This window comes from Gossypium arboreum, chromosome 10 (genome assembly GCF_025698485.1).
Source record: "Gossypium arboreum isolate Shixiya-1 chromosome 10, ASM2569848v2, whole genome shotgun sequence".
Lineage (NCBI taxonomy): Eukaryota > Viridiplantae > Streptophyta > Magnoliopsida > Malvales > Malvaceae > Gossypium > Gossypium arboreum.
Window position 1 is genome coordinate 130331837 of NC_069079.1, and position 125336 is coordinate 130457172.

At 33.9% G+C, this 125336-nt stretch overlaps 7 protein-coding genes and 5 long non-coding RNA genes across 16 annotated transcripts; all 12 read left to right on the forward strand.

The window, feature by feature from the left end:
• Nucleotides 1-16966: 16966 nt before the first annotated feature.
• LOC108471163 (disease resistance protein RPV1-like) lies at nt 16967-21189 on the forward strand. The gene is made up of 7 exons (XM_053020385.1): nt 16967-17592; nt 17677-17909; nt 18101-18210; nt 18441-18758; nt 19087-19283; nt 19703-20470; nt 20973-21189. Exons 1-7 carry the CDS (start codon nt 16967-16969, stop codon nt 21187-21189), a joined length of 2469 nt encoding a protein of 822 aa, XP_052876345.1.
• A 9756-nt stretch (nt 21190-30945) lies between these two features.
• LOC108471164 (disease resistance protein RUN1-like) lies at nt 30946-31533 on the forward strand. The gene has a single exon (XM_017772765.2). It carries the CDS (start codon nt 30946-30948, stop codon nt 31531-31533), a length of 588 nt encoding a protein of 195 aa, XP_017628254.1.
• Nucleotides 31534-31541: 8 nt separating this feature from the next.
• LOC108471760 (disease resistance protein RUN1-like) lies at nt 31542-34906 on the forward strand. The gene is made up of 5 exons (XM_053020386.1): nt 31542-31558; nt 31656-32739; nt 33139-33456; nt 33732-34796; nt 34886-34906. Exons 1-5 carry the CDS (start codon nt 31542-31544, stop codon nt 34904-34906), a joined length of 2505 nt encoding a protein of 834 aa, XP_052876346.1.
• A 24-nt stretch (nt 34907-34930) lies between these two features.
• LOC108471162 (uncharacterized) lies at nt 34931-40341 on the forward strand. Of its 4 annotated transcripts, none has more exons than XR_001869463.2 (6): nt 34931-35531; nt 35626-35734; nt 35847-36058; nt 38964-39029; nt 39112-39178; nt 40090-40341. It is a non-coding gene; the product is annotated as an uncharacterized LOC108471162 (long non-coding RNA). The 4 variants fall into 4 exon arrangements; XR_008272816.1 differs by having other exon boundaries at nt 34932-35531; nt 39128-39178; XR_008272818.1 differs by having other exon boundaries at nt 34932-35531; nt 39135-39178.
• Nucleotides 40342-43893: 3552 nt separating this feature from the next.
• On the forward strand, nt 43894-48150 carry LOC108471758 (disease resistance protein RUN1-like). The gene is made up of 4 exons (XM_017773327.2): nt 43894-44619; nt 44704-45784; nt 46106-46423; nt 46696-48150. The coding sequence occupies exons 1-4, from the start codon at nt 43988-43990 to the stop codon at nt 48148-48150; spliced, it is 3486 nt and encodes a 1161-aa protein (XP_017628816.1). The 5' UTR covers nt 43894-43987.
• Nucleotides 48151-48291: 141 nt separating this feature from the next.
• Nucleotides 48292-48978, forward strand: LOC128282523 (uncharacterized). Its single transcript, XR_008272820.1, has 2 exons — nt 48292-48397; nt 48552-48978. It is a non-coding gene; the product is annotated as an uncharacterized LOC128282523 (long non-coding RNA).
• Nucleotides 48979-49488: 510 nt separating this feature from the next.
• Nucleotides 49489-50341, forward strand: LOC128281670 (uncharacterized). The gene is made up of 3 exons (XR_008271924.1): nt 49489-49528; nt 49753-49822; nt 49913-50341. It is a non-coding gene; the product is annotated as an uncharacterized LOC128281670 (long non-coding RNA).
• Nucleotides 50342-55197: 4856 nt separating this feature from the next.
• On the forward strand, nt 55198-56406 carry LOC108473005 (TMV resistance protein N-like). Its single transcript, XM_017774574.2, has 2 exons — nt 55198-55924; nt 56007-56406. Exons 1-2 carry the CDS (start codon nt 55443-55445, stop codon nt 56113-56115), a joined length of 591 nt encoding a protein of 196 aa, XP_017630063.1. The 5' UTR covers nt 55198-55442; the 3' UTR covers nt 56116-56406.
• Nucleotides 56407-68075: 11669 nt separating this feature from the next.
• On the forward strand, nt 68076-71380 carry LOC108471756 (disease resistance protein RUN1-like). Its single transcript, XM_053020387.1, has 5 exons — nt 68076-69098; nt 69422-69739; nt 70018-70129; nt 70243-70697; nt 70784-71380. The coding sequence occupies exons 1-5, from the start codon at nt 68076-68078 to the stop codon at nt 71378-71380; spliced, it is 2505 nt and encodes an 834-aa protein (XP_052876347.1).
• A 2249-nt stretch (nt 71381-73629) lies between these two features.
• Nucleotides 73630-75137, forward strand: LOC128281379 (uncharacterized). The gene is made up of 3 exons (XR_008271585.1): nt 73630-73754; nt 74221-74307; nt 74930-75137. It is a non-coding gene; the product is annotated as an uncharacterized LOC128281379 (long non-coding RNA).
• A 7832-nt stretch (nt 75138-82969) lies between these two features.
• LOC108470889 (disease resistance protein RPP2B-like) lies at nt 82970-87923 on the forward strand. 2 transcript variants are annotated; one of them, XM_017772395.2, is made up of 7 exons: nt 82970-83759; nt 83844-84628; nt 84972-85289; nt 85515-87116; nt 87211-87319; nt 87488-87628; nt 87718-87923. In XM_017772395.2, exons 2-4 carry the CDS (start codon nt 84509-84511, stop codon nt 87066-87068), a joined length of 1992 nt encoding a protein of 663 aa, XP_017627884.1. In that variant the 5' UTR covers nt 82970-83759; nt 83844-84508; the 3' UTR covers nt 87069-87116; nt 87211-87319; nt 87488-87628; nt 87718-87923. The 2 variants fall into 2 exon arrangements, with proteins under 2 accessions (XP_017627884.1, XP_017627886.1); XM_017772397.2 differs by having other exon boundaries at nt 82975-83759; nt 87211-87312.
• Nucleotides 87924-90149: 2226 nt separating this feature from the next.
• Nucleotides 90150-91120, forward strand: LOC128281676 (uncharacterized). The gene is made up of 4 exons (XR_008271931.1): nt 90150-90176; nt 90272-90380; nt 90640-90709; nt 90800-91120. It is a non-coding gene; the product is annotated as an uncharacterized LOC128281676 (long non-coding RNA).
• Nucleotides 91121-125336: the final 34216 nt, after the last annotated feature.

The following is a 125336-nucleotide window of genomic DNA, read 5'->3' on the forward strand; positions in this document are numbered from 1 at the left end:
TTCGATGCGTATGGATTATTCTTTAGATAAACTAGTGAACTGTACATATCTCGAGATTGTCGGGTTACATGGTGTAACGACCTAATTTTCAATGGTGTCGGAAATGGTGATTTGAGATCACTAAATTCGACAAATAAGATTGAACAAGATAGTAATTTAATATTTATGAGTCAAGTAAGAATTTAGAAGAATTTGTGAAATGGTGAAATTAGTGAATTAAAAGAATTTATTAGGTCAACGGGTCAAAAATGAGGTATCGAGACCTCAAAGTTGAAAATCGAGCTATAAATATTTTTATAAATATTTATGGAGTGTCATTGAGTTAGTATTAAAGTTTCGTTAGAAAATTTTAACGTTTGGATGGCTAACTAATTAAAAAGGACTAAATTGAAAATAGCACAAAATTTGTTAAATTGTGAGTAAATAGCTTAAGTATTTAAAAAGATGGATTTAAAGAGCAATTAGACCCAAAGGTTAATGGCTGGACGGTTTGGGTATGAAATAAGCAAGAAAACAATGTGAACAAGGGGCAAAATTGGAAATAGATAAAAGTTAATAGTTAAATAATGATGTAATTGAAAAATCTAGACATTTCTTCATATTTTCTCAGCCAAAATGCCATAGAAGGTCTGGAGAAAGCTGGTTTTCATATTTTTACATAATGTGAGTTTAATTCTTGCTTTTTCTTGATAATTTTATGTTTTTATGACTTTTACAATTAGGTCCACTTGTAGAATTCATTAGTTTTTGATTTTATAGGGAAATTGGAAGTTACCCTGGATGGATAAGGAATTTTATGATGAATTATTATGAAATTTAAGTTCTAATTTCATATTAAGGTGGTTCTATTAAGTGATTTTGATAGGAAATGATATTTAGGACCTAATTGTGAAAAAGTTGTGAATTGAAGGTTGCTGTTGAAATTCAGAATATAAAAGGTTTTGAAATAGATTATAATGATAAAATAAAGTGTTAATTGAGAAAAATTAGTTCAATTGATGGGTGAATTGAGCAGGACTAAATTGTGAAAATCAGAATTTTGGGGTAAAAGTGCAATTTCAAAATTTGAACAGCATAAATTGTGAAGTGAAATAGAAATCAAATAAATGCTAATGAGTAGAAATATTTTATATTATAGATCAAGAATCCAAAGAAGAACAAGGAAAAGAAAAAGTTACTAATAGTCCCTAAATTTCAATATCTTCTACAAATTAGCCTGTAAGTTCATATGGTTGAATTTAGATGTTTATTTGTGAATGATTGAAGTATATAATGTGTTATTATATCTGAATTTGTTGTGGGATTGTGTAGATTTTGTTAATGAAAGAATAAATGTGGAAATGCAAATTAGGAAAACGCAGGATTGAGTACGCTCAGATCGTGGCGTGTGATGAATTGATGATAAGACCATGGTTGTTCCATGGCAAAGTGTGAAATGTAGGTATGGTATCATCCATACTGAGTTGTGAAATGTAAGTATGGTATTATCCATACCGAAATGTGAAATGTAGGTATGGTATTATCAAATCCATACCGAGTTAAGAAATGTAGGTATGGCATTTCCCATACCGAAGTTGAAAAATGTAGGTATGGTATTTCAATGAGGAAAACCATACTGAGTTGTGAATCGTGGCATTGAGCAATGACGTACTCAATTTCGTAAGCCGTTTCCTAATTTGATTATAAGAAATAAAAGAGAAGTGATCCAAATGAAAGAGATTGAGTAGTTGTTACTGTTGAGCTCAACTATATGAATTATTATAACAATGGTTGTGAATCGTAGGAAACTTTAGTAAATGTTTTGGTATTGTTTGGAAATATTATTGTTGGTAAGCATTACTTTTAACCTATGAACTTACTAAGCTTCAATAAGCTTACTTGTGTGTGTTTAATATTTTTATGTAGATTGACTTGAAGTGAAGTGGGTAGATCGGATCAACACAACAAAGCACACTATCCAGATCAATTCCGGTAGCTTTTGTTTTATGTTTGAAGATTTATATGGCATGTATAGAGTTTAAATGAAATGAAGTAAAGATGTTATAAACTAGTTAACAACATTTTGTACTAAAACAGTTTTTGGTTAGTAGCAGTAGTTTGAGTTTGAAAATTTACCATAAATCATGAAAATCTAATTAGAGGTTGAATAAAATATGAAATTAAATCTTATTGAATCTAGTTTCACATAGAAGAAACGGTGTAAGCAAAAGGCTTTCATATCGGAGATATTTGAATTTCGTGAGACAAGGTCGAGTGATTTTGAACTCCCCTGTTCTGATTTGTAAAAATCATTAAAAATTGTAAAAAATTAATTAGGAGTCATACGATATATGTATGGATTCCTTATTGAGTCTATTTTTAAAATAAATATACAGCTTGGTTATTTGAATTCTGTACATGGAGAAATTTGGTTCGTAGTGAACAGGGGTCAGAGTAGCTAAACCCTAAAATAGGGGAGACTTCAACTAATAAACTGTACTAATTGGCCCAACCAAAAATTCTAGAAAACAATTAGTAAGTAGATATATGAGCCTAGATTTGGGGAAATTTACGGATTTGGATTTGAGTTTTGTAACTTGAGATATGATTTTTTTCATCTGTAATACGTTGGATAGCTTATCCGGAAAGTGTGATATAAATTGTTTGAATTTGTTTAAGTGCTCAAATAAGTTTAGTAATGCCTCGTGCTCGACTCGTGACGGTCTCGGGTAAAAGGGCGTTACATTTATTGGTATCGAGCCAGGTTTAGTCGATTCTCGAACGAATTTGATGTGTAAAGTGTTTAAAATACATGCCATATAAATTTGTGATAGTGTGATGTGAATGATCGATCTAATTACTAATTTTTGTTATAGATTGTAAAGATGTCGATAGACCCGATAGTGCTAGTCGGAAGAGGAAGTTAATAGTAGAATACGACTTACGAAAGGGGAACAAGTGGTAATGTCCCGATTTCTTTGATGAGAGAGGAAGAACTTAAAATATGATTTACTGGATTAATGAATCGGTGGTATCATGAAACAATACAAGGAAGAAGTCAGCACAACAACCTTCTCCTCCCCATCTGTACCACCGCCATACAACCCGGTTGCTCCTCCTTTAATAGATGAATCTAGCAAAAGAACACCAATTGAAAAACTCCGAAAGTTTAGAGTGAAGAATTTCGAGGAGATCGGACGATGATCCGGTTAAAGCGAGTATTGGTTAAAGAGTTTGGAGAGAGTTTTGAAGCAGATGATGTGTTCTCCGGAGGACTATTTGGGATGTCGGTTTAAGCTATTGAAAGAAGATACGATAATTGGTGGGAAACCATTGAGGCGATGGTACTGCAGATAAACTTACTCGAATTCTTCCAAAACGAATTTAAGAAGAAGTATGTGGGAAAGAGATATTTAGATAAGAAGAAGAGAATTTCTTGATCTTCGACAAGGGAATAAAACAAAGGGCGAATATGAAAGAGAATTTGTGTATCTCAAGAGATATGCTCGGGATGTTGTAAATCGACAGAGGAAGAAATGTGCATTAGATTTGAAAAAGGGCTTAATGATGAAATCATAATGATGATTGGAGGTACAGAGATTCGAGAATTTGTGATTCTGTCTGATCGAGCTCAAAAGATGGAAGAAGTGTATAACAGAAATATACAAAGAGAAAGAAGAGGTAAAGAGGTATACAAAGGAAGTTTCTCTAGACCAACTTCGACTTTTCCGGCCAAAAAGTTCAGAGATGATTCTGGTCGACCTGTTACAATCCCAGAATGATCGAATAAAAGTAAAACGACTCAACAAGATGTCAGAGTAACTAAGAAACCAGCAGCTAGTGTTAGTAGTGTGCAAAATATTCCGAGACTTAGATGTAAAAATTGTGGTAGATTTCATATTGGTGAGTGTTGGGGAAGAGCCGGAGCTTGCTATAAATGTGGTGGAACTGATCATTTTATTCGGACCGTCCTCAATTATTAAAAGAAGATAGAGAACAAAGGAGAAGCAAGCAAATACTCCTCGGAAAGGTAAACGTTAGGTCAAAGTAGTCTCTTTGGACTGTTCATTCGAACGAGATACTGCACTCGATCGAGACAAGAGTACCTGCACGCACATATGCTATCCGCAAGGGAAGAAGCTTCGCTCCGGATGTGATAGCTGGTAATTTCTATCTTTTGATGATTCTGTATGCTTTAATTGATCCCGGATCTACACATTCATATATTTGTACCGCATTAGTGTCGAAAAAGAAAATGACTGTTGAGTCCATCGACCTTGAATTGCAAGTCACTAATCCACTAGGGCAAAGTGTGTTGGTTAATTTAATATGTCGGAATTGTCCACCGAAAATACAAGGTCGTGAATTTTCTCACGATTTAATGTTGTTACCTTCCGAGAATTTGATGTTATTCTTGGAATGGATTGGTTGATTGAACACGATGCCATAGTGAATTGTAGAGAAAAGCATTGATTTAAAATGTCGACGGGGAAATAGTTTCAAATGAGTTTGGGGATAAAAGAATAATGTTAGAATTATTTCACCTTTTACTGACTCGGAAATTGATTCGAAAGGTAATGAAGCATTTTAGCTTATATTCTTGATACTGGGGTTCGAATTGAAGATGGAACAATTGTCGGTTGTTAATGAGTTTATTGATGTGTTTCGAGGAATTACCGGTTTACCCCGGATCGTGAGGTTGAATTCACAATTGATGTAATTCCTGCATGACTCCAATATCAATAACACCGTATAGAATGGCACCAAATGAGTTAAAAGAGTTGAAGACACGCTTGCAAGAGTTATTGGATAAAGGGTTCATCGGACCGAGTACATCACCTTGGGACGCACCTGTCTTATTTGTGAAAAAGAAAGATGGTTCGTTGCGATTGTGTATTGATTACAGGTAGTTGAATAAGGTAACAATTAAAAATAAATATCCATTACCTCGTATCGATGATTTGTTTGATCAACTGAAAGGTGCTGCAGTGTTTTCAAAAATAGACCTTAGATCTGGGTATTATCAGCTGAAGGTTAAAGAGTGTGAAGTGCCAAAGACTGCTTTTCAAACTCGGTATGGTCACTACGAATTTTTGGTAATGCCTTTTGGTTTAACGAATGCCCCTGCTGCATTTATGGATTTAATGAATCGAATTTTTCAGTCTTATTTGGATAGATTTGTGGTGGTATTTATTGATGACATATTGGTCTATTCAAAGACAGAATCCGAACATGCACAAGACTTGAGAATTGTACTACGACTTTGAGAGAAAAGCGCTTATATGCGAAATTTAGTAAATGTGAGTTTTGGCTTCATGAGGTTGGATTTGGGGTCATATTATATCACCAAGGAATTCGTGGATCCAAGTAAAGTTTGGCGGAGTGAATTAGAAAACACCAAGAATGTAATCAAGTGCGAAGTTTTCGGGATTAGCGGGATACTATCGCCGCTTTTGTAAAGAATTTTTCCATGATTGCTTCACCAATGACTCGTTTATTACGAAAGAATGTTGAGTTTATGTGGTCGATGAATGTCGTGAGCTTTGATCGATTAAAGAAAATGTTAATGAAGCTCCAGTCTTAACTCAACGAAATCGTGTACACCGTATGTTGTGTACAAGGATGCATCTTTAAGTGGTTTGGGTTGTGTGTTAATGCAATGGGAAAGGTAGTGGCTTATGCTTCACGGCAATTAAAACCACATGAAAAGAATTACCCTACACATGATCTTGAGTTAGTGCAATTGTTTTTGCCTTAAAAATTTGGAGACACTATTTATATGGTGAGAAGTGTTATATGTATACTGATCACAAAAGTTTGAAATACTTAATGACTCGTAAGAACCGAACTTAAGACAGAGACGGTGGTTAGAGTTGTTTGAAAGACTATGATTTGGTTATTGACTATCATCCGGGAAAGCTAATGTAGTTCTTGATGCCTTGAGTCGAAAGTCATCCTTGTTTGCACTTCTGCAATGACCGCTCATTTGGCTCTTAATGAAGAAGGTGTTGTATTAGTATAATTGAAGGTAAAACCAATGTTTCTTCAACAAATTCGAAGTCTGCAGAATGAAGATCCAAAATTGGTGCTGAAACGGTAAATGGTTCGGGATAATTTAGATTCGAGTTCAAGATTGATAATGAAGGTATATTGCGCTATCATAATAGGATTTGTGTTCCAAATAATTCGATTTAAAGAATGATATTCTTTCAAGCACATAATAGTATGTATTCTATTCATCCGGGTAGTACAAAAATGTATGGTGATCTGAAAAAGACATATTGGTGGCTGGTATGAAAAGAGAAATTTAAATTTATTGCAAAATGTTTGATTTGCCAGCAAGTTAAAGCGAGCATCAAGTGCCAACGGGTTTATTACAACCCATTATGATTCTGAATGGAAGTGGGAGCATATTTCAATGGATTTTGTGTCAGGATTGCCTGTGACTCCAAGAAAGAAAGATTCGATATGGGTGATTGTTGATAGATTGACAAAGTCAGCACACTTTATTCCAGTCAGAACAGATTTTTCATTTAATAAGTTAGCAGAATTGTATGTGTTAGAGATTGTGAGACTACATGGAGTTCCAATATCTATCATTTCAGACCGGGATCCGAGGTTTACTTCAAGATTTTGGAATAAATTGCAAGAAGCTTTAAGCACCAGATTGAATTTTAGTACAGCATTTCATCCTCAAACAGATGGACAATCGAGCGAGTGATTCAAATTTTAGAAGATATGTTAAGATGTTGTATACTCGAGTTTGGTGACAGTTGGGAAAGGTATTTACCTTTGGTGAGTTTGCTTGCAACAATAGCTATCGGCCTAGTATAAAATGACACCATTTGAGGCTCTTTATGGTAGAAAATGCAAGACTCCATTGTGTTGGTCGAATTGAGTGAATCAAAAATAGTTGGGGTTGATTTGATTCGAGAAATCGAAGAGAAAGTCCGGATTATTCGAGATAGTCTAAAAGTCGCTTGGATCGTCGAAGTCATATGCTGATTTAAAACGAAGAGACATAGAATATGCAGTGGGTGATCGAGTATTTTTAAAAGTTTCACCATGGAAAAGGGTGTTACGATTTGGTAAAAGGAAAATTAAGTCCGAGATTCATAGGGCCATACTGAAATTGTGGAAAGGGTTGGTCCTGGGTTATCGATTGGCTTTACCTCCTAACTTGAGAAGATTCATAATGTGTTTCATGTGTCTATGCTAAGGCGGTATAGGTCGATCCTTCACACGTAATTCCCCATACTGAAATTGAGCTTCAACCGGATATGACTTATTCGAAGAACCAAGAAGATTTTGGCTCGTGAAGTTAAGGAATTGCGGAACAAAAGAGTTCCATTGGTTAAAGTATTATGGCATCGACATGGTATGGAGGAGGCAACCTGGGAAACAGAGGAGACAATGAGATCACAAGATCCAAATCTATTTTCAGTAACAAATTTCGAGGACGAAATTTTTAAAGGAGGAGAGTTGTAACTACCTAATTTTCAAGTGGTGTCGGAAATGGTGATTTGAGATCACTAAATTCGACAAATAAGATTGAACAAGATAGTAATTTAATATTTATGAGTCAAGTAAGAATTTAGAAGAATTTGTGAAATGGTGAAATTAGTGAATTAAAAGAATTTATTAGGTCAAACGGGTCAAAAATGAGGTATCGAGACCTCAAATTTGAAAATCGAGCTATAAATATTTTTATAAATATTTATGGAGTGTCATTGAGTTAGTATTAAAGTTTCGTTAGAAAATTTTAACGCTTGGATGGCTAACTAATTAAAAGGACTAAATTGAAAATAGCACAAAATTTGTTAAATTGTGAGTAAATAGCTTAAGTATTTAAAAGATGGATTTAAAGAGCAATTAGACCCAAAGGTTAATGGCTGGACGGTTTGGGTATGAAATAAGCAAGAAAACAATGTGAACAAGGGCAAAATTGGAAATAGATAAAAGTTAATAGTTAAATAATGATGTAATTGAAAAATCTAGACATTTCTTCATATTTTCTCAGCCAAAACGCCATAGAAGGTCTGGAGAAAGCTGGTTTTCATATTTTTACATCATGTGAGTTTAATTCTTGCTTTTCTTAATAATTTTTATGTTTTATGACTTTTACAATTAGGTCCACTTGTAGAATTCATTAGTTTTTGATTTTATGGGTGAAATTGGAAGTTACCCTGGATGGATAAGGGAATTTTATGATGAATTATTATGAAATTTAAGTTCTAATTTCATATTAAGGTGGTTTTATTAAGTGATTTTGATAGGAAATGATATTTAGGACCTAATTGTAAAAAAGTTGTGAATTGAAGGTTGCTGTTGAAATTCAGAATATAAAAGGTTTTGAAATAGATTATAATGATAAAATAAAGTGTTAATTGAGAAAAATTAGTTCAATTGATGGGTGAATTGAGCAGGACTAAATTGTGAAAACTGTAAATTTTGGGGTAAAAGTGCAATTTTGAAATTTGAACAGCATAAATTGTGAAGTGAAATAGAAATCAAATAAATGCTAATGAGTAGAAATATTTTATATTATAGATCAAGAATCCAAAGAAGAACGAGGAAAAGAAAAGTTGCGGAATAGTCCTTAAATTTCAATATCTTCTACAAATTAGCGGGTAAGTTCATATGGTTGAATTTAGATGTTTATTTGTGAATGATTGAAGTATATAATATGTTATTATATTCAATTTGTTGTGGGATTGTGTAGATTTTGTTAATGAAAGAATAAATGTGGAAATGCAAATTAGGAAAACGCAGGATTGAGTAATGCGTTAGATCGTGACGTGTGATGAATTGATGATAAGACCATGGTTGTTCCATGGCAAAGTGTGAAATGTAGGTATGGTATCATCCATACTGAGTTGTGAAATGTAGGTATGGTATTATCCATACCGAAATGTGAAATGTAGGTATGGTATTATCAAATCCATACTTGAGTTAAGAAATGTAGGTATGGCATTTCCCATACCGAGTTGAAAATGTAGGTATGGTATTTCAATGAGGAAAACCATACTGAGTTGTGAATCGTGGCATTGAGCAACGACGTACTCAATTTCGTAAGCCGCTTCCTAATTTGATTATAAGAAATAAAGAGAAGTGATCCAAATGAAAGAGATTGAGTAGTTATTCTTGTTGAGCTCAACTATATGAATTATTATAACAATGGTTGTGAATCGCAGAAACTTTAGTAAATGTTTTGGTATTGTTTGGAAATATTATGTTTGGTAGGCATTACTTTTAACCTATGAACTTACTAAGCTTCAATAAGCTTACTTGTGTGTGTTTAATATTTTATGTAGATTGACTTGAAGTGAAGTGGGTAGATCGGATCAACACAACAAAGCACACTATCCGATCAATTCGGTAGCTTTTGTTTTATGTTTGAAGATTTATATGGCATGTATAGAGTTTAAATGAAATGAAGTAAAGATGTTATAAACTAGTTAACAACATTTTGTACTAAAAGCAGTTTTTGGTTAGTAGCAGAGTTTGAGTTTGAAAATTTACCATAAATCATGAAAATCTAATTAGAGGTTGAATAAAATATGAAATTAAATCTTATTGAATCTAGTTTCACATAGAAGAAACGGTGTAAGCAAAAGGCTTTCATATCGGAGATATTTGAATTTCGTGAGACAAGGTCGAGTGATTTTGAACTCCCTGTTCTGATTTGTAAAAATCATTAAAATTGTAAAAATTAATTAGGAGTCATACGATATATGTATGGATTCCTTATTGAGTCTATTTTTAAGATAAATATACAGCTTGGTTATTTGAATTCTGTACATGGAGAAATTTGGTTCGTAGTGAACAGGGTCGAGCAACTAAACCACAAACAGGGAGACTTCAACTAATAAACTGTACTAATTGGCCCAACCAAAAATTCTAGAAAACAATTAGTAAGTAGATATATGAGCCTAGATTTGGGGAAATTTACGGATTTGGATTTCGAGTTTTGTAACTTGAGATATGATTTTTTTTTTCATCTGTAACACAGTTGGATAGCTTGTCTGGAAAGTGTGATATAAATTGTTTGAATTTGTTTAAGTGCTCAAATAAGTTTAGTAATGCCTCGTGCTCGACTCCGACGACGGTCTCGGGTAAAGGGGGCGTTACACATGGAGTGCCTGTCTCTATTATATCAAATAGAGATCCCCGATTTACGTCTCGTTTCTGGGACAAATTGCAAGAAGCCTTGGGTACTCAGTTGTATTTCAGCACTGCATTTCATCCTCAGATAGATGGTCAATCTAAGCGTGTAATTCAAGTATTGGAAGATATGCTCCGATATTGTATACTAGAGTTTGAAGGTAATTGGGAGAGGTATCTACCTTTGATTGAATTTGCTTACAATAACAGTTATCGGTCTAGTATTAAAATGGCTCCGTATGAAGCTTTGTATGGTAGAAAATGTAGAACACCGTTATATTGGATGAGCTCGATGAAAGGAAGATACATGGGGTTGATTTGATCCGGAAACAGAAGAAAAGTAAAGGTTATTCGAGATAGTCTAAAAGCGACTTCCGATCGTCAAAAATCATATGCCGACCTTAAGCGAAAAGAGATTAAATTTCAAGTCGGTGACAAGGTATTTCGAAAGTGTCTCCTTGGAAAAAGTTCTTCAATTCGATTGAAAGGGTAAATTGAGTCCAAGATTTATCGGGCCCTATGAAATCATAGAAAGAATTGGACCGGTCACTTATCGATTGGCATTACCACCAGAACTTGATAGAATCCATAATATTTTTCATGTATCTATGTTACGACGATATCGATAAGATCCTTCTCATGTTATTTCTCCGATGAAGTAGAGATTCAACCGGATATGACTTACATTGAAGAATCGGTCAAGATATTGTACGGAGACAAAAGAGCTTAGAAATAAAAGATAAATTTGGTGAAAGTATTGTGGCAAAAGCAGGGATTGAGGAAGCAACATGGGAACCGGAGGACGAATGAGGAAACAATACCCAAACCTCTTTCTTGGTAAGATTTTCGAGGACGAAAATCCTTAAAAGGGGGAGAGTTGTAATGGCGTAAATTCAATGTTATCAGAACAGTGGTTTCGTAACCACAAATCCGATTTAAAGAGAAATTTATTTCAATATTTTTGCTTGAAAATTTATATGATAGGAAAATCGTATGAAAATATTGATAGGAAAATTTTATCAATTTAGTGATTAGTTAGAAAAAGAAATTATTGAAGAAATTGGGTAAAATAAGGTATCGGGACCTCTATCTCGTAAAACTGAGTCAAAAATAATTTTATAAATATTTATGAAATGTTATTAATGTGGTATTAAAATTTCGTTAGGAAATTTTAATGTTTGGGTAGTTAATTAAATGAAAAGAACTGAATTGTAATAGGTGTAAAAGTTGCTAGAGTGATTAAATAGCTTATTAGTCTAATGAGAAAGGATATAAAAGGCAATTAGACCCAAAGGTTATTTGGGCTGGACGACAAGGGTATGAAATCAGCAGAAAAATTGATAAATTAAGGGTAAAATTGGAATATTGCAAAATTAACTAAATAAAACTAGGACTAAATAAGAAATATCTAGATTTCTCTTCATTTCTCTTCAATTCCAGCAGCTAAAAACGCCATAGGAGGGTTCTCTAAGCTGGTATTTCATAATTTTGCACCAAGTGAGTTAATCCTTGCCTTTTCTTGTAATTTTGTGTTTCTAAGACTTTTACAACTAGATCCTACTATTAAATTCATTAGTTTTGATTTCATGGATGAAATTTAAAGTCACCATGGTTGAGTGCTGAAAGTTTATGATGAAATAGAATGAAATTAAAGCTTTAATTTGTTTATGAGATGATTTTATTAGGCAATTTCAATGGAAATTGATTTTGGGACCTAATTGTGAAAATGTTTGGAATTAAAGTCTATTGCTGAAATTCTGATTCCTAAAGGTTGTAAACTAGTTTAAGGTGATAGAATAAAATGTTAATTGAGAAAAATCAGCTCAATTGAGAGGCTAATTGAGTAGGGACGAAATTATCATTTATTAAAAGCTTAGGGAAAAATGGTAATAAACGACTTGCACTAAAACAGTTTGGACAGCAGCAGTAGACTAACTTTGAAAAATCACCAAAAATTGTAGGAATCGAATTAGAAGATGAACAAAATATGGAATTAAATCTTATTGAGTCTAGTTTCCCATAGAAGAAATATTGTAAGCAATGGATTTGTAAATGTTGAGATATAATGAATTTTGTGAGACAAGGTTAGAATGAATTCGGGTTCCCCTGTTCTGACTTTGAAAAATTATAAAAAATTGAATAAAAATAATTAGGGACTTAAATTTATATGTATAGAATTCTGAATGAGTCTATTTTAATATAAATAAACAAGAACATCATTTGAATTCTGTATAAAGAGATAATTTATTTTTAGTGAAGAAGGGTCAGAACTGTTAGATAACAGAACAGTGGTGACTTTGAAGAATAAACTGTACTGATTGGCTAAACCAAAAATTCTGAAAATTTATGGTAAAAATATATATGAGTCTAGTTTCAGGGAAAATTAACGGATCTTAATTTGGAGTTCCGTAGCTCAAGTTATAAATAATTTAGTGACTATGACTCAAGTAGACAGCTTTGAATGACCTATAAATAATAGTTGAATTATAGAGAATGTTGCATATGAACATGAAATGTATTAAATTGATAATTAAATTTATTTATTTAGATCCGAAGATTCAAATCTGAAGCTAGATCGAGGAAAGGAAAAAGTTCGGGATTAATAGATTTTCTTGTTTACAAACAAGTATCAAGGTAAGTTCGTGTAACTTGAATTATATTCTTAAATGCTTGAAATGCATGTTTTGATATGAATATGATTTGAATGTTCATTGTATGAAAATTTATGAAACATTGATATATTTGATAAAATGGGAAGAAATCCCGTTTGAATGAAAGGAAAATTAGATGGATCTCGAAAAGGAATTGACGGTAAAAGGATCTAGCAGGACGGGTGATCCTATCTGATATAGCCCTCCGAAGAATATGTGTAAAATGGATTTAGCCCGGACGGGTAATCCGAATTAGGGTATGAATTTAGCTCGACTGGTAATTCAGATCAAGCTCATTAGAGTAATTGTCGTTGCGATTTAGCACAGAGTGGTAATCCCGACAATACTCTATGAGTTTATATTGCGGATTTAGCCTGGACTGTAATTCATTTGCAAGGTTGAGGTTCGGGAGTGTGCTCTCTGAAATGGAAATGTCTTTATGAATATGAATTGACGGACCGAATTGTACACTAAAAGTGTACCTCTGAAAATCCATCGAAATTCCAATAAATTCAACGGGATAAATATGAAAATAATAAGGAATGAAAATCATGGTATTGATGAGTACATTAATCATGGTATATATATATATACATATTATTGATACATGGAAATTATTGTACTAACTTGAATGTTGAGTTTGTGCATGTTAGGGTAATAATGCATTGAATGGATATATGAATGTTTATTATATTGTATTGAAAATATTAGGTAAGTATAATTCTTGTTACATGAGCTTACTAAGCACAAAGTGCTTACCCCATTTCCTTTTCCCTGTTTTGTAGTGTTAAGAGCTCGGAGGTCGGATTTGGTGGAGACACATCACATTTATCAACCTCGGGATTTCGGTATATAAAGAAACTTTATTTTGGAAATCAATGGCATGTATAAGCTAACAAAGTAAATGTTAACGTGAAATGAATGTAAAGTTAGCCATTAGTATGGTTAACAAACACAGTTATAGATATGTGATGACGTTATCTTATATAAATACATGAATCTATCATGAAAATATGTTGAATTGAAAAAAAATTAATTCAGAACTCGGTAATGCCTCGTACCTATTAAAAGAATGAATACGGGTAGGGGTATTACATAGAGAATACCTAGAAGTGAAGGGAAGAGGCACAGTAGCAATAGGGAGCTGTCCTGGAACTAAATTGATTTCAGATGTTCTGTTTGTACCTGAGATTGATCAAAACTTGTGGAGTGTGGGGCAATTGGTAGAGAAGAGATTCAATGTGATGTTCGAAGAGGGAATGTGTCTAATCCTTGACTCTAGTGGCAATGAATTGTTTAGGATCAAGATGCAGAAGAAGAGTTTCTCATTGAATCCATTTGAGGAGGAACAAATGGCATCCAAGTGTCAGGAAGGAATGACATCAATGTAACAAATAATTATGAAATTGATGGCACAATATAATGAAAAGAGTTTTGAGCTTGAGATAAAATCGACAGATAATCGTATCGTGCAAGGAAAACTGCAAATCAAGTGTTTTGAGAATGAGGAGTTGCATGCAAAGGTAACTCTCTTGGAGCAGCAGTTGACATCTCTCTCTGATAAACTATCATCTTTTGCACATGAAATATCTGAAGAACATGCTGATGAGCCACGTAAAAAGAATCTATCTTAGGAGATCAAGAGTGATGTGCAACTTTTAGAAGAGAATAATGGGTTATGTTTCCAAAATCAAAAGCCGACTGAAGAAGCTTCATATGTGAAAGAATTGACATCTGTAGATGTTGTTGAGTTTAAGAATTTAGTTGGTAAGGTGATCAAGCTTTCAGTGCAAAATACAAAATTGAAAAAGGAATTATTAGCTACGAGAAGATTTGTTAATCAAACTATAAATGGTATTAATAGCAAGTATAGTGACAACACAAAACCTTGGAAGAAGAGAAAGCACTTTGGCCACTCTCATGACTTTTTTGGAGCAGCTTGTGATGATTTTGAATTATGGAATTTTGATTTAGATGGCATTGCATGCTAGGAAACTATTAGAGGCAACTCTTGAAGCTACACTAGTCAAGAAGGAATTCATAGAAGGCGAATATTGAAGAAACTGGTTTATTACAAATCAGAGATCAGATGATGGATATTTTTACTAAATTTTTCATGTTAGTCGTTTTTGAGTTTCTTAAGAATAAACTTGGTGTTTGCAGCACTTGAGTTAGGAGGAGAATGTTAGTATCTCAAGGCTGCAACTATTTTTTTAAAAAATAAAACTAGGAGATTTGTTAGCTTGTTAGTAGGAGTAGGAGTTGTTAGCTTGTTAGTAGGAGCAGCAATTTGAATTTTTGTTGAGGTTGTTACTTGAGACTTGTATATAAGGGCTGCATTGATAATGAATTAAATCATCCCTTCATTTTCATCTTTTGTTCTACAGTTCAATTAAGTCTTTGCTAAACCAACAACCTTTCTGGGTTCTGCCAATTCAGTCTCGGTGAAGTGACTTAAGGAATAAATCCAAGATAAATTGGTGAGCTTATGTTGATCCCATAGAGAAACCCAATAAAAGACCAAATGAGAAGAAAATGAAGCAGCCATTAAAAAGCTTATGTTGAGCTTAAGAAAACTTGATGGTCCATTTGATGAGAAGAAGCAGCCATGAAAAAGGTAAGAGTGTTTAGACAAATGAAGTAATGGATTTAGTGATTGAGAGTAAAAAACGGAAGAAGCAAAAATACTAAGCAGCTTTGCTTGGTGACTACCGAAGAAACGTTAAACATACTTGTAATGTTAGGTATGATGCTAAAGAATTTTTTTTAGAAAAATGTTCTATAAAACATTACTTTAATTTCATTGAAAAATGGTGACTGCTATGTAAGTTAAAGTCATGGTCTTCCAAGGGGACAAAACTGTGATGCAAATAATCTATTTTTTAATGTTTTGGACAAATTAGTTTGGATTATTGCAAATAATCTATTAGTTAGTAATATACAAATATACTAGAATTTCAGCAAAATGTGGAATCCATATTTCAAATCAAGCAAGCCTGAGACAAATATAAAGTAAGCTAACAATTGACATAAACCCAGTCCAGCTATAAACACCTTTATCTTATTAATTTTTCTTTTTTTAGAAAAATAAGAATAAAATTGTCTAAATATGATTTCGTTGTAATTAGAATTTAGACTCTAAATCTTTTATATATATATATTTTGATTTTTTAAAGCATTTACTGAAACAAGTTCAGTAACTAATCTTCCACATTCTATAAACTGATTAAGAGGTAATAGAAAACCCCAGCACTCAAGCGGTAAAAACACAATGACTTAATTAAAATGATTTCCTTTTTTTGTTTGTTAAGTTTTCAAACATCTCCTACCTAAATTTGCTTTTGAAAGGTTTAATACTATTAAAAATACTTTAAATTTATTTATATATTTTAAAATTAAAATTTATTTATATTTACAAAATTTTTATTCATATTAAGGGTGTGCTTGGATGGAAAAGTAAAAAGATGGGAAGAGAGGATGGAAAAGTGAAAAAAAAAAATTTTGAATGTGCTTAGTAGAAAAAATAAGTGAGAGGAAAGTAAATAGGAGAGATAATCATTTTCTATCCTAACATACAAAATTAAACATTCCAATTACGAGATGACAAAAATGAGAATAACTATATATTAATTCAAAATTTTATATTTTTAAATATTTTATTTTATTTTCTTTAATTTTTCAACTCTACTTTTCTTTTCATTAATATTTCTTGCCAAGCAAACCTACGAAATATATATATATATATTTAGATCTTTCTATTTTCTTACCCCTTCAATTTATATTTAACTATACTATCACATGAAAAAAAACATATTATTAATGTATTAAATAATTGGATAGATTTATATCTTAAAAACTATATTAACAATTAGATGCTCTTTGTCCTATTGGAAGACATTGACTTCGAGATTACAAACCCATCTGAGCAAAATAATAATAATAAACTGCATCTACCCCCCTTTCTTTACCCATTTTTATTATATAAACTAGTAAACAATTTTTACTGAAAGGTTCACATATCCATACCACTAATGGCAAATATTATTATACAATAGATTTTTATTAAAAACACACAGAAGAAATGAAATGCAAAATACTTTGAATGTGTTCTTCAAAGGTTCACAAATCTATTTTGCTCTCCCCTGCTTCAATCACACAATCAATACTCTTTCATGGCTGCTTCCTCTTCCTCTTCTCCTCAAACAGACACATGCCTTAACTTCATCACTCATCTGCTCAAAGCTCCGAAAGAGGCGATGATGAGTGTCTTCTTCCATGATGAAAAACCGGAGCAACTTTCACAACCACTTTCTCCAGTAATAGCCTCTTCTTCCTCTTCTACTCGATTGAAGCATCAGGTTTTCTTGAGCTTCAGGGGTGAAGACGTACGCCTTAATTTCGTCGCTCATCTACTCAAAGCTTTGAAAGACACGGGAATGAATGTTTTCTTCGATGAAGAAAAACTAGAAAAAGGGGAGCAACTTTCGCAAGCACTTTCTCAAGGAATTGCAGCCTCAAATCTCTCAATAATTGTGTTGTCAGTAGACTATGCTTCTTCAAAATCATGCCTGGCTGAACTCTATGACATCATGCACCGCCAGGACACTCAAGGACATATTGTTCTTCCCATATTTTACCATGTTGATCCTTCTCATGTGCGGAATCTTGGTGGCAGTTTCAAAACATCCTTTGATGGCCATGAATCAAATAGGCTACCTCAAGTACAACGATGGAAAACTGCCTTCGCTGAACTCGGTAAATTAAAAGGATGGCATATAGAAGGAGGCAAATTCGACAGGTAACTATATTTCTCTCATCATCTTATATTAATAATCATTGTTTTAGATTTCGTATATAATTATATTTTTTTATTATTTGGTAGACCTGAAACTGAGTACATCAAGGATATTGTTGAATATGTTATAAAGAAGTTGATGAATAGCAAATTTAGAAGTGCTTCTGCAGAGTTGGTTGGAATAGATGATCAGAAAAAGACGATTTTGAGGCTAATTGAGCAGGAAGACAGTCGTCTTATAGGACTCTGGGGACAAGGTGGTATAGGCAAAACTACCCTCTCTGATGTTATATTCAATGAAATCTGTCATGAGTTTGAAGGTAAATACTTTGTTCTAAATGTTAGAGAGAAATTTAAAACACAGGGGATGGAATCATTACGAAACGAACTTCTTTCCAAACTGTTAAACCAAGAAATTCATGTAGACACCCCCTCAATTGGTCAACCTTAATCCAAGAGAGGCTAAACAATAAAAGAGTACTTGTTGTCCTTGACGATATTAATGACTCAGACCAAATAGATTGTTTTGGTGTTAAACAGTTTGGTGATGGAAGTAAAATCATTGTAACATCAAGGGATAGACAAGTACTTAAGAATGGAGGTGTTGACAAAATACACGAGGTAAGAAAGTTGAATAGAAATGACTCTCTTCAACTTTTTTCTACATTTGCATTTAAACAATTGAATCCCGCTGTTGATTTTCAAGATCTATCGAATAAGTTTGTAGAATATGCCCAAGGAAGTCCACTTGCGCTTAGAGTTTTGGGTTCAAAACTATATAAAAAGTCTAGAAAAGAGTGAGAAAGTGGGTGGATAAACTAAAGGAGTATGCCCAACCAAAAATTTCACAGATTTTGAGGAGTAGCTTTGATGACTTGGATGAACTAGAGAAGAATGTATTCCTTGATATTGCAATCTTCTTTAAAGGAAAACTCAAAAAAGATGTAGAAAAAATTCTAAGTTGTTGTTATAAGGGTTCTGTATGTGGAATAAGCAACTTGATCGACAAATGCCTGCTTGATAGCAAATATGAAGATGAACGGATTTTGATGCATGATATGCTTGAAGAGATGGGTAAAGACATTGTTCGCAAAGAATCTATAGACCCTGTAAAGCGTAGTAGGTTATGGAGTGCTAAAGACGTGTATGAAGTGCTCAGATATAATAAAGTAAGTCCAAACTATATTTATAATCTTTTTATTTTTTTATATATTTGTGTGATTTTAATTAAAAAGTGTAAAAATTCAATTAATTAAGTGTCCTCAAATGTTAACATATTTTATTTTTTGAAACTTTTTTTAGAGTTTAAGTTTACTACACAAATCTCTGTGAATGACCAATGTCTTAGAATATATAACATTGGATATTCACAGTGGTATATTGAATTAGTATCTGCATTGCTTTAGAAAAAAAAATTAAACATTTTCTAAGATATTTACTTTTATAATGGAATGCGTACTTTGTGTTGATAATTTACAAATTGATTTTTCTTGTTAGGGGATTAATCTAATTCAAGGAATAAAGTTAGACATATCTCAAATTGATAATCTACGGTTACATCATTCTATTTTTGAGGGCATGATTGATCTTAGAGTTATCTTCTTCTACACTTCCGATACGTTATGGGATAAGTGTCTGGCAGAGAAACTTCTTGCAGACCAAGTTGATAGTATATCTCTTCCTGATGAGTTAAGGTATCTTTGTTGGGATTATTGTCCCTTTAAATCTCTATCAAGTTTTAATTCAAAAAATCTTGTTGTGTTGAAATTATTACACGGCAGTATGGAGCATCTTTGGAATGATGATGATCATCAGATATATTCTTTTTTACTTCCTTCGTCCAATTTTTTTTTAAAAGTTAAAAAATAATTTATATAATTGATATATCAATGAATAATTGATTGCACCATATTAGTAGTTTTTAGAAATAAATCTAAAAGATTGAATTTTATTTTATTTATTGAAAAGAAACATCATTTGATCGGGTGAATTTATACTCCGTAAACATCCAATATAGATTTATTATTATTTTATTTTCAGTTTTGATACTGCCCAAAGTAATTATATATGGTGCTCTATATTTTTTCTTTGCACAGGTACTTGTTAATTTAAGGGAAATTGTAGTTGTTGGCTGCAAGAATTTAAGAAAGATCCCAAGTTTATTAGGAGCTATCAATCTTGAACTCCTTGATTGCTCTGATTGTAAAAGTTTGGTTGAACTTCCATCCCTCAATCATTTGGCATCACTTAAAAGGCTTCAACTTCAGGGATGTCATAAACTCAAGAAGCTTCCCGAGATCCCAAATAACTGTCCTTTTTTAGTATTACAGGAAAGTGAAATAGAAGAAGTGCCTGATTCAATTGAGCTTCTCATCGGACTTAAATGCTTGCACTTGATGTACTCAAAGGTAAAAAAAGTATCAAGAAATATTTCAAAGTTGGAATGTCTTAGTGCTCTGACTCTTGGTGATTGCCCATTAGTTGAATTTCCAGAAATCCCAAGAAGCTTAAGAGTATTGAACTTACCTGGAACTCAAATTGAAGAGGTGTACCTGTCTCTCGACTCTCAAAGTAATCTTCGGACCTTAAATATGAGTGGCTCAAGAGTAAAAAATGCATCCATCAAGATGGAATCCCTTCGTGATCTGAATCTTAGTGATTGCCCAATCGTCAAATTTCCCGAAATCCCAAGAAACTTGAGAAAATTAAACTTATCTGGAACTCAAATTGAAGAGGTGTCCTTGTCTCTCGACTCTCTAGGTAATCTTCAGACCTTAAATATGAGTGGTTCAAGGGTAAAAAGTGTATCGATCAAGATGGATTTGTTAAGCATTAGCCTGCAATGCAACATATGGCTAGCAAGTCAAGCAGCGGACCAAATGTCTGCAAAGAGAACCGAATGCAACAACTAGCTTAGGACCATTTTGTTCTTTTTGTTTCAATGTAACCAACTTCAGTTTGTTTATAACTTGTTGTCAAAGTTAGTAGGATTTGTTTTTTATTTGAAGTTGATGTAGTAGCTGATATGTCAGCTTACTTGTGTTTGTAATTCAAATTTGTATTAGTAGATTAGTGGGAGTTGTTAGCTCATTAGGTAATAGTGATTTTGACTTGTAAACTTTGTATTTAGTCCTTATTATCAATGAATGATGTGTGTTGCTGATTTTATCCAAGTTTTGCTCAAGTTCTTTTTCATTTTTGCTCTCGGTTTCATTTAGTTCTTAAGCAAATTCATAGTTGTTTGTGTGTTGCTGCTGCCAATGTTCCAACAAATGGTATCAAGAGCCTGAGTCTTTGAGGACCTTCTCTTGGTGGTTGCTGTTTGTTTGTAAAATCGAGCTTAAGAAAGTAGGAAACCGAAGCTGCTGAACTTGTTATAGCAGGATGAGCTTCACACCACCTCCACCTCCTGTGTTCACTGGTGAGAACTACCACATTTGGGTGGTAAAAATGAAAACGTACCTTCAGGCACACGATCTATGGAGTGCAGTGGAGAATGATGCCGAGCCACCTCCATTGAGAGCCAATCCCACTGTTGCTCAGATGAGACAGCATGCAGAGGAGACTGCCAAGAAGCCTAAAGCCATGGCCTGCTTGTAGAATGGAGTATCTGATGTTATTTTCACTCGCATTATGGCATGTGACTCACCTAAGCAAGCTTGGGATAGGTTGAAGGAGGAATTTATGGGGTCTGAGAAGACTAGACAGCAACAGTTGATTAATCTAAGGAGAGATTTCGAAAATCTCAAGATGAAAGAAGCTGAGACCATTAAGCAGTATGCAGACAGAATAATGGCCACAGTGAACAATATAAGGCTGCTTGGTGTAGACTTTGCTGAAAGTAGGGTGGTTGAGAAGGTGATCACCACACTTCCTGAGAGATTCGAGTCTAAGATATCTTCATTGGAGGACTCGAGAGACCTCACAACCATCTCTTTATCAGAATTGGTGAACTCACTCTATGCTTTAGAGCAGAGAAGGGCTAATAGGCAGGAAGAAAATTCTGAAGGAGCCTTTCAAGCAAGGGCCAAAGAGAGCTCCAGTGCAAACCAAAGAGGCAAGAAGCCTTGGCTTGACAAGAAGGATAAAAACAGAAAGGATTCAAGCAAGAAGACCTACCCACCATGCACTCATTGCAAAAGAACCACACACTCAGAAAGAAACTGTTGGAGAAGACCAGATGTTCAATCTTTGGAAATGTAAGCAATATGGTCATGTTGAGAAAATCTGTAGAAGCAAAGGCAAAGCTCCACTACAGCAACAAGATCAGGCACATCCTGCTGAGGATCAACAAGCTCAGGAGGAGCATGTTTTCAGTGCATCTTCCCTTGCAACTACAAACATAACCGAATGTAGTTGGCTTGTAGACAGTGGATGCTCACATCACATGGCTGCTGATGCAAACTTGTTTAAGGAGCTTGACAGAAGTTTTAGCTCAAGGATCAGAATTGGCAATGGGAGCTGCATTGAAGCCAAAGGCAGGGGTGATGTGTTGATCAGCTCAAGTTCAGGTAACAAGCTGATTACTGATGTGTTGTATGTGCCCGATATAGACCAAAACTTGCTAAGTGTTGGTCAGCTGGTTGAAAAAGGCTATTCTTTGTCCTTTAGAAGTGGTTCCTGTGTTATTGAAGATTCTCTTGGTCAGGAAGTTGTCACAGTACCTATGGCAGACAAGTGTTTCATGTTGGATATTAGTCAGCTTGAAAGGAGGGCATATTTGAGCCAAAGTGATAGCGCTAGCCTATGGCACAAGAGGCTAGGTCATGCAAATTTCAGATCTCTTGATTTACTGTATAAGCTTGGTTTGGCAGAGAATATGACCAAGGTTGAGCCACTTGAAGGTGTTTGTGATGTTTGTCAACTTGGCAAGCAAGCCAGGCTTCCTTTCCCAGTTGGTCAAGCATGGAGAGCTCGAGAGAAGCTTGAACTGGTGCATTCTGACATTTGTGGCCCAATGAAGACCCCTTCACTAAATGGGAGTAAGTACTTTGTACTTTTTATTGATGATCTGACTAGATTTTGTTGGATTTTCTTCTTGAAACAGAAGTCTGATGTGTTTGAAGTTTTTGGAAAGTTCAAAGCCATGGTTGAAAATCAAATCGGTTGTAGGATCAAGACATTGAGAACAGATAATGGGCCGAGTATCTATCGATAGATTCAAGAGACTATGTGAAGCGGTGGGATCCATCATCGCTAACTACATGTACACTCCTCAAGAAAATGGAGTATGTGAAAGGAAGAATATGATCAGTAATGGATATGGCGGATGCTTGCTTGTTCCAAAGCAAGCTTCCAAACTCATTTTGGGCGAGAGGTCATCAAGCTCAGTGTACTGCTCAACACAGCTTCCAACACATCTTTGTCAAGGATAAGACACCTTTTGAAGCATGGTATGGACTCAAACCATCAGTCTCTCATTTGAAAGTCTTTGGATGTGTATGCTATGTCCTTGTACCTGCAGAAAGAAGGACCAAGCTCGAGGAGAGGTCTGTTCCATGTATTTTTGTAGGCTACAGCAGTGATAAGAAAGGCTACAGAATCTATGATCCTTCAACAATGAAGATTTTAGTGAGTAGAGACATCAAATTTGATGAAAAGAAGATTTGGAATTGGAATGGTTCAAATGCTAGTCAATTTGAAGAGGACTCAGTTGAGGACAACTTGGAGCTAGTTGAAAGTGAGCCTAGTAATAGCAATGTTGATGACCTTCCTGTGAGAGGTACCAGATCCATTGCTGATGTTTATCAGAGATGCAATGTTGCTATTGTGGAGCCTTCGAGCTATGAAGAAGCAGCTAAGGATGTGAATTGGAAGAAAGCTATGGAAACAGAAATGGACATGATTCAAAAGAATCAGACTTGGGACTTGGTTGAGAGACCAGAGAAGAAGGTTATTGGAGTTAGATGGGTCTTTATAGCAAAATTCAATGCAGATGGCTCATTGAATAAACACAAGGCAAGACTGGTGGTTAAGGGCTATAATCAGCAGTATGAAGTTGATTTTGAGGAGACTTTTGCCCCAGTTGCAAGATTGGACACCATCAAGCTGTTGTTTGCTTTGGCTGCACAGAAGAAATGGCAAATACATCAACTTGATGTTAAGTCAGCCTTCTTAAATGGCTTTCTCAAGGAGGAGATTTACATAGAGTAACCTGATGGCTTCCAAGTCAAAGGTCAAGAAGACAAGGTCTATAGGCTGAAGAAGGCTCTGTATGGGCTGAAACAAGCGCCTAGAGCATGGTATGACAGGGTAGATGCTTACCTGTCTAAGCTCGGGTTTGAGAAAAGCCTGAGTGAACCAACCCTCTATGTGAAGAAATCCAAGGATGAAAAATTGCTGATTGTTTCAATCTATGTCGATGACTTGCTAGTGACTAGAAGCAAGGATGTTCTGGTCAATGAGTTTAAAGCACAGATGCAAGAAGTATTTGATATGACTGATTTGGGGGTCATGACCTACTTCCTTGGCATGGAAGTGAACCAGACTGATCGAGGGATATTCATTAGCCAACATGCATTTTCCTTGAAGATACTGAAAAAGTTTAGCATGCAAAATTGCAAGCCTGTAAGCACACCAATGGCTCAAGGAGAGAAGCTGTCAAGCATTGGTGATCATGCAAGGGTCGATGAGAAGGAGTACAGGAGTTTAGTAGGCTGCTTGCTCTATTTAACAGCAACCAGACCTGATTTGATGCATGCTGTAAGTTTGTTGGCAAGGTTTATGCATTGCTGTAATGTAATGCATTTCAAGGCTGCCAAGAGGGTGCTGAGATACATTAAAGGAACTCTGAGGTTTGGCATGTTATTTAAGAATGATGAGAAGCTGAAGCTGGTTGGTTACTCAGACAGTGATTGGGCTGGTTGTATTGATGATATGAAGAGCACTTCGGGGTATTTTTTCATTCTTAGCTCGAGTGTGTTTTGCTGGTGCTCAAAGAAGCAATAGACTGTCGCTCAATCAACTGCAGAAGCAGAGTATATAGCAGCAGCAGCAGCAGTAAATCAAGCCATTTGGCTTAGGAAGTTGCTATATGATCTTAATGAAGAGCAACTTGAACCTACTGAAATTAAAGTTGACAATTAATCAGCAGTGGCTATTGCTAAAAATCCAGTCTTCCATGGTAAGACTAAGCATTTTAAAATCAAATTTCATTTTGTTAGAGAGGCTGAGCAGACAGGAGAAGTTAGTCTTGTTCATTGCAGCTCACAAAATCAATTGGCTGATATCTTGACTAAGCCACTTGGTACAACAAGGTTTGAGAACTTAAGAAGTAAGATTGGTATGTGTTGCATACAGTCCAAGGAGGAGTGTTAAGCATTGGCCTGCAATGCAACATATGGCTAGCAAGTCGACAAGCGGACCAGCGGTCTGTGAAAGAAACCGAATGCAACAACTAGCTTAGGACCATTTTGTTCTTTTGTTTCAATGTAACCAACTTCAGTTTGTTTATAACTTGTTGTCAAAGTTAGTAGGATTTGTTTTTGATTTGAAGTTGATGTAGTAGCTGATATGTCAGCTTACTTGTGTTTGTAATTCAAATTTGTATTAGTAGATTAGTGGGAGTTGTTAGCTCATTAGGTAATAGTGATTTTGACTTGTAAACTTTGTATTTAGTCCTTATTATCAATGAATGATGTGTGTTGCTGATTTTATCCAAGTTTTGCTCAAGTTCTTTTTCATTTTTGCTCTCGGTTTCATTTAGTTCTTAAGCAAATTCATAGTTGTTTGTGTGTTGCTGCTGCCAATGTTCCAACAGGATTCCCTTCATAGTCTAGATCTCAGTCATTGCCCAATGGTCGAATTCCCAGAAATTCCAGGAAGTTTAAGAGAATTAAATTTATGTGGGACTCAAATTAAACAAGCGTCCTTGTCTTTAAACTCTCTAAGTAATCTTGAAAACTTATATATGTGCGGCTCAAGCATTCAAAAGCTAGAGTGCAACATTTTCAGTTCGAATGAGATTCCAACTTCACCAATCTTTAGGTTTATAAGCTTTGATACTTTGGCAGTAGAACATTGCGAGAGTCTTAAATTACTCTCAGAGCTTCCACCATATATTCGACACTTGGAATCACATGGCTGCACATCATTAGAAAATGTATCATTTGCAGATCACTATTTATATGATCTTGATTCTTTAGAAGATGAGATAATGTTTGACATGTTATTCTATAATTGCTTCAGCTTGAATCAAGAATCAATTGATAACATTGAGGCAAATGCCATGCTCAAAGTTGAATCCCTACTAAAGAAACAGAGCTGGACATAGGAGTTTTCTTATCTTCAATATGGATTATTTTGCTGTTTCCCAGGAAACAAAATTTCAGCAGATAAGTTCGAGCATCAGAGCACGAGTTCTTCACTAGTTTTGAAGATAGCTCCAAATGGGTCCAGTGGGAGAAGATTCTTGGTCTTTTCCATCTGCCTTGTGGTCGATCTCACGCGCTGCCACCACTACGGTGAAAGTTTTCAATTTATCTGCAAATACCGACAATAGCCGGTGGTGGTTGTAAACAGTTCATAAGTGAGTGGAGTTCCTTTATAGAGGATGAGACGGGGTGCAAGTGTATGGGTGATCATATGTTGATTCTGTTTAGTGAGGGTATGGTTAAAAAAGACGAGGATTATGCGGAGGCTTCATTTAATTTTTTTTATTTTAACATTGTACATATTTTATATGTTACTAATTTCTAATGTCACATGTGAAACCAATAATTAATCTTCCGCATTTTATAGGCGGGTAATCAAAAACCCCCCACCACCCATAAAAATATTCGTTTGATTATAAATCTCAAGCAGTAAGATCACAATGAATTAATTAAAATGGCTTTTTTTTGTTTAATTTTCAAACATATCCTATCTAAACTTGCTTTTGAAAGGTTTAATCTATTATTAAAAATACTTTAAATTTATTTATATATTTTATAATTAAAAATTATTTAAATTTATGAAATTTTGATTTATATTAAGGGTGTGCTTGGTTGGGCAGAAAAATAGGATGATGGAAAGAGGGAATGAAAAAGTGGAAAAAAAATAAATTTTGAGTGTGCTTAGTTGGAAAAATAAGTAAAAAGAAAAAAGAAAATAGGAGAGATAATCATTTTCCATCTTAATGCATAAAAATCAATCATTCCAATTACAAGATCACAAAAAATGAGAAAGAGTGTATGTTAGTTTAATATTATGCATTTTTCTAATGTTTTATTTTCTTTTCTCTAATTTTTCGACTCTACCAAGCTAGGATGGAAAGAAAATACTTTTCTTCCAATTAATTTTTCTTGCCATGTAACGCCTCAAATTTTTAGATTTTTGAGTGTGTATAATTATTGATTAATTTGATTTGGTATGATGGTTAAGTGCCTTGGTTATTTGCTTTAGACCCTATGTTCAATTCCTTTGTTTTGGATTTATCTCTTAAATTTTAGCTTGCATGAGCATTTGGGCTTAAATTAAATTCTTTGTTGGGTTGTGACAATGATAAGTTTAGTGGCTTAATGGTTAAGTTTCAACTTATTCATGGGTCTTGAATTTGAATCTCGAGAAATGTTTTTGTTACTTGTTTTGCTAGTCGTTTTGCTAGTCGTTGAGTTCATTTTGGGGATAAGTTGTTAGAAAATACATTATCTCATTTTTATTTTTAATTTTTGACTCAATTCTCAAATATCACTCATTTTCAAAAGTAGCCTTCCCCAAACCCCCCCTTGTTTCCAGTTCTGTTTTGTTTTCCCTATTGCTATTATCTTTTTTTTTCTTTTTTTTTCCCTTCCTTGTTCCTTTTTTTTGGGTTCTTTCTTATGGATTCTTGGCTACTATCCATTAAACTCTATTGTGTATTCATGTGGTCATATCTCTTGCATAATAATTCTTTCGAAAGGTAAGTACTATTCGATTATTTTTTTTGGTCATCTTATTCTTAGTTTGTTTTGGTAAAGTGATTGTTGCTTGGTTATTATTCATGTTCGAAAATGTGATTAGTGTATTTGTGGTTCTTGTTAGGTGAAAGGGTTATGAACCAAAACCCCTCAACAGAGTAGGCTCAGTTTTGGATGCTATTTCAAAGAAGCAAGTAATTGAATTGTACTTTAGGGTCTGAAATTTTTATCTAAGGATGTGTTCTTGGATGGATTTTATTGTGATTAATTAGCGTAATTTGATGAACGAATGTAGGTTTCATGTTTTCCAGACACGCAGTTTATCAATTCAAGAATCAGGTGTGTGAAAACGACCCAAGAACTCAATTGAAATTTGAATAAATCATAAAACAAGGGTTGTTTTCTGAAACTGTCCAACATCACATGGTCGTGTGTCAGGCCGTATGGTAGGCCGTGTGGACCACACTGGCTAGGCTTTTTGGCTGTATGGGCCTTTTTGAAAAAAATTTGGGCTTGATTTAGGGCCATTTGAGGGACTCAAGGTTTGGGTCCATAAGCATTGTACGGGGCTAAAAAAGTGTAAGTTTTAGTATGTAATAATATATGCATAAGGTTAGGAAGTATGTTAAGTAAGATATGTTACAATTAAACCAAATGCTATGCTATGACTTATATAAAAATATGTGTGTGTATGCCATGTGATATAGGATATATGTGTGTATGATATATGATTATGATATGCATGTGTTTTGGGAGGTGGGTTCTAATATGATGGAGGAAGTGTTATATGGCAGTTTATACTGCAATTATGGCGGCTAGACCACAAATTTATGTATGGCAGCTCAGCTATAAATGTATGAGTGGCACATCACCACATATTGGTATAATTGGACGGATGGACTCTTGTAGTCCTATATGGTGTGATTGGTTGGACGGAGATGGTGTGTAGCGGATGGAGGTAGAACATGATATGATATGATATGATATGATATTGGAACCCACCCATTGTTTGAAAAGTCAAAAAGGGTGGGCACCGAAAGTAGAAAGTAAGATTGGTTGGCAAGTTGGGTTAAAAGTTGGCATGGAATAATTGCAATTTTGGTCCCTAATCGTATAAGGACATTGCAAGTTGATTCTTGAACCTCAACTATAAATAGGCCTAACCATTTCTTACTTTCTTCATCCCATAATTGCCATTCTCTACTTAAGGCATTATTCTCTCTCCCTATTTGTAAATTTCACTTGTAATTTTTGGAGTGAAATATATTTGGTAGTGCCAGAGGACGTAGGCAAAATTTGCTGAACCTCGTTAAAATTCTGGTGTTCTTTATTATTTATTTTGCATATTTTGTGAATGTGATTTTAGTGATTTATTGTGCTATTAAATTACGATAGAGGGATATTCTGGCTAGGAAAGACTTGGTATTTAAGTGATCTTCGTGATCTACCTATCTTTCCTGGGAATTGAACTTAGTGTGATTTTTCAGTACAATATTTTTACTCTTTCACACGCTTCCGCCCAACATATGATAAGATATGCTATGTTATGATTTGATGTAATATGATATGCTATGATTCAATATGATATGATACGTTAAGATAAGATTTGTATGAAATCTGATATGATAAGAAATATTATGAGATATGCTATTAGACGTTCTGATACATATGTATGCTTGTACTAAATTAAGGGTTTAATCACACAATGGGCTTAAAGCTCACGTCTTTGCTTGATTTGTTTCAGGTGGTCCTCCGACTTAGGATTTGTTTCTAGGTTCTGGCAATTCAGCCTCGATGAAGTGACTTAAAAGGAATAAATCCAAGATAAATTGGTGAGCTTATTTTGATCCCATAGAGAAACCCAATAAAAGACCAGAGAAGAAAATGAAGCAGCCATTAAAAAGCTTATGTTGAGCTCAAGAAAACTTGATGGTCCATTTGATGAGAAGAAGCAGCCATGAAAAAGGTAAGAGTGTTTAGACAAATGAAGTAATGGATTTAGTGATTGAGAGTAAAAAGGGAAGAAGAAAAAACACTAAGGAAGCTTTGCTTGGTGACTACCGAAGAAAAGTTAAACATACTTGTAATGTTAGGTATGATGCTAAAGAATTTTTTTAAAAAATGTTCTATAAAACATTACTTTAATTTCATTGAAAAATGGCGACTGCTATGTAAGTTAAAGTCATGGTCTTCCAAGGGGACAAAACTGTGATGCAAATAATCTATTTTTTAATGTTTTGGACAAATTAGTTTGGATTATTGCAAATAATCTATTAGTTAGCAATATACAAATATAGTAAGATTTCAGCAAAATTTGGAATTCATATTTCAAATCAAGCAAGCCTTAGACAAATATAAAATAAGCTAATAATTTACATAAACCCTGTTCGCTATAAACACCTTTATCTTAATATTTTTCCTTTTTTAAAAAATAAGAATAAAATTGTCTACATGATTTAGTCGTAGTTAGAATTTAAACTCTAAATCTTTTATATTTTTTTTGATTTTTTAAAATATTTATTGAAATAAGTCCAGTAATTAATCCTCCGTATTCTATAAACTGATTAAAGGGCTAATAGAAAACCCCACCATTCAAGCGATAAAAACACAATGACTTAATTAAAATGACTTTTTTTTTGTTAAATTTTCAAACATCTCCTATCTAAATTTGCTTTTGAAAGGTTTAATATTATTAAGTATACTTTAAATTTATTTATATATTTTATAATTAAAATTTATTTATATTTACAAAATTTTATACTAAGGGATGCTTGGTTGGATGGAAAAATAGAAAGATGAGAGAAGAGAAGGAAAAGTGAATAGAAAATAAATTTTGAGTGTGCTTGGTAAAAATTAAGTAAGAGGAAAGTAAATAGAACAGATAATCATTTTCTATCCTAACATACAAAAATTAATCATTCCAGTTATAAGATGATAAAAAATGAGAGACACGTATATATTAATTCAAAATTATATATTTTAAAATGTTTTATTTTCTTTACTTTAATTTTTCAACTCTACTTTTCTTTCCATTAATATTTCTTGCCAAACGAACCTACAAAATATATATATATATATATATATATTTAGATCTTTCTATTTTCTTACCCTACAATTTATATTTAACTATACTATCACATGAAAAAAACATATTATTAATGTATTAAATAATTGGATAGATTTATATCTTAAAATTATATTAACAAATAGATGCTTTTTGTCTTATTGGATGACATTGACTTCGAGATTACAAACCCATCTGAGCAAAATAATAATAATCTCCATCCACCCACTTTCTTTACCCATTTTTATTATATAAACTAGTAAACAATTTTTACTCAAAGATTCACATATCCATACCACTAAATGGCAAATATTATTATAAAATAGATTTTTATTAAAACAAATTGAATGTGTTCTTCAAACGTTCACAAATCTATTTTGCTCTCCCCTGCTTCAATCACACAATCAATACTCTTTCATGGCTGCTTCCTCTTCCTCTTCTCCTCAAACAGACACATGCCTTAACTTCATCACTCATCTGCTCAAAGCTCTGAAAGACGCGATGATGAGTGTCTTCTGCCATGATGAAAAACCGGAGCAACTTTCACAACCACTTTCTCCAGCAATTGCCTCTTCTTCCTCTTCTACTCGATTGAAGCATCAGGTTTTCTTGAGCTTCAGAGGTGAAGACGTACGCCTTAATTTCGTCGCTCATCTACTCAAAGCTTTAAAAGACACGGGAATGAATGTTTTCTTCGATGAAGAAACACTAGAAAAAGGGGAGCAACTTTCACAAGCACTTTCTCGAGCAATTGCAGCCTCAAATCTCTCAATAATTGTGTTGTCGGTAGACTATGCTTCTTCAAAATCATGCCTGGCCGAACTCTCCGACATCATGCGCCGCAAGGACACTCAAGGACATATTGTTCTTCCCATATTTTACCATGTTGATCCTTCTGATGTGCGGAATCTTGGTGGTAGTTTCAAAAAATCCTTCAATGGCCATGGTTCAAATAGGCTACCTCAAGTACAACGATGGAAAACTGCCTTTGCTGAAGTCGGTTAATTAAAAGGATGGCATATAGAAGGAGGCAAATTCGACAGGTAACTATATTTTTCCCATCATCTTATATTAATAATCATTATTTTAGATTTCGTATATAATTATATTTTTTTATTATTTGGTAGACCTGAAACTGAGTACATCAAGGATATTGTTGAATATGTTATAAAGAAGTTGATGAGTGGCAAATTTAAAAGTGCTTCTGCAGAGTTAGTTCGAATAGATGATCAGAAACAGACGATTTTGAGGCTAATTGAGCAGGAAGACAGTCGTCTAATAGGACTCTGGGGACAAGGTGGTATTGGCAAAACTACTCTCTCTGATGTTATATTCAATGAAATCTGTCATGAGTTTGAAGGTAAATGCTTTGTTCTAAATGTTAGAGAGAAATTTAAAACACAGGGGATGGAATCATTACGAAACGAGCTTCTTTCGAAACTCTTAAACCAAGAAATTCATGTAGACACCCCCTCAATTGGGTCAACCTTAATCCAAGAGAGGCTAAACAATAAAAGAGTACTTGTTGTCCTTGACGATATTAATGACTCAGACCAAATAGATTGTTTTGGTGTTAAACAGTTTGGTGATGGAAGTAAAATCATTGTAACATCAAGGGATAGACAAGTACTTAAGAATGGAGGTGTTGACAAAATACACGAGGTAAAAAAGTTGAATAGAAATGACTCTCTTCAACTTTTTCCTACATTTGCATTTAAACAATTGAATCCCGCTGTTGATTTTCAAGATCTATCGAATAAGTTTGTAGAATATGCCCAAGGAAGTCCACTTGCGCTTAGAGTTTTGGGTTCAAAACTATATAAAAAGTCTAGAAAAGAGTGGGAAAGTGAGGTGGATAAACTAAAGGAGTATGCCCAACCAAAAATTTCACAGATTTTGAGGAGTAGCTTTGATGACTTGGATGAACTAGAGAAGAATGTATTCCTTGATATTGCAATCTTCTTTAAAGGAAAACTCAAAAAAGATGTAGAAAAAATTCTAAATTGTTGTTATAAGGGTGCTGTGTGTGGAATAAGCAACTTGATCGACAAATGCCTGCTTGATAGCAAATATGAAGATGAACGGATTTTTATGCATGATATGCTTGAAGAGATGGGTAAAGACATTGTTTGCAAAGAATCTATAGACCCTGGAAAGCGTAGTAGGTTATGGAGTGCTAAAGACGTGTATCAAGTGCTCAGATATAATAAAGTAAGTCCAAACTATATTTATAATCTTTTTATTTTTTATATATTTGTGTGATTTTAATTAAAAAGTGTAAAAATTCAATTAATTAAGTGTCCTCAAATGTTAACATATTTTATTATTTGAAATCTTTTTAGAGTTTAAGTTTACTACACAAATCATTGTGAATGACCAATGTCTTAGAATATATAACATTGGATGTTCACAGTGGTATATTGAATTAGTATCTGCATTGCTTTAGAAAAAACAAAACAAAATTAAACATTTTCTAATATATTTACTTTTATGATGGAATGCGTATAAATTTTTTGTGTTAATAATTTATAAATTGGTTTTTGTTGTTAGGGATTAATCTAATTCAAGGAATAAAGTTAGACATATCTCAAATTGATAATTTGTTGTTAGGGGATTAATCTAATTCAAGGAATAAAGTTAGACATATCTCAAATTGATAATTTACGGTTACATCATTCTACTTTTGAGGGCATGATTGATCTTAGAGTTATCTTCTTCTACACTTCCGATACGTTATGGGATAAGTGTCTGGCAGAGAAGCTTCTTGCAGACCAAGTTGATAGTGTATTTCTTCCTGATGAGCTAAGATATCTTTGTTGGGATTATTGTCCATTCAAATCTCTATCAGGTTTTAATCCAAAAAATCTTGTTGTGTTGAAATTATCAAATGGCGGTATGGATCATCTTTGGAACGATGATGAACATCAGGTATATTCTTTCATCCTTTCTTCGTCAATATTTTTAAAAGTTAAAAGTTATTTATATAATTGATTGCACCTTATCAAAAGTTTTAGAAATAAATCTAAAAGATTTTATTTTATTTTATTTTATTTATTAAAAGCAACATCAATATTTGATCTATTAAAGAGGGGTGAATTTATACTCCATAATGCATCAAATATAGATTTGTTATTATTTTATTTTCATTTTTGATACTTCCCAAAGTAATTGTATATGATGCACTATAGTTTTTCTTTGCACAGGTACTTGTTAATTTAAGGGAAATTGTAGTTGTTGGCTGCAAGAATTTAAGGAAGATCCCAAGTCTATTAGGAGCCATCAATCTTGAACGCCTTGATTGCTCTGATTGTAAAAATTTGGTTGAACTTCCTTGCCTCAATCATTTGGCATCACTTAAAAGGCTTCAACTTAAGGGATGTCATAAACTCAAGAAGCTTCCCGAGATCCCAAATAACTATCCTTTTTTAGTATTACAGGAAAGTGAAATAGAAGAAGTGCCTGATTCAATTGAGCATCTCATCGGACTTAAGAGCTTGAACTTGATGAACTCAAAGGTAAAAAAAGTATCAAGAAATATTTCAAAGTTGGAATCTCTTAGTGGTCTGACTCTTAGTCATTGCCCATTAGTTGAATTTCCGGAAATCCCAAGAAGCTTAAGAGTATTGAACTTACCTGGAACTCATATTGAAGAGGTGTACCTGTCTCTCGACTCCCCAAGTAATCTTCAGACCTTAAATATGAGTGGCTCAAAGGTAAAAAATGCATCCATCAAGATGGAATCCCTTCGTGATCTGAATCTTAGTGATTGCCCAATAGTCAAATTTCCCGAAATCCCAAGAAACTTGAGAAAATTAAACTTATCTGGAACTCAAATTGAAGAGGTGTCCTTGTCTCTCGACTCTCTAGGTAATCTTCAGACCTTAAATATGAGTGGCTCAAGGGTAAAAAGTGTATCGATCAAGATGGATTCCCTTCATAGCCTAGATCTCAGTCATTGCCCAACGGTCGAATTCCCAGAAATTCCAGGAAGTTTAAGAGAATTATATTTATCTGGGACTCAAATTAAACAAGCGTCCTTGTCTTTAAACTCTCTAAGCAATCTGGAAAACTTATATATGAGCCGCTCTAGCATTCAAAAGCTAGAGTGCAATATGTTCGGTACGAAAGAGATTCCAACTTCACCAAACTTTCGGTTTATAAGCTTTGATACTTTGGCAGTGGACCATTGCGAGAGTCTTAAATTACTCTCCGAGCTTCCACCATATATTCGAGACTTGGACTCAGATGGCTGCACATCATTAGAAAATGTATCATTTGCAGATCACTATTTATATGCTCTTGATTCTTTAGAAGATGAGATTATTGTGTTTGACATGTCATTCTATAATTGCTTCAGCTTGAATCAAGAGTCAATTGATAACATTGAGGCAAATGCCATGCTCAAATTTGAATCCCTACTAAAGAAACAAAGCTGGACATGGGAGTTTCCTTATCTTCAATATAGATTATTTTGCTGTTTCCCGGGAAACAAAATTTCAGCAAATAAGTTCGAGCATCAGAGCCCGAGTTCTTCATTAGTTTTGAAGATAGCCCCAAATGGGTCCAGTGGGAGAAGATTCTTGGTCTTTTCCATCTGCCTTGTGGTCGATCTCACGCGCTGCCACCACTACGATGGAAGTGTTCAATTTATCTGCAAATACCAACTGACAGCAGCTGGTGGTGGTTATAAACAGTTCATAAGTGAGTGGAGTTCCTTTATAGAGGATGAGACAGGGTGGAAGTGTATGGGTGATCATGTGTTGATTTTGTTTAGTGAGGGTATGGTTAAAAAAGACAAGGATTATGAGGAGGCTTCATTTGAATTCTACATTAAAAATCCCTATTACAAGGTAGAAGAAGGAGAAGTAATTGAAGACGAATATATAAAGGTGGACAAATGTGGTGTACATGTATCTTATGTGGATGAAGAACCCAGCACCACCCCCACAACATGAAAGTCCTAGCCACACTTAAGCACTAAACCTAATTCTTCAGTCGCATAAGTAAGTGAGCTTTATTTCATCTGTAGTTTTTGTAGTATAAGTTATCCATAACCTAGAGATTAAGCTTTGACATTCTAAATTTGATTCCATGAAGGGAATGAAGATGACAGAACAGAGACAATAGGGAATGACAAATCTTTGGAGCTTAAATGATGCCACTGCTTAATTGGAGTTTTAGCCATACAAGGAGGAACAACTAAGCTGTAAGAACTTTAACTTGGTTTACTGAATTCTTGCTTTATCAACAGATTTGCCTTCTTCATTCTATTCATCATGGCGTAACTTAATATCTTCTTTTCTTGGATTTTGTATCAGATCAGTTAATCAAGAGCCGCAACAAGAGTGTCGGCTACGACGGTGTGAGGAGCGTCAGGGAAGTCACCTTCGCTTCCGGTCTTCCGGCTTCGATGAGTACCAAAAGGCTCGATATTTTGGACGACGCGAAGTGTGCATTGAACTTCTTTTTGGTAATAGTGTGTCTTGAGCTTTAGGGTCATCGGGGATGAGCATAGGCCGAGGAACTACAGGTTAGTCACTTCGGTCAATGAGATCTATAATGAAAGTAAAGCCTACACCATTGTATTGAGCTTTAGAAGCTTAGGGCTTCGTTTTTACAATGATAATTAATCTTAGTGATACATGTACGAATGGGGTGAAATTTATTAGATTTCAATCATCAAAACTACCAATTTTCAGACTTGAGAAATCAGCAAACTTGCGATGACTTTTTGGATGGGATTTTGACATTTCTGGGTTGAGACGTCTTCATGGATTTGAATATCTATCTCTTAGCTTCGAAACGCATTTTGAATCACTAGCTTCTGAGTTAGGGAGCTCAAGTTATGACTGTTTTAGTGAAGATTGCATGAGCAGAATTTTTGAACGGGATTATGACGGGAAATACGAGTTTCGGGCTTTTAATTCGAGTTTAAATTATATTGGGTTCAGGTTTTAGGCTTAATTTTTACTATATATTTATTTATCAGCTCTTATTATTTTATTATTATTTTATTCCAAATTTTTTTATAATTATTAAGTATTTTAAGTTATTTAGGAATTTTATGTTAAGGTGAAGGTTTAGTTTAAAACTACTTCTTATTTAGATTAAATTAGAGTTGTAGTATACTTAAGAGTTTTTATTTAGCTAGCCTATATATAGGCCTTTACATTGTACACAATTTATACAATTTACTATTATTCTATTTATCTTTTGAGTTAATAAATTCTCTCTAGGTTTTTCTTTTCAAGATTTATTTTAAAAGAGTTTTAACAATCTTTTTTTAGATCGTGGGGATCATCTTCAAACTATTTCTTGCCAAGGTTTTTGTCTTGGAGGGGAAATTAGAGTCGCTTGAAGTAGGTCGTAGATTTCTTTGTGTTTGTAAGGCTTCTTAGGACTTCTACACGCCACGTTCTATCTTTCCATTTATCTTCTTTACTCGCTTCCTTAATCTTTGATTTATTATTTTATTTTAGTTATTTAATTTTTTTTATTTGACTTGGATTCAATTTTGTTTCAAGTTGCGCCAAAATCCAAATTTCTTTCCGAATGTCTACAGTCTTAAGTCAAATTAGCGACTTTGACAAACTTTATCACTTATGTTATTTAAATCCCTGATTGAATTGGTGTTACGAGTCAATTGGACACCATCTCAAATAGAAAAATTGCTAAAATTTCCTTTTGTATTTAAAATATATTATATTGTTTGATGTTACTTTAATCTTTTATTTAAAAATAAAAATATACATATGGTAGGATTTGAAACCATATCAATTGCATTAAGAAAATATTAAATTTATCACTCAAAGATTTATTTTAATATTTTAATATATTTTAATTTCCATTTTATTCACAATTTAATTTAATTTCTTTTTATTTTAGCATCGTACATATTTCATAAGTTACTAATTTCTAATGTTACATGTGAAACCAATAACTAATCTTTCGCATTTTATAGGAAGGTAATCCAAAACCCCCACTACCCATGAAAATCTTCGTTTGATTACAAATCTCAACCAGTAAGAACACGATGAATTAATTAAAATGGCTTTTTTTGGTTTAATTTTCAAACATCTCCTATCTAAACTTGCTTTTGAAAGGTTTAATTTATTATTAAAAATACTTTAAATTTATTTATATATTTTATAATTAAAATTTATTTAAATTTATGAAATTTTGATTTATACTAAAGGTATGCTTGGTTGGGTGGAAAAGTAGAAGGATGGAAAGAGGGAATGGAAAAGTGAAAAAAAAAAAATTTGAGTGTGCTTAGCAGGAAAAATAAGTAAGAAAAAAGAAAATAGAAGAGAATCATTTTTCATCCTAATGCATAAAAACCAATCATTCCAATTACAAGATGACAAAAAAAGAGAGAGAATGCATGTTAGTTTAATATTATGCATTTTTCCAATGTTATATTTTCTTTTCTCTAATTTTTCGACTCTACCAAGCTAGGATGGAAAGAAAATACTTTTCTTCGAATTAATCTTTCTTGCCATGTAATGCCTCAAATTTTTAGATTTTTGAGTGTGTATATTTGTCAAGTAATTTGATGTGGTATGATGATTAAGTGCCTTGGATGTTTGCTTTAGATCCTATGTTCAATTCCTTTGTTTTGGACTTATCTCTTAAATTTTGGCTCGCATGATTATTTAGGCTTAAGAGAAAAGATTGTATGAAACAATAACGCCACGTCATCTGTATCCCTTTCCAATAGTTTTATGCCACATCAGTATTTTTATCCTGAATTTTAAGATTTTATCCTGAATTTTAGTATTTTAAATCCTGAAATTCAGGATAAGAGTACTAATGTGACATAAAACTATTGGAAAGGGATACAGATGACGTGGCATCACTGTTTCATACAATCCTTTCTCTTAGGCTTAAATTAATTTCTTTATTGGGTTGTGATAATGATAAGTCTAGTGGTTTAATGGTTAAGTTTCAACGTATTCTTAGCTGTTAAATTTGAATCTCGGTGGGAGCATGAGGAATGTTTTTGTTACTTATTTTGCTAGTAGTTGAGTTTATTTTGGGGATAAGTTGTTAGAAAATATATTATCTTAATTTTTTTTTTGACTTAATTCTCAAATATCACTAATTTGTTTTCAAAAGTAACCGTCTCAACCCCCCCGCCCTTTTTTCCACGTTCTGTTTTGTTTTCCCTATTGCTATTATCTTTTTTTTTCTTTTTTCCCCTTCCTTGTTCCTCTTTTTTTGGGTTCTTTCTTATGGATTCTTGGCTATTATCCATTAAACTCTATTGTGTGTTCGTGTGGTCATATCCCTCGCATAATAATTCTTTCGAAAGGTAAGTACTATTCGATTGTTTTTATGGTCATTTTGTTATTAGTTTGTTTTGGTAAAGTGATGGTTGCTTGGTTATTATTCATGTTCGAAAATGTGATTAGTGTATTTGTGGTTCTTGTTAGGTGAAAGGGTTATGAACCAAGACCCCTCAGCAGAGTAGGCTTAGTTTTGGACGCTATTTCGAAGAAGTAAGTAACTGAATTGTGCTTTAGGGTCTGAAATTTCGATCTAAGGATGTGTTCTTGGATGGATTTTATTGTGATTAATTAGCGCAATTTGATGGAAGAATGTAGGTTTCGTGTTTTGCAGACACGTGGTTAATCAACCCAACAATCAGGTGTGTGAAAATGACTCAAAAACTCAGTTGAAATTCGAATAAATCGTAAAACAAGGGTTGTTTTCTGAAACTGCCCAGCGTCACATGGTCGTGTGTCAGGCCATGTGGTAGGCCGTGTGTGTTTTTGCAATCCATATGGGTAGGTCGTGTGGACCACACTGGATAAGCTTTTGGGCTGAATGGGCCTTTTTGGCAAATTTTTGGGCTTGATTTAGTGTCATTTGAGGGACTTAAGGTTTGGGTCCGTAGGCATCATACGAGGCCGAAAAAATGTAAGTTTTAGTATGTAATAATATATGGATAAGGTTAGGAAGTATGTTAAGTAAGATATGTTACAATTAAACCAAATGCTATGTTATAACTTCTATGAAAATATATGTGTACATGCCTTGTGATATAAGATATATGTATGTATGACATATGATTATGATATGCATGTGTTTTGAAGGGTGGGTTCTAATATGATGGAGGAAGTGTTATATGGCAGTTTATGCTGCAATTATGACGGCTAGACCACAAATTTATGTATGGCAGCTCAGTTGTAAGTATATGAGTGGCACGTCGCCACATATTGGTATAATTGGATGGATGGACTCTTGTTGTCCTATATGGTGTGATTGGCTAGCTGGAAGGAGATGGTGTGTAGCGGATGGAGGTAGAACATGATATGATATGATATGATATGATAATTAAGATATGCTATGTTATGATTTGATGTAATATGATATGCTATTATTCAATATGATATGATACTTAAGGTAAGATTTGTATGAAATCTGATATGATAAGAAATATTATGAGATATGCTATGAGACGTTCTGATACATATGCATGGTTGTACTAAATTAAGGGTTTAAGGGTTTAATCACACACTGGGCTTAAAGCTCACGTATTTGCTTGATTTGTTTCAGGTGATTCTCCGACTTAGGATTGGACGGTGACTCTGGAGCTTGGGTTTCATGTTTTGGCTTAAGTATTATGGATTTTCTTTATGTTTAATATGGATGTTTTGGATTTTCTTTGGTTTTTCGGACTTTTGGACGTTTAAAGTTTTGTTTAGAACATTAGGATTATTTTTTTGTATTTATTTCGTAATAGATTTTAACTTTTAGTGACGCTTAACTTAAGATAACTAAAAATGAACCAAAGTTTTGAAGATTGAACTTCACTAAGGTGTTTTATCTCACAAACAAATCAAATGTGTTAATATGTTTTGGTAAAAATTACAAAAGTGGTTTTCTTCTACGATCTCACGAGTTTTCAAATAATTTATTGATTCGTTTTCAAAAAAGTTGGATTTTCTTAACGTGAAATTGATTTTTCTTTTGAAAATTAGGTGATTGGGTTATCATGTACGATGTAATCTCCACAATCCGACCGTAGCGGGTGTTACATGCCAAACACACCCATGGAAAGAAAATTTATATTTACATCTTTCTATATTTTTACCCCTTGAATTTTTAGTCTTTCTAATTTTCTTTTCACTCCACTATGCAAAGCCTAAAAGTCTGATCAAAGTAGCTCATGTCATGTATGTGTGTGAATCTATTTTTGTGTAACACATAAATTATAATTCAAATGCATTAAAATATAAATAGCAAAAATTACTAAACAAATATTTAATATTATATTTTATTTAAGTAAATTATTTTGGATAAACTACACTACAAGTCATTCAACTATGCTAGAGTTTCTTTTTTGGTCTCTCAACATTTTAAACTTTCAAAACGTCACCTAACTAATCAAGTTTATATTTTATTTTTGGCCTATTACTATTAAGTGTTTGGCGGAGGGTGAGGTAGCAGTTCAAAAATTGGTATAATAACAAATTTAACCCACAAATTTTACATGTGTCAATTTAGTCATAATTTAAAAACCTAACCCTTAACATTTACATGTTATCTCAAATTTGTCCTAATCCTAAAACATAAAAAAATATAAAAAGAAATTACTCATCCTTTCTTTTTGCTAATAAATTTTCATCAATAATTTAATAGAAAAATTATCAAATAAGGGAGAAAGACTTTAACTTGGGGCGGGGGCGAAGCCAAAACAATTTTTTAGGGGGCGGATGAAAATTTAATTTTTTATAGTCTATATATTTATAATTTTTAAAAGATTAAATCGAATTTTTATAATTTTAGTTAATTTTACCTTTACTAGTTTAAATTTTTTAAAAAATCTCAAAGTCCTAAGTAGTAATTTTACATTTTAGGGGGGCCAAGGCTACTGCCAACCCTCCTAGATTCGCCACTGACTTGGGGGACAAAAAAATTTTGATTTTATGCTCATTTAAACAAAAGATACAATTAAAAAAAAGAGAGAGAGAGAGAGATTAAATTGCCTCAAATTTATCTAATTTATGTAATTATTTATAATTTGTGAGTCATACTGAATTGAATGTAATTGTAACACTCGAAATACACTTCTAATACTGAGTCAAACAAATTACACTCTCCAATTCATATAAGGGATTGAAATTTGAAGGAAAATTGCATGGGTAATTAGTTGGGATGACTTTCATTATGTGAGATAAATAAATCTTGACAATCAGAATTTTTTATAATTATAAAGCAATATAATTACTACTCAATAATTACTCTTTCTTACAATTACTTTATGGTGTCCAAACACATTTAACTCGCATCTTAAAAGCTAGATTTTTTCACTTCTGTACCTTTCAAGAAAACTATTAGTGGATGCTTATTAAAAAAGAATTTAAAAACAATAAAAATATGGTTGAAGTACACAAACAACCATCCAACTATTAGTGTATTTTTACTTTGGTCACTTAAGTTCAAAAAAATTCTATTTTAGTCGCTAACATCATCCAGAATTGATGTTTCGATCACTCTTTCATTAAACCGAATGACAAGAACATTAATGACTAAAATAGAATCATTTTTAAACTTGATGGACCAAATCAGAAACACATTAATAGTTTAGTGATTATTTGTATAGTTAGCCCAAAAATAATGATGGATCAAATTAGTTGGGATATTATAAGCATAAGTGAAAAACAATCAATCCAAACGTTAGGTACACAAGTCTTAATTATCAAAATTCAGCATTATAGTGTAATCATCAAATGTATTGAATGTTTTTGAAAATACTTGATTCCAAGAAAATTTCAAGGGTTAGGTACACATAACATTTGTTTGAGAAATGGTGATGGGTGTGTGAATATGAAAGTGAAGGTCGTCCAGCGAGACAAAATTGTGATGCAAATCATATATTTGTTAATGGTTTTCTTTATTGACCGGAAAGGCATGAGTTGGGTTTGATAATTAAATAGATATTAAGCAGGAATTAATATAAAGATGGCCAAATCAGATGGGATTATTATAATGTAAGAGAATTGTCAAGTTTACTTGGTAAACCAATTGGATACTTATTCAACCCTTTACTGACGGCTTAAATTGTCACAAAATTCATTCATAGAACATTTGGTCTATGTTGTTGCTGTAAATTAAAGGAGATAATGGGAATATCGCTTAATTTACTTTTTATAGACAATTTTACCATTGGTACAGGTATTATCAAATCAACATAACAGTGTCTATACCGATAGTTGTTACTTTAACAACAATTAGAGAGGTTTAGACCTATTCCGACGGCCATATATTTCGACGTAAAAAGAGTATACCTATGGTACATGTGCCAACAGTTAAATTTTCATTGGAATACTCGTGTGCATAATTGAATTAAAATTAAAATTTTGTGTGTATAATTACACAAATTAATCAAAGTTCATATTATAATACATATAGATAAATCCCAAAACTATACATAAACTATAGTTTAATATACAATTATGTACATGAACTTTGATTTTGTGTAATTTTATATATGAAATTTTGATTTGATCCAATTCTTATAAATTATTAACACAATTATTGATATAACATTATTTTATGCTTATATATTGCATACATAAATAATTATATTTATCAAATATAAAAATAAATTGATGTATTTATTTCTTTAAATGTGTATGATTAAATCAAAATTAAACTTTCAAGTATACATTTAAACTACAATTAGAGTTTCTTGTATATAACTGTACCAAATGAAAGTTTATGTATACAATTACACATTAAATTAAAGTTCATATATAATTTTAAATTTATCCTCATACACATGAATTAAAGTTCCTGTGTAATTTTAAAATTTATTCATTTGTTTTAATTATTAAATTTCGACATAAAAGGAAATTGTTGGGGTGAATTTCTTTGCAGGAATTATATTTGATTTATTAATTAGTTTATATCTATTTCAAACGAATGTAGCATTAAAATATAACAATTTTTTACATATAGATAATGAGTTTTCTCTTGTGAAATTATCTTTGTATAAAAGATAAATTTATTTTAATGTATTAGAATTTATATCTTCTTATTTCACAATAATATCAATGTCATCCAAATTAATACTTAATCAAAAATAATAATAATTCTTTAATCCTACTCATAAAGTTAAATAATTTATACTACCACATGAAAAAAATTATCAATGTATTAAAAATAACACTTAAATAATTGGATAAATTTATTATTATTATTATTATTATTATTATTATTATTATTATTATCCAGCCCTTTCCTTTACCCATTTTATTGTATTAACTAGAAAACAATTTTATTATAATTAAGTATTGCTGACTTTTACTAAATGGCAGATATTATTATAAAATAGGCTTATTAAAAAACACAGAAGAAATGAAATGCAAAATATGATGAATGTGTTCTTCAAAGGTTCACAAATCTATTTTGCTCTCTCTTGCTTCAATCACACAATCAATACTCTTTCATGGCTGCTTCTTCTTCTTCTTCCTCTTCTCCTCAAACAGACACATGCCTTAACTTCATCACTCATCTGCTCAAAGCTCTGACAGACGCAATCATGAATGTCTTCTTTCATGATGAAACACCGGAGCAAATTTCACAACCACTTTCTCCAGCAATTGCCTCTTCTTCCTCTTCTACTCGATTGAAGCATCAGGTTTTCTTGAGCTTCAGAGGTGAAGACACACGCCTCAATTTCACCGCTCATCTACTCAAAGCTTTAAAAGACAAAGGAATGAATGTTTTCTTCGATGAAGAAACACTAGAAAAAGGGAAGCAACTCTCGCAAGCACTTTCTCGAGCAATTGCAGCCTCAAATCTCTCAATAATTGTGTTGTCGGTAGACTATGCTTCTTCAAAATCATGCCTGGCTGAACTCTCTGACATCATGCACTGCAAGGACACTCAAGGACATATTGTTCTTCCCATATTTTACCATGTTGATCCTTCTGATGTGCGGAATCTTGGTGGTAGTTTCAAAAAATCCTTCAATGGCCACGGTTCAAATAGGCTACCTCAAGTACAACGATGGAAAACTGCCTTTGCTGAAGTCGGTAAATTAAAAGGATGGCATATAGAAGGAGGCAAATTCGACAGGTAACTATATTTTTCCCATCATCTTTTATTAATAATCATTATTTTAGATTTCGTACATAATTATATTTTTTTATTATTTGCTAGACCTGAAACTGAGTACATCAAGGATATTATTGAATATATTATAAAGAAGTTGATGAGTGGCAAGTTTAAAAGTGCTTCTGCAGAGTTAGTTGGAATAGATGATCAGAAGCAGACGATTTTGAGGCTAATTGAGCAGGAAGAGAGTCGTCTAATAGGACTTTGGGGACAAGGTGGTATAGGCAAAACTACCCTCTCTGATGTTATATATAACGAAATCTCTGATAAGTTTGAAGATAAATGCTTTCTTCTAAATGTTAGAGAGAAATTTAAAACACAGGGAATGGAATCATTACGAAACGAACTTCTTTCCAAACTCTTAAATCAAACAATTCATGTAGACACCCCCTCAATTGGGTCAACTTTAATCCAAGAGAGGCTAAACAATAAAAGAGTACTTGTTGTCCTTGACGATGTGAATGACTCAGACCAAATAGATTGTTTTGGTGTTAAACATTTTGGTTATGGAAGTAAAATCATTGTAACATCTAGAGATAGACAAATACTTAAGAATGGAAGTGTTGACAAAATACATGAGGTAAAGAAGTTAAGTAAAAATGACTCTCTTCAACTTTTTTCTACATTTGCGTTTAAACTATTGAATCCCGCTGTTGATTTTCGCGATCTATCGGACAAGTTTGTAGAGTATGCCCAAGGAAGTCCGCTTGCTCTTAGAGTTTTGGGTTCTAAACTATATAAAAAGTCTAGAAAAGAGTGGGAAAGTGAGGTGGATAAACTAAAAGAATATGGCAAACCAAAAATTTCACAGATTTTGAGTAGTAGTTATGATGATTTGGATGAAGTAGAGAAGAATATATTCCTTGATATTGCAATCTTCTTTAAAGGAACACCCAAAAAAGATGTAGAAGAAATTCTAGGTTGTTGTTATAAGGGTGCTGTGAGTGGAATAAGCAACTTGATTGACAAGTGCCTGCTTGATAGCACATACTTTAAAGAGATTGATATGCATGATATGCTTGAAGAGATGGGCAAGGACATTGTTCGCGAAGAATCTACGGACCCTGGAAAGCGTAGTAGATTATGGAGTGCTAAAGATGTATATCAAGTGCTCAGATATAATAAGGTAACCCCTAATTGTATTTATATTTTTTTTCATATCTTTGTATAATTTTAATTAAGAAGTCAATTAATTATGTATTGTCAAATGTTAATAAGCTTTATTATTTGAAATTATTTTTAGAGATTAAGTATATGCACAAATCACTATCAATGACCAATGTCTCATGGGATTTTCACAGTGACTTATTGAGTTAGAATGCTTTAAAAAAACAAAATAAAATTAAACCTTTTCTAATATAATTACTTTTTTCCTAATATAATTGTTTAATTGAATGCCCATAAATTTCTTTGTGTTGATACTTTACAAATTGTTTTTTGTCATTAGGGGACTGATCTAATTCAAGGTATTAAGTTGGACATGTCTCAAGTTGATAATCTACTGTTACATTATTCTACTTTTGAGGGCATGACTAATCTTAGAGTTCTCTTCTTCTACACTTCTCGGGTGTTTGATGTTAAGTGTCCGACAAACAAGTTTCTTGGACACCAAGTTGATAGTGTATCTCTTCCTGATGAGTTAAGGTATATTTATTGGAAGTATTGTCCCTTCAAATCTCTATCAAGTTTTAATCCAAAGAATCTTATTGTGTTGAATTTATCACATGGTGATATGGAACATCTTTGGAATGATGATGATCATCAAGTATATTCTTTTATACTTTCTTCGTCAATATTTTTTAAGTTAAAATGATTTATATAATTGATATATCAATGAATAATTCATGGCACAGTTTTTAAAAGTAAATTTATAAGATTTTATTTTATTTATTAAAAAAGCAACACCTATTAAAGATGGGTGAATTTATACTACATAATGCATCAAATATAGATTTATTATTATTTTATTTTCATTTTGATACTGCCCAAAGTAATTATATATAATGCACTATAGTGTTTTTTTTTTTTTTTGAACAGGTACTTGTTAATTTAAGGGAAATTGACATTAGTTATTGCAAGAATTTAAAGAAAATTCTTAGTCTATTAGGAGCCATCAATCTTGAAATCCTTGATTGTAGAAGCTGTGAATGTTTGGTTGAACTTCCTTGCCTCAATCATTTGGCATCACTTAAACCGCTTGAACTTCGGGGATGTCGTAATCTCAAGAAGCTTCCCCAGATCCCAAATCACTTTCCTATTTTATCATTAGAAGAAAGTGAAATAGAAGAAGTGCCTGATTCAATTGAGCATCTCATCAGACTTAAAGGGTTAATCTTGTGGAACTCAAAGGTAAAAAAGGTATCAAGAAATATTTCAAAGTTGGAATCTCTTCGTATGCTGGATCTTGGTAATTGCCCATTGGTTGAATTTCCAGAAATCCCAAAAAACTTAACAAAATTGAACTTATCTGGAACTCAAATTGAAGAGGTACCCTTGTCTTTCGACTCTCTATATAATATTCGGACCTTAAATATGAGTGGCTCAAGGGTAAAAAATATATCAATCAAGACGGAATCCCTTCGTGATCTGGATCTTAGTCATTGCCCAATGATCGAATTCCCAGAAATTCCAGAAAGCTTAAGAGAATTAAATTTATCTGGGACTCAAATTAAAGAAGCGTCTTTAGACTCTCTAGGTAATCTTTATAGTCTAGATCTCAGTCATTGCGAGAGTCTTAAATTACTCTCCGAGCTTCCACCATATATTCGATACTTGGAATCACGTGGCTGCACATCATTAGAAAAAGTATCATTTGCAGATCACTATTTATATGCTATCGATTCTTTAGAAGATGAGATTTGTGTGTTTGACATGTTATTCTATAATTGCTTCAGCTTGAATCAAGATTCAATTGATAACATTGAGGCAAATGCCATGCTCAAATTTGAATCCCTACTAAAGAAACAGAGCTGGACATGGGAGTATCCTTACCTTCAATATAGATTATTTTGCTGTTTCCCAGGAAACAAAATTTCAGCAAATAAGTTCGTGCATCAGAGCACGAGTTCTTCATTAGTTTTGAAGATAGCCCCAAATGGGTCCAGTGGGAGAAGATTCTTGGTCTTTTCCATCTGCCTTGTGGTCGATCTCACGCGCTGTCACCACTATAGTGGAAGTGTTCAATTTATCTGCAAATACCAACTGACAGCAGCCGGTGGTGGTTATAAACAGTTCATAAGTGAGTGGAGTTCCTTTATAGAGGATGAAACGGAGCGGAAGTGTATGGGTGATCATGTATTGATTCTGTTTAGTGAGGATATGGTTAAAAAAGACAAGGATTATGAGGAGGCTTCATTTGAATTCTACATTGAAAATCCCAATTACAAGGTAGAAGAAGGAGAAGAAATTGAAGACGAATATATAAAGGTGGACAAATGTGGCGTACATATATCTTATGTGGATGAAGAACCCAGCACCAACCCCACAACATGAAAGTCCTAGGCACACTTAAGCACTAAACTTGATTCATCAGTTGCATAAGTGAGTTTTATTTCATCTGTAGTTTTTGTAGTATAAGTTAGCCATAACCTAGAGATTAAGCTCTGACATTCTAAATTTAATTCGATGAAGGGAATGAAGATGACAGAACAGAGACAATAGGGAATGAAAAATCTTTGGAGCTTTAATGATGCCACTTCTTAATTGGAGTTTTAGCCATACAAGGAGGAACAACTAAGCTGTAAGAACTTTAACTTGTTTTACTGAATTCTTGCTGTATACAAGTGTTTGCACTGAGATTTTGAGACAATGCATGTTGTCAACAGATTTGCCTTTTTCATTCTATTCATCATGGTGCAACTTAATATTTTCTTTTATTGGATTTTGATTATCAGATCAATTAATCAAGAGCCACAACATAAGCGCAGGCTACGGCAGTCTGGGGAGAATCGGGGAAGTCACCTTCGTTTCGGGTCTTCCAGGTTCGATGAGTACGGAAAGGCTCGATATTTTGGACGACACGAAGCGTGCATTGAGCTTGTTTTTGGTAATAGCGTGTATTGAGCTTTAGGGTCGTAGGGAATGAGCATAGACTGAGGAACTACAGGTCAGTCACTTCGGTCAATGAGATCTATAATGAAGGCAGAGCCTACGCCATCGTATTCAGTTTAGAAGCCGGGGCTTCTTTTTGACAATAATAAATAATCTTTAGACTAAATATCAATTTAGGCTCAGTTATTAAAAAAGAGAAAATGTTATCTATATTGTTAATTGCTGTAATAGATCGATTGAACATCTATTCAATTAGAAAAATTATTAAAATATTTTTATATTTAAAATATATTATATTATTAGATGTTATCTTAATCTTTTATTTAAAAATAAAAATATGCATATGTTAAGATTTAAAATTATACTAGTTGCATTAAAAAATCTTAAATTTATTACTCAAAACTTTATTTTAATTTTTTATAAAATTTAATTTTATTGTACTTTAAATTTTGTTTTACTCACAATTTAATTTAATTTAATTTTCATTTTAACATTGTACATATATCATATGTTACTAGTTTCTAATGTCACATGCATTGCACGTGATTCTATGTACTTAATTTTTAATTAATTTTTATTTACAGATTTTTAATTTGGGTTTAGTTTGAAATGGTGGGTTGGTTTCATGATAGAGCCATTGGACTTAGAGACCATGGTGCATGTGATTTTATAAATTAAGCTTTGACCTTCTAAATTTGATTCTATGAAGGGAATGAAGATAACAAAAAACAGAGCCAATAGGGAAAGACATATCTTTAGAGCTTTAATAGTGCCATTGCTGAATTGGAGTTTTAGCAATACAAGGAGGAAGAAGTAAGCTGTAAGAGCTTCAATTTGTTTTACTGAACGCTTGCTTTATGCCTGTGTTTGAACTGGTTTGCCTTCTTGATTCGATTCAACATGGTGCAACTTAATATTTTCTTTTCTTATCAATTTGGGCTTAAATTTCATTGTATGTAACTACCTCTCAAGTTGTTTGAGCATTGTAGTGAGGAGATATTTAAGATTCATACTGACTAGTTGTGGATTGGTTTAAATTCATAGGGAATTAATGGTGCGTCTTTGGAAAGGCCATTATAGTTGGACATTTAACTATACAAAAGAGGAGGAACAAGTAAGCTTTCAATTTCTTCTACTGAATGCTTGCTTTATACTTTGTGCTTGAACTGAGATTTTGAGGCCATTATCTATTTGGGATTTGCAGAGATAGTGCTGTTGAATATTGCAGTGAAAATTTCAATTATGGAGTTCGGAGATTTGAATGCATTAGCAAAAAAAGTTTAGGGGTTTCAAGTTAAGAGTTCATAAGAAAGCTTCCAGATTTGGTGCTCAATTCATGTCATAGGCTTCAATTTTAAGCAATCAAATGATTGTTCAGATTTCAGAATGAAGTTGCTAATCGCACGGCCAAAACTGTTACTACTGGATTCACAAATTTACAACTGTTAGAAGAACTTCCAACATCAGTATAGGATTTTTTGCTGGCTAATCGCAATCATGCTTTTACGCTGCTTTAATTTTATATTTTATGTTGTAATCATTTAATACTGTTTTTATCTTAAAAAAATTGATATTCGAGATTTAATTATATCGTATCTCCATTTTGACTGATTTTTCCTTCAATGATTATTATTTTTTTCTTATAAAAACACATTTTAATTTAATTTTAGTAATGGTTTAATTTGCTTTAATAAAAAATTGGATTTATTTCTATTTTAGAAAATATTAATAAATAGATTATTCTCTTCACCGTCTTGTCTCATTGAAATGTGGTGTTGACATAAAAGTCCAAAGCACCATGCACTAAACCTAAGACATTAGTTGCATAAGTGGATCTCATTTCATTTTTGATATTACCATACTTTTCTACGATTGTTAATAGTAAGTTCTTAACTTATAAACTGCCTATGATAGAAAATGAAGCACTTTATACAAGAATTTGAATTAATATTTTGAGAGAATGCAAGTTGCCAACAGAGTTGCCTTGTGGATTCTATTCATCGTGGTTCAACACAAATTTGAAGTGTTTTATTGAAGCCCAATTCAGTGTTGGTGAAGTAATTTAAAAGGAATAAATCATAGATAAATTGGTGGGCTTATGTTGATCCCATAGAGAAACCCAATAAAACTAGACAAGAAAACTATAATAAATCCAAATCAATCATTTAGTCTTAGTTGGAAGTGTTAAATATGACTCCTATTTTCAATCAAATTTGAGAAATAATCTTTCAGTTAAACTCTGTTTACTTGTTTCAATCAAATACTGATTAGTTTAGATTATTTTATTATTATTTGACTTATGAATTTAGCCTATAAATAGGCTCTTTTACAACCTTAGAAAATATGCCCATTAAAAATTAGAACTCATAACACATTTAGAGAATTTTGTGTTTACGTTTTGTGGGTTCTTTGTTTTCGAGTTTTCAGGGTTTAGTTTTTATCTCCATCTTTTTGTACTTTTCATTCTTTTGCCATTATAGTAAAATTATTTTTGCCCGTAGTTTTTTATCCTCTTTGGAGGGGTTTTTTCACGTTAAATTTGGGTGTTCAATTTCTTAATTTATTCCGCTATTTTATTGTTCGTTTCTTAATCGGGTCGAAATCCTAACAAGTGGTATCAGAGCTAGTTCAATTTTCATAGATCAGCCGGTTCAGATATGGCAACAACAAGGTTTGAAATTGAGAAGTTCGATGGTGAGACAAATTTCAATCTGTGGAAAGTTCGGATGATAGCAATTCTAGTTCAATCAAGCTTGAAAAAAGTTGTTACTGAGAAAAAGCCTGAAAATCTAAATAAAACAGAATGGGAAGAGCTTGATGAAAAGGCTTTGGCTGCAATCCAGTTGTGCCTCGCGAATACGGTATTGCAGGAGGTATTGATGGAGAAGACCTTATCCGCCTTGTGGAAAAGGTTAGAAACTCTTTATGCGACTAAGTCTCTCGCTAATTGTTTAGTGTTGAAACAACGTCTATTTATGTTTCGCATGAACGAAGATGAGCTTCTTAGAGATCACATCAGTCAATTTATTACTCTTTTAAATGATTTAAAGAATGTTGAGATTCATATTGACGATGAAGATCAGGCTATGCTATTATTGTGCTCTTTGCCTCCTTCATACAAGTCTTTCAGGGAGACCCTGATTTATGGCAGAGACAAACTCTCGTTTGAAAATGTGAAGGGTCATTTGTTAAGTAGAGACAAACTCGACAATGAGCTTCATTTGGATAGCAAGACAGATAGGCAAGCTTCTGTTTTTGTAGCATCAAAGAAACGAGACAAAAGGTGTCGCTATTGTAAAAAGTTAAGTCACATCAAAGCAGATTGTTATAAACTGCGAAATAAAAGACTTGCTGAGAGTAACGAGGAAGATGTAGCTGGTGCTAATTTGGCCGATGAAAACGGTGATGATTTCTTGTTAGTGTCAACGAGCGATAACTCCAAGCTCACATCCGAGTGGATCCTAGATTCGGGATGTTCTTTCCACATGTGTCCCAATAGAGAATGGTTCTCCACATACAGTTCAGTTGAAGGTGGAATTGTGCGCATGGGGAACAATTCATCTAGTAAGGTAATTGGTATTGATACTGTTAAAATTAAGATGCACGATGGGACGATTAAGACACTCTCAGATGTTAGGTATGTACCTGATTTACAAAAGAATCTCATCTCCTTGAGTATTTTAGACTTGAAAGGATGCAGAATTAACATCGAGTCGAGCTGCATTAAAGTATCTCGTGGAGCTCTCATTTTGTTAAAAGGTAAAAGAATCGGCAGTCTCTATATTCTGAAAGTTTTACAGTGACCGGTGAAATCGGACGTCCCTCGTCCGTTACGGAGTTGAAGTCAACTCGTTTGGAGCGGCGGCAACTTGGTCATAGGAGGGAAAAAGATATGACCATTTCATTGAAGAGAGGTTTTCTTTTGGATGCAGGTTTTGAAAAGTTAGAGCACTGTGTTCGTGAAAATCAAACCCGAGTTAGTTTTGATTTGGCAGTGTACAAGTCGAAGGCTAGAAGTCTTCCAGTTTCTAAGCACAAATTCGACTCAGTTAATTCCCTGCATAGTTCAAGATAGGCTCGTGGGGGGTTTGGCAAAGATGGTGTTGTGGAAATATGAGTCAAGGTGGAGATTTGTTAAATATGACTCCTATTTTCAGTCAAATTTGAGAAATAATCTTTCAGCTAAACTCTGTTTACTTGTTTCAATCAAATATTGATTAGTTTAGATTATTTTATTATTATTTGACCTATGAATTTAGCCTATAAATAGGCTCTTTTACAACCTTAGAAAATATGCTCATTAAAGATTAGAACTCATAACACATTTAGAGAATTTTGTGTTTACGTTTTATGGGTTCTTTGTTTTCGGGTTTTCGGGGTTTAGTTTTTATCTCCATCTTTTTGTACTCTTCGTTCTTTTGCCATTATAGTAAAATTATCTTTGCCCGTGGTTTTTTATCCTCTTTGGAGGGATTTTTCCACGTTAAATTTGTGTGTTCAATTTCTCAATTTATTCCGCTATTTTATTGTTCGTTGCTTAATCGGGTCGAAATCCTAACAGGAAGTGTAGAGTTGGTTTTAAGAATTTAGTCACTCTATTTTTTAGATTTTAAAATTTAACTTCAATTGTTAACCTTATTAATTTTTTTTGCTAAATTTGTTAGTGTGACATTTTGAAATTAAAAAAATCCACTTGATAGCCATGTAACTAAAAAAAAATTGATGTTTTAATGAATCTGAATTTAATAAAATAATTTTAAGAGTGTTAATAGTTAGACCTGAATTTTGAATTTTAAAAAGTAGAAAGACTAAATTTCTAAAATAAAAAGAGGACCTATTATATATTTTAACCTTAATATTATTAGAGATGTTTTTATTTTGTTCATGTCTGTTTTATGATCTATATATATTTATAATTTGTGCTTCGGCTCCCAACAAATTCTGACACTTATTGGCATATTCGAGCCAAATTGAGTTAATCCTATTTATTGAACTCAACATTATATTTTAGTAGTTTATAAGGAATTCCATCAAAAGGTAATTCATGAATAGTAACAAAAAGTTTTAAAAGTTATTTAAGAAGTGAATTTTTTCTATAACAAACCGTTAAAATTGGAGGAATCTCTGTCTTTTGTTAGGAAGCTGCTTATGATAGATTATAATTCTTCCGTATAAAATTAGGGTGTCCTTTTGTCAAGCTTCGTTTATTTTACTAAAAAAAGGTCAAAAACAGACAAAAATCAATTACAGCCAAGCGTAAAACAACATGAATCTGTTGACACCAAGTTTTGTAACATAGTATTGTTGCTCTGTTTTTCGGCCAAGTGAATGATCAAACATGAAAAGATTATTCCAACAGTTAGTGTAGATGTGTACATAAAGCTTAAGACAACAAAAATTGATTATTTCATAAATAAATAATAATAAATTAGATCTGAATTATATGAAAGAATTTTGTGCAGTGTAATGACAGGTGAAGGCGAAGCGAAAATTTTTTTAAAGGAGGCCGGATGAAATTTTAATTTTTATAGTTTATATTTTATAATTTGTAAAGGATTAAATTGAATTTTTATAATTTTAGGGGGCAAAGTGTAAATTTACCTTTACTAATTTAAAATTTTAAAAAATTTAAAGGGTCTAAAATAAAATTTTCTATTTTATGGGGGGGGGGCCCATGCCACCCAGCTCGCCCACGATGACAGGAGAGATTTAACTTAAAGATGTTAATCAAAATTAATTAATGAATAAAAGGTAGCATGAAATATATTTAGATTGTCATGCAAATTGTTATATTTAAAATTTAATATTTCAATAGTATTTTTAAAAGAATAGTAATTTGACTCTTTTTTAAAGGTTAATGATTAACTTTGACTTTTTTTAAAAAATTAAGGGATAATTTAAGAAAAGATGTAAAAATTTAGACATAAGATCTTTTAGTCAATTTAACTCGGATTCGCTTCTAATTCTTTAAATTTGTGTTTTCTATACTTATGAGAGCATTTCAGAGTAAAATGACCAAAAAATGAGTGAAAATTGAAAAATCAGAGTAAGTTGCAGGAGTCACAAGAATACGAGGCCCCTTAAGATTAGAGTTCTAATGAGGAAAAAAAATTTTAATTAGATGAAAAATAGGAGACACACCCAACAAATATTGTTGAATTTGGATAATTAATAATTATGTAACTAACCTTTGGATTATTTTATTTTATTTATTTAATTTTCTTTTAACCTTTTCTTTTTGAAATCAAATCAACAAAAGAAGCACGGTTTAGCAAGTAAACTTGACAATACTTTTAATATTGATAATAATCTCAACTAATTTCGCCATCATTATTTTAGTTTTCTTTTAAAATTTTTAATTAATATCTGTTGAGCGAGTTTTAATTTAATTAATATTACCATTATTATTAATGTAAAAAGATTTGAGTTTAAAAATACTGCAACACATTATAAATAAAGTTGGAAAGAGATTTATGAATAATTTCAACCATCCATCAACGGCAAACTGTCAGAATTTAACCATTTGCTTAACATTGTCCCATAGGAAGACCTAGACTTTTGTGGGTAAACGATATAAAGAAAAGAAAGAAGACTCTGTCATTTCCTGGAAAGTGTGAGGCTAATCTCCAGTCGTTGCCTTTGTTAAATCTCATTGTCGTTTAATACTAGGATACCAACGCTCCCTTTGTGTATTTTCCTCTCTTCTTCCTCAATCTCAAAATCCATCCTCTTACATGGCTTTTTCCTCTTCTTCTCGGCCAATGAATCATCAAGTTTTCTTGAGCTTTAGAGGTGAAGACGTGCGCCTTAACTTCGCCTCTCATCTTCTCGAAGCTTTGAAAGACACCGGAGTGAATGTCTTCTTCGATGAAGAAAAACTGGAAAAAGGGGAGCAACTTTCACAAGCTCTTTCTCGAGCTATTGCGGCTTCAAATCTTTCAATCATCATTTTGTCTGTAAACTATGCTTCCTCAAAATCATGCCTCGCTGAACTTTCTGACATCATGGACCGCAAGCACACACAAGGACATATTGTTCTTCCCATCTTTTACCATGTTGATCCTTCCGATGTGAGAAATATTGGTGGGGGTTTTACCACATCCTTTGAAGAGCATGAATCGAAGAGATCTGTTGATGAAGTGAAGCGATGGAAAGCAGCCTTTGCTGAAGTTGGTAAACTAAAAGGGTGGCATATAGAAGGAGGCAAATTCGACAGGTAACTATACATTTTCTTTTCATCTTTTTATATTTGACTTATCATTGTTTTAACTTTAAACTTTTTTTTGTTTATTTGCTAGGCCTGAATTCGAGTACATTAAAGATATTGTTGATACGCTAAAAAAGAAGTTGACGAATAGCGAGTCTAAAAGTGCTTCTGAAGAATTTGTTGGAAAAGATGATCAATGAAAGACTAATTTGAGGTCGACTGGGGAAGAAGACAATTATGTAATAAGATGATTTTGAGGCTGGTTGATGAAGAAGACATTTGTTTGTTAGTTTTATGTTGTCTTTGGGTTTGTCCTTGTTAATTGTTGAATGGTGTCTCCCTGAATAAGTTCGTAGGCGATTGAACTCGAAAATTAGGATTAACAATGTATGATGCACAAATTCTTGCATGATTGTGCTTTGCTTGTTGATTCTTGAAAGACTTTTATATGCTTACGTTAAACTTAATCTATTTACAAGATTATGGTAGAATATGATTTTTATGTGATTTATGTATGTTTGGTATTTTAAAATCATGTTACCTAAATCCAACCCAACATAGTTTAATTATACAAAGTAAAAAACTCGAATTCATTCAACCAGGCTATATGCATGGAATTACGTTAGATGGGTGTGTAAAAGTTGGGGTCCTATTTGCAATCGTGTTACTTGCTTGAGTGCCCAATAAGAGTGTTCAATTTTTGTTAATAATTTTCATTTATTTGTATCTTTGGATAAATATTGGACACGGATCAAAATAGATGCTATTAATGGCATAAGCTTGATCAGGTCTTCTTTAGCTTCAAGAAACAACACAGAGAAAAAGGAGAAGAGTATAACATTTATTGACAGTGTATGTGAAGATGTAAATTAAAGGACATAATAGGAATTCCACTTAATTTACATTTTATCAACAATTTAACTATTGGTACTGGCATTATCAAATCAACATAACAATGTCTATACCAACAGTTGTTACTTTAACGACAATTAGACCGTAGATATAGACATTTAGACCTATTCCAACGACCATGTATTTCGACGGTAAAAGAGTATACCAAGAGTACATGTGCCATCGGTTAAATTTTCATCGGAATAGCACTTTTGATAGTGTTTTCAGACTTATAGGGGACGGATTTTTCTAATTTTAGTGACAGTTTGGAGTCGTCACTGAATGACTGTTTGTTTGTAGTGATTGCCTATGATAGAAAATGAGTGCTTTAATAAACTGAAACCAACAAGGATGAATCTAACTTGTTCTACTTTATAAATTGATTGTCCTTTAACTAAACATGTTTAGGCTATTCTAGCATTGCTCCTCATTCTTCATTTCTCGATTTCAGATGATTTGGGCTAGTTGGTCGTTAGTGATAGGTGCTGCAGTGTAGGTTTGCGGGCACATAATTTAAATGGTTTTTAATGCAGAAATTCATTGGTTTGCTTCATGGATCATGATGGTGTGACCAAATTAAAATTGGTTGATTATTTGTAGTTTATCTAATTCAATTTTTTAACCCACTAACATAGCCACCCACCTTATATTATCCTCAAATTATTTATTGCATACAAGAATGATTATCTATGCCATATATGAAAATTATTTGATTAATTTATTTTTATTAATATGTATAATTAAATTAAAATTAAAATTTTATAAATAAAATTATACAAATAAAAAATTATATATTATAACACATAGATTAAAGTTCATGCATAATTTTAAAATTTATCCACCAAACTAATGTAGCATTAAAATATAATAACTCTTTTTATATATAAAAATGACTTTTTTCCAGATTTCACAAGTGAAAGTAAAAAATCATTACGAACTTAATCCCCTTTTCACCTTTAAGTAGGAAGATAAATTTACTTCAGCGCATTTGAACCTACATTTTCTTGCTTTGACAATAATAACAATATCAACCTAATAAATACCCAATAAAAAAGACATAAAAATTAAATAAATAATTCTTTAATCCTACTAATTAATCATAAAACATCAATATTTTTATAAGATTAATCATAAAAGTAAGTAGTAATCTTACATTAAATTGTAGTTGGTGGTTCACAGATTGATAGTACTAAATGGCAGCTCATCCAAATATTAGAAATTAAATTTGTATTAGAAAAAACCAATGAGAAGACAAAATTAGGTGTGGACTTTGTCGAATTATTATTAGTTTAAAAAAACTGAAGAAAAAACAAACAAAGCCAGCCAGGCTTTTAGCACTAGTAATTAAAAAATTTATGGATATTTGATTTTATATTATTATATTAAACATTGTTCTTCTTATAATATTAAAAAACAAATAATTAATCTTAGAGTAAATAGTAATTATGGCTCCGCTTGTTTCATTGAAAATAATTTTTGAAAAATGACTTACTTTTCTGGAAAAGCTAATATTTTCTGGTGTTTTGATAAATCTGTAAAATATTTTACGTTGTTTGATAGGTTTGCTAAAAATATTTCATAAAAGTTGTTTTAATGAAACAAACATACATTTGAGATTTTATTATCTTTTTATTGTTTAATGGAGTTTATTTCATTAATTCATAAAGCTTATTTATATTTTAATTATTCCTATTTTAGTTTTAATTAATCTTAATTTACTTAATTAAGCTTAATTGTTAATTTCAATATATTAGATAATATAAATTTTTAGATATAAGTTTATGTTCAATTAAGTTGAAAGTGGTAAATATTTATTTTGAATATTATTTGGATGAGTAAGTTTAAAAATGATTTAATTTTATAAAAATTGAAATAAGGACCAAATTGTAAAATTTTTAAATTTTCGAATTGTAAGGGTTTGAGTAGCGAAAATTGAATAATTGAGTAGTAACTAAATTATATGATTATGAAATATGAAAATTTAGAAAGTTGAGCATAAAATAGTAAAGTTTGAAACTATAGGGTTAAATTGTAAAGATTTCAAAACTTGAATTTTAGGACTAATTTACATTATTTGAGAATTTAAAATTTTAAAAATAGAATATGAAAGTTTAACTACTCAAAAATCAAGGACTAATTTTTTGAAATTTTGACAGTTTTAGTTGGAAGGACTAAATTATAAAATCAAGAAATTTTATAAAATGGACTATTTTGCAAAATTTTATAAAATGAGCTTTAGGATTGAACTATGGAATAAGAAAATATGTTTTTGAGGAATTAAATTGTAGAATAGTAAAAAAATTAGATTTCAGGGACTAAATCATAAAAACTATAAAACTAGAATATAAGGGGTTATTTTCTTGGACAGTGAAGAGTGCTTCCCCTTTGTTTCTCTGAAAGCTTCCCCTGTTTGTTTCTTTAACAATGAAGACAATGAACAGAGCCTTATCGGTTTAAAAAATGTCTTTTGGGAAAAAATGTGGTAAGACAGTTTCCATAAAAAGCCTTAAAATTACCCTTTTTTTTTTTGGAGACTGATTTCATTTGGTAGTTCATTTTTGTAACACTTAAAACCTGGCTTAAACGTTATGACCAGATCTGGAGGTGTTATCTAAGATCGTTCAAAAATCCAAAAACCATTTTGAAAAAATAGAATAATTAAAGCAAACATGCATTGGATAAAACACCAATTTATTTGAGAAAAACTTCTTTTTATATAATTTATTAGTTTTACTTATAACCCCTTGTAAAATCACTTAATTTTGCAGCGGAACTACTTAGTTGATTTAAGTTTTGGAAAAATACATTTTGAAATTGAAAACCCAATGTTTTGTGGATAGAGTAATTATAATTTAAAATTGATAAAACAGTTCAAAACAAAAAATAAAAGTCCAAAAGAAAAATAGTTCCAAAAGTCCAAAACAATCCGACAGTAGAGTAAACAAATTTTAAAGTATAACAAATTAAATGCATTTAGTCGAGCTCCCGTCGCATTGATCTGTCCTATGTTTGAGACTTACCTAAGAATTAAACAAACAGATAATGAGCTTAAAAGCTCAGTGTGTAACTCATGCCATACAATATTTCAGATACACATGCTTTAATAGATTATAGAATTGATATAGACATCGAAGCATAGTAGAGATAGATTTAGATATATATCTGTTACAGATTCAAATGCAAAATAGATATAAATTTAGATTCTACTCCCATCCGCTACACACCATATTTGACTAGCCCTACACACCAATTAGGATATTAAAAACCCACCCAGCACCACACAACACAAAGTGATCATAAGTCGCACTTTATAGAATATATGCAGCCCAGCTGCCAAATCAAAATTTGATAACTTGCTAGAAACAAATATATATGGCTGAGCCACCAAATACGGTAAATAAATTAAACTGCCTACACTTCCTCCATAATTATAGTCTATTAATGTACATGCATAACTAAGTAGATATCAGTTTTGTGTATGGTATACATGCTTTTACACATCATATTCATAAATTAAACTTTTCATTAACAGAACAATAGAAATTATGATTTACGAACAAATTTATACCATATAAACCCGACAAAAGGGCTACATTTGATTCACACGACAAATACGGTCCTAGAAAAAATTTTTAAAATTTGGACTCACACGCCTGTATGGCCCACAAGACCCAATTGACCCCACATGGTTTGGCACACACGTCGATAGTTCAATTTTTCGGCTTTCAATCATTTGTAATTTTTCGAGTTTTTGTTACACACCTAGATATTTTTCTTATGTAAATCCAAAAATTCAGTATTCCAGTACCTAAGAGCATCAAGCACTTAGCGAATTAGCCCTTAATAGCGCAACGGTTAAGAGACTAACGTCATCGATTTTTTCTAAAATACGATTAATCCCAGCCACCATAACTGTTCCAAATTGACAAAATCACTTACGTTGGACGAACAGCAGCTCCACAAATCCTAATTCGCCACTGGATTATTCGTTTCTTGAATTTTCCCTCAAACAAACCAATCAATTAATAATGATAAAATGCCCCAACAAAGCTATAACTAACGAAAGAAAATTTCCATATCGAAGGAGAGATAAATGATACTTACGAATCAAGTTACAATCTATTCAATCAACACTCACTGCTGAACTTGAATGGCAGAACAAAGAGAAAGTAGAACAACAAAGATCAAGAAAGAAACAATTTGAGACCTTACCCACAGGAAACCCATGTGAAGAAGAAAGGAAAAATAAAATAAAATTGTTGAAAAGAAAGGAGAGAAGAGGGGAACGTGAGAATAGGGCAGAGGTTTTTGGGAAATTTTTTAATTTGCAAAAATAAGAAAATAAAGTAATCACGATGATATCATTTTTCCTTCCTCCGATAACTTCTAGAGTTTAAATCGAGTTCAAATCTAACCAAAATTCCACAAAATATGCGGCAGACGCAGATTAACAAAAATAATCTCACTTGCTCACATAGATATTCAAGCTCAAGACCAAAGGTATATTAATAAAAATCTTACTATCAAACCAATAAACTCATTCTATTATAAATTGAGTGGAAATAATATTTAAGTATAATAAACAAAGATAAGGATAAGGACAAAAATAAATAAATTAATTTTTCCTGAAAATAATGTTTGAACACATGAACCCAAAATTAAATACTTAATTGTAATAAAATTTAACAAATCAAGAATTGAAATTTTAAGGCGCTACAATTTTCATTAAACAAATACTATAAAATAATGAAAATATTTTACAAAAATATTTTATATGCAAATAAATCAACCGTAAGTATTGCTAACTTTTACTAAAAGGTTGACATATGAATACGACTAAATGGCAAAATAATAATAATAATAATAAACTTACCCATTTTTATTGTACTTATTATTTATTAAACCATTTGCTTCCTCAATTAATCTATTTAATTAGATATTATTTTACAAGACATTAATATTGTTTATGAGATTAATCATACAAGTAATTAATCTTAAACAGAATTGTAAATTGTAGTTGGTGGATCACAGATTGATACTACTAAATTAAAACTTAAATTTGTATTCGAATACCAATTATAAGACAAAATTACGCTTCGGCTCTGTTGAATTATTATTAGTTTAAAAAAAATTTGAAGAAAAAACAAACATTGATCTTTTTATAAGATTAAAAAAAAGTAAGCAATTAATCTTAGACTAAACATTGCTGACTTTTACTGAAAGTGTTCAAAGGTGGCAACTACAGCAGCAACATGCATGCTACCATGCAATCATGCACGAGCATGCAAGTGACCAAGTAGTCCAGTTGAGGCATTGAAATGTCTATGGTGTAATCCGGTTGAAGAACCACTTTTGTAATAGTTGACTTTTGTTAATTTGTTTGTTATCTTTTTATGTAATGTCCAGCTAAGATTAATTATGTTCTTAGCTGATTTAGTAGTCATTTTTAGAGGTCATTATGCTGATTTTACAGCTTAGATACTTGCACAAGCAAGCTTTGTTTTCTTTCTATGTAACCCATCTTCTTATGTATCATTTTTTTATGAGTGAAGTAACAAGCAGCTAAACTTGTTCTCTCATCTTTGTTCATCCGTTTTTGCTTCTGTTTTGAGCTTTCAAACACAAAATTTCTTTGTTTTGTTCTTGATCATTTAATCGAAACTTAACACATACTTTACCCAGGTATAATACCTTGTTGCTCCAGTTTCAACAAGTTGTTCATACTTTACCCGGGTAAAATAGATTTGTTATTCATCCTGTGTAAAAAACTCAACAAATGGTATCAAGAGCCTGTTGTCTTTGAGGGCCTTGGTTGTGCACAGTTTGTGGCTGACTCGTGTTTGAAAGAAAGAAACAGGAGCTTTTGTTGTTGGTCAGTTTTTTAGTTGCTGCAAGTATGAGCTTCTCACCACCACCACCACCTGTTTTTGCTGGTGAAAATTACAACATCTGGGCTGTGAAAATGAGGACATATCTGCAGGCACATGACCTATGGAATGTGGTCCAAAATGACACTGAGCCACCTCCCCTAAGAGCAAACCCGACCATTGCTCAGATCAGGCAGTATAATGAAGAAGGCCATGTCATGCCTTCAAAGTGGAGTTTCAGATGTGATCTTCACAAGGATAATGGCCTGTGGCAGTCCAAAGCAGACATGGGACAAACTCAAGGAGGAGTTTCAAGGATCTGAGAAGACTAGGCAACAGCAGCTAATAAACCTAAGAAGGGACTTTGAGAATCTAAGGATGAAGGAGTCAGAGACTGTCAAGCAGTATGCTGACAGGATAATGGCCACTGTCAACAACATAAGATTGCTTGGAGATGATTTTAGTGACCAAAGAGTAGTTGAAAAAGTCATAACAACCCTGCCAGAGAAGTATGAATCAAAGATCTCTTCCCTGGAGGACTCGAGGGACCTATCAACTATTCCATTGACAGATTTGATAAATGCTCTCTATGCACAAGAGCAAAGAAGAGCAAACAGAATGGAGGAGTATTCTGAGGGAGCTTTTCAGGCCAGAGGCAGAGAAGGCTCAAACTCGAGCTCCAACTTCAAAGGCAAGAAGCCTTGGACAGAAAAGAAGGACAAAGGCAAGAAGGAAGCCACTAAAAGAAAGTTTCCACCTTGTGCTCATTGCAAGAAGACCAATCACCTTGAAAAATCTGCTGGTACAAGCGACATTCAAAGAGAGGTGCAAACAACTTGGACACATTGAAAAGGTGTGTAAAAACAAACCAAAACCACAGCTGCACCATCAGAATCAAGCTCAAACTGTTGAAGATGTTGAAGCACAGGAAGAGCATGTCTTCACAGCTTCTTGTTTTGCAAGCTCGAGCAAGGTTAGCAAGATGTGGTTGATTGATAGTGGGTGTACTCATCACATGGCTTCAAACAGAAGCATGTTCAAGGAGCTAGACACCACCTTTGTGACCAAAGTCAGAGTAGGGAATGGTGAGCTCATAGAGGCCAAAGGCAAAGGCAAGGCTGTGATCGACACAAAGTCAGGTAACAAAACTATTTCTGAGGTTCTTTATGTACCTGACATTGACCAAAATTTGTTGAGTGTTGGTCACTCTTTGGAGAAGGGTATTCTCTCATTTTTGAAGACAAGGTGTGTGTGATCAAAGATGCTGTTAACCAAGTGTTAGTAACAGTAGCCATGAGTGATCGAAGTTTCACTTTGGATGTAAATCAGCTAGAGCCGAAGACACATGTGGCTCAGGTTGATGAGTCAAGTTTGTGGCATAGGAGGCTAGGCCATGTGAACTACAAGTCACTTGGCCTACTGCACAAAATGATTCTGGTTGAAGACATGTCCTGCGTTGAGCCAAAGAAAGATGTGTGTGAAGTCTGCTAGCTTGGCAAGCAGACCAGACTGCCATTTCCTGCAAACAAAGCGTGGAGAGCTCAAGAGAGACTCCAGTTGGTTCATACAGACATTTGTGGACCCATGAAGACCACTTCCCCAAATGGGAACAGGTACTTTGCATTCTTTATTGATGATTGCACTAGGTTCTGTTGGGTAACCTTTTTGAAGCAAAAGTCAGATGTTGCTGACCTCTTTTGCAAATTTAAGGCTTTGGTGAAAACCAAGCCAACTATAAGTGAAATGCTTAAGGTCGGATAATGGACCGAGTATGTATCTCAAAGGTTCCAAAAGATATGTGATGATCTGGAATTCTTCATCGGTGACAACCATCTACACACCACAAAAATGGTGTACGTGAGAGGAAGAACGAGCAGTTCTTGATATGGCAAGGTGCCTTTTGTTTGAGGCTAAAATGCCTAACAATTTTTAGGCTGAGGCAGTGAACACTTCAGTTTACTTGCTAAACAGACTTCCAACTAATGCAGTGAAAGGAAAAACACCCTTTGAAGCCTGGTTTGGACAAAAACCAACAATGTCACACCTGAGGGTATTTGGTTGTTTGTGCTATGTACTGGTTCCAACAAAGAAAAGGACTAAAGCTTGAAAAAAGGTCCATGTCAGGGGTGTTTGTAGGCTACAGCAGTATGAAGAAAGGTTATAGGATCTTTGATCCATTGACCAAAAAGATCATTGTGAGCAGAGATGTAAAGTTCAATGAAGAAGGGTATTGAAAATGGGATGGAACTAATGCAAGCCTACTTGAGGAATATCAAAATAGTCTTGACCTGCAGCCTACTGAAACTGAAGCTGAAGTTGAAGATGACTATGATGATGTACCTATTCGAGGCACTAGAACTTTGGCAGATGTCTATGAAAGATGTGCCATGACCATAGTTGAGCCATCCTACTATGCTGAAGCTGTAAAAGAGAAATGCTGGCAAGAGGCTATGGAGGCTGAACTGAAGATGATTCAGAAGAATGACACTTGGGAGCTGGTCAATAGGCCAGAAAATAGAAAAGTCATTGGTGTTAAATGTGTGTTCAGGACCAAGACAAATTCAGATGGGTCTCTGAACAAACACAAGGCTAGGTTGGTTGTAAAGGGCTACAGTCAGCAGCAAGGGGTCGATTTCTTTGAAACCTTTGCACCTGTTGCAAGGTTGGACACTATAAGGCTGCTATTTGCCTTGGCAGCTCAGAAACAGTGGAAAGTGCACCAATTAGATGTGAAATCAACTTTTTTAAATGGATTTCTCAAAGAAGAAATCTTCATTGAGCAGCCTGAAGGGTTTGAGGTCTCTAGTGAGGAACATAAAGTCTATAGGCTTAAGAAGGCCTTGTATGGCTTGAAACAAGCTCCAAGAGCCTGGTATGATAGAATTGATGCCTACTTGCCAAGGCTCGGGTTCACAAAAAGCATAAGTGAGCCCACTCTTTATGTGAAGAAGGATGAAAAGAGACACTGCTAATTGTGTCATTATATGTTGATGATCTGCTAGTCACTGGCAGCAATGATGGGCTGATTGAGGACTTTAAGAAGCAAATGCAAGACATTTTTAAGATGACTGATCTTGGTCTGATGACATACTTCCTTGGTATAGAGGTAAATCAGGGAGAACAAGGAATCTTTATAAGCCAGCAAGCCTTTGCATTGAAAGTTCTAAGCAAATTCAGCATGTCAAAGTGCAAGCCTGCTAGCACACCAGTTGCACTAGGAGAGAAGCTGTCAATCACAAGTGAGCACGATCGAGTTGATGAAATGGGGTACAGGAGTTTGGTTGGTTGCTTGCTTCACCTAACAGCAACAAGGCCAGACATCCTATATGCTGTTGGCTTACTCTCAAGGTTCATGCACTGCTGCAATGTTGCACATTTTAAAACAGCAAAGAGGGTCCTAAGATATGTCAAAGGGACTTTGAATTTTGGTGTAAAGTTTGGAAGGTCAAAGGAGCTGAAACTTGTTGGTTATTCAGATAGTGACTGGGCTGGTTCAGTTGATGACATGAAGAGCACATCAGGCTACTTCTTCAATCTAGGATCAAGTGTTTTCAGTTGGAGTTCAAAGAAGCAATAAACAGTAGCTCAATCCACTGCAGCGGCTGAGTATATTGCAGCTGCTACTGCTGTTAACCAAGCCATTTGGCTTAGAAAGTTGTTGGATGATTTAAATGCTAAACAGATGGAAGCAACTAAAATCAAGGTTGACAACCAGTCTGCTATTGCCATTGCCAAGAACCCTGTGTTCCATGGCAAAACAAAACATTTCAAGATCAAGTATCACTTTGTAAGAGAAGCTGAACTTGCTAAGGAAATCTGCTTGGTACATTGCTGTTCGAGAGATCAGCTTGCTGATGTTCTGACCAAGCCATTAGCTTCTGGAAGGTTTGAATGTTTAAGGAAAGAGATTGGAGTTTACTGCCTTGTAGCCAAGGAGGAGTGTTCAAAGGTGGCAACTACAGCAGCAACATGCATGCTACCATGCAATCATGCATGAGCATGCAAGTGACCAAGTAGTCCAGCTGAGGCATTGAAATGTCCATGGTGTAATCCGGTTGAAGAACCACTTTTGTAATAGTTGACTTTTGTTAATTTGTTTGTTATCTTTTTATGTAATGTCCAGCTAAGATTAATTATGTTCTTAGCTGATTTAGCAGTCATTTTTAGAGGTCATTATGCTGATTTTACAGCTTAGATACTTGCACAAGCAAGCTTTGTTTTCTTTCTATGTAATCCATCTTCTTATGTATCATTTTTTTATGAGTGAAGTAACAAGCATAGCCAACTTGTTCTCTCATCTTTGTTCATCCGCTTTTGCTTCTGTTTTGAGCTTTCAAACACAAAATTTCTTTGTTTTGTTCTTGATCATTTGATCGAAACTTAACACATACTTTACCCAGGTATAATACCTTGTTGCTCCAGTTTCAACAAGTTGTTCATACTTTACCCGGGTAAAATAGATTTGTTATTCATCCTGTGTAAAAAACTCAACAGAAAGCTTCACATATTCATACCACTAAATGCCAAATATTATTATAAAATTGATTTTTATTATTAAAAACACACAGAAGAAATGAAATGCAAAATACTTTGAATGTATTCTTCAAAGGTTCACAAATCTATTTTGCTTCAATCACACAATCAATACTCTTTCATGGCTGCTGCTTCTTCTTCCTCTTCCTCTTCTCCTCAAACAGACACATGCCTTAACTTCATCACTCATCTGCTCAAAGCTCTGAAAGACGCCATGATGAATGTCTTCTTTCATGATGAAATACTGGAGCCACTTTCTCCAGCAATTGCCTCTTCTACTCGATTGAAGCATCAGGTTTTCTTGAGCTTCAGAGGTGAAGACGTACGCCTTAATTTCGTTGCTCATCTTCTCAAAGCTTTGAAAGATACGGGAATGAATGTTTTCTTCGATGAAGAAACACTAGAAAAAGAGGAGCAACTTTCACAAGCACTTTCTCAAGGAATTGCAGCCTCAAATCTCTCAATAATTGTGTTGTCGGTAGACTATGCTTCTTCAAAATCATGCCTGGCTGAACTCTCTGACATCATGCACCGCAAGGACACTGAAGGACATATTGTTCTTCCTATATTTTACCATGTTGATCCCTCTCATGTTCGGAATCTTGGTGGTAGTTTCAAAAAATCCTTCAATGGCCATGATTCAAATAGGCTACCTCAAGTACAACGATGGAAAACTGCCTTCGCTGAAGTCGGTAAATTAAAAGGATGGCATATAGAAGGAGGCAAATTCGACAGGTAACTATATTTTTCTCCTCATCTTATATTAATAATCATTGTTTTAGATTTCGTATATAATTATATTTTTTATTATTTGATAGACCTGAAACCGAGTACATCAAGGATATTGTTGAAATGTTATAAAGAAGTTGATGAATCGCAAGTTTAGCAGTGCTTCTGCGGAGTTGGTTGGAATAGATGATCAGAAAAAGAAGATTTTGAGCCTAATTGAGCAAAAAGACAGTCGTCTAATAGGACTCTGGGGACAAGGTGGTATAGGCAAAACTACCCTCTCTGATGTTATATTCAATGAAATCTGTCATGAGTTTGAAGGTAAATGCTTTCTTCTAAATGTTAGAGAGAAATTTAAAACACAGAGGATGGAATCATTACGAAAGGACCTTTTTTCCAAACTCTTAAACCAAGAAATTCATGTAAACACCCCCTCAATTGGGTCAACTTTAATCCAAGAGAGGCTAAGCAATAAAAGAGTACTTGTTGTCCTTGACGATGTTAATGACTCAGACCAAATAGATTGTTTTGGTGTTAGACAGTTTGGTGATGGAAGTAAAATCATTGTAACATCAAGAGATAGACAAGTACTTAAAAATATAGGTGTTGAAAAAATACATGAGGTAAAGAAGTTAGATAAAAATGACTCTCTTCAACTGTTTTCTACATTTGCATTTAAACAATTGAATCCTACTGCTGATTTTCGAGATCTGTCGAACAAGTTTGTAGACTATGCCCAAGGAAGTCCGCTTGCGCTTAGAGTTTTGGGTTCTAAACTATATAAAAAGTCTATAAAAGAGTGGGAAAGTGAGGTGGATAAACTAAAGGAATATGGCCAACCAAAAATTTCACAGATTTTGAGGAGTAGTTTTGATGACTTGGATGAACTAGAGAAGAATATATTCCTTGATGTTACAATCTTCTTTAAAGGATCATTCAGAGAAGATGTAGAAAAAATTTTAAGTTGTTGTTATAAGGGTGTTGTGTGTGGTAGCAACTTGATCGACAAGAGTCTGTTTGATAGCAGACCATCAATAATTAATATGCATGATATGCTTGAAGAGATGGGCAAGGACATTATTCGTGAAGAGTCTATAGACCCTGGAAAGCGTAGTAGATTATGGATTACTAAAGACGTGTATCAAGTGCTCAGATATAATAAAGTAAGTTCTAGTTGTGTTTATATTCTTTTTATTTTTGTATCCTTGTGTGATTTTAATTAGAAAGTCTAAATTATGTCAAATTTTAAAAAAATTATTGCTTGAAATTATTTTTAGAGTTTAAATTTATTGCAAAAATCACTGTGAATGACCAATGTCTTAGGATATATAAGATGGGTTTTTCGCAATGGTTTATTGAGTTAGTATCTAATGCATTGCTTTAAAAAAAATTATACTTTCTTTAATATAATTACTTTTCTATATAATTGTGAAATTCCCATAAATTTCTTTGTGTTGATACTTTATAAATTGGTTTTTGTTTTTAGGGGAATAATTTAATACAAGGAATAAAGTTAGATATGTCTCAAATTGATACTATGAAGTTACATCATTCTATTTTTGAGGGCATGATTAATCTTAGAATTATATTCTTCTACATTCCTGGGTGGGTTTGGTATAAGCGTTCGGCAAAGAAGCTTCTTGCAGACCAAGTTGATAGTCTATCTCTTCCGGATGAGCTAAGGTATCTTTATTGGGGTTTTTATCCTTTCAAATCTTTATCAGGTTTAAATCCAAAGAATCTTGTTATGTTGGATTTATCACATGGCAATGTGGAACATCTTTGGAATGATAATGATGATCAAGTACATTCTTTCATACTTCCTTCATCCAAAATTTTTAAAGTTAAAAATGATTTATATAATTGATATATTAATGAATAACTGATGACACATTATTATAAGTTTTTAAAACAAATCTAAAAGATTTTATTTTTTATTAAAAAATACATCATTTGATCTATTAAAGAGGGGTGAATTTATACTCCATAATACATCAAATATAGATTTATTATTATTTTTTTTCATTTTTGATACTGCCCAAAGTAATTATATATGATGCTCTATATTTTTTCTTGGCACAGGTACTCGTCAATCTAAGGGAAATTAACGTCTTTGGTTGCAAGAATTTAAGGAAGATCCCTAGTCTATTAGGAGCCATCAATCTTGAAATCCTTGACTGTAGTGGGTGTGAAAGTTTGGTCGAACTTCCTAGCCTCCATCATCTGGCATCACTTCAAATGTTTGAACTTGAGGGATGTCATAATCTCAAGACGTTTCCCATGGTCCCTTTTTTCTTGTACAATTAGATAAAACTGAAATAGAAGAAGTGCCTGAATCAATTGAGCATCTCATCAGACTTAGAGAGTTGTTGTTGTGGAACTCAAAGGTAAAAAAAGTATCAAGAAATATTTCAAAGTTGGAATCTCTTCGTAGGATGGCTGTTAGTAATTGCCCATTGGTTGAATTCCCAGAAATTCCAGGATGCTTAAGAGAATTAAATTTATCTGGGACTCAAATTAAAGAAGCATCCTTGTCTTTAGACTCTCTTAGTAATCTTCGAGACTTAAAGATGAGCGGCTCAAGCATTCAAAAGCTAGAGTGCAATATGTTCGGTTCGAAAGAGATTCCAGCGTCACCAAGCTTTATGTTTACAAGCTTTCGTACTTTGGCAGTGGACCGTTGCAGGAGTCTTAAATTACTCTCAGAGCTTCCACCATATATTCGATACTTGGAATCACATGGCTGCACATCATTAGAAAAAGTATCATTTGCGGATCACTATTTATATGATCTTGAATTAGAAGATGATGTTAGTGCGTTTTACATGTTATTCTATAATTGCTTCAGCTTGAATCAAGAATCGATAACATTGAGGCAAATGCCATGCTCAAATTTGAATCCCAATTAAAGAAACAGAGCTGGACATGGGAGTACAATATATTATTTTGTTGTTTCCCGGGGAACACAATTTCAGAAAATAAGTTCGAGCATCAGAGCAAGAGTTCTTCATTAGTTTTGAAGATAGCGCCAAATAGGTGTTGTGGGAGCAGATTCTTGGTTTTCTCCATCTGCCTTGTGGCTGATCTCACGCCCTGCCACCACCATGAATCTCTTAACTTTATTTGTAAATACCAACTGACAGTTGCCGCCGGTGGTGGTTGTGAACAGTTCAAAAGTCGGTGGGATTCCGGTATAGATGATGTGACAAAGTGGAAGTTTATGGGTGATCATGTTTTTATCCTATTTAGTAAGGATATGGTTACAAAAGACAAGGATTATGAGGAGGCTTCATTTGATTTCTACATTGAAAATCCCAATTTCAATGTAGAAGGAGAAGAAATTGAAGACGAATATATAAAGGTGGAGAAATGTGGTGTACATGTATCTTATGTGGATGAAGAACCCAGCACCACCCCACAACATGAAAGTCCAAGGCACACTTAAGCATTAAGCCTAGGACCTCAGTTCCCTACGTAAGTGGGCTTCATTTCATTTGTGATAGTAAAATTTTAAATTGCATGTGATATAAATGGAGTGCTTTAGAACCAGCCCAATATCTAACTTGCTTTGTTTTATAAATGGATTTTCATTTAGAAAGTGCTTTACACTAATATGATTCTCATCTGCAGCTTTTGATACTATGAAGGGAGTGAAGATGACAAAACAGAGTCAATAGGAAATGACAGATCTTTGGGAAGGCCGTGATTAACCGTACTTGCCATAACGATGCCACTGTTGAATTGGAGCATTAGCCATACAAGGAGGAAGAAGTAAGCTGTAATAACAAAAATAAGTGTGCAGAAGACAATAAAGAAAATTGAGATTGGTTACGCAGTTCAACTGATACGAGTAACTCAGCCCAATTCAAAGGCCATAATAGAGATGAGTTTAGTTTTCCTCAAGGCCCAATTACGAGATCCAAATCCAAACAAATAAAGTCAAAACTCAACTTAGTGGTTCAAGACTTTATCACGAAAAAAATTCAAGAAGAAGAGTTGAAGTTTCAAGACAATAAATTCGGAGTAATGATGAATTAGAAGAGACTAATTATGTTTGTGGGCCTAAACTCTCAATCTATGACGACAAGCCCATGTGGAAAATGCTAACAAGCTTAAGCATTTCACTTCAAGAACCCCAATTGATCTTACAAGCTTAAACATTTCATATTGGGTTTAAGTTTTAGGCTTAATTTTTATTATATATAAGCACAATATTTTTTTATTAGCTCTTATTATTTTATTCGAATTTTTATAATTATTAAGTATTTTAAGTTATTTAGAATTTTATGTTAACAAGAAAGTTTAGTTTAAAACTACTTCTTGTTTAGATTAAATTAGAGTTCTAGTATACTTAGGAGTTTTATTTAGATTTATTTATCTAGCCTATATATAGGCCTTTGCATTGTATCTGAGGGACAATTGATTATTATTCTATTTCTCTTTTGAGTTAATAAATTCTCTTTGAGTTTTTTCTTTTCAAGAATTTCTCTTGAGTTTCTTTTAGAAGAGTTTTAACAATCTTTTTAGATTGTGGGATCATCTTCAAACTTTTTCTTGCCAAGGTTTTTATCTTGGAGGAAATTAGAGCCGCTTGAAGGGGTTGTGGATTCTTCGTGTTTCCAAGGCTTCTTAGGACTTCTACACGCCACGTTCTATCTTTCCATTTATCTTCTTTATTCACTTCTGAATCCTTGATTTATTATTTGTTTTAATTATTTTATCTAACTTGGATTTAATTTCGTTTGAGTTGTGTCAAGAAAAATCCAAGTTTCTTTCGAACGTCTAGAGCCCTAAGTCAAATCCGTGACTTTGACAAACTTTACGATTCGCTTTCGCGTTCATCCTTCTCAACCTTTATCATTTGGTATCAGATTTGGGCGTTTTAGGTGTTCTTTTTTAAATTGATTTCTAGAAAACAGCTTCCAAACAAATTTTACCCCTACAGTTTTCAGAAAAAAATATTTTTTAGTGGGTAAACGATTTTCAAATGATCTAAAATTTTGTATACTATTTCTTGGCACTATTTTAAAGTATAAAAAATATTTCCCACAAAAAAAGTGATAAAAAGTACAAAAAAATACAAAAAAATAAAAAATTCGTGGGTTGAATTTTGTGCCAAAACTTTCCAGATCAAATCTACATTATTTGAGGAGGCTTCAGTTTAAATTTTGTGATTTTTGGAAATCGGGAACACCTTGAACGAAGTTTGTCAAGTTGCTTCGCAGTTTTTCGGGTTTTCGGGTTTTCGGGTTTTAACAATTTTCATTGACTCTTAGCTTTAAGTATTCATTTGTTTTCCTTTTTATTTGTTCCTTACGCATTCTAACACTTTCTTGTTTCTTGTGTTAGTAGGTTAAAGCTGTAACATTCCGAAATAGGGCCTAAACGGAACAGTGGTTGCGAAACCACAAATTCAGGGTAAAAAAAAATTTTATTATTATTTTGAGGTTCATGGTATGATTACATGATTGTGTGAAAATTTCGTGATAAAATTCTATGCATAAAGTGCTTAAATTGAGGTTAGGGACTAAATCGAATAATTTGCAAAACTTGCATTCTAGAAGTTTTTAGTATGAAATTATTTTGGAATATTAATTAGGAGATCTTAAATGGTAATTTGACCAATTTTAAGTTCATGGACAAAATTAGGACATGGAAGGAATTTTGAAAGTTTAGTAAGGAGGGGCATTTTGGTCATTTGGTTATTAACATTAATAAAAAGGTAAAAAAGATGATAAAATTGTATCATCTTCTTCAAGTTACCAGCAGAACCTTACCTCTCTCCATAGCTGGGGTTTCTTCAACTTTCAAGCTTCATAGTAAGTGATTCCAAGCCCCGTTTTTAATGATCTTTACGTTTTTGAAGTCTCGGTAGCTCGATAAAGCTTATGCTAGCAATAATTTAAGTTAGGAATCAAATTTGGAAAAATACTCATAGGTGAAATTTGTGTATTTTGATGTTTTATGATGGAATATGAGGTTTTAAATTATGTTAGACAACTTGTGCTACTTGGTTTTAAGTGAAAGCGAGTAAAAGGCTTAATCGGTAAAAATACCTAATAGTCATAAGTACATGTTAGTGTGTGAATTTGATGTTGCCATAGAAGGAAAAATGATCAGCATGTCATAAAACATAAGAAAATAGGATGAAGTTTAATTTACGAGCCTTGGGGCAAAAGTGCAAATATGTGAAAGTTTAGGGGCAAAATGTAATTTTGCCAAAGTTTGAGTAAAGGGTTGTTTTGATAAATGTTGATATTAAATAAGCTAAATTTGCTATTATAGATCAAGAAGAGCGAAATTCGAGAGTAGATCGGGGAAAAGAAAAAGTAAAGGACTAAATTGTAAAGTTTAGTCACATTTTGTATCGAGGTAAGTTTACAGTAAATAAATGCAATATTATTTTATTTTACATTATTATTGTCAATTTCCAGCATTTATATATTTATGTTATGAAAATATTTAAAGTCGAATTTAAGGTGAAGTGACAGAGGAAAAGTGTTAGAAAGCCGGTTGAACCCTAGGAATGTTAGGATATTAGGGTTGACAGACGAACGAAATGAGCCATGTAAGTCCATATTAGAAATATGGCTTTGGAGACAGGATTGAGCCATGTAAGTCCATATTATATATGGCATTGGAGACAGGAATAATTCATGTAAGTCCATGTCAAAGACATGGCATTGGCAGGATATTGATAGACAGGAACGACCCTAGTATCCTTAGTATTCCGAGTGGTTCAACGGGTCAGGATACGAGTTAAATTACAGTGAATTAACAGAAAAGGAAAAGTGGATTATACTTATGAAAAAGGAAAGGTCAGGTAAGAAAGAAGGTAAAGGAATAAAGAAGAAGATAGAAATTGAGAAGTAAAGAAATTTATGATGTTAGATGATATTATGCATAATTATCCATTATATTGAATGTTGTGATTTATTTGCTTGTAAGCTTACTAAGCCTAGTGCTTAATCTCTTTATTTTCTTCTTCTTATAGTACTTATCTAGCCACTCGGGGATCGAAGGAAACGTCGGAGGCCGATCACACTATCAAAGAAATAATTCGGTATAATTAGACGTTTTGTTTTGTGTATGGCATGTATAGAAACTTAGCCACTTTTGGTATAATATGAACAATGAATGATGTGTAAATACTTGCTAGTGATTAGCTAATAAAAATGGCCGATGATATGCATGTTTATTAATATGTATGATTGAATGGTGATTATCACATGAAAATTATGAAAAATGTGAAAGTAACCTAAAAACAGATTCAAGTAACAGCAATGACGTAACTTTGAAAAATCACTAAAAATTGTATAAACATATTTTAAAGATGAATAATATATGAAATTAAAGCTTATTATGTCTATTTTCTTATGGAATAATAAAAATAGGTAAAGGTATTATATTTCATGATATATATGAGTTTTAGTGAAACAGGGTCAGAGCGATTTCTGGAACCCCTGTTTCAACTTTGGAAATTCACCATAAATTGTAAAAAACTAATTAGAAGGTATACTTTATATGGTTATAATCCTTGTTGAGTCTAGTTTTAAGAGAAACAAACGGCTTAGTGATATGAATTTTGTACAGGAAGAAACATGGTTCGTAGTAACAAGAGGTTAGTGCAGTCGAGTTTTGAAACAGGGGAAACTTTAACTAATAAACTGTACTAATTGGCCAAGTCAAAAATCTATGAAAAAATTAGTAGATAGATATATGAGTCTAGTTTCAGGAAAAATTTACGGATCTTAATTTCGAGTTTCAGAACTCAAGATATGAATTTTTAGGCGACTACGACGCAGAATGGCAGCACATTACAAAATGCTTAAATAAACAATTTAAACCTATTTAAGGGATAGAATAAGTTTAGTAATGCCTCGTGCTCGATTCTGGAAACAGTCTCGGGTAAGGAGTGTTACAAAAGCACGTTGCATATTCCTTCATCCGTGCAACAAAATTCTTTGATGTCTAAGCAAATTTTGGACTCATAGTGCTATTTGGATTGCTTTGATAGTTTGATTCTAAAACATCTTGATTGATTGATATAGACACTTTTAAAAGACTCACAAGATTAATTCTTACCTCATTGAGAATTTTTTTTTTTTTGAGTGCATATAGGTGAGGTTTGCTTAATTTTTTCTTTTGAAGTGTTGTGCTTTTCCAGGCTTTCACTATGACTCGTGACACTCGTGCCCGTAAAAACCATGATGAGATACCATCTGATAACAAAGAACAAGATGTTACATTGGAGAATATTGTGGGGATGGTAAAATTGCAACATCAACAATTGAACGAGGTACGTGATACATTTGAGGCCAATTTGACTACGTGTCGAACAGAACTACAAGAGAACATTAATCAGCTTTCCAATCATATTCAATTGCTCACTCAAGCTGTTGCTCGTTTGGAGACTTTTTCGAATCGACGATCTCGTGCTCGTGATAGTGATCATGATAGGGATAATGAACAACTTCGTATTCGTTTTAATCTTGGTAGACACGAATATCGTCACATTGATGAAACTTTGGGTATTTCTAATCAAGGTCATCCTTCTGTCGCTAAACCAAAGTTCAACATTCCACCATTCCAAGGAAAGTATGATCCAGATGCATATTGCGATTGGGAGGATAAAATGGAGATCATGTTCTGTTGTTATAAGTGTCCGGAGGAGGAGAAAGTTCCATTAGCTATATTGGCATTTTCTGATGATGCATTGAGTTGGTGGACTCAACTTGTGTTGAACCGCCAAAGGAATCGTGAACGAGATGTTGATTCATGGGAGCAGTTGACACAAATCATGCGAAACGTTTTATCCCACCTCATTATTATAGGGATATTAAACGAAGACTTCAACGCCTTGTTCAAGGTAATCGGTCATTGATGAGTACTTTAAAGAGATGGAGATGCTTATGCATAGAGCAAATATCCAAGAAGATGAGGAGACTACCATGGTGCGGTTTGTAGATGGTTTGAATGTTTCGATAGCCAATGTTCTTGATCTTCAAACCTACATTGATCTTGAAGATACGATGCATAAGGCAATTGAGATTGAGCGACAATTTCAACAACGTCAATCTCGTTCATTTAGTACTTCACAATATTATAGAGGTACGAGTTCTAATTCTACTTTCAAGAATTCAAATTTCCTTTTGCTACTAATAAGTTCTTGCCAAAACATGATGAGACTAAATCTTTTGAGGGAAAAGTGGGGCTCCTACAAAACCTTCTTCTTCATCTTCTAAGCAATTCACTTCTACTACTTCACCAAAAAAACAACGAGCTCGTGAAATTGAATGTTTTAAGTGCAAAGGGCGTGGGCACTATAGCCGTGATTGTGCCAACACAAGACTTTTGTTGATCAAAGAAGATGGTGATTATACTTCGATTAGATAAAAGCAGACCCGGATATGCCCGAATTAATTGATGATGTCAACGATTGCGGTAAATTTTATGGTGAAGAAGAGTTGGTGGAACCACTAACTCATCCCGATGTTTAGTTGTGAGGCGCACACTCAACATCCAATTGAAGGATGATCATGATCTTCAACGGAGTAATATATTCCATTCGAGGTGTTTGATTAAAGGTACACTTTGCTCATTTATCATTGATAGTGGAAGTTGTGCTAATGTTGTGAGCAGCTACCTTGTGGATTCTCTTGCTTTGCCATGTAGCAAACACCTACACCATACCATCTTCAATGGCTTAACGAAGGTTCGAGGTCCGTGTGGTAAAACAAAGGCTTGATCACTTTTAAACTTGGGTCTTACATTGATGATGTTTGGTGTGATGTCGTTCCCATGCATGCCGCCCACTTGTTACTTGGTAGACCATGGCAGTACGATCGTGATGTCATTCATCATGGTAAATTAAATCGATATTCTTTTATTTTCCGTGGGAAAAAGTACACTTTCACCCTTTGAATCGAAAGATATTCACAATGATCAAATGGACATGATGAAGTTTTGTAAGGAGGTTATGGGAAGTAAGACACAAAATTCAAAAAAGGCTGAGAGAAAAGAGGTCTCTAGTGAAAAAAGCCAAATTAATAATGACCCAATGGTGAGTGCATCCTCTTGTGAGAAAAAAAGAGTGGTTCCTAATTTTTATGCGAGTGGAAAAGATGTGCGACGAGCCTTACTCACTAAACAACCTTGCATCATTATCCGATTTAGGCAAAACTGTTTATCTTTGACTAACCTTCATAACTCTTTGCCTAGTGTTTTTATGTCTCTTTTACGGAATATGAAGATATTTTGAAGAAGCACCTAAAGGATTGCCACCTTTGAGGGTATTGAGCATCAAATTGACTTAATACAGGTCAACAATTCCAAATCGACCAGCTTATAGAAGCAATCCCGATGAGACGAAGGAGTTATAGAAGCAAGTAGATGAACTTTTGGCGAAGGTCACATTCGTGAAAGTTTAAGTCCTTGTGCGGGCTTGTAATTCGGTGCCAAAGAAAGATGGTACGCGTATAGAATGTGCGTCGATTGTCGACCAATTAACCAAATTACTATTAAGTATAGACATCCTATTCCAAGGCTTGATGATATGTTTGATGAACTTTATGGTGTTTGTATCTTTACAAAAATTGATTTAAAAAGTGGCTACCATCAAATTCGAATAAAAGAGGGGGATGAATGGAAAACAGCATTTAAAACTAAGTTTGGTTTATATGAATGGTTAGTCATGCCTTTCGGTTTGACTAATGCACCTAGTACTTTCATGCGCTTGATGAACCATGTTTTGAGACCTTATTTGGGTAAATTTGTGGTAGTATATTTTGATGATATTCTGATTTACTCAACTTCTTTAGATGACCATGTTTTTCATGTTAAATCAGTTTTGGATATTCTACGAACTGAAAAATTATTTGCCAACCTTGATAAATGCACTTTTTGTTGTGATAAACTAATCTTTTTAGGTTTTATAGTAAGTGCTCAAGGTATTCATGTCGATGAGGACAAAGTAAAGGCAATTAGAGAATGGCCCACTCCTAAATCAATTACCGAGGTGAGATATTTCCATGGTTTAGCAAGTTTTTATAGACGCTTTGTGAAGGATTTCTCCACTATTGCTGCTCCATTAACTGAGATTATTAAAAAATCAGTGGGTTTTAAATGGGAAGAAGTTCGGAAAAGGCTTTTCAAACTTTAAAGGATAAGTTATGTTCTGCTCGGTTCTTAAATTACGATTTTTCTAATACTTTTGAACTTGAATGTGATGCTTGGTATTGGAATTGGTCTTGTGTTGATGCAAGAAAAAGGCCAATTGCATTTTTAGTGAAAAAGCCGCAGGGGCACAATTAAATTACTCAACTTATGATAAGGAGTTGTTGGCATTAGTCCGAGCTCTACAAGTTTGGCAACATTACTTATTGCCAAATGAGTTCGTTATCCATACAGATCATGAATCCCTAAAATGGTTAAAGGGACAATGTAAGTTAAGCAAGAGACACGCTCGATGGGTGGAATTCATAGAGACATTTCCATATACAATTAAGTATAAAACCGGTAGAGAAAATGTAGTTGCTGATGCCTTATCTCGTAGATATTCTTTGATAACTACATTAAATGCTAAAGTCTTAGGGTTTGAACATATAAAAGATTTATACTTAAATGATATTGATTTTGCAAATGTTTTTTCTAGTTGTGGGAATGGTGCCTTTAACAAGTTTTATCTTGTAGATGGGTTTCTTTTTCGCCTAAACAGGTTATGTGTTCCATAATGTTCAATGAGAGAGTTATTAATTCGTGAAGCACATAGTGGAGGCCTCATGGGACACTTCGGTGTCGCAAAAACACTAGATATTCTACATGAACATTTTTATTGGCCGCACATGAAAAAGGACGTTGAAAAGGTCTGTTCTAATTGTATTACTTGTAAACAAGCAAAATCTAAGGTAATGCCTCATGGACTTTATACTCCTTTACCGATCCCTTCTTCGCCATGGGTAGACTTATCTATGGATTTCATTCTTGGTTTACCACGAACAAAAAAGGGTCGAGATAGTATCTTTGTTGTTGTTGATAGGTTTTCAAAGATGGCTCACTTTATTCCTTGTCACAAAACGGACGATGCTACACATGTAGCTGACTTGTTCTTTCAAGAGGTGGTGCGCCTACATGGGATACCCCGCACCATTGTATCGGACAGAGACGTAAAGTTCCTAAGCCACTTTTGGAAAGTATTGTGGGGTAAGCTCGGTACTAAATTATTATATTCTACTACATGTCACCCCCAAACAGATGGACAAACTGAGGTAGTCAATCGAGTCTTAGGTGCTTTACTACGAACTGTTGTGGGTAAGAACCTTAAAAGTTGAGAAGAATATTTGCCATTTGTTGAGTTTGCATATAACCGATCTATTCACTCTACAACTGCATATTCCCCATTTGAACTTGTTTATGGTTTTAATCCACTAACTGTACTTGATCTTGCACCATTGCCTATAGAATACATTTCTAGTTTAGACGGTGAGAAAAAAGCTGAATTGGTGAAATCCATGCATGCGAAAGCAAGACAACGAATCGCCAAAACAAATGAAACAACTGCCAACAAAGCTAACAAGGGCGCAAGCAAATTATCTTTGAGCCGGTGGTCGGGTTTGGGTCCACATGAGAAAAGACCGATTTTCAACTAACCACAAAACAAAATTGGACCCACGTGGCGATGGACCTTTTCAAGTACTCAAGCGCATTAATGACAATGCATATCAAATCGACCTTCCTGGTGAGTATAATGTTAGTGCCACTTTTAATGTCGCTGACCTTTCTCCTTTTGATATTGCAGATTCGAGGGCGAATCCTTTTGTGGAAGAGGGGAATGATACGAGTAACTCAGCCCAATTCAAAGGCCATAATAGAGATGAGTTTAGTTTTCCTCAAGGCCCAATTACGAGATCCAAATCCAAACAAATAAAGTCAAAACTCAACTTAGTGGTTCAAGACTTTATCACGAAAAAAATTCAAGAAGAAGAGTTGAAGTTTCAAGACAATAAATTCTGGAGTAATGATGAATTAGAAGAGACTAATTATGTTTGTGGGCCTAAACTCTCAATCTATGACGACAAGCCCATGTGGAGAATGCTAACAAGCTTAAGCATTTCACTTCAAGAACCCCAATTGATCTTACAAGCTTAGACATTTCATATTGGGTTTAAGTTTTAGGCTTAATTTTTATTATATATAAGCACAATATTTTTTTATTAGCTCTTATTATTTTATTATTATTTTATTCCGAATTTTGATAATTATTAAGTATTTTAAGTTATTTAGAATTTTATGTTAACAAGAAAGTTTAGTTTAAAACTACTTCTTGTTTAGATTAAATTAGAGTTCTAGTATACTTAGGAGTTTTATTTAGATTTATTTATCTAGCCTATATATAGGCCTTTGCATTGTATTCAGGGGGACAATTGATTATTATTCTATTTCTCTTTTGAGTTAATAAATTCTCTTTGAGTTTTTTCTTTTCAAGAATTTCTCTTGAGTTTCTTTTAGAAGAGTTTTAACAATCTTTTTAGATTGTGGGGATCATCTTCAAACTTTTTCTTGCCAAGGTTTTTATCTTGGAGGGGAAATTAGAGCCGCTTGAAGGGGGTTGTGGATTCTTCGTGTTTCCAAGGCTTCTTAGGACTTCTACACGCCACGTTCTATCTTTCCATTTATCTTCTTTATTCACTTCCTGAATCCTTGATTTATTATTTGTTTTAATTATTTTATCTAACTTGAATTTAATTTCGTTTCAGGTTGTGTCAAGAAAAATCCAAGTTTCTTTCCGAACGTCTAGAGCCCTAAGTCAAATCCGTGACTTTGACAAACTTTACGATTCGCTTTCGCGTTCATCCTTCTCAACCTTTATCATCAACTCCCTCCTCCCATCCCGCTACTTTTCAACCCACTCAAGCACACCCTTAGCACTGTAAATAACTCCATAGAAGGCCTAAGCACTATGTACTAAACCTAAGACCTCAGTTGCATAAGTAAGTGGGTTTCATTTCATTTTTTATATTATCATATTTTTCTGCCATTGTAATTCGTGAATTTGTAACTTATGAATTACCTGTGATAGAAAATGAAGCGCTTTATACAAGTGTTTGAACTGATATTTTCAGACAATGCATGTTGTGAACAGGTTTGCCTTATTGATTCTATTCATGATGGTTCAACACAAATTTGAAGTAATTTTTTGAAGCCCTTTCTGGGTTCTGGCAATTCAGTCTTGGACTTGATATCCAAATGATTTGGTTTCATGGTAGACCCATTGGACTTAGAGACCGTGGTGCATGTGATTTTATAGATTAAGCTTTGACATTCTAAATTTGATTCTATGAAGGGAATGAAGATAACAAAAAACAGAGACAATAGGGAATGACAGGTCTTTAGAGCTTTAATAATGCCACTGCTGAATTGGAGTTTTAGCCATACAAGGAGGAAAAAGTAAGCTGTAAGAGCTTCAATTTGTTTTACTGAATGCTTGCTTTATACCTGTGTTTGAACTGATTTGCCTTCTTCATTCTATTCAACATGATGCAACTTAATATTTTCTTTCCTTGGATTTTGATTATCATATCAATTTGGGCTTAAATTTCTTTGTATGTAACTGCCTCTTAAGTTGTTTGAGCATTGAAGTGAAGAGATAATTAAGATTCATACTGACTAGTTGTGGATTGGTTTTAATTCATAGGGAGTTAATGGTTGGTCTTGGGAAAGGCCATTATAGTTGGTAATTAAGAGATGAGTTTAGTTACTTTTTTTTTTTTTTTAAGTTTAAAGATTTTTTAAACCCTTAAATCTATTATAAACAATGTGTTTTGTCACTTAATTCAATATATTTAGCAAGATCACAAAATTGGTTATTTCATAAATAAATAATAATAAATCAGATCTGAATTATATAATTGTGCCAATTGTAATGACAAGAAAGATGTTAACCAAATTTAATTAATGAATAAAAAATAGCATAAAATACATCTGAATTGTCATATCAAATGTCATATTTAGAAGTTTAATATTTCAGATCGAAGAAAAAACAAACAAAGGCAGCCAGGGTTTTAGCTCTGGGAATAAAATTTTTTTATGGATATTTGATTGTATATTATTAATGCAAAATATTATGAAAGTTTTCTTCAAGTCTGTCTTGTTCCCTCCTGTTTCAATCACAAAATCAACACTCTTTCACTGCTGCTTCTACTTCCTCTTCCTCTTCCTCTTCTCCTCAAACAGACACCTGCCTTTAACTTCATCACTTATCTGCTCAAAGCTCTGAAAGACGCGATGATGAATGTCATCTTTCATGATGAAAAACCGGAGCAACTTTCACAACCACTTTCTCCAGCAATTGCCTCTTCTTCCTCTTCTTGTCCATTGAAGCATCAGGTTTTCTTGAGCTTCAGAGGTGAAGACACACGCCTTAATTTCACTGCTCATCTACTCAAAGCTTTGAAAGACACGGGAATGAATATTTTCTTCGATGAAGAAACCCTAGAAAAAGGGGATCAACTCTCACAAGCACTTTCTCTAGCAATTGCACCCTCAAATCTCTCAATAATTGTGTTGTCGGTAAACTATGCTTCTTCGAAATCATGCCTGGCTGAACTCTCTGACATCATGCGCCGCAGGGACACTCAAGGACATATTGTTCTTCCCATATTTTACCATGTTGATCCTTCTCATGTGCGGAATCTTGGTGGTAGTTTCAAAACATCCTTCATTGACCATGAATCAAATAGGCTACATCAAGTACAACGATGGAAAACTGCCTTCGCTGAAGTCGGTAAATTAAAAGGATGGCATATAGAAGGAGGCAAATTCGACAGGTAACTATATTTTTCTCATCATCTTATATTAATAATCATTGTTTTAGATTTCGTATATAATTATATTTTTTTATTATTTGCTAGACCTGAAACTGAGTACATCAAGGATATTGTTGAATATGTTATAAAGAAGTTGATGAGTAGCAAGTTTAGAAGTGCTTCTGCAGAGTTGGTTGGAATAGATGATCAGAAAAAGACGATTTTGAGGCTAATTGAGCAGGAAGACAGTCGTCTAATAGGACTCTGGGGACAAGGTGGTATAGGCAAAACTACCCTCTCCGATGTTATATATAAGGAAATCTCTCACACGTTTGAAGAAAAATGCTTCCTTCTAAATGTTAGAGAGAAATTTAAAAAACAGGGGATGGAGTCTTTACGAAACGAACTTCTTTCCAAACTCTTAAACCAAGCTATCGAACAAGTTTGTAGACTATGCCCAAGGAAGTCCGCTTGCTCTTAGAGTTTTGGGTTCTAAACTATATAAAAAGTCTACAAAAGAGTGGGAAAGTGAAGTGGATAAACTAAAGGAATATGCCCAGCCAAAAATTTCACAGATTTTGAGGAGTAGTTTTGATGAGTTGGATGAACTAGAGAAGAATATATTCCTTGATATTGCAATCTTCTTTAAAGGAAAACTCAAAAAAGATCTAGAAAAAATTCTAAGTTGTTATAAGGGTGTTGTGTCTGGAATAAGTAACTTGATTGACAAGTGCCTGCTTGATAGCAAATATAAAGATGAACGGATTTTTATGCATTATATGCTTGAAGAGATGGGCAAGGACATTGTTCGCAAAGAATCTATAGACCCGGGAAAGCGTAGTAGGTTATGGAATGCTAAAGACGTATATCAAGTGCTCAGATATAATAAGGTAAGATCTAATTGTATTTATATTCTTTTTAATTTTCATATCTTTATGTGATTTTAATTAGAAAGTCAATTAATTATGTGTTGTCAAATGTTAACAAGTTTTATTATTTGAAATTATTTTTAGAGTTTAAGTTTACTGCACAAATCATTGTGAATGACCAATGTCTTAGGATATATAACATGGGATTTTCACAAAGGTTTATTTAGTATCTAATGCATTGGTTTAAAAAACAAAATAAAATTAAACATTTTCTAATATAATTATTTTTTCCTGATATAATTGTTCAATGGAATGCCATAAATTTTTTTGTGTTGATACTTTACAAATTGGTTTTTGTTCTCAGGGGATTAATCTAATTCAAGGAATAAAGTTAGACATGTCTCAAATTGATAACCTACGAATGCATCATTCTATCTTTGAGGGCATGATTAATCTTAGAGTTATCTACTTCTTCACTCCTGGGTTTTTTTGGGATGCGTGTCTGGCAAAGAAGCTTTTTGCAGACCAAGTTGATTGTGCATCTCTCCCTGATGAGCTAAGGTATCTTTATTGGGATTATTATCCCTTCAAATCTCTATCAGGTTTTAATCCAAAGAATCTTGTTGTGCTGAAATTATTACATGGCGATATAGAACATCTTTGGAATGATGATGATGATCAGGTATATTTTTTCTTACTTTCTTCACCCAAGATTCTTTTGAAATTGAAAATTATTTTATAATTGATATGTTAATGAATAATACGATGGGTTCTATTAATGTTGGGTGAATTTATAGTCCCTAATACATTATATATAAACTTAATATTATTTATCATTTTTTATACATCCGAAAGTAATTATATGATGTGTAGAAGTAATATAACTAGCTATATTTTCTTTGCACAGAGTCTTGTCAATTTAAGGGAAATTGACGTTGCTCATTGCAAGAAATTAAGGAAGATTCCTAGTCTATTAGGTGCAATCAACCTTGAAATCCTTGATTGTAGCGGGTGTGAAAGTTTGGTTGAACTTCCTGGCCTCAATCATTTGGCATCACTTAAAAAACTTGGACTTAAAGGATGTCATAATCTCAAGACGTTTCCCGAGGTCCCAAAACACTTTTCTTGTTTAGAATTAGATAGAACCAAAATAGAAGAAGTGCCTGATTCAATTGAGCATCTCGGTGGACTTAATAAGTTGTGCTTGAAAAACTCAAAGGTCAATATTGTATCAAGCAATATTTTAAAGTTGGAATCACTTTGTGATATGGATCTTAGTCATTGTCCAATGGTTGAATTCCCAGAACTCCCAAGAAGCTTGACAAATTTAAACTTATCTGGAACTCAAATTGAAGAGGTGTGCTTGTCTCTCGACACTCCAAGTAATCTTCAGACGTTAGATATGAGTGGCTCAGGGGTAAAATATGTATCGATCAAGATGGAATCCCTTCGTCATCTGAATCTTAGTCATTGCCCAATGATCGAATTCCTAGAAACCCCAAAAAGCTTACGACTACTAAATTTATCTGGGACTCAAATTAAAGAAGCGACTTTTTCTTTAGACTCTCTAAATAATCTTTGGAAGTTAAAGATGAGCAGCTCAAGTATTCAACAGCTACAATGCAATATCAACCTGTTCGGTTCAAGAGAGATTCCAACAGTTGATGTGTCCTCACCAATCTTAATGTCTAAAAGCATTTATGGTTTGGAAATGGATCATTGCAAGAGTCTTAAATTGCTCTCAGAGCTTCCACCATATATTCAGGACTTGGATGCACATGGCTGTACATCATTAGAAAAAGTATCATTTGCAGATCAAAAGTCTTATCAACTCGATCATTTAGATGATGATGATGATGATGATGATGTCATTTGGTTTTACATGTTGTTCTGTAATTGCTTCAGCTTGAGTCAAGATTCAATTGATAACATTGAGGCAAATGCCATGCTCAAAATTGGATACCTAGCGGAGAAACTGAAATTGACATGGGAGAATCCTATATGTCAACATAGATTATTTTGTTGTTTTCCGGGAGACAAAATTTCTACAAATAAGTTTGAGTATCAAAGCATGAGTTCATTAGTTTTGAAGCTAGCGCCAAATGGGTCCAGTGGGAACAGATTCTTGGTCTTTTCCATCTGCCTTGTGGCCGATCTCACGCACAGCCACCACCATGAATTTCTTAAATTTACCTGTAAATACCAATTGACAACCGCCGGTGTTGGTGGTTATAAAAAGTTCACAAGTGAGTGGATTTCCTTTATAGAGGCTGGGACGGAGTGGAAGTATATGGGTGATCATGTGCTGATTCTGTTTAGTGAGGATATGGTTAAAAAGGACAAGGATTATGAGGAGGCTTCATTTGAATTCTACATTGAAAATCCCAATATAAAGGTGAAGAAATGTGGTGTTCAAGTATCTTATGTGGATGAAGAACCCAGCACCACCCCCACAACATGAAAGTCCTAGGAACACTTGAGCATTAAACCTAATTCTTCAGTTGCATAAGTATGTGAGCTTTATTTCATCTGTAGTTTTTGTAGTATAAGCTAGCCATAACCTAGAGATTAAGCTTTGACATTCTAAATGTGATTCTATGAAGGGAACGAAGATGACAGAACAGAGACAATAGGGAAAGACAAATCTTTAGAGCTTTAATAATGCCACTGCTGAATTGGAGTTTTAGCCATCGAAGGAGGAAGAAGTAAGCTGTAAGAGCTTCAATTTGTTTTACTGAATGCTTGCTTTATATCTGTGTTTGAATTTATTTGCCTTCTTGATTCGATTCAACATGGTGCAACTTAATATTTTCTTTTCTTGGATTTCGATTATCATATCTATTTGGGCATAAATTTCTTTGTATGTAACTGCCTCTCAAGGTGTTTGAGCGTTGTGCTGTGGAGATACTTAAGATTCGTACTGACTAGTCGTGGTTCGGTTTTAATTCATGGGGAATTAATGGTACAGCTTTGGAAAGGCCATTATAGCTGGAGCTTTAACTATACAAAGAGGAGGAACAAGTAAGTTTTCAATTTCTTCTACTGAATGATTGCTTTATACTTTATGCTGGAACTGAGATTTTGAGGCAATATCTATTTGGGATTTGCAGAGATAGTGCTGTTGAATATTGCAGTGAAAATTTCAATTATGGAGTTTGGAGATTTGAATGCATTAGCAAAAGGAGTTGAGGGGTTTCAAGTTAAGAGTTCATAAAAAAAGCATCCAGATTTGGTGCTCAATTCATGTCATAGGCTTCAAAATGATAGTTGAGCGTTAATTATATGGTATCTCCATACTCACTGTATTTTTCTTCAATGATTATTATTCTTTCCTTACAAAACCACATTCATAAAAAATTGGATTGATTTCCATTTTAAAAAATATTAACAAATAGATTATTATCTTCGTGGTTTTTGTCCCATTGAAGGTCCTTTACTTCGAGATTACTTCGAGATTACAAGTGGATCTTAACAAATGTATTTAAATTACTATTATAAAGGTTTAAAAGGCGTAAAAATCCTTAAATTTAAAATAATAATAATAATAATTTTTTTTTACATTTAATTGAGCACTTGGATTTTAAAATATCTTAAAAGGTCTTTAAACTTCTTCAAAAAGCAATTAAGCTTTTTTTATTTTTATTCAATTGAATATTTGAAATTTTAAAATGTATCAAAAAATTTTAAATTTTTTAAAAAAAAGTAATTATAGGAAAAATTGTAAAATAATAAATAATAAATTTCAGAAAATTTATTAAATTTTAATAAAATATAAAAATTTAAATTTTATTAAAATTAGAATTTTTTATAAAATTGTAACAAATGAAAAATTGCAAAATTTTAGAAAAGTCATAAAAAAATTAATGACCTTTAATTTTTTAGTTAAAATCATCACGTGTCGTAATATAGAGTGACACGTGGTGAAAAGTGATAAAAATAATAAAAATAAAAGTTATAGAAAAATATATAAAATGCTTCTTTTAGTACAATAATTTTTATAAATTTTTATATAATTTATATTTCTTTACATTTTGTATAATTTTCTAACGACACTATAAAATTTTATAATTTTTTATTTCTATATATTTTATAATTTTTACAATTTTATAAAATTTTATGATTTTTATGATTTTTCTAATTTTTAATAAATTTTAACATTTAAACGTTTTATTTAAATTTAATAATATTTATAGGTTTTATTGATTTTAATTTTTATAATTTTTTCTAATTTTTAATAAAAGCATGGGTTTAATTTTATTTTTTGAAAGAAGTTCGAATGTCTTTTTATACCTTTTGAAAGTTTAAGTACCCAATTGAGTGTAAAAGATGTAAGAATTTAATTGCTTTTTTTGAAAAGGTTTGAGGGTCTTTTTGATACATTTTGAAAGCTTAAGTGTTCAATTTAGTGTAAAAAAAATAAGAGGTTTAATTTTTTTTTTTTTGAAAAAATTGAAAGTGGTAAATATTTATTTTGAATATTATTTGGACGAGTAAGTTGAATATTATATCAAGCAATATTCCAAAGTTGGAATCCCTCTCTTAGTGATAAAACTCAAATTAAAGAAGCCGCGTTGTCTTTAGACTCTCTAAATAATCTTCAGGAGTTAAAGATGAGATTCTCAAGTATTCAACAGCTACAATGCAATATCATCCTGTTCGGGTCAAGAGAGATTTCAACAGTTTATGTGTCCTCGCCAATCTTGATTTCTGAAACCATTGATAGGTTGGAAATGGATCACTGCCAGAGTCTTAAATTACTCTCAGAGCTTCCACCATATATGCGGAACTTGGATGCACGTGGCTGTACATCATTAGAAAAGTATCCTTTACAGATAAAATTTCATATCAACTCGATCCTAATGATGATGATGATGATGATTGGTTTTTAATGATATTCTGTAATTGCATCAGCTTGAATCAAGATTCAATTGAAAACATTGAGGCAAATGGCATGCTCAAAATTGGGTACCTAGCAGAGAAACAGAGAGTGATATGGAAGTATCCCTATTTTAGTTATGGATTATTTTGCTGTTTCCCAGGAAACAAAATTTCAGCAGATAAGTTCGAGCATCAAAGCATGAGTTCTTCATTAGTTTTGAAGATAGCCCCAAATGGGTCCAGTGGGAACAGATTCTTGGTCTTTTCCATCTGCCTTGTGGTCGATCTCACGCGCTGCTACTACCATGAATATCTTACATTTAACTGTGAAAACCAATTGAAAACCGCCGGTGGTGGTGATTATGAAACGTTCAGAAGTCAGTGGAGGTCCTTTCTAAACGAAGACTCGGATTGGAGGTATATGGGTCATCATGTGCTGATTCTGTTTAGTGAGAATATGGTTAAAAAAGACAAGGATTATGTGGAGGCTTCATTTGAATTCTACATTGAAAATCTCCCTTCCTCCTCAGAAGAAGATGAAGAAGACGAAGAAGAAACTGAAGACGAAAAAATAAAGGTGGAGAAATGTGATGTACATGTATCCTATGTGGATGAAGAACCCAGCACCACCCCCGCAACATGAAAGTCCTAGCCACACTTAAGCACTAAACCTAATTCTTCAGTTGCATAAGTAAGTGAGCTTTATTTCATCAGTAGTTTTTGTGGAAATAAGTTAGCCATAACGTAGAGATTAAGCTTTGACATTCTAAATTTGATTCCATGAAGGGAATGAAGATGACAGAACAGAGACATTAGGGAATGACAAATCTTTGGAGCTTTAATGATGCCACTGCTTAATTGGAGTTTGAGCCATACAAGGAGGAACAACTAACCTGTAAGAACTTTAACTTGTTTTACTGAATCCTTGCTTTATACAAGTGTTTGAACCGAGATTTTGAGACAATGCAAGTTGTCAACAGATTTGCCTTCTTCATTCTATTCAACATGGTGCAACTTAATTTGGATTTTGAATATCATATCAATTTGGGCTTAAATTTCATTGTATGTAACTGCCTCTCAAGTTGTTTGAGCATTGTAGTGAGGAGATATGCAAGATTCATACTGACTAGTTGTGGATTGGTTTTAATTCATAGGGAATTAATGGTACATCTTTGGAAAGGCCATTGTAGTTGGAGCTTTAACTAGACAAAAGAGGAGGAACAAGTAAGCTTCTAATTTCTTCTTCTGAATGCTTGCTTTATACTTTGTGCTTGAACTGAGATTTTGAGACCATTATCTATTTGGGATTTGCAGAGATAGTGCTGTTGAATATTGCAGTGAAATTTTCAATTATGGAGTTTGGAGTTTTCAATGCATTACCACAAAAAAGTTGAGGGGTTTCAAGTTAAGAGTTCATAAAAAAGTTTCCAGATTTGGTTTTCAATTCATGTCTTGGAATTCAATTTTAAGCAATCAAATGATAGTTAGAGATTTCAATTTTAAGCAATCAAATGATAGTTAGAGATTTTAGAATGAAATTGCTGATTGCATGGCTGAAACTTCTACTGTTGAATTCATAAGTTTACAATTGTTTGAAGAATCTCCAATATCAATAAAGGGTATATTGCTGGCTGATCCCACTCATGTTTTTCCATTGTTTTAGTTTTATATTTTATATTGTAATCGCTTAATATTATTCTTTTCTACCAAAAAATAATAGTTGAGATTTAATGATATAGTATCTCCATAAATTTTCCTTAAATGATTATTAATTTTTCCTTAAAAAATTGAGTATTTTATGTTAGTAATGGTTTAATTTGCTCTTAAAAATTAGATTGGTTTCTATTTCAGAAAATATTAACAAATAGATTATTCTTTTCACTGTTTAAAAGTTTTTACTTTGAGAATACAAGTAGATGTTAACAAATTTATTTTAATTAGTATTATCAAACCTTGTGTTTTGCCACCACTATGATCAACTTACATTTATCTACAAATATCAATTTAAAGCTGCTGGTGATAATGATTATAAAATATTATAAATGAATGATGTTATGAAATACAATTTAAGATAGAACAAATATATATAGGTGATATACTTTTTATTCTGTCTAGTGAGAGAGAAAAATAGTATGAAATAAGGATATTATCTCTTTCTAATAGTTTTATGTCACATCAATGATTTTATCCTCAATTTCAAGATTTTAATTTGGATTTAATTTTTTTAAGATGAAAATACTAAAATTTAAGATAAAAATATTAATATGGCATAAAACTATTGGAAAAGAGATACAGAGACATAGCATATATAATCCTTTCCCGTAGTAAAAATATGGTTAACAAAGACAAAAATTATGAGGAGGCTCCATTTATATTCTACATAGAGAATTTCAATCCAGTAGTAGAAGAAACTCAAGAAACCAAATTCAATGAAGTCCATCATATAAAGGTGAAGAGATGTGGTGTTCACATAAAATGCCAAAGCACCATGCACTAAACCTAAGAACTCAGTCTTATGAATTACCTATGATAGAAAATGAAGCACTTTATACAAGTGTTTGAACTACTATTTTGAGAGAAAGGAATTTGTGAACAGAGTTGTCTTATTGATTCTATTCATCGTGGTTCAACACAAATTTGAAGTATTTTTTTAAAGCCCTTTCTGGGTTCTGACAATTCAGTGTTGGTGAAGTAATTTAAAAGAATTAAATCTTTGATAAATTAGTGAGGTTATGTTGATCCCATAGAGAAACCCAATAAAACTAGAGAAGAAAATTATAATAAATCCAAATGAATCATTAGGGTTTAGTTTGAAGTGTAGAGTTGATTTCATGGTTGAGTTATTGAACTTGATATCCAAATGATTTGGGTTTAGTTTGAATTGAAGAGTTGGTTTCATGGTAGACCCATTAGACTTAGAGACCATGGTGCATGTGATTCTATGATTCATGGACTTCGATCATGAAATCAATTTGGGCTGAAGCTTTTGTTATTGCCACTCATGTTGTTTAAGCATTTAAAACTTGAATTAAAATTTTTTTCTACTTAGGTTAAATTATTTCATAATTTTTTATTTTTCACAAATTTAAAATTTAATCTATATACTTTTTAGATTTTAAAATCTAGATTCAATTGTTAATACAATTAACTTTTTTTGTCAAATTTATGGTGTGGCTTTTTGAAATTAAAAAGATGATGCTATAATGAATCAAATTAACAAAATAATTTTAATAGTGTTAATAGTTAAATCTAAATTTTAAAATCTAAAAATTAGACTAAATTCCAAATTTATGAAGAATATAGAGACCTATAACATATTTAAATTTTAAGATTATCAATGTAGAAGCCCAAATTGCCCGAGCCCGATTTCATCAAAACCCAACCAAACCTCTAAACCCACTAAAACCCTTAACTCATGACCCATTTACATCTACCCAAAGCCATTACAAAACCCAAATATTAAACTCAATTCAAAAGCTCATTAAACCCAAAAAAAACCTAACCCCCAAAAAAAAAAAAAAACCAAGAAACCCTAGCCACCTAGCTACTTTTCCACTTGTCCCATTTTCCTTCCATTTTTGATATCCATTGTCTGCCACCATCACCTACAAAAGAAATAGAAAAAGAAATAATAGAAAATCATGTAAAAGATGGCTATAAAAAGCCATTCAAAAATCATGTAAAAGGGGGAATTTTGATCAATACAAAGAATTTATCTTCAAAAAATACCTAAAGGTGATTTTATCTTCTTTATTATTTTACTCTTATTTTTATTTTTATTTTTTCCTTTTCAAATCTATTAATCTATATATATACATCATAATAAAAATATAATAAAATATATATACAAAACAAATATAAAAAATTACCTTTTCCGCCATCAAGGCGATGCATGGCAGTCTTGCCAACGACACGACGGTGGCGACGGTCGGCCGTGACCAACCCTGGCCGGATTCCCTTCCCCTCCCTTCTCTCTTCCCTCTCTCTTCTTTTCATTTATTTTTCAGATTTACATTAGATTTCATATTATTTTGCTATTTAATTTAGCTTTAAATATTAATCATGTTATATATGTAATATTGTTATCACTATTATTTTTATATATTGTTATTATTATATTATATTTAGCTATATATATATATATTTTCTTTATATTCTGTTTCTTACTATTATATGCATATATATCTATTATTATATTTATTATTAATATTGTTAGCATTAGTACTTTTACTTAATGTGTATGTAGATATACATGTACATATTAATAGTTTTTATCATGTGTATATTGTATATATTATATTTATATTATATATATATTCTTAATGTTATTAGTTGTATACTTCTTGTATATTTCCATGTATATATTTTATATTGTCTCATGTACATACTCAAATATTATTATACATATACATATTTTTAATACCATATTGAGTATATATTATTGTATTTATTTTATTCCAATTATACTTATTATTAATGTTAGTACATATATTTCACCATAAGTGTATATATACCTTTTTGTGTATATAATATTATTTTCAGTATATTTAATTATTATTCTAAAAAGGGTTATAATATGTACATATTTATGAAGTATTATTAATAGTATTATTTTTAAACATCATTGTTATTTCTAATATATATATATATATATATATTATGTACACTTTTATTTCTATTTTATTTTTATTTGTCAATATTAATTATTATTATTCTAATATTTTGATATTTTAATATTTTAGATTATTCACATCACTATTCGCATTTTTTACAATAATATTCTTAGATTTTTTTACTATCATTTTAGAAACTTTTTACATTTTAATTTTAAGAATAAGGCAATGTACCGATTTTAACATAAGTCATTGATTTCATCACTATGTTGGGTGAAGTTAGTCGGCTCGTGTTAAAAACGGGATATCCTTCTAAAAACCAAAAACTTACAACTTCTCATTTCCTTCAATCGGATCACACTTAAATGTCAAATTGAATTCGTATTTTTGAAAATCAAGACAACACGTGTTTAATAAGATACCAATTTTAGGGTCGCGAGGGTGCTAATACCTTCCTCGCGCGTAACCGACTCCCAAACCCAATGTTACTCTGACTTTTGACGTAGACCTAAATTCGGCCTTTATTTTTGTGCAAGAATAAGTTTTCTTTTCTAAAAAAGGATGATTTATTAGGTGTCCGGTCACACCTAAAAAAAAAGATCGGTGGCGACTCCCTTTTTAATAAAATCGAAAGTCAATTTTTAAATTTTCAAATAATCGCCTCAATTAGCGACCGAAAGAGAAATTTTTACGTCGCTACAATCAATAAGTTTTTTTTTTTATATTTTTCATGTTTATTTTATCGTCTGTATTCATAATTCATACCGTTACTTCCATCAAATTCGTAATAAATAACACTTATGGCATATTTGAGCCAAGTTGATTTCATCCAAATGATGTATTTCTTGAACTCAACATTATATTTCAATAATTTATAAGGAATTCCCATCAAAAGGTAATTCATGAATGGTAACAAAAAGTTTTTAAAGTTAAATTAAGAAGTGAATTTTTCCTATTACATGTTTTCATATAATTAATGAATAGGGGTGTTCAATCGGTTAACCGACCGATTAACTGACCCTTTTAAACCCTTAACCTTTAACCGAATCGAAATTTTTTCAAAAAAATTAACCGAACCAAACTTTTTCTGTTAATTCGATTGGTTAACCGAATTAACAGAAATTTATATTTTTTTTATTTTTGGTTAAAACAAGTATAAAACATATAAAAAATTAACCGACTTAACCGACCGATTAATTTATATTTCCAAAAAATTAACCGAACCAACCGAATACTTACATATTATAATATTATTTATTAAATTCGGTTAATTCAGTTAACCGACCGATTTCGAATCGAATTAACCGTTAACCAATGTACAGGCCAATTTTGGGCCACCCCAAAACCCAACTAACCCACCCCAAAACCCAATAACTAAACCTACTCAAAACCCATACCCATCTCATCCTAAACTAAGCTTAAACAACTAAACCCGAAGCCCAACTACCCCAGCCCAATAACTTAAACTCAGCATTCAGAAACCCGAACCCCACTTGCGCACCAACCCCCTGCCTCTCCCACTTGCCCACCAACCTTCTGACACCAGCACTGGCCACCTGCTCCACCATGCCTCTGCCACCGCCGTTTGCCCATTCCCTGCAAGACCAGAAAGAGGATGGACAACAATATTAAATAAATTTTATAAAGGCTATAAAAGCCCGGAGAAAAACAGATGTAAAGGTTCGAATTTTTGAGTGAAAAAAGAGAGAGATAATTTCCATACACAAGCAGTGATAAAATAATAGAGGAACTACACCAGAACTGACATCTTCAAGAGCGAAAATCAAAATAAAAAAAGAAGGTGACTTTAAATTTTTATTGAATCGGCTTCATATTTTTCTATTATCTTTCCTTTTTCCTTTTCTACTCATATTTATACACATATATAGTGCAAAAACATAAAAGTATAAAAATATAAAAAAAAATCAAAATTTTACCTTTCCATGGCGGCCAATGACTTCCGTGCCGTCCGTGACCGCCCCCTGGCCGGAGCTCTCCCCTTTCCCCCCTTCTCCTTTCTTCCTTCTCTCCTCTCCTTTTTTTTTCCTTTCAGCTGCACAAATGAGGAAAAAACAAAATTTTTAACTTATATAGGGGACCAAAACGGTGCGTTTTGGTCCCCCCCCCCAAATAAATAAAACGACGTCGTTTTCGAAGCGGTTCGGGTCGACCCGACCCGCACCAGGGAGGATCCGCGTGTTTTTCTTTGGAAGGGCTAATTGCACTTCTAGCCCTTCCGCTTTTCTGGGAGTTTACAATCAAGGTTTTTTTTATTTTTAATTTGGCCCCATGGTTTTGCCCCGAATTCATTCTGGTCCCCACGCTGCGCAGCATTTTAATACCTGGGTTTATTGCGCTTTTGACCCTCCAAGTTGCACGCGTGTTACAATTAAGTCCCTTTTCTTTGTTTTTATTTTAAATTGGCCCCATAACTTCGATTTTATTTTAATTTTAGTCCTTTTTCTTACCTTTTCTCATTTTTAATGTTATTGTATTTATTATTACCTATTACTTTATTCTTGTTTTATTTTTATATCATTATATTTTATCCACTTTTTATATTATTATTATTATTATTATATTATTTTTATTACTATGGTTTATCTTTACTTATATATACATATATATTTTATGTACATATAGCCTTTATATAGTTTTTGATTACTTCATTTTAATATTATCATTATCTTATTTTATTTTTATAATGTTTGTGTTTATGTTATTATATATGCATACGTTATATGTGTGTTTAAGGCCATGCATTTTATAATTATGTTATGTATATAGTTTGCATATTGCCCCATATATATATTTTAATATTATCTTTTATGCTATTATAGATATATTTCTAGTACCATTATTATATATATTTATGTACATACTTATGTAATATGTGAACAGTTTTTATTATATATTATATTATTATGATCGTCTCTAATATATATTACGATATTTTATATATTACGTAAGTATTTTAATGTTAATAATATATACTTATACCATTTCATGTACATATTCTTATATTGTTGGTTATATTTTTATATCGCATTATTTCGTGTATGTATATGATTTTATTTAATTGTTAGTTTTGTATACTAAATTCCTCATTATATTTCTCATGTTGTTTTATATATGTATTTTCGTTGTATATGTATGTATTATATAAATGTTTTAATCTTATATGTGTTTTGCACATACGTTATGTATATAAGATTTTAACACTATATTTTATATATTATTATATATATTTTAATCTTATTTGTCATATTTTTCTTTTACACTATTATATACATGTTTCTAATATTATATTGTATATTCCTAATACTATTGTTTATATATCTATATATATATATATATATGTGTGTGTGTATGTATTTGTGTAGTGTACAAAATAGTTTTTATTATTATTCTTATCATTTCTAAGGTATGCATATACTATTTATGTTCTATGTATGTTGTATGGATTTTTAATATCGCTAAATATATATTTCATCTTACACACGCATTCTTAATATTATTATTATGTGTATACATTCATTATTTTAATTTCGTGTCCAATTCTATTATTACATTATACCTTCATCTTTTCTAATATTATTGTCACCTCGATTATTTGTTTCAATATATCCCTAGCTCTTTCATTTATTGATTTTATTTCATATTATTTTACTTTGCATTATTTCAAAATCGTATTCTTGTTTTGCTAATTAATTTCAATAATCAAGGCAACATATCGATTCAACATTAAGTCATCGAGTTCATCGCTACGTTGGGTGAACGTCAATTGACTCGTGTTAAAGCGATATACCCTTCTTAAAAACCAGAATAAACTAAAATTTCTCGTTTTTTTTCGGATCACAACTAAACTTTACATTGAATTCGTATTTTTGAAAATTAAGACAACATGTGTTTATGAGATACCAATTTTTGGGCGTCGCGACGGTGCTAATACCTTCCTCGCGCGTAACCGACTCTCGAACCCTAATTTTCCTCTGGCTTTTAACGTAGACCTAAATTCAGCCTTCCTTTTGTTTTAAAAAATGAATCTAATAGGTGTCCGATCACACCTAGGAAAAGGATCGGTGGCGACTCCCTCTTTATTTTAAAATCAAACTTCAAGTTTTCAAATTTTCAATAAATCGCCACAATTAGCGATCGAAACCAAAATTTTTACGTCGCTACAGCTGGCGACTCCACTGGGGACAGCCTTTTTGAGAGTCGTGTCTGGAATTAAACACGTTTTGTCAAAATTTTCAAATTTCCTTGTTCAAAGTAAATATTTGGTCGTGGTCCAAAATCTCGTTTTCAAAATTCATGCATTTGTATCGTGTTGTAAATATTTCTTCTAACTTGCTTATTTGGTTGTTTTTCAGTTTTTAATTTTTATGGTTTTAATTTTGGTTTAGTTTCTTTAAGTAAAACGTAAAGGTTTATGAGTTTTTCCCCACACACCGTGTACTTGCATTTTCGCATAACATGAGCTCTCTACCCGGGCTCCGTCCGTTTAAGTGAAAGTAAACGCTACGCCTTCGTGAGTTAACTCGTCCCTCCGCACAGGCTAGTGAATACTTTCGGGTTACATATGACTTATGCTTTCGTGAGTTAACTTGTCCCTCCGCATAGGCATAAGTAAATGTAATCCCTCGAATTGAACTCGTGAGCCTGTGATAGGTTATGACCGAGGCTTCGTGCTGATCTTAGCGAGATGATAGTACGAGCAATTGAAAATTGTCTAAAACCGAGACTGCATATAATGAACCATACGAGCTATCCAATTAGAGCCATGCCGAACCTCTGTCCGCTTATAGTCACCAAAATAAGTACACGGGGAAAATGCCTTTTGCCTTTCATTTACACTGTTTATGCAAAATAATTGGATTGGGTAGTTTAATTTGTTTTTCAAATTATATTTGTTGTGTTTACTAACCAAGTTTGTTTGTTTTTATTTTTATCATCCATCATAGGCATCATATTAGGAAGATGTTGATTAAAGGTTGGTTGCCAAAAAATGGGTTTCTGATGGAGGAGTCAATTACACAAATAACCGAGAAGAATGCCGTGGTTCGGGACTGGTCTCTAAAAACTCAGAGAGAAAAGGGGGATAGTCTAGTGGAAGGGTGTGTAGCCAATTTGCCCGAACATATAACTGTAAATGTTCGCCAAAACAACTTTGAGGATTTGGTTCGAATTTGGAATTAGTGGGATTCAGACACTAGAGACATTTTCATTGAAAGGTATGGAGATATAGCTCACCTGATCACCATCCGTGTAGACGAGCAATTGATTCAAACCATGGTTCGGTTCTGGGACCCAGCTTATCAGTGTTTCACCTTCAATCAAGAAGACATGACTCCAACCATAGAAGAGTATGTTGCTTTACTCCGCATCAACAATGTACAATTCGGCAAAATATATGTGAAGGAGCCTAAGCCGATGACCTTCAAGAAAAAGTTAGTGAGACTGACAGACATGACTGATGCATGGGCTGAAAAACAGATAAAGAAGAAGAATGAAACCATTTGCATTCCATGGTCCTCCCTACGAGATTTGGCTCTGAACCATCCTGACATGTTGAAAAGGGTAAATCTATTCGCTTTGGCCATTTATGGTTTGGTCATTTTCCCAAAAGTTCTCGGACATCTTGAAGTTGCAGTAGTAGATTTCTTCGAAAGGTTAAAATAAGGAGTCAACCCTGTCCCGACTATCCTAGCCGAGACCTTCAGGTCCCTGAGTACTTGTCGAAGGGTTGGAAAGGGACGATTGAGTGGATGTGCTCAGTTGCTCAATGTTTGGATTTTGAGTCACTTCTAGAAGGTAGAGCGCACTCCGTTCCATATGTTTTCTAAAACATTCTCCCCACTAGAAGCTTACCTCAAGAAAGAATGGCCGAAGGAAGTCACCGAGCAATATTGGGTATCAGTTTTTCAAAATCTTCGCGCCGAGGATATAACATAGAGAGCACCCTGGATCCGTCCTTCAGTTCTGCTATACAAATGTGGAAGCCAAGATTGGGTACCTTTACTCGGGTTATGGGGAGGAGTTGGATATGCTCCGCTATTAGTCCAAAGGCAATTTTCTTCGCGACAATTCCTACCTGCAACTGGAGGATTAGCACAGTTCGAGTTCGCTTTCGAGGGTGAAGGATATATGAAGAGAGTCCGAGACACTGCAAAGTCTTGAAAGGAAATTCATACCATGGAATTAGCCTTGTATGCTGATACCCTTACCCCAGACTACGACATATGGAGGAAACGACGGGTAAATAGTCAGCAAATCTCGTCAACAAACTACACTGTCCAGAATCCTTTCTCGGAGGAAATACCGTCCGAGCTGGAAATAGCTAGACAAGAATTCGAACGAGAAAAAGCTAAGATGTTTAGGGACCTTAGTACCCTTCAAGAAGAAAACTATCAGCTGGAGATTGAAATTCAAGTTGAAAAGTCCAGAACTGAAAAAGTACAAAGAGAAGCCGAGATCGTGAGAAACGACTTAAGGGACCTTCATTTGGAAAACAAGAAATTAAGAAACACTATAAAGAATAGTGGGTTGGGCAAGTCGACAGTAGAGTGGAAGGAAGAAATTAGCAACATCAAAGGTGGAATGGAATTTTGGAAGGGAAAAGCAAAGAAAGAGGAGGAAAAGGCTGCGCGCGCTGTGATAGAGTTAAAAAGGAAGAACGCCGAGTATGAAATGGTGACTGCAGAATTTGCGAATAGTCAGTCTGAACATCAAGAATTAAAAAGGAAAACACGAGATCTAGAAAATATGCTGCAATCTCGTCAACAACAATTAGATAACCTCCTGAAGGCTTTAGAAGAAAAGAGTGAGCAGTACGATAGGGACTTTCACGCGTATGAAAGAACTCTCAAAGAAAAAGAAATGCAACTCGACTTCTTAATCAATGAAATTCGCAAAGCGGCTATGCAAGTTGTCCAATTATCAGATGAAGCCGAAGTTCTCAGTTGCCAATTCCCTCCGAGCCAAAGATCGAGCATATCAGAGTTTTTAGAGTAAGTGAAGAAACAAGGCAATGTGGCTAGGAAATTTGTGTAACCGTTGGAAAAATAGAAACTTTGTGTAATAGACTATGTTGATAAATGAAATGCCTAAATATAGGGCTATCTTGAAATCAACACCAAATTCTTGCATGTTTACTCATAACTAACATTTATGCATCATTTATTCTTTGGACATTCATCCATTCATATACTCAGTCATTCATTCATCGCGTGTACATATCACCAAAATCATCCACCGAAACTAAAGAACCGTATAATCCATGATTGCAAGATTTCAAATCGGAACCACGCCATTCCTATAAAACACGCCGACAAGCTAGAGTAATGGAAGCTGAATTCAATGAGAGAATTGAAAGGATGGAAAGGGCTCAAAAGGAATTACAAGAGCAACTAGCCAAATCGCAACAAGAGACGAGAGACCTAATGGTGAGATCTCGAGAGGAATCATTCGAGCAAAGAGATCAGATAGCTAAAATGATGGAGATGATGACAACTTTGGTCAAAGGAAAAATGCAGAACCCCGATGTTATGGAACCTCAGTCAAGAATTCACCACGATCAGGATCCACTCTATCCCCCAGGATTCACTCCACCGCCCGCATATACAACACAAAGAGGGTATACTCAAGGGGAACCCACTGGATTGGAACATCGACCTATGCCACCTGCTCCACCCACTAATTTGGGACAAGGAATATTCGTGTCGAACCTAGGGGCTAGTCCTGCTGATCCACTAGTTCCAGATCTGGATGACCCAGTAGAGGTAGCCAAGTTGAAATTGGATAACCATGACACAAAATATAGGAGTCTAGAGGAAAGACTCAAAGCAATAGAAGGCACTAAAGTCTTCTCCGCACTAGGTGCCAAGGAACTTAGTTTGGTACCTGATCTAATTTTGCCTCCGAAGTTCAAAGTACATGATTTTGAGAAGTATGATGGGACAAGGTGCCCAAAAGCACATCTCATTATGTTCTGTCGAAAAATGACCGGTTATGTGAGCGAGGATAAACTACTCATACATTGCTTTCAAGATAGTCTAACAGGGTCAGCTCTTCAGTGGTACAATCAACTTAGTAGAGAAAAGATTCGATCCTGGAAGGACTTGGCGTCGACATTTTGCGAAGCAAAGACAAGCATGTATTGGATATGGTGCCGACAGTATGACCTTGCAAATGATGGAGAAAAAGCCATCAGAGACTTTTAGACAATATGCGCAGAGATGGAGGGACGTCTCAGCTCAAGTGGAACCCCCACTAACAAAAACGGAGATAACCGTTCTCTTTATCAATACTTTAAAGGCACCATTTTATGACAAATTAGTGGGAAGTGCCACGAAGGATTTTGCGGATATTGTAATATCCGGTGAACTCATAGAGAATGCCGTCAAGAGCGGTAGAATGGAAGGATCAGAAGGCTCAAGAAAAGCAGCACCCGTAAGGAAGAAAGAGCCAGAAACCCACATGGTGGGAACTGGGAGTCGTTACATTCTCAATTCGTATCCTAACCAACCCCGACCTCGAAATTATCCACCCCCGAATTTTTATTATCCCCTTCAAACCCCTTACTACCAAGCACCACATCCGTCCTACCCCGTATATGCCACGAACAACCAAAGACCCGTCACCACTTTCCCACAAAACACGGTACCCGCCCAAAGCCAACCCAGAAACGAATCAAGACCAGCAAGGCATAATCCCGAGAGACCACAATTTACCCCCATCCCTGTGTCGTATGAGGAATTGTACCCAAAACTTTTAGAAAAATAGCTAATTTCTCTCCATTACATGGCACCCCTTAAACCTCCATACCCAAAGTGGTACGATCCAAACGCTAGTTGTGCATACCACACAGGGAACCAGGGGCACTCTACTAAAAACTGTCTTGCTTTCAAAAGGAGAGTACAAGGACTCATCGACGCGGGTATCCTACGATTCGATAGTGTCAGTAACGCCACGGGGAACCTGTTCCCTAACCATACCAAAGGGAATGTGAGTACAGTGGGGAAAGAGGATGAATGGAAGGACAGAAGATGTGTTTCAGAAATAAGGACGCCTCTGCAGAAAATCTGGGAGGTATTGGTTAAGAAAGGATTGTTTTGTCACTCTGATAGAATTTTTGGAGAAGAAGGTCAAAGTTTTTGCAATTTTCATGAGATTGTTGGACATGACATTTAGTCATGTGAGGACTTTAAAAGGTTACTTCAAGACCGGATGGATAATAAGGAGATCAAGGTCCTTAACAAGAGGGAAGATGCCAACGAAAGAGAAGTATGCGTCATTGATAGCTAATCGTCAAGGCCCCCTTATAGTGCTGATCGACCGTTGGTAATTTATTACGACGCGATGAGAGAGCCATTGAAACCATAGATTGTAATTGAAGTACCGTCTCCTTTCCCGTATAAGGACAACAAAACAGTACCGTAGAGATATGATGTTAATATCGTTACACCAGAAGTTGAAAAGTCCAAAGCCATAACTGAAGATGTTGGGGAGGTAGGTCATTTTACTCGAAGTGGACGATGTTATTCTAAAGAAGTTAAACCGGTAAAGAAAAGTAGCGACTCGAAGCAAAAAAGGAAAACAGTAATGCACGAAGTCGAAGTCAAGCAAGAAATGCCACCCGTGCAAGAAACTATAAAGCTTGTGAATGAGGAAGAAGCTCAAGAATTCTTGAAATTTATTAAGCACAGCGAGTATAGTGTGGTGGAACAATTGAGCAAGCAGCTAGCACGAATCTCAGTTCTATCTCTACTGTTAAATTCAGAGCCACACCGGAATGCTTTATTGAAGGTGTTAAATCAAGCTTATGTGGCCAACAACATATCTGTCAAAAAACTTGATAGGTGGGTAAACAATCTGAATGCGGACAATTTCATCTCTTTTAGTGATTATGAGATACCGCCAAATGGTAGAGGCTCGGTGAAAGCGCTGCATATCACGACCCACTGCAAGGGCTACATAATACCGAACGTACTCATCGATAATGGGTCAGCGTTAAATGTTATGCCATTGGATTCGCTTTCTAGAATACCGATGGATTTGTCCTACTTAAAGCCCTGTCATTCCATGGTAAGGGCATTCGACGGGAGGAGGCGCAAAGTCATGGGAAAGATCGAAATCCCTTTGGAAGTGGGCCCTTACATCTATGAGGTCGAATTCCAAGTCATGGACATTACACCCTCTTATAACTGCCTTTTAGGAAGACCTTGGATCCATTCTGCTGGAGCAGTCCCATCATCCCTCAGTCAAAAGTTGAAATTTATCATAGATGGATGTTTGGTCACAGTCGAGGGCGAAGAAGACATCGTCGCATCTATCTCTGCTAATGCGCCATACCTGGAAGTAAGCAAGGACGTAGTGAAATGTTCCTTCCGATCCCTTGAATTCATCAATGCCACTTTCGTCGCTGAGGGAAACAGAATTCCGATGCCAAAACTATCGAGAAATACCAGAATGGGTGTCAAGTTGACCGTGGGAAGGGGAGCTCGTACGAGAAGAGGTTTAGGGAGACATCTGCAAGGAATAGTTAGGGCTTTAAAGCCAGTGCACCACAAGGCCCGATACGGTTTGGGGTTCTAGCCTGACATGCGTCAAAGAAGAAGACAGTGGAAGAAGGATCAAGAGAGAAGACTTGCAAGAACTTTGGGCCGAGAACCAGAATGGGAACCAATAGAGTACCCTCCTTTGTCAAAAACATTTACATCTGCGGGAATGATGTACCCTGGACAAGATGATCCACGAAACATGCTGGGGTTAATTGAAAGGGGTTTTCAGGATGTCAGTATAAATGTCATTGACAAATGGACTAGTGCAAGTAAAGATGTCTCGAGGATACGCCCTTGCCCTCCTAGTTTCATGTTGAACAATTGGACTGTCGAGGAGCTTCTTGTAGTTTATAAGTCTTCAGAGTAATGCTAAACATTAACTTTCTATTGTGTCCTTAGATATAATAGAATTCTTTTGTAAGAGCTTACATTCGCTCTTTATCATTTAAATGAATATCAATGAAGATGCATTTTGTCTCGATTTTTCGCATTATCACTAATTTCATAATCATTTTCTCATTTCATAGCCTATCCTTACATTTGCCTCATTGCCATGACATAACATTTTGTTGTTGTTTCCAATACTTGGATGTCCCTCTATAGCTTCCTTTTCCATTCAACTTTCAGGTGCTCAGATATTGACGACATGAATAAGCCCGTTACGAATCTTGAAATTGATTTTGAGAAGGCTGTTTGCTTAGGAGAATTTGAAGCCGAAGAAAATGTTGAAGATTATGTCTCGTCCCTTGAATTGTTAAGAATGGTGGAACAAGAGGATAAACAGATTTTGCCTCATGAAGAATCTGTGGAAACAATAAATTTGGGCACTGAAGAGAGGAAACAAGAAGTGAAGATTGGGACTTCTATTTCAGAGAATACCAAGCATAGTTTGATCACTTTACTCCGCGAATACAAAGATGCTTTCGCATGGTCATACCAGGACATGCCAGGGCTAGATGAAGATTTAGTGGTCCATAAGCTCCCATTAAAGCCAGAATGCAAGCCTATCCAAAAAAAATTAAGACGGATGAGACCGAAATCTTTGTTGAAAATAAAAGAGGAAGTCAAGAAGCAATTTGACGGCTTCCTACAAGCCTCAAATATCCGAATGGGTGGCTAACATAGTCCGGTACCAAAGAAAGATGGCAAAGTATGAATGTGCGTGGATTACCGTGACCTAAATCGAGCAAGCCCAAAGATAATTTTCCTTGCCACATATTGACACATTGGTGGACAACACACAAAACATTCATTGTTTTCTTTCATGGATAGATTCTCGGGTATAATCGGATCAAGATGGCCCTTGAGGATATGGAGAAAACTACCTTCATAACAATGTGGGGAACGTTCTGCTACAAGGTGATGCCATTCGGGTTAAAGAATACTGGGGCAACATATCAGAGGGCTATGGTAACGTTATTCCATGACATGATGCATAAAGAAATAGAGGTCTACGTCGACGACATGATTGCTAAATCCCGAGGGGAAGAAGAGCATGTAGTGCACCTCAAGAAGTTGTTCGAAAGGCTGAGAAAGTTTCAGCTAAAGCTTAATCCAGCCAAATGTACATTTGGGGCTACCTCGGGAAAGTTACTAGGCTTCATTGTCAGTGAAAGAGGTATCGAAGTTGATCCAGATAAAATAAAAGCCATCCAAGAATTACCACCTCCAAGACGCAAAAGGAAGTTAGAGGATTTTAGGAGATTAAACTACATCGCCCGATTTATCGTTCAACTTACCAACCAATGCGACCCAATCTTTCAGCTTCTTCGAAAACATAACCCGGGAGAATGGAACGAGGAATGCCAGGTGGCCTTTGATAAGATAAAACAATATTTGTCTAGTCCTCCAGTGCTAGTACCGCCAACTTCTGGAAGACCATTGATATTGTATTTGACTGTGTTCGAAAGTTTAATAGGTTGCATACTGGGGCAACACGACGAGTCAGGAAAGAAAAAAAAAGCGATCTACTACCTCAGCAAAAAGTTCACTGAATATGAGGCAAAATATCTGTCCATTGAGAAATATTGTTGCGCTCTGGTTTGGGTAGCTCGGAGACTCAGACAATATATATTGTATCACACGACATGGCTAATTTCAAAGCTGGACCCAATAAAATACATGATGGAATCGCCGGCACTATCAGGAAGAATGGCACGATGGCAGATCCTCCTTTCGGAATATGACATTGCCTATGTAAGTCAGAAGTCGATAAAAGGGGGCGCAATAGCTGACTTCTTAGCAACTCGAACGACAGAGGAATATGAGTCTTTAAGATTCGATTTCCCAGACGAAGACTTAATGTGTATCACAGAAATAGAATCCGAGTCATCAAAAGAGAAGTCATGGAAGATGTGCTTTGATGGTGCGTCAAATACTCTAGGGCATGGAATTGGAGCAATCCTAGTATCACCAGACAGGGATCATTATCCGTTCACAGCAATACTGAACTTCTTCTGTACCAATAATATCGCAGAATATGAGGCCTGTATCATGGGGCTTCGTGCAGCTATCGAACGAAACATCGAGATCTTGGAGGTGTACGGGGACTCAGCCCTAGTGATTTACCAAATCCGTGGAGAGTAGGAAGTGAGGGACTCAAAATTGATTAAGTACAGCGATTTAGTGGCTGGATTGATCAAGGAATTCAAAGAAATAGCTTTTCATTACTTCCCACGAGAAGAGAACCAACTGGCTGATGCCCTGGCCACTTTGGCTTCAATGTTCAAAGCAAGTAAAGAAGCAGAAATAATGCCCATCAAAATGAGCATATACGAGGTCCCTGCACACTGTTGTAGCATTGAGAAAGAAGTAGACGGACGGCCTTGGTTCCATGATATCTTAGAATATATCAAGAATCAAAGGTATCCCGAACAAGCGAATGAGAACGATAAAAGAACAATTAGAAGAATGACAGCGGGATTTGTTCTTGATGGGGATATCTTGTATAAAAGAGGAAAGGATCAGATGCTTTTGAGATGTGTGTATGATGTTGAAGCCAGAAAAATACTTGAAGAGGTCCATGAGGGAATTTGCGGAACGCATGCTAATGGTTTCAATATGGCCAGAAAGATTATGAGACTCGGTTACTACTGGTTGATGTTGGAAAACGACTGCATTAGTTTTGCCAAAAAATGCCACAAATGTCAAATCTACGGCGGTAAAATTCATGTAGCCCCTTCACCCCTTCATGTCATGACTTCTCCGTGGCCTTTTTCTATGTGGGGCATGAATGTTATAGGGCCAATTTCTCCAAAAGCATCAAATGGACATCGATTCATTTTTGTGGTTATCGATTACTTCACAAAATGGATAGAAGTCGCTTCGTTTGCCAATGTGACGAGGACTGCAGTTTGCAAGTTTTTGAAAAAGGAAATCATCTGCCGATATGGTTTGCCTGAAAGAATCATTTCAGATAACGCCACGAATCTGAACAATAAGATGATGAAAGAAGTATGCGAGCAGTTCCAAATAAAGCATCATAACTCCTCGCCCTATCGCCAAAAGATGAACGGGTCTGTGGAAGCAGCCAACAAAAATATTAAAAAGATCATTGGGAAAATGACTGAGACATATAAAGATTGGCACGAGAAACTACCATTTGCTTTGTTTGCATATCGCACATCTGTGCGAACATCTATGGGAGCAACTCCTTTCTCTCTGGCTTATGGAATGGAAGCTGTGCTACCTATTGAGGTTGAGATCCCCTCCCTGCGAGTCTTAATGGAATCAAAGTTAGAAGAAGCAGAATGGGTACAAGCTCGATATGATCAGCTGAACCTCATTGAAGAAAAGCGTCTCAGGGCAATTTGTCACGGGCAGATGTACCAAAAAAGAATGATCGCTGCCCATGACAAAAAGGTACGACCAAGAGAATTCCATGAAGGAGAACTCTTACTGAGGAAGATTCTCCCAATACAAAAAGACCTGCGAGGAAAATGGGCACCAAATTGGGAAGGACCATACGTCGTAAAGAAGGCATTCTCAAGAGGAGCTTTGATCCTTACTGAGATTGTAACGCCCCCTTTACCCGAGACCGTCGCCGGAGTCGAGCACGAGGCATTACTAAACTTATTTGAGCACTTAAACAAATTCAAACAATTTATATCACACTTTCCAGACAAGCTGTCCAACTGTGTCATAGTTGCTAAATAATTCATATCTCGAGTTATAAAACTTGAAATCCAAATCCGTAAATTTTATCTGAATTTATACTCATATATCTACTTACCAATTTTTTTCTAGAATTTTTGGTCAAGCCAATTAGTACAGTTTATTATTTAAAATCTCCCCTGTTTCAGGGTTTGACTACTCTGACCTTTGTGTATTACGAATGAGATATCTCTCTGTACAGAGCTTCAATGACTATGCCGTTTGTCTCTAATAAAACTAGACTCAATAAGGAATCTGTACGTATAAAGTATGACTTCTAATTATCTTTGTAAAATTTATGGTGAATTTCCAAAGTCAGAACAGGGGATCCAGAAATTGCTCTGGCTCTATTTCACAAACATTTAAACATCTCATAAAATATAGCTCATATACCTGTTTTGCTTCTTCCATATGAAAATAGACTCATCAAGATTCGATTCCATAATTTATTCATTATTTAATTCCATTTCTACTATTTTTAGTGATTTTCAAAGTCAAACTACTGCTACTTACGAAAACTATTTTAGTACAAATATTGTTAACTAGTTTATAACATCTTTACTTCAATTCATTCAAACTCTATACATGCCATATAAATCTTCAAACATAAAACAAAAGCTACCGGAATTGATCTGGATAGTGTGCTTTGTTGTGTTGATCCGATCTACCCACTTCACTTCAAGTCAATCTACATAAAAATATTAAACACACACAAGTAAGCTTATTGAAGCTTAGTAAGTTCATAGGTTAAAAGTAATGCTTACCAAACATAATATTTCCAAACAATACCAAAACATTTACTAAAGTTTCCTGCGATTCACAACCATTGTTATAATAATTCACATAGTTGAGCTCAACAGTAACAACTACTCAATCTCTTTCATTTGGATCACTTCTCTTTTATTTCTTATAATCAAATTAGGAAACGGCTTACGAAATTGAGTACGTCGTTGCTCAATGCCATGATTCACAACTCAGTATGGTTTTCCTCATTGAAATACCATACCTACATTTTTCAACTCGGTATGGGAAATGCCATACCTACATTTCTTAACTCAGTATGGATTTGATAATACCATACCTACATTTCACAGCTCAATATGGATAATACCATACCTACATTTCACAACTCAGTATGGATGATACCATACCTACATTTCACACTTTGCCATGGAACAACCATGGTCTTATCCATCAATTCATCACACGTCCACGATATGAGCGTTACTCAATCCTGCGTTTTCCTAATTTGCATTTCCACATTTATTCTTTCATTAACAAAATCTACACAATCCCACAACAAATTCAGATATAATAACACATTATATACTTCAATCATTCACAAATAAACATCTAATTTCAACCATATGAACTTACCCGCTAATTTGTAGAAGATATTGAAATTTTGGGACTATTCCGCAACTTTTCTTTTCCTCGTTCTTCTTTGGATTCTTGATCTATAATATAAAATATTTCTACTCATTAGCATTTATTTGATTTCTATTTCACTTCACAATTTATGCTGTTCAAATTTCGAAATTGCACTTTTACCCCAAAATTTATAGTTTTCACAATTTAGTCCCTACTCAATTCACCCATCAATTGAACTAATTTTTCTCAATTAACACTTTATTTTATCATTATAAACTATTTCAAAACCTTTTATATTCTGAATTTCAACAGCAACCTTCAATTCACAACTTTTTCACAATTAGGTCCTAAATATCATTTCCTATCAAAATCACTTAATAAAACCACCTTAATATGAAATTAGAACTTAAATTTCATAATAATTCATCATAAAATTCCTTATCCATCCAGGGTAACTTCCAATTTCACCCATAAAATCAAAAACTAATGAATTCTACAAGTGGACCTAATTGTAAAAGTCATAAAAACATAAAAATTATCAAGAAAAAGCAAGAATTAGACTCACATGATGTAAAAATATGAAAAACAGCTTTCTCCAGACCTTCTATGGCGTTTTGGCTGAGAAATTATGAAGAAAATGTCTAGATTTTTCAATTACATCATTATTTAACTATTAACTTTTATCTATTTCCAATTTTGCCCTTGTTCACATTGTTTTCTTGCTTATTTCATACCCAAACCGTCCAGACATTAACCTTTGGGTCTAATTGCTCTTTAAATCCATCTTTTAAATACTTAAGCTATTTACTCACAATTTAACAAATTTTGTGCTATTTTCAATTTAATCCTTTTCAATTAATTAGCCATCCAAGCGTTAAAATTTTCTAACTAAACTTTAATACTAACTCAATGGCACTCTATAAATATTTATAAAATATTTATAGCTCGATTTTCAACTTTGAGGTCTCGATACCTCATTTTTGACCCGTTGACCTAATAAATTCTTTTAATTCACTAATTTCACCATTTCACAAATTCTTCTAAATTCTTACTTGACTCATAAATATTAAATTACTATCTTGTTCAATCTTATTTGTCGAATTTAGTGATCTCAAATCACCATTTCGACACCACTTGAAAATTAGGCCGTTATAACTCTCCCCTTTAAAAATTTCGTCCTCGAAATTTGTTACCCAAAATAGATTTGGATCTTGTGATCTTATTGACTCCTCTGTTTCCCAGGTTGCCTCCTCCATACCATGTCGATACCATAATACTTTAACCAATGGTACTCTTTTGTTCCGCAATTCCTTAACTTCACGAGCCAAAATCTTCACCGGTTCTTCCGAATAAGTCATATCCGGTTGAAGCTCAATTTCGATGGGGAATTACGTGTAAAGGATCTCGACCTATACTTGCCTTAGCATAGACACATGAAACACATTATGAATCTTCTCAAGTTCGGAGGTAAAGCCAAACGATAAGCCACAGGACCAACCCTTTCCACAATTTCATATGGCCCTATGAATCTCGGACTTAATTTTCCTTTTTACCAAATCGTAACACCCTTTTCCATGGTGAAACTTTTAAAAATACTCGATCACCCAACTGCATATTCTATGTCTCTTCGTTTTAAATCCGCATATGACTTCGACGATCCAAGCGACTTTTAGACTATCTCGAATAATCCGGACTTTCTCTTGGTTTCTCGAATCAAATCAACCCCAACTATTTTTGATTCACTCAATTCGCACCAACACAATGGAGTCTTGCATTTTCTACCATAAAGAGCCTCAAATGGTGTCATTCTTATACTAGACCGATAGCTATTGTTGTAAGCAAACTCACCAACGGTAAATACCTTTCCCAACCGTCACTAAACTCGAGTATACAACATCTTAACATATCTTCTAAAATTTGAATCACTCGCTCTGACCGTCCATCTGTTTGAGGATGAAATGTCTTGTACTAAAATTCAATCTGGTGCCTAAGGCTTCTTGCAATTTATTCCAAAATCTTGAAGTAAACCTCGGATCCCGATGCGAAATGATAGATATTGGAACTCTATGTAGTCTCACAATCTCGACACATATAATTACGCTAACTTATTAAGTGAAAAATCTATTCATTTGGAATAAAGTGTCTTGACTTTGTCAATCTATCAACAATCACCCATATCGAATCTTTCTTTCTGAGTCACAGCAATCTTCGACACAAAATCCATTGAAATATGCTCCCACTTCCATTCAGAATCATAATGGGTTGTAATAAACCCGTTGGCACTTGATGCTCGCTTTAACTTGTCGGCAAATCAAACATTTTGCAATAAATTCGAAATTTCTCTTTTCATACCGGCCACCAATATGTCTTTTTCAGATCACCATACATTTTGTACTACCCGGATGAATAGAATACATACTATTATGTGCTTGAAAGAATATCATTCTTTAAATCGAATTATTGGGAACACAAATCCTATTATGATAGCGCAATATACCTTCATCATCAATCTTGAACTCGAATCTAAATTATCCCGAACCATTTGTCGTTTCAGCACCAATTTTGGATCTTCATTCTACACTTCGAATTTGTTGAAGAAACATTGGTTTTAGCTTCAATTCTACTAATACAACACCTTCTTCATTAAGAGCCAAATGAGCATTCATTGCAGAAGTGCAAACAAGGATGACTTTCGACTCGATGCATCAACAACTACATTAGCTTTCCACGGATGATAGTCAATAACCAAATCATAGTCTTTCAGAACTCTAACCACCGTCTCTGTCTTAAGTTCGGTTCATTCGAGTCATTAAGTATTTCAAACTTTTGTGATCCGTATACATATAACACTTCTCACCATATAAATAGTGTCTCCAAATTTTAAGGCAAAAACAATTGCATTAACTCAAGATCATGTGTAGGGTAATTCTTTTCATGTGGTTTTAATTGCCGTGAAGCATAAGCCACTACCTTTCCCGATCGCATTAACACACAACCCAAACCACTTAAAGATGCATCACTTGTACACAACATACGGTATACGATTCGGTTGAGTTAAGACCGAGCTTCATTAACATTTTCTTTAATCGACCAAAGCTCTGCGACATTCATCGACCACATAAACTCAACATTCTTCCGTAATAAACGAGTCATTGGTGAAGCAATCATGGAAAAATTCTTTACAAAACGGCGATAGTATCCCGCTAATCCTAGAAAACTTCGCACTTGATTTACATTCTTGGTGTTTTCCAATTCACCACCGCCAAACTTTACTTGGATCCACACGAATTCCTTCACTGATATAATATGACCCAAATCCAACCTCATGAAGCCAAAACTCACATTTACTAAATTTCGCATATAACTGTTTTTCTCTCAAAGTCTCAGTACAATTCTCAAGTCTTGTGCATGTTCGGATTCGTCTTTGAATAGACCAATATGTCATCAATAAATACCACCACAAATCTATCCAAATAAGACTGAAAAATTGATTCATTAAATCCATAAATGCAGCAGGGCATTCGTTAAACCAAAAGGCATTACCAAAATTCAGAGTGACCATACCGAGTTCAAAAGCGCCTTTGGCACATCACACTCTTTAACCTTCAAATGATAATACCCAGATCTAAGGTCTATTTTTGAGAACACTGCAAGACCTTTCAGTTGATCAAACAAATCATCGATACGAGGTAATGGATATTTATTTTAATTGTTACCTTATTCAACCGCTCGTAATCAATACACAATCGCAACGAACCATCTTTCTTTTTCACAAATAAGACAAAGCGCCCCAAGGTGATGTACTCGGTCCGATGAACCCTTTATCCAATAACTCTTGCAACTGTGTCTTCAACTCTTTAACTCACCGGTGCCATTCTATACGGTGTTATTGATATTGAGCTGTGCAGGAATTACATCAATTATGAATTCAACCTCACGATCCGGGGTAAACCGGTAATTCCTCGAAACACATCAAGAAACTCATTAACAATGAAAATTATTCCATCTTCAATTCGAACCCGAGTATCAAGAATATAAGCTAAAAATGCTTCATTACCTTTACGAATCAATTTTCGAAATGTAAAAGGTGAAATAATTCGACATTATTCTTTTATCCCCAAACTCAATTGAAACTATTTCCCACTCGACATTTTAAATCAATCTGCTTTTCTCTACAATTCACTATGGCATCGTGTTCAATCAACCAATCCATTCCAAGAATAACATCAAATTCTCGAAAAGGTAACAACATTAAATCGCCAGAAAATTCACAGCCTTGTATTTTCAAAGTGGACAATTCCGACATATTAAATTAACCAACACACTTTGCCCTAGTGGATTAGTGACTTGCAATTCAAGGTCGATGGACTCAATACCATTTTCTTTTCGACACTAATGCAAGACAAATATATGAATGTGTAGACCGGGATCATTTAAAGCATACACGAATCATCAAAAGATAGAAATTACCAGCTATCACATCCGGAGCGAAGCTTCTTCCCTTGCCGGATAGCATATGTGCGTCAGTACTCTTGTCTCGATCGAGTCATAGATCTCTCGTTCCCGAATGAACAGTCCAAAGAAGACTACTTTGACCCGAACGTTTACCTTTCGAGGAGTATTTGCTTGCTTCTCCCTTGTTCTCTATCTTCTTTTAATAATTGAGGACAGATCCGAATAAAATGATCGGTTCCACCACATTTATAGCAAGCTCGGCTCTTCCCCAACACTCACCAATATGAAATCTACCACAATTTTACATCTAAGTCTCGAATATTTTGCACACTACTAACACTAGCTGCTGGTTTCTTAGTTACTCGACATCTTGTTGAGTCGTTTTACTTTTATTCGATCGTTCGGGATTGTAACAGTCGACCGAAATCATTTCGAACTTTTGGCGAAAAAGTCGAAGTTGGTCTAGAGAAACTTCTTTTGTATACCTCTTTACCTCTTCTTTCTCTTTGCATCTTTCATTATACACTTCTTCCATCTTTTGAGCTCGATCAGACAGAATCACAAATTCCCGAATCTCTGTACCTCCAATCATCATTCTGATTTCATCATTAAGCCCTTCTTCAAATCTAATGCACATTTCTTCCTCTGTCGGTACAACATCCCGAGCATATCTACTGAGATACACAAATTCTCTTTCATATTCGGCCACTGTTTTATTCCCTTGTCGAAGATCAAGAAATTCTCTCTTCTTCTTATCTAAATATCTCTTTCCCACATACTTCTTCTTAAATTCGTTTTGGAAGAATTCCCAGGTAAGTTTATCTGCAGGTACCACTGCCTCAATGGTTTCCCACCAATTATACGCTTCTTCTTTCAATAGCGAAACTGCATATCCCAAATAGTCCTCCGGAGAACACATCATCTGTTTAAAAACTCTCTCCAAACTCTTTAACCAATACTCTGCTTTAACCGGATCATCGTCCGATCTCCCTCGAAATTCTTCAGCTCCAAACTTTCTGAGTTTTTCAATTGGTGTTCTTTTGCTAGATTCATCTATTAAAGAAGAGCAACCGGGTTGTAATCGGTGGTACAAGAGGGGAGGAGGAGGTTGTTGTGCCCGACTTCTTCCTTGTATTGTTTCATGATACCACCGATTCATTAATCCGTAAATCATATTTTTAAGTTCTTCCTCTCTCATCAAAGAAATCGGGACATTACCACTTGTTCCCCTTTCGAAGTCTCAGTATTCTACTATTAACTTCCTCTTCCGACTAGCACCATCGGGTCTATCGACATCTTTACAATCTATAACAAAATTAGTAATTAGATCGGATCATTCACATCACACTATCACAGATTTATATGGCATGTATTTCTAAACACTTTACACATCAAATTCGCTCCGAGAATCGACTAAACCAGGCTCGATACCAATAAATGTAACGCCCCTTTACCCGAGACCATCGCGAGTCGAGCACGAGGCATTACTAAACTTATTTGAGCACTTAAACAAATTCAAACAATTTATATCACACTTTCCAGACAAGCTGTCCAACTGTGTCATAGTTGCTAAATAATTCATATCTCTAGTTATAAAACTCGAAATCCAAATCCGTAAATTTTATCTGAATTTATACTCATATATCTACTTACCAATTTTTTTCTATAATTTTTAGTCAAGCCAATTAGTACATTTTATTATTTAAAATCTCCCCTGTTTCAGGGTTTGACTACTCTGATCTTTCTGTATTACGAATCAGATATCTCTCTGTACAGAGCTTCAATGACTATGACGTTTGTCTCTAATAAAACTAGACTCAATAAGGAATCTGTACATATAAAGTATGACTTCTAATTATCTTTGTAAAATTTATAGTGAATTTCCAAAGTCAGAACAGGGGATCCAGAAATTGCTCTGGCCCTGTTTCACAAAAATTTAAACATCTCATAAAATATAGCTCATATACCTGTTTTGCTTCTTCCATATGAAAATAGACTCATCGAGATTCGATTCCATAATTTATTCATTATTTAATTCCATTTCTACTATTTTTAGTGATTTTTCAAAGTCAAACTACTGCTACTTACCGAAAACTATTTTAGTACAAATATTGTTAACTAGTTTATAACATCTTTACTTCAATTCATTCAAACTCTATACATGCCATATAAATCTTCAAACATAAAACAAAAGCTACCGGAATTGATCTGGATAGTGTGCTTTGTTGTGTTGATCCGATCTACCCACTTCACTTCAAGTCAATCTACATAAAAATATTAAACACACACAAGTAAGCTTATTGAAGCTTAGTAAGTTCATAGGTTAAAAGTAATGCTTACCAAACATAATATTTCCAAACAATACCAAAACATTTACTAAAGTTTCCTGCGATTCACAACCATTGTTATAATAATTCACATAGTTGAGCTCAACAAGAATAACTACTCAATCTCTTTCATTTGGATCACTTCTCTTTTATTTCTTATAATCAAATTAGGAAACGGCTTACGAAATTGAGTACGTCGTTGCTCAATGCCATGATTCACAACTCAGTATGGTTTTCCTCATTGAAATACCATACCTACATTTTCAACTCGGTATGGGAAATGCCATACCTACATTTCTTAACTCAAGATGGATTTGATAATACCATACCTACATTTCACAACTCAAGATGGATAATACCATACCTACATTTCACAACTCAGTATGGATGATACCATACCTACATTTCACACTTTGCCATGGAACAACCATGGTCTTATCCGTCAATTCATCACACGTCACGATATGAACGTACTCAATCCTGCGTTTTTCCTAATTTGCATTTCCACATTTATTCTTTCATTAACAAAATCTACACAATCCCACAACAAATTCGTATATAATAACACATTATATACTTCAATCATTCACAAATAAACATCTAATTTCAACCATATGAACTTACCCGCTAATTTGTAGAAGATATTGAAATTTTGGGACTATTCGCAACTTTTCTTTTCCTCGTTCTTCTTTGGATTCTTGATCTATAATATAAAATATTTCTACTCATTAGCATTTATTTGATTTCTATTTCACTTCACAATTTATGCTGTTCAAATTTCGAAATTGCACTTTTACCCCAAAATTTATAGTTTTCACAATTTAGTCCCTACTCAATTCACCCATCAATTGAACTAATTTTCTCAATTAACACTTTATTTTATCATTATAAACTATTTCAAAACCTTTTATATTCTGAATTTCAACAGCAACCTTCAATTCATAACTTTTTCACAATTAGGTCCTAAATATCATTTCCTATCAAAATCACTTAATAAAACCACCTTAATATGAAATTAGAACTTAAATTTCATAATAATTCATCATAAAATTCCCTTATCCATCCAGGGTAACTTCCAATTTCACCCATAAAATCAAAAACTAATGAATTCTACAAGTGGACCTAATTGTAAAAGTCATAAAAACATAAAATTATCAAGAAAAAGCAAGAATTAGACTCACATGATGTAAAAATATGAAAACCAGCTTTCTCCAGACCTTCTATGGCGTTTTGGCTGAGAAATTATGAAGAAAATGTCTAGATTTTTCAATTACATCATTATTTAACTATTAACTTTTATCTATTTCCAATTTTGCCCCTTGTTCACATTGTTTTCTTGGTTATTTCATACCCAAACCGTCCAGACATTAACCTTTGGGTCTAATTGCTCTTTAAATCCATCGTTTTAAATACTTAAGCTATTTACTCACAATTTAACAAATTTTGTGCTATTTTCAATTTAATCCTTTTCAATTAATTAGCCATCCAAACGTTAAAATTTTCTAACGAAACTTTAATATTAACTCAATGGCACTCCATAAATATTTATAAAAATATTTATAGCTCGATTTTCAACTTTGAGGTCTCGATACCTCATTTTTGACCCGTTTGACCTAATAAATTCTTTTAATTCACTAATTTCACCATTTCACAAATTCTTCTAAATTCTTACTTGACTCATAAATATTAAATTACTATCTTGTTCAATCTTATTTGTCGAATTTAGTGATCTCAAATCACCATTTCTGACACCACTGAAAATTAGGCCGTTACAGAGATGGATGGTAAGGAGCTACCGAATCCAGTGAACTCAGATGCGGTGAAGAAGTACTATGCTTGAAAAAAGAAAGTCGAGATGAAAAGGGCATCCTAAAAAAAAAAAAAGGGATCAGAGCGAAAACCCAAAAAGGGTGCTTTGGTTAAACATAAAAGATTAGGATGAAAACCCGAGAGGGCGTTCTAATGAAGCAAATATTCGGCTTACAAGGCAAGGCGTTTTAAACGGTACGACAAACAGTGAGACTACAGTATTTGAAGCATCTCTGAAAGCTCGAAATCTTCTACGCAAGGAGCCAGACTCTAAAAGATTCTTGATTGAGGAACGTGAAGAGTTCATATGTCGAATATCTAAAGCATTTGTATCCGTTGAATACGATCTCTTCTTTGCACATTTGTACTATCATTGGTTAACTTTCTTTGTTTGCCACATTTGAAATAAAGGAATATGAGATATCCTTTTTGTCCCTACCTGACCATTTTCATGCATCTCATTATGTGTTTATTTAATGATAAATAGTGAAATGACATACTCTAAACAAAAGAAATGTTAAGCATTACCTGGATGAAAATTTGATAAGTACAAGAGCCTTAAAGCAGGGACAAAATTCAACCAGGAAAAAAAGAGTGTTATCTGAGAAATGTCGATTACTCGTGAAGCTTGAAGACGGGTACATGGCGTAAAGAGAAAGTCAAGAGCCGAAGTAATGAATGCGGACCATCACAAGAATCGTGACGAAAAAAGACATACGAAAAACATGCTTAAGGAACATTGCGTAATCATGTAGGCATAAAGGCATTTAAGACAAACATGTGCATATCATGATAACATCATGCATGGCATATACAGTTAATCCAATAGAGCAAAGGACGTGATGATAGTTGTATTGAATCAAAGGAAAAGACACATGAGTTCCACCAGATGATATGTTTTGGGTACTCTGAGGTATCTTTAATTCATGTTTTCAAAAAATCAACTCATATTGTGAGAAATGAGTTGAGCCTCAGGTCACAAGCTGAGGTATTTTTAGTTTATGTTTCAAAAATTGACTCATATTGCGAGAGGTGAGTCAAGCCTCAGGTCACGCTGAGGTATTTTAATTCCTTTTGTTTCAAAAATCAGCTCATATTGCGAGGAGTGAGTTGAGCCTCGGGGCACGCTGATGTATTTTTAGTTTATGTTTAGAAAATACTCATATTGCGAGAGGTGAGTCAAGCCTCGGGGCACGCTGAGGTCTTTTCAATTTCTACTTTTCAATTCCTACTTTTCAAAAAAAATCAGCTCATATTGCGAGAGGTGAGTTGAGCCTCAGGTCACGCTGAGGTATTTTCAATTTATATTTTCAATTTATGCTGTTCAAAAACAACTCATATGGCGAGAGGTGGGTTGAACCTTTTAATCTCTACTTTTTCAAAATCAACTCATATTGCGAGAGGTGAGTTGAGCCTCAGGACACGCTGAGGTAATTTCAATTTCTGTTGTCAAAAAAAGAACCAACTCATATTGCGAGAGGTGGGTTGAACCTTTTAATTTCTACTTTTTCAAAATCAACTCATATTGCGAGAGGTGAGTTGAGCCTCAGGACACACTGAGGTAATTTCAATTTCTGTTGTCAAAAAAAAAACAACTCATATGGCGAGAGGTGGGTTGAACCTTTTAATCTCTACTTTTTCAAAATCAACTCATACTGCGAGAGGTGAGTTGAGCCTCAGGACACGCTGAGATAATTTCAATTTTTATTTTTCAAAAATCAACTCATATTGCAAGGGGTGAGTTGAGCCTCAGGTCACATGTCGAGGTATTTTCAAAATCTACTTTTCAAATTAAGTTTCAAAAAGATTGACTCATATTGTGAGAGGTGAGTTGAGCCTTGGCTCACGCGCTGAGCTATTTTCAATTTCCATCTTTTAGTTTATGTCTCTTAAGGAATCAGTTCACATTATGAGAAATGAGTTGGGCTCAAGATTACATGCCGAGTAAAGAATAAAGATTGAAATTGATGAAAGACACCAAATGTGGCCTCCCTGAAGTTGCAATGGAGCAGGTCAAAGTTGCAAGTCTTGACTCCCTGAAGTTGCAGTGGAGCTGATCGAGAATATCAGATCTTGCCTTGCTAGAGTTACAGAAGAGAAGATCGCAAATTTCATCTCACAGAAGCAATAGAAAAGCAGATCAAAGCTGTAGACTTTATTTCTCTGGAGTTACAATAAAGCAGATCGAAGACACAAATCTCATATCCTTGAAGTTACATTGGAGTAGATTGAAGCTACAAGGCATATGTCAGAAGATGTAGTGGATTGAATCTAAAGCTACAAGATGCAGTGGACTAGAAGAAGACTATCTGAACAAGAAGAGCACCAACGAAGTCAAGACTCGCAAGACAGGGCAAAATTGGCCTTTCTTTGTGTCTTTGCTCTATTCTCGTTACACGACAATGAGCAAAGAGGGGCAGCTGTACAGGCCAATTTTGGGCCACCCCAAAACCCAATAACTAAACCTACTCAAAACCCATACCCATCTCATCCTAAACTAAGCCTAAACAACTAAACCCAAGCCCAACTACCCCAATTCAATAACCTAAACTCAGATTCAAACCCGAACCCCACTTGCGCACCAACCCCCGCCTCTCCACTTGCCCACCAACCTTCTGACACCAGCACTGGCCACCTGCTCCACCATGCCTCTGCCACCGCCGTTTGCCCATTCCCTGCAAGACCAGAAAGAGGATAGACAACAATATTAAAAAATTTTATAAAGGCTATAAAAGCCCGAAGAAAAACAGATGTAAGGGTTCGAATTTTTGAGTGAAAAAAGAGAGAGATAATTTCCATACACAAGCAGTGATAAAATAATAGAGGAACTACACTAGAACTGACATCTTCAAGAGCGAAAATCAAAATCAAAAAAGAAGGTGACTTTAAATTTTTATTGAATCGGCTTCATATTTTTCTATTATCTTTCCTTTTTCCTTTTCTACTCATATTTATACACATATATAGTGCAAAAACATAAAAGTATAAAAATATAAAAAAAAATCAAATTTTTACCTTTCACGCGGTGGCCGTGGCCAGAAGAAGCTAGACAGACGGTCGTCCAAGTGATCGCCCCCCAGCGAGCTCTCCTTTTCCCCCTTCTCCTCTCTTCCTTCTCTCTTCTCCTTTTTTTTTTCCTTTCAGCTGCACAAATGAGAAAAAAACAAAATTTTTAACTTATATAGGGGACCAAAACGGTGCGTTTTGGTCCCCCCCCGAAATAAATAAAACGACGTCGTTTTAGAAGCGGGTCGGGTCGACCCGACCCGCACCAGGGAGGATCCGCGTGTTTTTCTTTGAAAGGGCTAATTGCACTTCTAGCCCTTCCGCTTTTCTGGGAGTTTACAATCAAGGTTTTTTTTTTATTTTTAATTTGGCCCCATGGTTTTGCCCCGAATTCATTCTGGTCCCCACGCTGCGCAGCATTTTAATACCTGGGTTTATTGCGCTTTTGACCCTCCAAGTTGCATGATTGTTACAATTAAGTCCCTTTTCTTTGTTTTTATTTTAAATTGGCCCCATAACTTCGATTTTATTTTAATTTTAGTCCTTTTTCTTACCTTTTCTCATTTTTAATGTTATTGTATTTATTATTACCTATTACTTTATTCTTATTTTATTTTTATATCATTATATTTTATCCACTTTTATATTATTATTATTATTATTATATTATTTTTATTACTATGGTTTATCTTTACTTATACATACATATATATTTTTATGTACATATAGCCTTTATATAGTTTTTGATTACTTCATTTTAATATTATCATTATCTTATTTTATTTTTATAATGTTTGTGTTTATGTTATTATATATGCATACGTTATATGTGTGTTTAAGGCCATGCATTTTATAATTATGTTATGTATATAGTTTGCATATTGCCCCATATATATATTTTAATATTATCTTTTATGCTATTATAGATATATTTCTAGTACCATTATTATATATATTTATGTACATACTTATGTAATATGTGAACAGTTTTTATTATATATTATATTATTATGATCGTCTCTAATATATATTACGATATTTTATATATTACGTAGGTATTTTAATGTTAATAATATATACTTATACCATTTCATGTACATATTCTTATATTGTTGGTTATATTTTTATATGCATTATTTCGTGTATGTATATGATTTTATTTAATTGTTAGTTTTGTATACTAAATTCCTACGTATATTTCTCATGTTATTTTATATATGTATTTTCGTTGTATATGTATGTATTATATAAATGTTTTAATCTTATATGTGTTTTGCACATACGTTATGTATATAAGATTTTAACACTATATTTTATATATTATTATATATATTTTAATCTTATTTGTCATATTTTTCTTTTACACTATTATATACATGTTTCTAATATTATATTGTATATTCCTAATACTATTGTTTATTGTTAGAATTAAGTGACCCAAAATTCTTATTTAAATAAAATACGATGGAAAATAAAATAAAAGTAAAATCCATATAGAACTAGACTTCTTTTATTTTATTTTAGAATAAGGTTTTAAACCTTATTAAACTCCATCTATTTTATATTGATTAGGATAAGGTGTTTCAATCCTACTAGAATATGGCTTTGCAAGCCTATAAATAGACATAGTCTATTCCTCTTGTATTTGAGTAAAATTTTTCGACATAGTGAATTTTCTTCTCCTCTCCTCGTGGTTTTTTTCCGAAAGGGTTTCCACGTAAAATTTATGTGTTCTTTATTTTATTTATTTTATTCTATTTTATTTTTCACAAATTGGTATCGAGCTTAGGGTTATTCATCTCGATCACGGTAATGGCGTCTTTGAAGTATGAAATTCATTGTTGAATCGCAACACAGATTTGCGTTGTGGCAAATTAAGATGCAAGCGCTTCTTGCAGATGGATCTAGAGGATGCCCCGCTAGGATAGATAAGATGCCTTCGACATTAACAGATGAAGAGAAGAAACGTAAGGATCGAAAGGCATTAACACAATTACATCTCGCATTTGTCCAACGAAATTTTGCGAGGATGTGATGAAAGAGAAAACCGCCATTGCATTATGGAAGAGGCTAGAATAAATATGTATGTCGAAAACTCTAACAAGCAAGTTGCATATGAAGCGGCGTCTTTATGCTCATCGTTTGGAGGAAGGTGCGTCGTACACGAACACTTAACAAAGGTTTAAAGAAATTCTCTCAAACTTGGAGGCCATGGAGGTTCAAGATGATAAGGAAGATCTAGGGTTGATTCTACTTTGTTCGTTGCCCCGTCTTATTCAACCTTTAGAGACACGATTTTATATAGCCGAGTCTCTCACAGTTGATGAGGTTTATGATTCTTTAACCTCGTATGATAAGATGAAGCATCTTGTGGTTAAACCCAACTCTCGGGGAGAGGGTCTCATTGCTCGTGGGAGACAAGACCGAATGTTGATGATGATCGTGGTAGAACACAGAACGGAATCCTCGTGGTAAATCTAAGGGTAGATCGAAATCTTCAAACAGAGGTAAAACTTGCAACTTCGCAAGAAGAAAGGGCACATTAAACTGAGTGCTATAAGCTACAAAATAAGATTAAAAGGAGGTGCGAATCAAAAGGAAAACAACCAAAAAATTCGGTGAAGTGATGTTGTAGAAGACTACAACGATGGTGAACTTCTAGTTGCTTCATCAATGATTCTAAAGTGGCGAGGAGTGGATACTTGATTCAGCAGCACCTTCCACATGAGTCCCAATCGGGATTGGTTTACAACTTATGAAACAAGATTCAAGGTGTTGTTTTGATGGGAAATAATGCTTCATGTAAAATCGCAGTGTTGGAACAATTAAAGTTAAGATGTTTGATGGAGTTGTCGAACACTTAGTGACGTGCGGCATGTTCCGAATTGAAAAGAAATTTAATTTCGTTGAGTACTCTTGATTCAAAAGGGCAGATACACAGCTGAAAGTGGGGTTTTAAAGATTTCAAAGGGTCCCTTGTTGTGATGAAAGGGCAAAGAAAGATTGCCAAGTTATATGTTTTACAGGGTTCTACTGTTACTGGTGATGCAGCTGTCGCTTCCTCTTCCTTGTCAGATGATGATATTACTAAACTTTGGCATATGCGCCTAGGGCATATGAGTGAGAATGGCATGGCGTAATTAAGCAAAGAGGACTTCTTAATGGGCAAGGAATTTGCAAACCGAATTTCTGTGAGCACCTTGTGTTTTGGGAAGCAAAGAGAGTTCGATTCACTAGAGGAATCCATAACACGAAGGAAACGTTGGAGTATATCCATTCGATCTGGGGGCCGTCCGAGTGCTTTCGAGAGGTGGAGCTAATTATATGCTAATCTTTATTGATGATTTTTCCGAAAAGTTTGGGCGTTCTTCCCAAGCGAAAAGCGATGTGTTTTCCACATTTAAGTCTTGGAAAATTATGATTGAAAAACAGACGGAAAAGCAGATAAAATACCTCCGCATGCATAATGGCTTAGAGTTACGCTCGATGAGTTTAATAGATTGTGCAAGTCGAAGGATCATGAGACACTTGACGATTCGTCATACTCCACAACAAA

What these genes read in the sequence shown, in the direction of transcription:
- LOC108471163 (XM_053020385.1), top strand. Translation starts at nt 16,967, where the DNA reads ATGGCTGCTTCCTCTTCCTCTTCTCCTCAAACAGACACATGCCTTAAC. An exon ending in GAAGGAGGCAAATTCGACAG is followed by an intron (nt 17,593 to 17,676) that starts GTAACTATATTT and finishes ATTATTTGGTAG; the next exon opens with ACCTGAAACTGAGTACATCA. An exon ending in AATCTGTCATGAGTTTGAAG is followed by an intron (nt 17,910 to 18,100) that starts GTAAATACTTTG and finishes TTAATGACTCAG; the next exon opens with ACCAAATAGATTGTTTTGGT.
- LOC108471164 (XM_017772765.2), top strand. Translation starts at nt 30,946, where the DNA reads ATGGCTGCTTCCTCTTCCTCTTCTCCTCAAACAGACACATGCCTTAAC.
- LOC108471760 (XM_053020386.1), top strand. An exon ending in AAGTGCTCAGATATAATAAA is followed by an intron (nt 32,740 to 33,138) that starts GTAAGTCCAAAC and finishes ATTTGTTGTTAG; the next exon opens with GGGATTAATCTAATTCAAGG. An exon ending in GGAACGATGATGAACATCAG is followed by an intron (nt 33,457 to 33,731) that starts GTATATTCTTTC and finishes TTCTTTGCACAG; the next exon opens with GTACTTGTTAATTTAAGGGA.
- LOC108471758 (XM_017773327.2), top strand. Translation starts at nt 43,988, where the DNA reads ATGGCTGCTTCTTCTTCTTCTTCCTCTTCTCCTCAAACAGACACATGC. An exon ending in GAAGGAGGCAAATTCGACAG is followed by an intron (nt 44,620 to 44,703) that starts GTAACTATATTT and finishes ATTATTTGCTAG; the next exon opens with ACCTGAAACTGAGTACATCA. An exon ending in AAGTGCTCAGATATAATAAG is followed by an intron (nt 45,785 to 46,105) that starts GTAACCCCTAAT and finishes TTTTGTCATTAG; the next exon opens with GGGACTGATCTAATTCAAGG.
- LOC108473005 (XM_017774574.2), top strand. Translation starts at nt 55,443, where the DNA reads ATGGCTTTTTCCTCTTCTTCTCGGCCAATGAATCATCAAGTTTTCTTG. An exon ending in GAAGGAGGCAAATTCGACAG is followed by an intron (nt 55,925 to 56,006) that starts GTAACTATACAT and finishes TTTATTTGCTAG; the next exon opens with GCCTGAATTCGAGTACATTA.
- LOC108471756 (XM_053020387.1), top strand. Translation starts at nt 68,076, where the DNA reads ATGAATCGCAAGTTTAGCAGTGCTTCTGCGGAGTTGGTTGGAATAGAT. An exon ending in AAGTGCTCAGATATAATAAA is followed by an intron (nt 69,099 to 69,421) that starts GTAAGTTCTAGT and finishes TTTTGTTTTTAG; the next exon opens with GGGAATAATTTAATACAAGG. An exon ending in TGACTGTAGTGGGTGTGAAA is followed by an intron (nt 70,130 to 70,242) that starts GTTTGGTCGAAC and finishes TTGTACAATTAG; the next exon opens with ATAAAACTGAAATAGAAGAA.
- LOC108470889 (XM_017772395.2), top strand. Translation starts at nt 84,509, where the DNA reads ATGCATTATATGCTTGAAGAGATGGGCAAGGACATTGTTCGCAAAGAA. An exon ending in AAGTGCTCAGATATAATAAG is followed by an intron (nt 84,629 to 84,971) that starts GTAAGATCTAAT and finishes TTTTGTTCTCAG; the next exon opens with GGGATTAATCTAATTCAAGG. An exon ending in GGAATGATGATGATGATCAG is followed by an intron (nt 85,290 to 85,514) that starts GTATATTTTTTC and finishes TTCTTTGCACAG; the next exon opens with AGTCTTGTCAATTTAAGGGA.